Source organism: Tachyglossus aculeatus, chromosome X1, assembly GCF_015852505.1.
Source record: "Tachyglossus aculeatus isolate mTacAcu1 chromosome X1, mTacAcu1.pri, whole genome shotgun sequence".
Classification (NCBI taxonomy): domain Eukaryota; kingdom Metazoa; phylum Chordata; class Mammalia; order Monotremata; family Tachyglossidae; genus Tachyglossus; species Tachyglossus aculeatus.
The window spans coordinates 34,198,090-34,342,268 of NC_052101.1; the positions used below are offsets into that span (position 1 = coordinate 34,198,090).

Here is a 144,179-nt window from a genome sequence, read left to right on the forward strand (position 1 = left end):
CCCAGGCCTGTGCTCTATCCACTATGCCATGCTGCTTTTCTACAATATATTAGTACATTAGAGTTGGTAGACATGTTCCCTGCCCACAAGAAGCTTGCGGTCTAGAGGGGGAGATGGACATTAAAATGAATTACTAATATAGACCAAAGCGCGGTGGGGTCGAGGGTGGGGTGAATATCAAGTGCTTAAGGGGTATAGATCCAAGCGCCTAGGCAACGCAGGAGGGAGAGAGAGTAGGAAAAATGAGGGCTTAGTCCGGGGAGGCCTCTTGGAGGAGGTGTGATTTTAGGAGGGCTCTGAAGGAGAGGAGAGCGGTGGCCTGTCAGATATCAATCAATCAATCAATCGTATTTATTGAGCGCTTACTATGTGCAGAGCACTGTACTAAGCGCTTGGGAAGTACAAATTGGCACCACATAGAGACAGTCCCTACCCAACAGTGGGCTCACAGTCTAAAAAATAATAATAACAACAACAACAACAACAGGCATTTGTTAAGCACTTACTATGTGCAAAGCACTGTTCTAAGCTCTGGGGAGGATACAGGGTGATCAGGTTGTCCCACGTGGGGCTCACAGTCTTAATCCCCATTTTACAGATGAGGTAACTGAGGCCCAGAGAAGTTCAGTGACTTGCCCAAGATCACACAGCAGACATGTGGCGGAGTCGGGATTCGAACCCATGACCTCTGACTCCAAAGCCCGTGCTCTTTCCACTGATATAAAGGGGAAGTGGGTTCCATGCTAGAATAATAACAGTGGCATTTGTTAAGCACATACTAAGTGCCGAGCACTGCACTGAGGTGGATACCAGCAAATCAGGTAGCACGCAGTCCCTGTCAATCAATCAATCAATCAATCGTATTTATTGAGCGCTTACTATGTGCAGAGCACTGTACTAAGCGCTTGGGAAGTACAAATTGGCATCACATAGAGACAGTCCCTACCCAACAGTGGGCTCACAGTCTAAAAGGGGGAGACAGAGAACAGAACCAAACATACCAACAAAATAAAATAAGTAGGATAGAAATGTACAAGTAAAATAAATAAATAAATAAATAAATAGAGTAATAAATATGTACAACCATATATACATATATACAGCTGCTGTGGGGAAGGGAAGGAGGTAAGACGGGGGGATGGAGAGGGGGACGAGGGGGAGAGGAAAGAAGGGGCTCAGTCTGGGAAGGCCTCCTGGAGGAGGTGAGCTCTCAGCAGGGCCTTGAAGGGAGGAAGAGAGCTAGCTTGGCGGATGGGCAGAGGGAGGGCATTCCAGGCCCGGGGGATGACGTGGGCCGGGGGTCGATGGCGGGACAGGCGAGAGCGAGGTACAGTGAGGAGATTAGTGGTGGAGGAGCGGAGGGTGCGGGCTGGGCAGTAGAAGGAGAGAAGGGAGGTGAGGTAGGAGGGGGCGAGGTGATGGAGAGCCTTGAAGCCCAGGGTGAGGAGTTTCTGCTTGATGCGCAGATTGATCGGTAGCCATTGGAGGTTTTTGAGGAGGGGAGTAATATGTCCAGAGCGTTTCTGGACAAAGATAATCCGGGCAGCAGCATGATGTATGGATTGAAGTGGAGAGAGACACGAGGATGGGAGATCAGAGAGAAGGCTAGTGCAGTAGTCCAGACGGGATAGGATGAGAGCTTGAATTAGCAGGGTAGCGGTTTGGATGGAGAGGAAAGGGCGGATCTTGGCAATGTTGCGGAGCTGAGACCGGCAGGTTTTGGTGACGGCTTGGATGTGAGGGGTGAATGAGAGAGCGGAGTCGAGGATGACACCAAGGTTGCGGGCTTGTGAGACGGGAAGGATGGTAGTGCCGTCAACAGAGATGGGAAAGTCAGGGAGAGGACAAGGTTTGGGAGGGAAGACAAGGAGCTCAGTCTTCGACATGTTGAGCTTTAGGTGGCGGGCGGACATCCAGATGGAGATGTCCTGAAGGCAGGAGGAGATGCGAGCCTGGAGGGAGGGGGAGAGAGCAGGGGCAGAGATGGAGATCTGGGTGTCATCAGCGTAGAGATGATAGTTGAAGCCGTGGGAGCGAATGAGGTCACCAAGGGAGTGAGTGTATATTGAGAACAGAAGGGGACCAAGCACTGAACCTTGGGGAACCCCCACAGTAAGAGGATGGGAGGGGGAGGAGGAGCCTGCAAAAGAGACTGAGAAGGAACGACCGGAGAGATAAGAGGAGAACCAGGAGAGGACGGAGTCTGTGAAGCCAAGGTCAGATAACGTGTTGAGGAGAAGGGGGTGGTCCACAGTGTCAAAGGCAGCTGAGAGGTCGAGGAGGATTAGGACAGAGTATGAGCCGTTGGATTTGGCAAGCAGGAGGTCATTGGTGACCTTTGAGAGCGCAGTTTCCGTGGAATGAAGGGGACGGAAGCCAGACTGGAGGGGGTCGAGGAGAGAGTTGTTGTTGAGGAATTCTAGGCAGCGCGTGTAGACAACTCGTTCAAGGAGTTTGGAAAGGAATGGTAGGAGGGATATGGGATGATAACTAGAAGGTGAGGTGGGGTAGGGCTCCCAGTCTTAATCCTCATTTTACAGATAAGAGAACTGAGGCATAGAGAAGTGAAGTGACTTGCCCAAGGCCACAGAGCTGACAGGTGGCAGAGCTGGGATCAGAAACCAGATTCTTCTTACTCCCAGGCCCGGGCTCTATCCACAGGGTGGGTGGCGGCAAGATAGATGAGACTGAGGTACAATGAGTACGTGGGCACTAGAGGATCGAAGCGTGTGGGCTGAGGCGGTATAGGAAATCAGAGAGGTAGGGTAGGAGGGGGAGAGGAAGGAAAGTCACTTGCCTAAGGTCACACAACAGGCACGGAAGTGGGAGAGCAGAATTAGAACCCGGGTTCATTCGCTTTCCACCAGGCCACGCTGCTAGCTCTCCGGAAGACTCAAGATCAATCAATCGATCAGTCGTATCTATTGAGCGCTTACTGTGTGCAGAGCACTGTACTGAGCGCTTGGGAAGTCCAAGTTGGCAACATAGAGAGACAGTCCCTACCCGAGAGTGGGCTCACAGTCTAGAAGGGGGAGACAGAGAACAAAACCAAAAATATTAACAAAATAAAATAAATAGAATAGATATGGACAAGTAAAATAAATAGAGTGATAAATATGTACAAACATATATACATCTATACAGGATGCCCTCCTGTCACCTCAAACTTCACATGTCCAAAACAGAGCTCCATACCTTCCCACCCAAACCCTCTCCTCTCCTGGGCTTTCCCGCCACTGTAGAATGCACCACCATCCTCCCTGCCTCACACGCCCATAACCTTGGCATTATCCTCTACTCCTCTCTCTCATTCAACCCACATATTCAATCCGTCACCAAATCCTGTCGGTCCCACCTTCACAACATCGCTAAAATCTGTCCTTTCTTCCCCATCCGAACTGCTACTATGCTACATTCCCTCATCCTACCCCGCCTGGATTACTGCAACAGCCTCATTACTGACCTCCCAACCTCCCGCCTCTCCCCTCTCCAGTCCATACTTCAGTCTGCTCCCCGGATCATCTTTCTACAGAAACGTTCAGGACAGGATATATATATGTATATATGTTTGTACATATTTATTACTCTATTTATTTATTTATTTATTTTACTTGTACATATCTATCCTATTTATTTTATTTTGTTACTATGTTTGGTTTTGTTCTCTGTCTCCCCCCTTTTAGACTGTGAGCCCACTGTTGGGTAGGGACTGTCTCTATATGTTGCCAATTTGTACTTCCCAAGCGCTTAGTACAGTGCTCTGCACACAGTAAGCGCTCAATAAATACGACTGATGATGATTCAACCCACATATTCAATCCGTCACCAAATCCTGTCAGTCCCACCTTCACAACATCGCTAAAATCTGTCCTTTCTTCCCCATCCAAACTGCTACCACGTTGTCCCGAGGTGACCCTCGGGTACCGGCCATCTCAAGGTCAAAAGCTATCTCGTGACCACCTGAGCCAGCAGGCGGAACTCGGAAGTGAGGGTGGGAGACCACCCCCACGACCAAATCTGCTCGATTGACAGCCCAAGCTGGGAATACAGAAGGTGTCCCTCGCCCCCGTGCCAATCAAATTAGGTATGGAGGACGGAGGAGGGCAGAGATTGGATAGACTGAGGCCGGAAGCTGGAATGGCCTAGGGGCACAGGCAATAAATACCTGTCGCCTCTGACCTTCGGGGTCACAACAGCAGGACACGCAGCAGCAGCAGCAGCAGCAGCCCACGTGTCTCTCCCTGCCCAGAAGTCCAGATGCCCGCTCTACAACCAGAACCAACACTCTGAGGCAAGGGCCGCGGGATGGGTGAGTGTCTCGTGGGTGGGACCCAGGGATCCCGCTGCTGATGGGAATTATGAGTGGATTCCTCCCATGTAGGGAGAGCACACTGTGAGAGCTAGCCGCCCACCGCGTGCGCGGGGAATGGAATGAATTCTTCCCATGTGGGAAAGTAAGTGGATTCTTCCCGAGTGGGAAGTGCACATGGGTGAGAATTAACCAACTCACCCACGCGCGAGTAACAGATGATTGTGTTCCTCCCGTGTAGGGAAGCTCTAATATTGCTAATTGATTATATTCCTCCCGAAAGGGAAGCTCAATCCATTGTGCCTAAACAATTACATAAATTCAATTCACCTCAAGGAATAAATTTAATATAAAACTTAGGCTTTCCGTCCCCGGCCTCTCTCTCTCTCTCGCCTCGCCGATCACTGAACGAACCCGTCCCCGGACGACGGGTAACACATGTTAATACATTCGCTCATCCTATCCCGCCTGGATTACTGCAACAGCCTCACTGCTGACCTCCCAACCTCCTGCCTCTCCCCTCTCCAGTCCATACTTCAGTCTGCTCCCCGGATCATCTTTCTACAGAAACGTTCAGGACATGTCACCCCCCTCCTAAAAAATCTCCAGTGGTTGCCTATCCCCCTCCCTATCAAACAAAACTCTCACCACTGGCTTTAAAGCACTCCATCGCCTTGCCCCCTCCTACCTCACCTCGCTTCTCTCCTTCTACAACCCAGCCTGCATACTTCGCTCCTCTGGTGCTAACCTTCTCACTGTGCCTCGATCTCGCCTGTCTTGCTGCCGACCCCTGGCTCACATCCTTGCCTCTAGCCTGGAATGCCCTCCCTCCTCAAATCCGCCAGAAAATTACTCTCACTGCCTTCAAAGCCCTCCTCCAAGAGGCCTTCCCAGACTAAGCCCCACTTTAACTTATCTCCCACTCCCTTCTGCATCACCCTGATTTCTCCCTTTGCAAATTTCCCCCCCTCCCTGCCCCACAGCACTTATGTAGATGTCTGTAATTTTATTTATTTGATTTGATGGCTGTTGATTTGTATTGCTGTCTGTCTCCCCCGCCTCTAGACTGTAAGCTTGTTGTGGGCAGGGACTGTCACTCTTTATTGTTGCACTGTACTTTCCCAAGTGCTCCGCAGACAGTAAGAGCCTAATAAACACGACTGACTGACTGAATGAATGAAAGACAGGACAAGAATGACGATAGACACGAAAGGAGCAGCAGGCCAATTGTCAGCTGTGTGACTTTGGGCAAGTCACTTAACTTCTCAGTGCCTCAGTTACCTCATCAGTAAAATGGGGATTAAGACTGTGAGCCCCCCTTGGGACAACCTGATCACCTTATAACCTCCCCAGCACTTAAAACAGTGCTTTGCACATAGTAAGCGTTTAATAAATGCCATTATTATTAACAAACAGAATTCTGATCTGATTTGACTCGTCATTGCTTATCCCCTCCCCTCCTACAGGACCAAACCGATCCCCTCCGTTTCCTTCTGCTAGAAATCGTCAGCCTCCTCCACTACACTGTAGACTCTTTGAGGGCAGAGATCAATCAATCGATCGATCAATCAATGGTATTTACCGAGCGCTTGGAAAGGGCACGGGCTTGGGGGTCAGAGGACGTGGGTTCTAATCCCGGCTCCGCCACTTGTCTGCTCTGTGACCTTGGGCAAGCCGCTTCACTTCTCTGGACCTGTTACCTCATCTGTAAAATGGGGATTGAGACCGTGAGCTCAGAAAAGTGCTTAGCACACTGGAACAAATTATGTCTTAACAAATGCCATAATTCATTCATTCAATCGTATTTATTGAGCGCTTACTGTGTGCAGAGCACCGTAGTAAGCGCTTGGGAAGTACAAGTTGGCAACATGTAGAGACGGTCCCTACCCAACAACGGGTTACAGTCATAATTATTATTATTATATGCAGAGCACTGTATTAAGCACTGTGACCCTCCCCAAATCCGCCAAGCTAGCTCTCTTCCTCCCTTCAAGGCCCTACTGAGAGCTCACCTCCTCCAGGAGGCCTTCCCAGACTAAGCCCCCTCTTTCCTCTCCCCCTCCTTCCCCTCTCCACCCCCCCCGCCTTACCTCCTTCCCTTCCCCACAGCACCTGTATATATGTATATATGTTTGTACGAATTTATTACTCTATTTATTTATTTATTCTACTTGTACATATCTATTCTATTTATTTTATTTTGTTAATATGTTTTGTTTTGTTTTGTTCTCTGTCTCCCCCTTCTAGACCGTGAGCCCACTGTTGGGTAGGGACCGTCTCTATATGTTGCCAACTTGTACTTCCCAAGAGCTTAGTACAGTGCTCTGCACACAGTAAGCGCTCAATAAATACGATTGACTGATTGATTGATTGATTGGGAGAAGACAAAACAACAGAATTAGCAAACATGCTCCCTGTCCTTAAGGAGTTTAAGATTCTATCTCATCTCCATTGCAGTCTCCCAAGCGCTTAGGTCATCGTGGGCAGGGGACGTGTCTATCGACTCTGTTACTTTGTACCCCCCCCCCGCCCCAAAGTGTTTAGTACAGTGCTCTAAATTGAGTAATCACTCAATACATACCACTGATTGATTGACTAGGTTAGGACTCTGCACATAGTAGGTAGTCAATAAATCTATTGATTGAATCTACACCAGGGCTTTAATGTAAACCATTTGATCAAGGGTTTCTAAACAGCTTTGGGAACAAACCTCGGATTATCCAACCCATTTTGATTTCAGTGCATAGGCATAAACTCACCCCTATTGCGTGCTCAGGTAAATCCAGGAAGGCAGGTCGCCAGATGCGGATTTTTCTCGCAGCACGTGAATTTACAGAAGGTGAGCGGAGAGGGGCAGAGGCCTGTGAGAGAAGCAGCGTGGTTCAGTGGAAAGAGCACAGGCTTTGGAGTTAGAGGTCATGGGTTCAAATCCCAGCTCCGCCTCTTGTCAGCTGTGTGACTGCGGGCAAGTCACTTAACTTCTCTGGGCCTCAGTTACCTCATCTGTAAAACGGGGACTGTGAGCCCCCCGTGGGACGACACCTTGCAACCTCCCCAGCGCTTAGAACAGTGCTTTGCACATAGTAAGCGCTTAATAAATGTCATTATTATTATTATTATCTTCTTCCCTGAGTTTCAGGCATGGACGAACGCCACCAAACTATTCATTTCATTTCCTTTAATCGTATTTATTGAGCGCTTACTGTGTGCAGAGCACTGTGCTAAGCACTTGGGAAGGACAATTCAGCAACAAAGAGAGACCCTCCCTGCCCACAGCGGGCTCACAGTCTAGAAGGGGGGAGACAGACAGCAAAACATGTAACAGGCATCATTCATTCATTCATTCATTCGTATTTATTGAGCACTTACTGCATGCAGAGCACTGTACTAAGCGCTTGGGAAGGACAATTCAGCAACAAAGAGAGACCCTCCCTGCCCACAACGGGCTCACAGTCTACAAGGGGGGAGACAGACAGCAAAACAGGCATTAGAGAAGCAGCGTGGCTCAGTGGAAAGGGCCCGGGCTTTGGAGTCAGAGATCAGGTTCTGGATAAATCCCTAACCCTAAAACGTTGGGAAGTTCTGCACTGGATCAACAGATCCCTGAGAGAAGGGGAGATTTTCCAGAAGAGGGCCACCTTTCCCTGTCTTGCATTGTTAAGAGCCATAACATTTCGAAGGACAATCTTCAAGGGCTTTTCTGTTTGGGTTTTTGGAGTTTTTTTACTTTTCTTTCTTCCATCAGTTCCATCCGTTGAGAGCTCACCTCCTCCAGGAGGCCTTCCCAGACTGAGCCCCCTCCTTCCTCTCCCCCTCCTCATCCCCCCCTTACCTCCTTCCCCTCCCCACAGCACCTGTATATATGTTTGTACGTATTTATTACTCTATTTTATTTGTACATATTTATTCTATTTATTTTATTCTGTTAATATGTTTTGTTCTCTGTCTCCCCCTTCTAGACTGTGAGCCCGCTGCTGGGTAGGGACTGTCTCTATATGTTGCCAACTTGTACTTCCCAAGCGCTTAGCACAGTAAGCACTCAATAAATACGATTGAATGAATGAAATCCGCTCCTTTACACTGATTCTAGCCTGTTGGGCTGATCTTTAAATAATAATATACAAACCTTTAAATAATAATGTACAAACCTTTAGAGCCAGTATATTCTGTTTTTCTAGACTTTTCATACTTAACATAAGAGCAGTTTGGGCGCAAGAAAATGTGGCCTAATCGGATAGAGTATTATTGGATTTATTGAGAGCTTACTGTGTACAGAGCACTGGTGTAGTGGATAGAGAATTGACCTAGGAGTTAGAAGGTCATGGGCTCTAATTCCACCTCTGCCACTTGTCTGCTGTATTCATTCATTCATTCAATCGCATTTATTGAGCGCTATGACTTTGGGTCAGCGCAGCTTTAGTGGAAAGCTTTAGTTGGCTTTAGTTGGGAGTCAGAGGACGTGGGTTCTAATCCCAGCTCCGCCACTTATCAGCTGCGTGACTTTGGGGAAGTCACTTCACTTCTCTGTGCCTCAGTTCCCTCATCTGTAAAGTGGGGATGAAGACTGAGCCCCACGTGGGACAACCTGATTACCTTGTATCTCCTCGGGCGCTTAGAACGGCACTTGGCACAAAGTGAGCGCTTCACAGATGCCATCATTATTATTATTATTTCTGTGGGTCTCAGTTAGCTCATGTGGGGACTGAGACTGTGTCCAACCTGATTTACTTGTATCCACCCCAGTGCTTACTACAGTACCCGGGACATAGTAAGCACCTTAACAAATGCCATCATTATTATTACTATTTCATTCATGCAATCGTATTTATTGAGTGATTACTGTGTGCAGAGCACTGTACTAAGCGGTTGGGAAGTACAAATCAGCAACATATAGAAATGGTCCCTACCCACAACGTGCTCACAGTCTGGGGGTGGGGGGGGCTCACACTATTATTCGTTCATTCAATCACATTTATTATTATTATTAAATGCTCACAGTCTGGGGGGGGGCTCACACTATTATTCATTCATTCAATCAATCACATTTATTACTATTATTAAGTGCTCAGTAAATATCTCTGATTGAGTTAGGGCATGTACAGAAGCAGCGTGGCCTAGTGGAACGAGCCCAGGCTTGGGAGTCAGAGGTCGTGGGTTCTAATCCCGGCTCTGCCACTTATCAGTTGTGTGACTGGGGAAAGTCACTTCACTTCCCTGGGCCTCAGTGACCTCATCTGTAAAATGGGGATGAAGACCGTGAGCCCCACGTGGGACAACCTGATGACCTTGTGTCTCCCCCAACGCTTAGAACAGTGCCTGGCGCATAGGAAGCGCTTAACAAATACCATCATTATGTACAACCAAGCCTCGAGGCTGAGGCAGGCTCCAGTGCCTGTGAGCCTGGAGCGGCTGTAGGGCCATCTTGGCCGGCGGGGTCATTCATTCATTTATTCAATCGTATTTATTGAGCGCCTACTGTGTGCAGAGCACTGTACTAAACGCTTGGGAAGTACAAGTTGGCAGCATCTAGAGACGGTCCCTACCCAATAGCGGGCTCACAGTCTAGAAGGGGGAGACAGGCAACAAAACATATTAACAAAATAAAATAGACTAAATTTGTACTAATAAAATAAGTAAATAAATAGAGTAATAAATATGTACAAACATATATACAGGTGCTGTGGGGAGGGGAAGGAGGTAGGGTGGGGGGGATGGGGAGGGGGAGGAGGGGGAGAGGAAGTAGGGGGCTCAGTCTGGGAAGGCCTCCTGGAGGAGTACCTCCTTCCCTTCCCCACAGCACCTGTGTATACGTATATATGTCTGTATGTATTTATTACTCTATTTATTTTACTTGTACCTATCTATTCTATTGATTTTATTTTGTTAGTATGTTTGGTTTTGTTCTCCGTCTCCCCCTTTTAGACTGTGAGCCCGCTGTTGGGTAGGGACTGTCTCTATATGTTGTCAACTTGTACTTCCCAAGCGCTTAGTACAGTGCTCTGCACACAGTAAGCGCTCAATAAATACGATTGATTGATTGATTGATTGATTGAGAAGGTGAGCTCTCAGTAGGGTCATGGGTCAGGGGTCGGGGGTTGGCGGGGGGAGGGGCAGCATAAAGAAGCATTGTGGCTCAATGGAAAGAACCCGGGCTTTGGAGTCAGAGGTCATGGGTTCAAATCCCGGCTCCGCCACTTGTCAGCTGTGTGACTTTGGGCAAGTCACTTCACTTCTCTGGGCCTCAGTGACCTCATCTGTAAAATGGGGATTAAGACTGTGAGCCCCACGTGGGACAACCTGATTACCTTCGGCTTCAAGCCTGTCCATCCCCTCGCCCCCTCCTACCTCACCTCCCTTCTCTCCTTCTACAGCCCAGCCCGCACCCTCCCCTCCTCTTCACTCATTCATTCATTCATTCATTCATTCATTCATTCATTCATTCATTCATTCGTATTTATTGAGCACTTACTGCGTGCTGAGCAGAGTGGCTCAGTGGAAAGAGCCCGGGCTTTGGAGTCAGAGGTTGTAGGTTCAAATCCCGGCTCTGCCAATTGTCAGCTGGGTGACTTTGGGCGAGTCACTTCACTTCTCTGCACCTCAGTTCTCTCATCTGTCAAATGGGGATGAAGACCGTGAGCACCCCCGTGGGACAACCTGATCACCTTGTAACCTCCCCAGCGCTTAGGACAGGGCTTTGCACATAGTAAGCCCTTAATAAATGTCATTATTATTTTTTTCCTCTGGGTCTCAGTTCCCGCATCTGTAAAATGGAGATGAAGGCTGTGAGCCCCCCGTGGAACAACCTGATCACCTTGTAATCGCCCCAGCGCTTAGAACAGTGCTTCGCACATAGTAAGCGCTTAATAAATGCCATTTATTTTCCTCTGGGCCTCAGTTCCCTCATCTGTCAAATGGGGATGAAGACTGTGAGCACCCCCGTGGGACAACCTGATCACCTTGTAACCTCCCCAGCGCTTAGAACAGGGCTTTGCACATAGTAAGCGCTTAACAAACGCCATTTATTTTCCTCTGGGCCTCAGTTCCCTCATATATAAAATGGGGATTGATTGTGAGCTCCCTGTGGGGAAACCTGATCACCTTGCAACCTCCCCAGCGCTTAGAACAGGGCTTTGCACCTAGTAAGAGATTAATAAATGCCATTTTTTTCCCCTCTGGGCCTCAGTTTCTTCATCTGTCAAATGGGGATGAAGGCTGTGAGCCCCCGTAGGACAACCTGATCACCTTGTAACCTCCCCAGCGCTGAGAACAGGGCTTTGCACATAGTAAGCGCTTAATAAACGCCATTTTTTTTCCTCTGGGCCTCAGTTCCCTCATATATAAAATGGGGATTGATTGTGAGCTCCCTGTGGGGAAACCTGATCACCTTGCAACCTCCCCAGCGCTTAGTACAGGGCTTTGCACCTAGTAAGAGCTTAATAAATGCCATTTTTTCCCCTCTGGGCCTCAGTTTCTTCATCTGTCAAATGGGGATGAAGGCTGTGAGCCCCCGTGGGACAACCTGATCACCTTGCAACCTCCCCAGCGCTTAGAACAGGGCTTTGCACATAGTAAGCACTTAATAAACGCCATTTTTTTTGTTCCTCTGGGCCTCAATTCCCTCATCTGTCAAATGGGGATTGATTGTGAGCTCCCTGTGGGGAAACCTGATCACCTTGCAACCTCCCCAGCGCTTAGAACAGGGCTTTGCACATAGTAAGCACTTAATAAATGCCATTTTTCCCCCTCTGGGCCTCAGTTCCCTCATCTGTCAAATGGGGATGGAGGCTGTGAGCCCCCCGTGGGACAACCTGATCACCTTGTAACCTCCCCAGCGCTGAGAACAGGGCTTTGCACATAGTAAGCGCTTAATAAACGCCATTTTTTTTCCTCTGGGCCTCAGTTCCCTCATATATAAAATGGGGATTGATTGTGAGCTCCCTGTGGGACAACCTGATCACCTTGCCACCTCCCCAGCGCTTAGAACAGGGCTTTGCACATAGTAAGCACTTAATAAATGCCATTTTTTTTCCCCTCTGGGCCTCAGTTCCCTCATCTGTCAAATGGGGATGGAGGCTGTGAGCCCCCCGTGGGGCAACCTGATCACCTTGCAACCTCCCCAGTGCTTAGAACAGGGCTTTGCACATAGTAAGCGCTTAACAAATGCCATTTTTTTTGTTCCTCTGGGCCTCAATTCCCTCATCTGTCAAATGGGGATTGATTGTGAGCTCCCTGTGGGGAAACCTGATCACCTAGCAACCTCCCCAGCGCTTAGAACAGGGCTTTGCACCTAGTAAGAGCTTAATAAATGCCTTTTTTTTCCCCTCTTGGCCTCAGTTTCTTCATCTGTCAAATGGGGATGAAGGCTGTGAGCCCCCGTGGGACAACCTGATCACCTTGTAACCTCCCCAGCGCTCAGAACAGGGCTTTGCACATAGTAAGCGCTTAATAAATGCCATTTTTTTTTGTTCCTCTGGGCCTCAATTCCCTCATCTGTCAAATGGGGATTGATTGTGAGCTCCCTGTGGGGAAACCTGATCACCTAGCAACCTCCCCAGCGCTTAGAACAGGGCTTTGCACCTAGTAAGTGCTTAATAAATGCCATTTTTTTTGTTCCTCTGGGCCTCAATTCCCTCATCTGTCAAATGGGGATTGATTGTGAGCTCCCTGTGGGGAAACCTGATCACCTAGCAACCTCCCCAGCGCTTAGAACAGGGCTTTGCACATAGTAAGCGCTTAATAAACGCCATTATTATTATTAATTATTATTTATTATTATTTATTGTTCTGCGGCGGCTGACAGGAGCTCGGGCTGAGGGCGGCGCCGGGCCCCGCCCCCGAGGCCGCTTCACGTCACGTGCCTGCCGGGAGCCAATCAGCTGCAGCCTGCCGCCCCCTCCTCCACCCCTCCCCCCGCCGCACGAGCGCGCGCGCGCGCCCGGAAAAGGATAAGAGGGCGCGCGGAGCGAGGGGCGCGCGACAGGAGCCCCAGCGGGAGCCCGCGAGGTAAGCGGGCCGCGGGAGGGGGCGCGCATGCGCAGTCAGGCGGGCGGCCCCCTTCCGAGGGCACGCGCTCGGCCCTCAGGCGCTCCCCAGCGCTTACTACAGGGCTCTGCACTTACTAATAATAATCATAATAATCAATCAGTCGTATTTATTGAAAGCTTACTGTGTATAATAATCAATCAGTCGTATTTATTGAGCGCTTACTGTGTGCAGAGCACTGGACTAAGCGCTTGGGAAGTCCAAGTTGGCAACATAGAGAGACAGGCCCTACCCAACAGTGGGCTCACAGTCAATCAATCAATCAATCGTATTTATTGAGCGCTTACTTTGTGCAGAGCACTGGACTAAGAGCTTGGGAAGTGCAAGTTGGCAACATAGAGAGACAGTCCCTACCCAACAGTGGGCTCACAATCAATCATATTTATTGAGCGCTTACTGTGTGCAGAGCACTGGACTAAGCGCTTGGGAAGTACACGTTGGCAACATCATCATCATCAATCGTATTTATTGAGCGCTTACTATGTGCAGAGCACTGTACTAAGCGCTTGGGAAGTACAAATTGGCAACATCTAGAGACAGTCCCTACCCAACAGTGGGCTCACAGTCTAAAAGGGGGAGACAGTGAACAAAACCAAACATACTAACAAAATAAAATAGAATAGATCTATTCTAGATCTACATCTAGAGACAGTCCCTACCCAACAGTGGGCTTACAATCAATCAATCAATCAATCAATTGTATTTATTGAGCGCTCACTGTGTGCAGAGCACTGGCCTAAGCGCTTGGGAAGTACAAGTTGGCAACATAGAGAGACAGTCCCTACCCAACAGCGGGCTCACAATCAATCAAGCGTATAAATACGATTGATGATGATGATTTATTGAATGCTTACTGTGTGCAGAGCACTGGACTAAGCGCTTGGGAAGTACAAGTCGGCAACATCTAGAGACAGTCCCTACCCAACAGCAGGCTCACAGTCTAGAAGGGGGAGACGGAGAACAAAACCAAACATACTAACAAAATAAAATAACTAGAATAGATAGGTACAAGTAAGATGAATAAATAAATAAATAAAATAATAATGACATTTATTAAGTGCTTACTATGCGCAAATCACTATTCCAAGCACTGGGGAGGTAGCAAGCTCTCTTCCTCCCTTCAAGGCCCTACTGAGAGCTCACCACCTCCAGGAGGCCTTCCCAGATTGAGCCCCCTCCTTCCTCTCCCCCCTCCATCCCCCCCACCTTACCTCCTTCCCTTCTCCACATCACCTGTCTATATGTCTGTGCATATTTATTACTCTTTATTTATTTTACTTGTACATATCTATTCTATTCATTTTATTTTGTTAGTATGTTTGGTTTTGTTCTCTGTCTCCCCCTTTTAGACTGTGAGCCCACCGTTGGGCAGGGACCGTCTCTCTATGTTGCCAACTTGGACTTCCCAAGCTCTTAGTACAGTGCTCTGCACATAGTAAGCGCTCAATAAATACGATTGATTGATATTTATTAATCTATTTATTTTACTTGTACATATCTATTCTATTTATTTTATTTTGTTAGTCTGGTTTTGTTCTCTGTCTCCCCCTTTTAGACTGTGAGCCCACTGTTGGGTAGGGACTGTCTCTATATGTTTAGAGAAGCAGCGTGGCTCAGTGGAAAGAGCCCGGGCTTTGGAGTCATGGGTTCGAATGCCGGCTCCACCAATTGTCAGCTGTGGGACTTTGGGCAAGTCACTTCACTTCTCTGGGCCTCAGTTACCTCATCTGTAAAATGGGGATTAAGACTGTGAGGCCCCCCCGTGTGACAACTTGATCACCTTGTAACCTCCCCAGCGCTTAGAACAGTGCTTTGCACATAGTAAGCGCTTAATAAATGTAATTATTATTATTATTATATGTTGCCAACTTGTACTTCCCAAGCGCTTAGTACAGTGCTCTGCACACCGTAAGCGCTCAATAAATATGATTGATTGATTGAACTAGGTGATCAGGTGGTCCCACAGGGTTGGGGGGGCTCACAGTCTTCATCCCCCTTTGACAGATTAGGGAACTGAGGCCCAGAGAAGTTTAAATGACTTTCCCAAAGTCACCCAGCTGACAAGTGGCAGAGCCGGGATTTGAACCCATAATAATGATAATGATGACATTTATTAAGCACTTACTATGTGCAATCAATCAATCAATTGTATTTATTGAGAGCTTACTGTGTGCAGAGCACTGTACTAAGCGCTTGGGAAGTCCAAGTTGGCAACATATAGAGACAGTCCCTACCCAACAGTGGGCTCACAGTCTAGAAGGGGGAGACAGAGAACAAAACCAAACATATTAACAAAATAAAATGAATAGATATGTACAAGTAAAATAGAGTAATAAATATGTACAAACATATATACATGTGCAAAGCACTGTTCTAAGCGCTGGGGAGGTTACAAGGGGATCAGGTTGTCCTTCGTGGGGCTCACAGTCTTAATCCCCATTTTACAGATGAGGTAACCGAGGCACAGAGAATAATAATAATAATAATGAGGGCATTTGTTAAGTGCTTACTATGTGCCAAGCACTGTTCTAAGCGCTGGGGGGGGAGAATACAAGGTGATCAGTTTGTCCCACGTGGGGCTCACAGTCTTAATCCCCATTTTACAGATGAGGTAACCAAGGCACAGAGAAGTGAAGTGACTTGCCCAAAGTCACACAGCTGACAAGTGGCAGAGCCAGGATTAGAACCCATGACCCGACTTCTAAGTCCGTGCTCTTTCCACTGAGCCACACTGTGTCACTCTGGGAAAGTCATTTAACTTCTCTGAGCCTCAGTTGCCTCATCTGTAAAATGGGGATGAAGACTGTGAGCCCCACGTGGGACATCCTGATCACCTTGTATCCGCCCAGTGCTTAGAACAGTGCTTTGCACATAATAAGCGTTATGCCATTATTATTATTTTGCTTGTAGATGTGGCTGTGGATGCCTTAATCAACCATCGGTATTTATTGGACACTTGCTGTGTGCGGAGCGCCCTACTAAGCGCTTGGGAGAGTACTAGAAATATACAGGCAGATTTCTCAGGCTGAGGACCTCCCCAACTTTTCTCATTAGGGTCATCATCATCAATCGTATTTATTGAGCGCTTACTGTGTGCAGAGCACTGTACTAAGCGCTTGGGATGTACAAGCTTGCAACACATAGAGGCAGTCCCTACCCAACAGTGGGCTCACAGTCTAAAAGGGGGAGACAGAGAACAAAACCAAACACACTAACAAAATAACATAAATAGAACAGATATGTGCAAGTAAAATAAATAGAGTAATAAATATGTACAAACATATATACATCGGGTATCATGGACTGCTGCCTTTTTTTTTAATAGTATTTGTTAAGCGCTTACTATGTGCCCCTCTCCATCCCCCCCATCTTACCTCCTTCCCTTCCCCACAGCACCTGTATATATGTATATATGTTTGTACATATTTATTACTCTATCTTACTTGTACATATCTATCCTATTTATTTTATTTTGTTAGTATGTTTGGTTTTGTTCTCTGTCTCCCCCTTTTAGACTGTGAGCCCACTGTTGGGTAGGGACTGGCTCTCTATGTTGCCAATTTGTACTTCCCAAGCGCTTAGTCCAGTGCTCTGCACATAGTAAGCGCTCAATAAATACGATTGATGATGATGATGTGCCGGTCACTGTAGTAAGTACCGGGGTAGCTGCAAGCTAATCCGGTTGGACACAGTCCATGTCCCACATGGGGCTCACAGTTTTCATCCCATTTTATAGATGAGACACACACAGAGAAATTAGGTGACTTGTCCAAGGTCGCATGGCAGACAAGTGGCAGAGTGGAGGGTTTAGAACCCAGGTCCTTCCGCCATCCAGGCCCGTGCTCTCCCTTCTAAGCCGCACCGCTTCCCCCTGCCTTGGACCTGTTTTCTTGTTCCGAACCCGGCACACAGCTCTATTTGATCAGCCCCAAGTTACAACAGGGCAACAAGCGATGTTGGGAGTCCAGTCTGATCCGCCAGCGGAAAACCGACAGGAGAGGGAAGTTTATCCGGTAATCAGCGTCTCCTTCCCTTTGACTTTATCTCCCCTTCCCGTTGCCGGGACTGCAGATGAGTTTGAGAAAGGATGAAATGAGTTGCAACGCCAATATTGCTGCGCTTTGATTTTTGGTTTCAGTGCCTTGATGTACTTCAAGGAAAGAGCTGCAGCCCCCAATTCATTCATTCAATCGTATTTATTGAGCGCTTACTGTGTGCGGAGCACTGTAGTAAGCGCCTGGGAAGTACAAGTCGGCAACATACAGAGACGGTCCCTACTCAACAACGGGCAGGTATCTTGGCCTAGAACGGATAGTATAAATCTGCACCCTGCCTGCTTTAGAAGAACCTGTAAATCAGTCGTACTTATTGAGAGTTTACTGTATGCAGAGCTCTTGGGAAAATACAATGCCATAGAGAAGGTAGAGGACTGCATCATCATCATCAATCGTATTTATTGAGCGCTTACTGTGTGCACAGCACTGTACTAAGTGCTTGGGAAGTACAAATTGGCAACGTATAGAGACAGTCCCTACCCAACAGTGGGCTCACAGTCTAAAATATCGGGTTCACTTTTCCCCTAATTTGTGGGATGGGACACAGTAAGCATTCAAACACCACCGACGATGATGATGTAAACCCACACGAATTCGAGATTATGACATCCACTCAGCCCAACAGAGGCTAAACTTACACTTAGAGACCTCTCACTAATTCTGTTCTCAAGCCAAAAGTGCAAGCCAAATGATACATTTGAAAAGCCTTGCATCAGCATTTCAGGGCAAGAAAAGTAGAAATGATTATTTTTATGTCCAAGAAATTATTGAGGTGACGGTTCATCAGCTCCTGATGACAGTGGGCAGTATTTTTATGTAGTTCAAAGGAGGAGGATTTCAACAGGTTTCAGTCTAAGAACAAACAGTTCCCATAATCTCATTTCTTTTGTTCACCTTACCCCTTTGTCAGACATTCATTTTCCTCCTTCCTGTTTACAGTCTTCATTCAGCTGGCCGCGGTCATTTATTGTGTCATCACCTTTGATCCCTCTTCTTGCTGACCGGATTTAGATCGCAAGAAGCTTGCCATGTTCCTCATCCATTGGACTTCCAAGACCAAATTTTCCTGCTTTCTTTCTTTCTTTGCTTTGAGTATTTCCAGATTGGGTGAATCTTCCCGGTTGATACCTGGGCTAAGGTAGGGTGAACAGGTCCAACACTTGTAATAAGTCTTCATTCAGCTGGCCGCAGTCATTTATTGTGTCATCACCTTTGCTCCCTCTTCTTGCTGACCAGATTTAGATAACAAGAAGCTTGCCATGTTCCTCATCCATTGGACTTCCAAGACCAAATTTTCCTGCTTTCTTTCTTTCTTTGCTTTGAGTATTTCCAGATTGGGTGAATCTTCCCGGTTGATACCTGGGCTAAGGTAGGATGAACAGGTCCGACACTTGTAATAAATTAGTTAGCTTGATGGGGTGAGCCCAGCAGAGGAGTGGAAATTGAAGGGCGGGGAGTTCTAATCCTAGCATTAATGCCACTAATTTACTTGGGAATCAGGCTAAGGAACTTCCTCTCTTTGTGTCCTGTTTCCCCATTTATAAATGGAACTAACGACATTTGTGGGGAGGAATAACAAATACAGATGAAGATGACATACAGTGGGAGTTAGAAGGGCCTGGGTTCTAATTCTGACTCGGCCACTCTTCTGCTGGGTGACCTTGGCCAAGTCACTTCATTTCACTGTGCCTCGGTCACCTCATCTATAAAATGGGGATTGAGCCTGTGACCCCCCCATATGGGACAGTGACTGTGTCTGATCTGATTAGCTTGGATCTACCCTAGCATTTAGCATAGTGCTTGGCACTTAGTAAGTGCACAATGAATGCCATTAAAAAAAAGATATAGACTAGGTATCCGCCGTTCAATATGACTGAGGCCTAAAGCCTGAAAGAGATTAGGTTGGCTACAAAATGTCAGGCTGCTGGCAAGTGCAGGTTTTAATTGAAATGGAAAATATGATCCTCAGCACTGTTGCTCTTTTTCTTCAGCCTTTCATAGACTTGGGTGGGAAATTTCACTACTGAGAGACAGTCTTTCGGGCAAATAGATATTTAGAACTTGCCCATATTTGCTGAAAAGTAATTTTATCACAATTAGAACTGTCTGTGTAACCTCACTGTGCATTTCATTAGGCTAGAGGTTATGAGGTTACAAAGACAAAGGTTCCTGCACTGGAGAAGCCTTGAGTTTTTTCTCTGAGCTGTAGTCCAGATGTTGTTGCCATTAGTTCTGTCTCACAAGCACTTTGGGATGAGCTCTCTGTCCCAAAAGACCCAATTAATAAAGGTAATCGTGGCGTTTGGTAAGCACTTACTCTATGTCAAGCACTATATTAAGCACTGGAGTAGATCAATCAGGTCAGACAGTCCCTGTCTTAAATGGGGCTATCTAAGTAGGAGGGAGAACAGGTGTTCAATCTCCATTTTACAGATGAGGAAACAGGCACAGAGACCTTAAGCGACTTGCCCAAGGTCACACAGGGAGCTAGTGTCAGAGGCAGGATTAGAACCCAGTCCTCTGATTCCCAGGCCTGTGCTCTTTCCACTAGGCCATGCTGCTCCTCTGGCATACCAGAAGTACATTACAAACGCGCACCTAATTTTTTCATCTTCCATCAAGCTGGTGCCCTTTCAACCTTAGGAAACTGTCTTGAAACCTCTTTTACCATTTGATAAAGAAGAATCTGTGAGAAATTCAACAGGCTTTCCAAATGTGAGTTCATGATTGCCCACAATGTCAATCCATCAATGGTATTTATGGAATGCTTTCTATGTGCTTGGGAGAATACAGTACAGTAGAGTTAGCAGACACATTCCCTGCCCACTGTCAGGGGGCTGACATTCTATAGGGGGAGACAGACGTTATTATAAATAATTTATAATATATCATTTGAAGTTGTGGACAGTGTCCTCCTGAGCTAGGTGTCATGCTTGAAAATCTCAGCAATTTAATGGTAGTGGCAGGACTGGAAACTAAGCTTCCGGGTTTTCGAGATTCTTCCGACCAAGCTGGCGCGATTGGAGGGAGACACTGCTCTCGCCTTGTTGTGAGCTTGATCCACTTGATTACCAGCCTTCCAAAGAAGAGAGAGTTCAAGTATTATTAGCAATAATAATGATGATTAAATTAAGCCAAAGGCAGTATGTGAAGAGCTGAGGTTGAAACAAGATAATCAGATGGGACACAGTCCCTGTCCCACACTGGGTTCACAGTCTAAGGAGATTAGACATAAGGAAGAACTTTCTGATTGTCAGGGAAATTGCAATTGGCTGGGTTCAAATCCCGGCTCCGCCAACTGTCAGCTGTGTGACTTTGGGCAATTCACTTCACTTCTCTGGGCCTCAGTTACCCCATCTGTGAAATGGGGATTAAGACTGTGAGCCCCCCGTGGGACAACCTGATCACCCTATAACCTCCCCAGCACTTAGAACAGTGCTTTGCACATAGTAAGCGCTTAACAAATGCCATCATTATTATTATTACCAAGAGAGAATGCGAAAAAGAATAAACCTCCATCAGTTCTGGAGGGTTAGGGACAGGAATTCATCTGCCTAGAAGCAAGGATCTCTAGACTTTCTCCTCCTGCATTCCCATTTAATAATAATAATAATAATGGTATTTAAGCGCTTACTATGTGCACTGTTCTAAGCGCTGGGGGCATACAAGGTGATCAGGTTGTCCCACGCGGGGCTCACAGTCTTAATCCCTATTTTACAGAGAAGTTAAGTGGCTTGCCCAAGGTCTCACAGCTGACAAGCAGCGGAGCCGGGATTCAAACCCATGACCTCTGACTCCCAAGCCCGTGCTCTTTCCACTGAGCCATGCTGCTTCCCATTTTACAGAAAACTCACTGAAGTTTCTGATATAAAGCCTCCCACCTAGAACAGCACAGTGCAGTGCCCTCAAGGGCCTGCCCAGAGCTATTCCAACGAAAAACCGAAACCGTTTCAGAGTACCTGACCGTGTCCGAACAACCTTACGGCTGTCAGATACATATCTGCTTAAGTTAGAGTGATTTGGCTACTAATACTTTTTGTTGCAGTTTAGCTTGGCAAGTGGAAAGGCTTAGGCTCATGGAAACAGGATATTTTTTTGCTGTGAGACTGGGTCCCTTTGCAGGTTCCCAACTTGGCCTGAGAGCTTGATTGATAGTTGTCCATTACAGACAATTCCTTTCCCCACCTTCAAAGCCTTAACGAGGGCACATCTCCTCCTAGAAGCCTTTCCCGTTGAAGCCTTCATTTCCTTTTCTCTCACTCCCTTCTGCATTGCCCTGATTTGCTCCCTTTATCCATCCCACTCCCCACCACCACCCCTACAGCACTTATGTACTTATTCATAATTTATATTGTCTGCACCCAACCCTAGGCGGTAAACTCGTTACGGGCAGGGAATGTGTCTGCTTTACTGTACTGTCCCAAGTGCTGAATACAGGGCCGTGCACACAGTAAGGACGCATTACATCAATCAGTGGTATTTATTGAGCGCTTACTACGTGCAGAGCACTGTACTGAGTGCTTGGGAGAGTACAACAGAATTAGCAGACATGATCCCTGCTCACAGTCTTAATCCCCAAGTTGTAACGCAGGACGAGATTTTTGTCGGAAGCAACGTGGTCGACCGGCAGTCGGTGTGAAGGAATCTCGACAGAGACTCTCCCCCAGAGCTCCGTGGCCATCACCTTTCCGTTGTCGGGCCTGATCCCCAGCCTGGGGCTTCCCTCATGCCCAGCCCAACTGCAGCTCGCTAGTGTGGGACTGAGGCCCACAACATCTACAGAGTGGGAGGGAGGCCCAGAGAGGAATTTCTTTTGATATAAAATACTCGGGAGGCTGCCAAGGTTTTGTGCTCAGGGGAGGCAGCTGCACAGATAAGCATCTCAGTAGAGGGCACATGGGCGTGTTGACAGGGGAGGGTTAAGATAATGAAACAATATTTCATCTGGTGACGAGGACAGATGTGACCTGATAACTGCAGGCCATTCAGTGGCCAAGAGACCCTTTCCCGAACAGCAGATGAACGACTGCTTTCCTTTAGCGGAAGGTTTTGCCCCGGATTCAGCTCTGCATGTCTAAAGTCAAATGCCAGAATCCCAAATTGATCTTCTGTCCCCCCGACCACTCAGCCATCTCCGTAAACAGTAGAATAGCCCACTGTTGGGTAGGGACTGTCTCTATATGTTGCCAACTTGTACTTCCCAAGCGCTTAGTACAGTGCTCTGCACACAGTAAGCGCTCAATAAATACGACTGATGAATAGCGAGTCTGGGGCTAAATTCCCTGAAGCCTTGGCTGGCAGAAAAGCAGAGGATTCTGGCCTGGAAGAGAACAGCATGTTACTGAAAAAGTAGGTGGTGCAATTCCCGTGGAGGGGGAGAAAGGGAAAAGCAGACAGGGGGTTCTTGTGTTCCTATCCCAGATGTCTTTTTCGGACACCTTAAGAACATTTTGAGAAAGGACTCAGTACCCCCCGAGGACTGTATTTTTTTTCAACAGTTTGGTAGGAAAGGGGTCATGTCTGACGCCGCATGACTCAAGGGAAGAGGGCCAACCACCCTGTACTCTCTCATGAACTTAGAGAGTGTCAGACTCTCCAACAGCAGAAACCCACCAGGTCATAAATTCCTTGAGAGCTGGGATAGTATCAGTTTGCCTCCTTTTGGCCAGGCCTTTATACAGCAGGACATTAGCAAACGTTATTTGATGGTGAGACTCCCATAGAAAAAGTTAGGAACAGGATTCTGAATTCTCTTGAAATCCTTTTGGACACGGAGAGCTTTTCCGAGCAGAAAAAAAAACCCCAAAATGAAGAGGAATTCAAAGCAATTCCTGGTTTGAGAGACTTCGACAGATGAATCCATGTTGAACGTTAACCACAAAATATTATGCCGTCAGGATTTTTGACCATTTGCTTTGCTTGCAGACAGTTTAGGACCTTGAAGCATTTCCTAACTGGAAGCTTTTCTTTTGACACTCGGTTCCTTCACCCCAGGCATCAGGTAGGATATTAACTCTGGGTATGGAACTCAACACCATTGATTCTTGGACAATCAATGATTCATAGCTTGTTTTTTGCTACTGTAGGAAGTAGAAGTCCCTCTTTGCATATATGCACTAGCAACAGCAAACTTTAAACTGAGTTGAATTAGTCTCCTACAAATGCCTCTTTCTAATAAAGAAAAAAATGCAGACTGCTTGGAACAAAGAGACAAGTGTGGAGGTTGCTAATTTCCTTTCCATGAACCATTTCAGTACTTTTCAGACAATCCTTTCCCCAACCCCTTGTCTAGTAACAAAACCATGGATGAACCAACAGATATTTTCTTTCTTCTAGTGGGAGTTTTCAAGAAGCCGCTAAGGAGTTGTAGCAGTAAATGAACAGAATTTCTTATGGGCTACCTTTTCAAAAGTCTTCTGATTTAGCCTTTAAAATGATCATCGTGCGCGACTTAAAAGAAAGCATCGGCCCTAAGCACTGGGCCTCAAAGAGACTAAAAAATTGGATCCCTGCTCTGCTCAAATTTGGTGGAATTTGAGTTTTGAGGATAACCGTGTTTGCTAGAGGTATCGGCTTGTTCTCTTTTAAGTGAGTATCACAGGGAGTAGTAGGAGGCGGTAGGAATTGGTGATGAAGGAGAGGGTGCTGATAAACGAATGCAGTGAGAATGCAGAGGTAACTGTTGTTGATTTTCTAAACAAATGTTGTTGTTTAGAAAAACCCGCAAGACTTGCGGAGCCCTTGATCCTGCCTTCTAGCCAGTCAAATGTCTGCCCTGTTCTGCAGTCTCAACAGGGGAGCAAATTCCACTACTTCCCTCATCACCCTTTTCACTGTTTCCCAACCAAATTCTTCCCTCCTATCTAACCTGCGAGCCGCTGCCTGCAATATCCTATTTCTTATTTTTCAATTTTCAGTTTTGAACGGAAAATTGAGAACTGTTTTCAGTGGGTGGTTACCAATCCCCAACTATGGCGTAGGTAGAGGTCACCTCCTCGGCCTTCTCTCCATAAGGTTAAAATAATCTCTCCAAAGATATTTGCCCATTTGTGTTCTCTGCCTTCCTTATTAGGTTGTCAGCACCTTGAGGGTAACAGTCATGTCGTCGTCTTCTTTCTGTGTTCCCCAAGAACTTGACCTATTTGGTGGATGCTCAAAACAGACTGGCTGCTAAAAATAATAATGACAGTATTTGTTAAGTGCTTACTATGTGCCAAGCACTGTTCTAAGCGCTGGGGGAGATACAGGGTAATCAGGTTGCCCCACGTGAGGCTCAGTCTTAATCCCCATTTTACAGATGAGGTAACTGAGGCACAGAGAAGTTAAGTGACTTGCCCAAAGTCACACAGCTGACAAGAGAATTTTGTAAAGATCTAAAGAAGAAGAGGGTGGGTTTTTCTTTTCTTTAATGATACTTAGGAAGAGTGGGTCCAGAGTGATAATTTCTGCTTTTAGAATGTATCATCCTCCAGGGCAGGAAGTGTAGCTCATTCAGCAGTCCTCTCCTCAGTGTTTAGTGCAGTGTTCTGCACCCAAAAGGTGCTCAATAAATATTGCCCATCAGTCTACATTTAACGGGAGATTAAGAACCGTTTAGGAAGAACAAGGGATCAAGAAGTGTTGCTGAGTGTCGCTGAGTGGGATTCAGTGCACTTACAGGGTATCACCTGTATTTCAAAGGAAGAAACTGTAGACTCTAGGCTGTAATTTCACTGTGGGCAGGGAATGTTTCTGTTAATTCTGTTGTACCCTCCCAACTGCTTAGAACAGTGCTCTGCACATAGTAAATGCTCCGTAAATACCACTGATTGATATAAAACATCCTCGTGTCTTGGGTTTCCCATCGGCCCATGTGAGCTGATGGAGGGAGGGGGAGAATAGGAAAAGTGGGAAAGGAAATAGTTCCAAACTGCAGCGGTGGAGAGACTCCAGCTCGTTCTGCAGCCCGGCATGGTGGAGGACGGGAACACCACCGGTACCTTGACGGGGCCGAAGTCCACGTCCCACTGGGCCAAAGAGCTGGAGCAGCAGAAGCACCAGTCAGCTTTCCCCTGCCCCCAGCGTGGAGTGGCCGTGGCACTCAACCCCCAGCCCTAGCCACCCGGCACATTGCACCCTGGCCCCGTGGCCTCCGAAGGGGCCCTCGGGTACCCCCACGGGGGACAAGTCCACCCTTTGGCATTCTGACCCCTGCAGCCAAGTTGTTGTGAGAAAAGAAAAACCCAAATGCCATCTACTTTGAAACAATGGCAACCAGAACAGGAGATCCAGCGTGTATTCTTGTACTTCTTACTTTCCTGCTTCGGAACAAAGCCCCTCGAGCAGTGAGCTCCTTTCAGAAAATCTTCTGCCTTTCCCCTATCTCCCACTTGGGAATTTTGGGGGGAGACAGATGGCGGGGGTAATTAATTCATACCTCTCTCCTTTTCCAGATGAAAGAAGCAGCAAGGGACTCCCTGCCAGATGAGAGGCAGAAGCAGGTAAGAGGCCACTCCTGATGAGTTGGTAAGGCTGTGAAGGGATTTGGATCATGTAGGCCTTTTTCTATTGAGGGGGTTTAGCCCATACTGGAGGGAGTTTGCTTTAGAGAAAGAGGAGAGCAGTCTTTTTCAGTACTCAGCCACTGTCTCTCTTAAAATAATGGAGTTGTTTTGAGATTGGCGAGCACTGCCATGTGGATACTTGCTCTGAAAAAGCAACATCCTTTACTTAGATGATCCAGGAAAGGTAGGCGTGTAAGTGGGTTTACAGCTAAACACACTTTGCTTCTGCCATCTTGATCTCCCCAACTACTCATGAGTTTTCCAGGATACATCTGGGTGATTGTCAAAAGGGAGAGTCATTATTGGATTCCCCTACCTTCTCCCTCTACCCTATCTCTCATATCCCAGAGTCCCAATAGATATGCAGACTGTGAATGGGAACAAGACCCTGACCTCTACATTACCTGGCATTGAATAAGATGACTCCACTCCTAACTGCTAGGGCCAGAGACGTGTTTTCAAAAAACCATCAGAAAGCTGTGAAGTAATCCTGCCTAATCAGAGTTCTTTACCCCACCTTCACATTTCCCCTTCACCTGGACTTTTGGACTCTTGGCAGTAATAATAATGATGATGATGATGATAACTGTGGTATTTGTTCAACACTTACTATATGCCAAGCACTATGGTAGGTAAAAGATAATTAGGTTGACATAGACCCTACCCCACACAGGGCTCACACTCTAAGTAAGAAGGAAAACGGGTTTTGAATCCCCATTGTACAGATGAGGGAACGGAGGCCCGGAGAAGTGAAGTGACTTGCCGAGGTCACACAGCCGACAAGTGGCAGGATCCTCCGACCCCCAGGCCTGTTCTCTTTCCACTAGACCACTCTGCACTCAGTTCTCCCACAGTGCATGCTTTCACCACACATTTTGGTTTGGATGTTTCTAGGTAACAGAGAAACTTCTTCCACCACTGAGCCAGTTTGGATGCAGTCTATCACGGTGTTGGAAGAAAAGATTTATACATTGGTCATTGGAATGGATGAGTCCCCTGGCAAGAGTTTTCCTTTACATGGGGCTTTGAATGACCACAAAGGCCATGTTACAGGAGAAGCAGGTGTGTCACCAGCATGGCCTAAGGAAATAATATAATAATAGCAGTGATGATGGTATTTGTTAAGCACTATGTGGCAGGCACTGTACTAAGCGCTGGGGTGGATACAGGCAAATCGGGTTGGACACAGTCCCTTGTCCCAAGTGGGGCTCACAGTCTTGATCGCCCTTTTATAGACGAGGTAACCAAGGCACAGAGAAGTGAAGTGACTTGCCCAGGGTCACACGGCAGACAAGTGGAGGAGCTGGGATTAGAACCCGTGACCTTCCAGTATGCCATGTTGAGAGCAGAAGTGGGAGTCAGAGGACCTGGATTCTAATCCTGGCTTGGCCATTTGCCTGCTGTGTGACCTTGGGCGATTCACTTCACTTCTCTGGGCTTCAGTTTCTTCCTTTGGAAAATGGGGATTTTACCTGTTCTCTCTCTCTTAGACTGAGCCCCATGTGGGAGACTGTGAGCCCATTGTTGGGTAGGGATTGTCTCCACCTGTTGCCGAATTGTACTTTCCAAGCGCTTAGTACAGTGCTCTGCACACAGTAAGTGCTCAATAAATATGGTTGAATGAATGACAGGGACTGTGTCCAACCTGATTATCCTGCATCCACCCCGTACTTAGTACAGTGCTTGGCACACAGAAAGCATTTAACAAAGCCATTATTATCAAAAATCATCATCACTTCATGTATGATCAGAGGGGTAATGATTCTCAGAGTGCTTAAAATATAGGAGAAACAACCAAAGGCAGGGAATTGTAAGTTTAAACACAAATCACTATAAAATCCCAAACCAATATGCTGTCCCAAGTTTGGGCAGCTTCCTCACTGGCCTTTTTAAAAATAACTGGGCTACGTAACTAGTTAAAATGACGTAGGATGTCTGTGTGGAGAGCAAATCATCATATTCTGAATGTCTATTCAGAAAGGACAACTCTGTTAGCTGATAGTCGTCATGGTGTTGACTGAGTGCTGGACACCATACTGAGCTCTTGGGGAAAGTACGTCACGAGCCAAAAAACAGGGTCCCTGCCCACAAAACATTTACAATCTAACGAGGGAGCCAGACGTGAACATATTGGCAAATAGTGGGAGCAGTAGAAAGGAAAACAGCAGGTAGAATTAAGAACTGAATAGATGTCAGGGTGGCATAGCAAAGTAAATCACTGAATGCACAGTTGGATATGTGCAGCCGTAGTAATACTATTAAGTGGTCACTGTGTGCAGGGCACCGTACTAAGCTCTGGGAACACAAGTGGTGAAGATGGGTAAGTATTTAGTTGTAAAATCTCGAGGCGGCTCAGGTTTGGGACATACGAGTCACTTGTCCGAAATAGTTGAATCAACTGATTCTGAAGACTAGAGGATTTCTTAAATGATGAGCCACTGCAGGGCCAGGAACCATATATCTACCTCTCATCTGTGTATTTTTTTTCCCAGCATATAGTACAGTGCTTTGCATACAGTAGGTGCATAACAAATACTATAACTCCTACTACTGACGTATGGCCATTGACACGGAATCAAGGCTCTCTTGGAAATCAGACCCCTGCTGCCCTTCACCACTTTGACCCTGCGCAAGGATGACACGCAAATTTGTGAAACGTTCCATATTTTTAGCTAGCTCTCTTCCTCCCTTCAAGGCCCTGCTAAGAGCTCACCTCCTCCAGGAGGCCTTCCCAGACTGAGCCCCCTCCTTCCTCTCCCCCTCGTCCCCCTCTCCATCCCCCCCATCTTACCTCCTTCCCTTCCCCACAGCACCTGTATATATGTATATATGTTTGTACATATTTATTACTGTATTTTACTTGTACATATCTATTCTATTTATTTTATTTTGTTAGTATGTTTGGTTTTGTTCTCCGTCTCCCCCTTTTAGACTGTGAGCCCAATGTTGGGTAGGGACTGTCTCTGTATGTTGCCAATTTGTACTTCCCAAGCGCTTAGTACAGTGCTCTGCACATCGTAAGTGCTCAATAAATACGATTGATGATGATGATGATGACTGCTGAGAAGTAGGGGCCAGTGTGAGGGAGCCTAATTTTTAAAGAAGGCAGCCCTAATAATGGTAATTATTGTACTTGTTAAGTACTTACTATGTGCCAAGCACTGTTAAAATCAGTTTGGACACAGTCCCTGTCCCACGTGGCGCACACGGTCTACGTCCAAAGGAGTAGGATTTGATCCCCGTTTTGCAGATGAGGTAACCGAGGCAGAGAGAAGTGAAATGACGTGCTCAACGTCACACAGAATCCAGGGCCTCCGACTCCGGGGCCCACGCTCTTTCCGTTAGCTGCTTCTCTAAACACGTTACTAATGTGGCCCCAGCAAAACCCTGCTCTAGAAACTCTGCAATGGACAGGGACGATTAAGTGTGCCCGTGACCCCAGCTGAACACAAAAGCAAAGGCACAGCTTTGGTTTGCTCATTCTGGCTCGTGATGATCTCTGATGGATTGGGAGCGGCTTCCAGAGGGCAAATTCCCCTCAACTGGCCCCGGTGCTTTTTTGATCAGTCGCTGTGATCTCGGCAGTACTGCTCATAAGCAATCTAAAATTACAACCCTGTAATCTCGATATCTGTACCTTTCCCCCCTGGAATATCTAGTCATGACCTTCAACTGCTCGCTCAAGCTAATCTTCAATTGGGAGGGAAGAGAAGGTTCCTCCCTCTGGACCATAAGCTCCTTGGCAGGGAGCGTGTCTGATAACTCGGTTGAATTGTACTCAATTCAGGGAGCTTGTTAACTCGGGGAAGCTTGGGCTAGAAGAAAGAGGGACCCAGTGTAGATGATTCCAGGACCCCCAGGAAGAGCCTGCAAGTTTCCCCAGTGAGCAAAGTGCTTATTCGATGCCCCACATTCTCATTAGCTGTCATAATACATGATGAATGCTAGGCAGTCGGCGCTTTCTATAACTCAGAACATCTCCCTCATCTCAGAGCCGGCCTCTGCCAGATGTTGATTTGTGCCTCAAGGCTATCAGCTATCAAACACCACCCAGCCACCAGCACTCAGCTGCCATTTTGCCTATGTTCCGGGCTTCGTCTGATTCCCCACCCTCTACTCATCTTTCTCCCTCCAGCTCTTCCTGAGCTGAGCCCCTCAAGGCATTTCAGAGCACCTCTGTGGGCAGTGGAGGTTCCCATGGTCATGGCACATTGCTCCCTCTCTGCCTCCTCTCTCCCCACGGCACCAGATCTCAACCCCTCTCCCCATCTTCAAAGCCCACCTTCTCCAACAAGTCTTCCTGATTCGTTCCCAAAGCGGATTAACATTAAAGCAGCAGCGCTGTCCTTCTGAATACCACATTACCTCTTTGAAAGGCTCTCCCTAGAGGGGTTTTCTATAATCGCTTTTGTAAATGTCATTCGCTTTAAAATTGATGCAAAATTTCATCAATTTAATCCCCATTGTACTGAGGAGGTAACCGAGGCGCAGAGAAGTTAAAACGGCCCGCTGGTAGTGAAGAGTACATAATCAGCACACCTTGTAATGATCAGTTGGATTGTTGAGGGGTCAAACAGTACAGGTTGTAAGCTGGGGTGCGGTATCAAACCATACTGGCTCGAGGGTATTTGTAAATGTGTCTCTGTCTCCCCCATGAGAGTTGAAGTTCCATTTGGACAGGGAACATGTTTTATGCTTCTGTTGTACTTTCCTACTTGCTCAGAACAGGATATTACACTTAGCGAATGCTCCTTATTAACCACCCCTACTACTATTCTTCCTTCTCCTCAAAGCTAGTTGATCTGGCCCAAATCCTTCTAGACTGTAAGCTCCTTGTGGGCAGGGAATGTTTACACAATTTTGTTAAATTGTACTCTCCCAAGCGCACAGTACAGTGCTCTGTGGGATCTGGCCCACAGGCTCCTTCTCCACAATGTTTCCCAGTCCTCGTGAAAGGGGTGGCCTAAAGGAAAGATCCTCAAGGAGCGGCTCCCTTACCTGCCTCGCTTTCTCTTGTGCCATCTCCAGGAGGGGCAGATCTGGGGTACCATGAGGGGGACGGGCGTCATCCTGGGCTCCGGCCTGCTCACATTCGTGGCCTTCTGGAACTCTGTCACTTGGTAAGGCTGCTCGGCTTAACCTGGTTTCGGGGGAGCCGGGGGGGCGACGACGAAGAAGGTGGTCCCTGCTCCTTCACCTCACCTGGGAATCTTCTCCCTGTAGGCACCTGCAGAGGTTCTGGGGTGCCTCGGGCTACTTCTGGCAAGCCCAGTGGGAGAAGCTGTTTCACGCGTTTGAAGGGAAGGAATGGATTCTCTTCCACTTAGGTGAGTCTCCGGTTCCAAATGCACTGGCCTTCTGCCACGTTTCTCCTCCGTCATGTCATCCTATATGTTAAATCTGGGTGTCTCAGCTTTGGGCTTGGGCCAAGAGTGGGCTCAGCCGCTTAAAAAACAGTATTCTGAAGGTGGTCAGGAGCACGTAATAGCCATTGGAAGGAAGTGGGGGAAAATGATAGTAAGGGGAAAGAAAAGTATGGCCAAGAGTGGAACAGAGGAAGAGAAAACAAAAGACATCACTTCTTTGAAGAGAAGGTATTTTAAAAGTAAAGAAGAATGAAAAGAACTGAATGAATGAACTGAATGAAAAGTACAGTGCTCTGTACATAGTAAGCGCTCGATAAATACGATTGATGATGATGATGATGACTGGTGGGTAAATTAGAATCAGGAGCTCCAGATGCAGTTTATGTTCTTGTGCATTTTCTATCACTATTAAATACCAACTTCTTAGGCAGATGACCGTGAAAAAGCATGGGAAGCAAAATTCAATGATCTGTAAAGAAAGAAAGCACATGTAAAATGCCTCACTAAGATTCAGGAATAATATTGCTTTGTTCATAGGACAAGCCATCATTTATTGCTTATTGATACTTACTGCTTACTATTTTCCAGGCCCTGTACTAAGCACTGGAATTTATCAGTTTGTTCTAGGCAGGGACAGTGTCTGCTAACTCTATTATATTGTAGTCTCCCAAATTCTTAGTACAGTTCTCTGCACCTAGTAAGTGCTCAATAAATGCCATTGATCATTGATAGACTGATTGACACAAGAGACTCAGGTTGGACACAGTCTCTGTCCCGCATGGGGCTCACAATCTAAATGGGAGGGAGGAGGATTTAATTCCCGTTTTACAGATGCGGTAACTGAGGCATACAGAAGATAATCATAATAGTAGTTTTTGTTAAATACTATGTGCCAAGCACTGTACTAAGCACTGGGGTAGATACAAGATAATCAGATCCTACATGGGGCTCACAGTCTAAGTAGTAGGGAGAACAGGTATTGAATCCCCATTTTACAGATGAGGGAACTAAGGCACAGAGAAGTTAAGTGACCTGCCCAAGATCACATAGCAGCATGGCCTAAGCTCTCCCCACTAGGCCTTGCTGCTGTGTGATCTTGGGCAAGTACTTAACTTCTCTGTGTGTCAGTTCCCTCATCTGTAAATAGGGATACCCATTCTCCCTCCTACATAGACTGTGAGCCCCATGTGGGACAAGGACTGCAACCAACCTAATTAACTTGTATCTATCCCAGTGCTTAGAACTGTATTTGACACATATTAAATGCTTAACAAATACCATAAAAAAGCCAAAGTGGTAGGGCAGATATTAGAGCCCAGGTCCTCGGACTTCCAAGACCACACTCTTTCTATTAGGACATGCTGAGGTCTTGCTTTAGGTGCCATGCCCAAGGTCTCACAATAGACAAGTGGAGGAGCTGGGATTAGAACCCAGGACCTCTGACTCCTAGGCCCAATGCTCTTTCCTAGGCCACACTGCCTGTTTCTCATGTTTTGTAAAAATGGGTTTAATAAATTGCCCCTTCCCTGCTGGAGCAAGCGGAAAATATCAAATGAGTTAGCCTTACTCCCTGTGATCTAATAATAATAATGATGGCATTTATTAAGCGCTTACTTTGTGCAAAGCACTGTTCTAAGCGCTGGGGAGGTTACAAGGTGATCAGGTTGTCCCACAGGGGGCTCACAGTCTTCATCCCCATTTTACAGATGAGGTCACTGAGGCACAGAGAAGTGAAGTGACTTGCCCAAAGTCACAAAGCTGACAGTTCGCGGAGCCGGGATTTGAACCCATGACCTCTGACTCCAAAGCCCGGGCTCTTTCCACTGAGCCACTCTGCTTCTAGCAGAGGACTTATCCCTGCATCATTCCCAACACCCTCCTGTCCATTGCAGGCCCAGGAGCTAGAATAGGAATAATAATGATAACAATTATTGTATTTTTAAGCACTTACTCTGTGCCAGGCTCTGTTCTAAGGGCTGGGGTAAATACAAGGTAAAGGGGTCCCTGTCCCACCTGAGGCTCCCAGTCTTAATCCCCACTTTACAGATGAGGGAACCGAGGCCCAGAGAAGTTAAGTGACTTGCCTAAGGTCACACAGCGGACACGTGGCAGAGCTGGGATTAGAACCCGTGACCTTTCTGCTTCCCAGGCCCGTGCTCTGTCCACTAGGCCATGCTGATTTTCAGGAAGGAGTAGGGGGGGAGGCGGGGGAGACAGATCCGCAACCTGAAACAAGTCAACCAAGTCCCCACTTGGTTGCCTGTCGTCAGTCTGCTCTTTTTTTGAAGATCCCTCTACATGCGTCCTAACCAATTTCAATCCACCTCAGATCCCTCTTCACCCAACTGGTACGTCTTGGTCTGATCTCCTGGGCCGACGGGGTTGGGTGGGAGACCTGTTGGAGAGGTGGTGTGTAAAAGCGGCCTTCCCAAACTGAGCCCCGTCCTCCCTTTCCCCTCCCCACAGCACATATATATATATATATATATATATTTATACGTATTTATCACTCTATTTTATTTGTACATATTTATTCTATTTATTTTATTTTGTTAGTATGTTTTGTTCTGTTCTCTGTCTCCCCCTTCTAGACTGTGAGCCCACTGTTGGGTAGGGACCGTCTCTATATGTTGCCAACTTGGACTTCCCAAGCACTTAAGTGCTGTGCACACAGTAAGCGCTCAATAAATACAATTGAATGAATGAATGAAAAGCAGGAGGAGAGAGGAGGAGAGCCTCCGTCTCTCCCCTGAAAACCCCTGCTGATTTCTCCTTTCTGCTCCGCTCCCTCAGGGGCCACTCTCATCCCCACCCTGTGCTTCTGGGGCTTCAACGCACTCCTGTTGGTGGTGGACACAACTGGGAAGCCCAAATTCATTGCCCGCTACCGCATTCAAGAGGGCAAGAACGACCCCGTGAGTAGCTCGCAGTGCTGACGGCTGCAAGCCGGGGTTCCCCTCGATCTCCGTCATCCCAATGATCAAAAGCACTTATCGAACACCCACTTTACATCGGGGTGGCTAGGTTGGGTGCTGTATAACGCTGGAGGTCCTGGCCTTCAAACTTAACAGTCCTCCCAGCCTGCGGAATCTGGGATGCTTCGTTCACAATGTGTTGGGAGCTTGTGGAAAAAAGGGACTATTGAAATAGTGGGCCTCCTCTCTAGACACCGCGCAAGTTCTCTGTGACGCTGTAAGCTTCTCCTGCAGGGTTTTAGATCCTTTTCAGGAGGCTTTTCATGAGGGTTTTTTTTTTTTGTAGTCTCTTTAAATGTGGGACAGTTTCATACCCGCCAGGCCCGGAAGGATCAGGTTCCGTCTTCTGTCCGAGGTGTTTGGACACTAGCTTAAAGCTAATGATAAGGAAATGAACTTTGCAAATCACCAACCTAGGAAGCAGTCTAGATTTCCTCCCAAAAGCCACTCTCTCAGGAGATGACGACAGTGGGTTAGGAACTCTCTTCTCCTTGCGGACAGGGATCACATCTAACAACTACAAAGCACCGTGGCCTAAAGAAAAGCACAGATCCAGGAGTCAGAGGACTGGGTTCTAATCCCAGCTCAGCCACTTGGCTGCTGTTTGACCTTGGGTGAGTCACTCAACTTCCCTGTATCTCAGTTACCTTATCTGTAAAATGGGGGTTAAATTGTCCTCCCTCCAACTTAAACTGTGAGCTCCATATCAGACGGGGACTGAGTCCAACCTGATTACCTTGTATCTACCCTAGCTATTAGTACAGTGCCTGGCTTAATAAGTACCATTTAAAAAAACAAAAAAACCCTCAAACCTCTTTCGTGGTGAACTTTCCAAAGCGCTTAGTCTCATCTCTGCACACAGAAAGTCCTCAATAAATACCAGTGATTGACTGAAAAGTCATGAAATTTTGCTGCTATGACAGAAGTCTTGGTAATTGGTAGTTATCTAGCAAGTCCTTATCTCCAATTTCCCCTTGTCTTTCTCCCCCTGGACTTTGCACAATATAAAACTCACAACTTGAAACCACTAAAAAACCCAAACAGGGGGAGCCAAGAGAGAATAGGTGTGAAACAAGAGAGAATGAGGGAAAACGATGATTCCTTTTTCTGGATGAGGGAAACGGGGGTTGCATTTTCCCTAGGTCCTGTTTGGAAAACGTGTAAATTTGGTGCTACAGGTTTGCCTGAACAAAGTGTTTGTCCATCATGCAAATCATGAATGACTGTAGTCTATTTTTTGCCTCATGCAGTCCCACGAAATTTACACATTCTTCAAAAGACACAAAGAAGCAAAACGTCAGTGTGGTTTAGTGGTGGACAGGTGGGAAATAGTCCAGCATTTCTTTACTAGAAATGGGTTGTTTCACTTAATAATAATAATAGTAGTAACAGTAGTATTTGTTTAGCACTTACTCTGCCAACCACTTTTTCATTGAATTCATTCAGTCATATAAACTGAGCGCTTACAAGTGCTAACTGCTTGGGACACCATAATATAACTAAGTGCTTAGTACTAAGAACTAAGTGTTTGGGAGAGTACAAAATATAATAATAAACAGACACATTCCCTGCCCATGACGAGCTTACAGTGCTTACACTATACTAAGAGCTGAAGTAGATACGAGATAATCAGCTGGACACAGTCCCTGTCCCGTGGGGCTCACAATTTAGGTGGAAGAGAGAACAGGTATTGAATCCTCATTTTACAGAGGAGGAAACTGAGGCAAAGGGAAGTTAGTAGCTTGCCCAAGGTCAAGCTTCTAGAAGCCTGCAGCACAAAACGAGAGATTAAGGTGGCATCCAGCACACCTAGATGGAGCTTATTGTGGGCAGGGACTGTGTCTGTTGTATTGTCCTCTCCCAAGCGCTTAGTACAGTGCTTTGCACATAGTAAGCTCTCAAATGATTGAATGAGTGAACGGATAGCAAAAGCAACGGCCCTGCTCTTAGAATAGGAGCCTCATGAGGGACAGGGACAGGGCCTAATTCCCTCCAGTATATTCTGTCCCAGTGCTTAGTGTGGTATGCCCTGCGCACAGTAAATGCTTAATGGTAAATGCTTAGAGAAGCAGTGTAGCTCAGTGGAAAGAGCCCGGGCTTGGGAGTCAGAGGTCATGGGTTCAAATCCCGGCTCCGCCAATTGTCAGCTGTGTGACTTTGGGCAAGTCACTTCACTTCTCTGGGCCTCAGTGACCTCATCTGTAAAATGGGGATGAAGACTGTGAGCCCCACGTGGGACAACCTGATCACCTTGTATCCTTCCTGACGCTTAGAACAGTGCTTTGCACACAGTAAGTGCTTAACAAATGCCATTATCAATAATAAATACTACTACTACTGCTGCTGCAGGGGACAGTCTACACATAACTGATGTGGAATGCTTTTGTCCATCACACCAATCATTCAATCATATTTAATGAGCGCTTACTGTGTGCAGAGCACTGTACTAAGCACTTGGGAAATACAGTTCAGCAATAGAGACAATCCCTGCCCACAGAGGGCTTACAATCCTTATTTACAGTCACTCAGTCGTATCTGAGCACTCACTGTGTGTGCAGAGCACTGTACTAAGTGCCTGGGCGAGCATATATAACAATAAGAGAAGCAGCGTGGCTTAGTGGCAAGAGCCCGGGCTTGGGAGTCAGAGGTCATGGGTTCTAATTCCGACTCCACCACTTGTCTGCTGTGTGACTTTGGGCAAGTCACTTCACTTCTCTGGGCCTCATCTGTAAAATAGGGATTAAAACTGTGAGCCCCATGTGGGACAACCTGATTACCCAGTAACTACACCAGTGCTTAGAACAGTGCTTGGCACATAGTAAGCACTTAATACCATTATTATTATTATTATTAACACATTCCCTGCCCACAGTGAGTTTACAGCCTAGGGGGGAGACTGACATTAACATAAATAAATTACAAGATATGTATGGAAGTACTGTGGGGTGGGGGGGTGGATGAATAAAGGAAGCAAGTCAAGGAGATGCAAAGGAGTGGGAGAAGAGGAAAGGAGGGCTTAGTCAGGGAAGGCCTCTTGGAGGAGATGTAGAGGAGAACTATCTGAAATTCACCCTTCTGCAAGGGCGAGACGAGCGAGAAGAAGAAATGTGGCCTCTGCAGAGCCTCCATTTTAGTCAGCAGATCTGGGCTAGCGGGTGGGAGTGAGGGGGCTACTCTAGATCAATCAATCAATGATATCTTTTGAGAGCTTCCTGAATGTGGAGCACTGAGGCAGGTAACAGGATGGCAGGGAAGAATGGCTCCCTGGTGGCACCAGTGGCTAGCCAGGCATTCAAAACCAGAAAGTCCAGCCCAGGGAAATTAACCTGCTGCACTTTCAAACTTGGCTTCAGCAGTCGGCCAGAAACACGCAGCTCACAAGGCTGGATTATAATTTTTTTTTTATAGTCCATTTAAGTAAGAGGGAGAACAGGTCTTGGATCCCCATTTTGCAGTTGAAACTGAGGCACAGAGAAGTTAAAAGTGACTTGCCTATAGCCACACAGGAGGCAAGTTATGGAGCCAGGATTAGAACCCAACTCCCCTGGATCCCAGACCAGCGCTTTATCCACTAGGCCACGCTGCCTCCCATGATTATTATGAGGCCGATTGTGGTATTTGTTAGGTGCGTACTATGTGCCAGGCCCTGGGGTAGATACAAACTAATCCATTTCCCATGCGGGACTCACGGTCATGAGCCCCATTTTACAGATGAAGGAACAGGCACGGATAAGTTAAGTGATTTAATAATAATAATAATAATGGCATTTATTAAGTGCTTACTATGTGCAAAGCACTGTTCTAAGCGCTGATTTGCCCAGGGTCACAGCACAGACAGGTAGGGATGGGATTAGAACCCAGATCTTTCTGACTCCCAAGCCCATCCTCTAAGCCACACTGCTTCTGTGTGTCCAGCATGGTGCCGAGCAGTGGGGTAGAAACAAGATAATCAGGTCCAATACAATGCTGTCCCCCATGGGGGTCACACTTAGGACTGTTATTTTGTTAGTATGTTTGGTTTTGTTCTCTGTCTCCCCCTTTTAGACTGTGAGCCCACTGTTGGGTAGGGACTGCCTCTATATGTTGCCAACTTGTACTTCCCAAGCGCTTAGTACAGTGCTCTGCACACAGTAAGCGCTCAATAAATACAATTGATGATGATGACTGTAAACTCCTTGTGGGCAGGTAACATGTCTACCAACTGTTAAACCGTATTCTCCCAAGTGCTTTGTACAGTGCTCTGCACACAGTAAGCGCTCAATAAATACGATTGATGATGATGATGATGACTGTAAACTCCTTGTGGGCAGGTAACATGTCTACCAACTGTTAAACCGTATTCTCCCAAGGGCTTTGTACAGTGCTCTGCACACAGTAAGTGCTCAATTAATTCCATTGACTGATTGATTGAAGTAGGAGGGAGATTATAAAAATGAGCCGGGGTGGGGAGGAAAACCTCTTACATAATGGTTTTTTAAAAATGAGTTTTTCCCCTCCTTGACAGGGAGAGGTGGGGTAGAAAGGAGCCTGTTTATAGGGCCCTGCGGGGTTGGACCAGACTTCTAAATCCATTTCTCATTTCTCCTCGTGGGAGGGGATTGTGTCTTCTCCCGCTCCAGGACTCTCTCAAGAGCTTAGTACGGTGCTCTGCGCAGAGTAGGTGATCAGCGCTTGATTTTCCGAATGATCTCTGATGTCAGGCTGACTACCTCAGCAAGAGTTATTGGCAAAAACGAGATGTGCCGGTGGGAGAAGCAGGGAAACTCCCAGAGACGTTTACTGGAATATGGAGGCGGGGCGTGGTCTTTTCCAGCAGAGTTCTTGGCTCAGAGACATACATACATATCCCTGGACTAAGAAAAAGCTCCAGAGAAACCCAGATAATTAAAGCCATTCTAACCAAAGTGCCCTCTCCGTCCACTGCCCCCCTCAAAAAAAAAAAAAAAAGTTATTTTGGAAAACACAAACCCTAAACCCACCTTTCATAAACAGTCGTAAATGTAGGAGGGCTAGACATAAAATCAAAAGTCTACAGTGTAGATTGTTCTTCATGCAGGACACCTGGCAGACCCCGATTCACAGGAAAACCCTTTACACTAGAAATACATTTAAACAATTCACCTATGAGTTTGGTCCAGAAAGCAACAGAAATTATTTTTATGTCTAAAAAGTACTGGCGATTCGAGAAGTGTACAGAACTTGGGTTAAGAAACTGTCTTTCTACAAATCCCCAGTTTTTTTAGAAGTAAAAATCAGGTTTTGCAATTATAGGCTTACATTTTGGCAACTACAGATGTTGCTGTGCGTCCTGCGGGGAGCCTTCGGCTTGTTAGGTGGTCTCGCTGAGCCGGGACGGAGAGCTTCACGGCTATTTCATGGCAGTGCTTTAGTACAGTGCTCTGCAAACAGGGGTTTTTTGAGGAATGGGGAGATACGGATTGAAAGTTTTTCAGAAAAATGATCCGAGCAGCAGAGTGAAGTATGGACTGGAAGGGGCAGGGAGGTCATCAGCACTAGTCGAGATGAGAAATGATGAGTGCATGGTTCAGCATACTAGCAGTTTGGACGGAGAGGAAGGAGAAATACTGTGGAGGTAGAACTGATAAGGTTTAGGGACAGATTGAATATGAATTTTGTTTTGTTGTCTGTCTCCCCCTTCTAGACTGTGAGCCCATCGTTGGGTCTCTATATGTTGCCAACTTGTACTTCCCAAGCGCTTAGTACAGTGCTCTGCACACAGTAAGCGCTCAATAAATACGATTGAATGAATACGTGCAAAGAGCGAGATGAGTCCTTAGCCTAGTGGGTAGAGCGCTGGAAGTCAGAAGGACTGGGTTCTGATCCCAGCTCTGCCACTTGTCTGCTGTGTGGCCGTGGGCAAGTCACTTACCTTCTCTGAGCCTCATCTGTAAAATGGGGATGAAGACTGTGAGCCCCATGTGGGACAAGGACTGTGTCCAACCTAATTAGCTTGTATCTACCCCCACGCTTAGAACAGTGCTTGACACAGAGTAAGCGCTCAAGAAATGCCATCATCATTAGACTATAAGCTCATTGTGGACAGAAGCATGTCTGCTACCCCTATTGTATTCTCCCAAACACTCAGTACAGCGCTCGAGACACTATTGACTGATCGATGAGTCAAGGATAATGCCAAGGTGACGGGTTTGGGAAGCGGTGAGGCTAAAGGGGACGAGGCATCACAGGGGAGGTTTAATCAGATGAGGCCATAATCAGGACGGTAAGGTCAATCAATCGTATTTATTGAGCGCTTACTGTGTGCAGAGCACTGTACTAAGCGCTTGAAGTCAGCATGATCACGTCCCATGAGCTCAAGGACTCTATTCCGTCAGAAATCTAAGCACGTTTTTGGCATCTCAACATTAGGTATTTTTTGCCACCTCTTTTTAGAAATGTTGAGGTGAAACAAACCTGTGGGGAAAAGACAGTTTCACTCACAATCAAATGCTGGATGTGGTCAGTGGGAAAAATTCACGCTGAGAAAATGTTAAAATGAAATAAACATTTGAAATTTTTCCATCGTGAGCACCAGTACCTGGATGGCATGGGACTCGGAGTCAGGAGACCTGGGTTGTGATCATGGCTCTGCCAATTACCTGCGGTGTGACCTTGAGCAAGTCACTTTACTTCGCTGTGGCTCAGTTTCCTTATCTGTAAGATGGTGCTCATTTTCCCTCTTCCACTCAGAGCTTGGGAAATTGTTTGATCTGTCTTGTATCTACCCCAGTGCTTAGCAGAGAATATCCACATCCTAAAGACCATCATTATTATACCAGCTTGTCAAAAATATCCTGAAGTAAAATAGCCTGACCCCAGATGAATTTTGTCAAAATCATCCACTCGGAGAAGCAGCAGTGCACATATGTAATACAGACCGACATGGACTGTTCTTGAGCAAGCCATGCGATGTAACACAGACCAACATGCCTGAAAAATTGGCTGAGGAAAAAAAAAAAGGGTCACATCATTTTTTCCTACGGCAAAGGTTAGCAGATTCAAATGGCTAAGAGAGACCTGGGTTTGGAACAATGACAATAACACTGATGGTATTTGTTCAGCGCTATGTAATCAGGTTGGACATAGTCCCCGTCCCACAGTGGACTCACCACCATCTTAATCCCCATTTTCCAGATGAGGTCACTGAGGCCAAGAGAAGTGAAGTGACTTGCCCAAGGCGTCACAGCGGACAAGTGACAGAGCTGGGATTAGAATCCGTGATCTTCTGAATCCTAGGCCTGTACTCTTAGCTACTATTCCCTGCTGCAGAGCAGAGGTGGTTGGGGGCCATTGGGGAGGATGCCTGGGGATGTGGGGAGGAGGCCTGGGGGGCTGCGGGAAAGAGAGGCTGGGGACCAGGTCAAACAATGTACCGAACAGTACAGTAAGGCAGGGTCAAACTCATCACCTGGACGTCAGTGTTTCTACTGCACACGCACATATCCCCGCCTCGAGAGTGTCCTCCGCCTGCCCAGGGGAGAGAACCGAGTTATTCATGCCAACCGTCTCCATACCAGGCCTGGCTCCGGGCTTCCGTGAGGAAGGCTGAGGTGTACCTCAAGGTGCCCTGCAGGACCTCCTAGAAGGGAAAGCGACCAGCCCCCCCGAGCACCCCCCATCATCACCCCCACCTCAGATCCGTGTCGGGCTCTCGTTTCTCCGAACATTCCCCACCTCACGTCGTGGGCCCGTCCGCCGACTCCCTGGCGCGCGCGAGAGGCCTCCGCGGCCACACGCTGTTGGCACGATCCCCCCGTCTCACTCCTCCCTCCGCCCCTCTCTTCGGCAGGTGGATCCCGGGAAGCTCCGGCAGGCCGTCCGCTTGGTCCTCTTCAACCAGTTGGCCATTTCCTTCCCCATGGTGATAGCCCTGTACCACTGCCTCAGGTGGCGGGGGAATCCCTGTCGCCTTGAGCTGCCCACCTTCCACTGGTTCCTCCTGGAGCTGACCATCTTCACCCTCATCAACGAAGTGATGTTCTACTATTCTCACAGGTAAGCTGCAGGGCCCACCAGGTAGGAACCTCTCCCCGCGCCGTCCAGCACAGCCTGGAAGCGTGAGCCACCTCTAGACCGTAAGCTCGTTGCTCTGTTGTACTCTCCCAAGTACTTAGTGCGGTGCTCTGCACCTAGTAAGCGCTCAACGGATACCACTGGCGACGATGATGATCAAGGCAGGCCCCTGTGGACGGGAACTAAAGAAATCTGCGTTTGAGTACCCGCTTCAGTAGTAACGATAGCAATTGTGGTATTCGTTAAGTACTTACTGAGTGCCAGGCAACGGGCTAGAGACTAAATAATCAGCTCAGGCAGAGTCCCTGCCCCAAACGGAGCTCACAGCCTAAGGGGTGGGGAGAACAGGTATTTTGATCCCCATTTGCCAGAGGAGGATACTGAGGGCACAGAAAAATGATTTGCAGGCCAGATTTATATCGCAGGTCCCCTGGCTCCCAAGCCTGTGCCCTTAATAATAATAATGTTGGTATTGGTTAAGCGCTTACTATGTGCCGAGCACTGTTCTAAGCGCTGGGGAGGATACAAGCTAATCAGGGTTGGCCCACGTGGGGCTCACGGTCTTAATCCCCGTTTTACAGATGAGGAAACTGAGGCCCAGAGAATTGAAGCGACTCGCCCAAAGTCACACAGCTGACAAGTGGCGGAGCCGGGATTAGAACCCATGACCTCCGACTCTTAAGCCCGTGCCCTTTGGTCACACTGCTTTGCCTCCAACTTGCTGTGAGACCGTGGACATAAGTGGCACCACACTGAGCCTCCTAGGCTCATCCCGACAAAGTAACTCCCGGCCCTAAGAGCTGGGCAGACTAAGGCACCTTCCGCCCACGGGGAGGGTTCGACAGACCTCCATCCCCATTCCCATCGGGAGATCTCACCCTCCTCACCCTCCACTTCTGGCCCACTCCTTCCTTACTATTTTCAGGAGGGAAACGATGGGTCTCTCTCTCTCTCCTCTTTTTTTTTGGCGTCCGGTTCACCCTCCCAGGCTAATCCACCATCCACTGCTCTATAAACACATCCACAAGACGCACCATGAGTGGACAGCCCCCATTGGCGTGGTCTCTCTCTACGCTCACCCTGTGGAACATGTCGTGAGTAATAACAACTGTGGGACTTGTTAAGGACTTACTACGTGCCAAGCACCGGCATCAAATCAGGTTGGACACGGTCCCCGTTCCACATGGGGCTTACAGTCTTAAGTAGGAGGAAGGACAATTTAGCCCCCATTTTACAGATGGGGAAACGGACGCAGAGAAGTTAAGGGACTGGCCCAAGGTGACACAGGAGGTCCGTGGTAGAGCCGGGATTAGAGAAGCAGCAGTGGCTCAGTGGAAAGAACACAGGCTTGGAAGTCGGAGGTCATGGGTTCAAATCACGACTCCGCCAGTTGTCAGCTATGTGACTTTGGGCAAGTCACTTCACTTCTCTGGGCCTCAGTTCCCTCATCTGTAAAATGGGGATGAAGACTGTGAGCCCCCCCGTGGGGCAACCTGATCACCTTGTAACCTCCCCAGCACTTAGAACAGTGCTTTGCACATAGTAAGTGCTTAATAAATGCCATCATTATTATTACTATTAGACCCCCCAGATCCTGATTCCCAGGCTCGCTCTCCTTCCACTAGGCCTCAATCCTTCTCCCAGATAAGCTGAGGGTGCCCACTTGGGAGGGGTGGGAAGGGGATGGATGGCAATGGAGACTTCCCTGTTGCCTCAGTTCCGAGCAGATCGGGGAAACCCATCTCTCCCCTCGTTTTGGGAGCAGCGCGACGAAAGGACATATTTAACCTCCCGGGGCCCTGCTCACCAAGAGCCCTTCCCCAGCCAGAGTCCCCGCCTAAGTCTGCCCGGCCCTGAAGCAATGGTCCTTGTCCCCAAGGCCAGTTTGGTTTCAGGCTAGAGCCACCCTACATATCAGCCTCTGATGACGCAGCTCCCCTCTGGCCTGGACCACATTTTTTCTCCCTTCCAAAGCTGCTTCCAAAGATTCACCCTCTCAGAACTGCCCTGGGACTGAGGAGGAGAGGCTACTTGCCCCAGTGTGGACTAACCCCACCCCAAAACCCAAGTTTTCCCAGCCAGATTGGCTCCCAGCCTTTAGGGTCCTCCCCAGGGGCTACTGCTTGCCCCCGGGACCTGCATCATATAGCCTCCCTGTCCTACGACCCCCGCGGCCCCCACTCCCTGATATCCGTATCGGCTCCTCTCCGCCTGCAGCTCTCCAACATGCTCCCGGTCATCGTGGGGCCCTTGGTTATGAGCTCCCACCTTTCCTCCATCACCTTGTGGTTCTCCTTGGTTCTGTTGGTCACCACCATCTCCCACTGCGGCTACCACCTGCCCTTCCTGCCCTCACCAGAATTCCACGACTACCACCACCTCAAGTAAGCTCCCTCCCGCTCCCCTTGGCCCTCTGCCTCCCACCTGCATTTCCCGGGCTCAGCTCATTTCCCGCTTCCCGCCATCGGCGGCTGGGCAGACACCGGAGGGTTGGGACCTGGAGTACGGGCAACCCAGGGAGCTTCTGGGCAACCCCGGGCGCTACTCAGCTGTGCAGTCAGGGCCGAACGGGCCTAGCAGATAGACCCCGCTAGCCCTGAGGTGGAGGAGGGGGGGCTGTCTGCACATTGAGTTGAGCCCCCCGACCAGATCCCCCTCCACATCCTCCAAGCGTCGCAGCGTCCCCTCTGTCGCCGCGTCCTCCTCAGGTTCAACCAGTGCTACGGCGTTCTGGGCATCCTAGACCACCTGCACAGGACCGACACCACCTTCAAGCAAACCAAGGCCTACGAGCGGCACATGGTGCTGCTGAACTTCACCCCGCTCTCCGAGAGCATCCCCGACCCACCCAAGAAAACAGAGTGAGGCCCCGGTTGGGCCCCAGGCCCGCGCTGCGGGCAGCCCCTTTAGCACTAGAGAACCTAGCTCAGAGAACCAGGGCTACGGTTGATAATCCTGCCAATCGACTAACCTCCTAATGACGGGTAGACCCCCACTAATAACTAAACTAAAAGCGCGGCAGCCACGGGAGCCCGAGTCGGGACTCGGTCCCCCCTCGGGCCGGTCATTCCCCCGTCTCCAATCCCGCTAGGTCCGAGCTCAGGAACCGACTCCGCTCCATCTCCACTCACCCCCAAACCCCACGCATGGGCACGTGCGACATTCCAGTTTCCAGATTCTGGACGAGTTGTTTCTGTAGTAACTTCCAGGGGACAGCTAGCCTCCACCCGCTCTACCAGAGGGGTGGGGAGTTGGTCAGTGCAGTTTCGGATATTGATTGCTTTAGAGGTGGTGGCACCGGTTTGGAATGAGGTAAAGGCTGTTAGGCTTAGACTTCGAAACTCAAAGAGGATGAGCCATCTGGGAGATAATTAGGGGACGAAAAAGACGGTTGCTTCAGAAGTGGGGGTTCTGAGGTCCTGTTTCCTGGCCTCGTCCCTCCCCTACACACACAGTAGGCACCAACAGGTTAAGATTCTGCTTCTGGAGAAGGAGCCACGCTTGATGCCAACCTGACCCAAGGAGAAGCAAAGATCAACTGGAGAAATGGGCAAGTGATGCCACTGAGTCAGCCCTCTCCCGAGCAGGGCTTCCTCCACGGCTCTGGCCGCTCCAGGTCAGTTGTCGGGGGAGGTCTCTGTAGGATCCCTGTAGGATACCGACCTGAAAAACAGGCCCCGAACAGCCGAACAAGGCAAGCTGAGAGAGCAGAGAGGCCAGAACAAATCATACCATTCCTCGCCAACCCTCTGCAGTATTAAGGCCCCCAAATCCCCAGGTATTGAACCCGAGGCAGAGCTGAAAGCCTCCAGCCTCCGCCCAGGCAGCCCCGGGAGCCCGGCACACACTAGAGCAGCTCCTGCCCAGTTCGACTCCGTACCACCCCTGGCAGGAACGATGCCCTGGCTTGGAAGGGGGCAAACCAGATAGAAAGCAGGCGGGGAGAATCCCGATTTCCCTCCAAAGCCCATGACTCTGGTGGCAAGCCAGCTGCCACAGACTCAAGGCACTTCAGAAAGGAAACGGACAGGGCCACCAGCCCCACCCAGAAAGAACCCGTCAGTCAATGGTTTCCAAACCACGGGAGCACTGAAAGAAGCAGGGGCTGGGTGGGGACTCCTCTGTGTCCAGCTACCCAGGAAAAACCTGGGCTGGGGGCTCCGGGAGGGGACGCCCCGGCCCCGCCGTGCCAGACCTTCCCCTCACCCTCCTTTTCCTGAGGTCACCGGCCCCCGGGGACATTCAGAAGCGACCCCAAGGTACGGGTGTCTGAATCCGCGATCACCCCCAACCACCGCCACCTGGCCCCGGAGACTCACTGGGGTTCACGGTTGCATTTCGAGTATCGTTCTGGGCTCCCAGAGCTGCTGACCTCAGCCGGTAATTAAATCTGCAAATAAATCGACTTGAAAAAGTGTTCTTGATTACTGGCTGAAAAAACGGCTGGTCCTTCCACCTCTCTCCAATCGTTAAGGCAGTACCCTGAAGGGCGAATTCTCAAAGAGCAGAGGCAGGGTGGCCTAGCGGGGTTCTAATCCTATCTGCCGACTGTTTGCTGTGTGACCTTGGCCAAGTCATTTAACTTCTCTGTGCCTCAGTCTCTTCAACTGTAAAACGGGGATTAAATATCTTTTCTCCCTCCTACTTAGACTATGAGTCCCGTGCTGGACAGGGGTGTAAGTAACTTGGACTTACCCCAGCACTTACAACAGTATTTGACGCATAGTAAGTGCTTAACAAATACCATTTTTTTTAGAAAAAACCCAAACACCCAGAGCTAAATACCCGCCCCTGCAGCATTTTCCTGCAAAGGGAAGAAGGGGAAGGAACGGGAGAACTGTGCCCGCCCCGTGTTGAATGTGGAGGAGCAACTGGGCACAACCCCAATCCCACCTGGGGCCATCCAGGGCAAACCTCCCTTCTCCCAAGCCAGTTACCTCAGGGACAAACCCTTCCACCTTTTTCTGCCCCGAAATGCTCTGGGGGCCCAAGCCAAGTCCTTCCTGCCCTCCGGCAGGCCCCTGCTGGACTTGATACCGTGGGTGAAGCCCTCATGGCCACTGAGCACCTGAGCAGAAAGAACCAGGGGTGGGAGGAAGGCACGAGTCTACAACCATTCCAGGCCTGAGCCTCATCAGCTTCTCCGAACCCGGGGCAGAGTCCTCAAAATGGACAGTGTCCTCTATTGCCTCAAAACGATTTGAGCACTTGCTATGAGCCGAGCACTGTACTAAACGCTTGGGAGGATACAATACAACGAAGTCACTAGGTTCCCTGCTTTGGTTTTTGAGTCCCTCAGGAAGGCCCTGAAGGGATCCCCTTATTGCCAAGCCCTTCCTCCCCAGGCAGCGCTCCCTTCCAGGGACCCAGGAAGCCGGGGCGGATGCCGTCAGGCTGTGGGCGAGCCCTCCCTGGGGAGCTTCCGGACAGTCTGGGGAGCCAGACGACTCAAAAGTGGCTGTTCCTCGGGAAAACACTCCGCTCCGATGACCCCGGCCAAGCGCTCACTCCCGCCCGACAGACGGTGGGCTAGAAGTCACCAACCACAGTAACGCGAGCGGGAGAGGTGGGTCACCGTGCCTCGCACCTCGCCGGGAAGAGTCGCCATCCCCTCACCGACGCCTGATTACCGGGGACTTAAGAAAACCGCTTTAACTGGGGAACACTGGCCCCGGACCCCGTGATACCGCCTAGCCGGACCCGGCCGGAGGCCCTAGAAACACCGGCTCCCAACCTCCTGACCCAAGTCGGACACGGAGCCTGGGCTCCATACCCGTGCTGGGCATGCCCGCAAGCAGGGAAAGAGGGCAGGGAGAAGGCACGCACCCACCAAACACGTAAACACCCGGGCCGCTGACTCAAAACACCCTTCCCAACGACGGTTTGCACATCCCGTGCCGTCTTCAACAGCCCCGCTTCTCCGCGGTTCCAGCTTGCAGGCCGGACCACTTCCGCCTTGCCCCATCCCAGCTCCCTCCCACCCGCCCACGGGTCGGGAGAGATCGGCCTGCAGGCTGTCTTTTGGAGTTTTTATTTTTATACATTTTTTTTTGTATTAAAAAGGAAAAAGCATAATTACCACAAATTACAAAGGACTAAAGCATTACTAGAATAATGAATCACATCAGCCTGGAAAGCAGATACTCTGAATAATATTAATGTTATAATACAAGCTCATTCAAGTATTTTACATTTTTTTTTTTTTTGTCCTTTTAAATGTGATGACCTAGCACATGGTAAGGATTATGTACTATCAGCGTAAGATGGGGCCTTTACAGCGGGCGGGATGGGGGATAGTGTCCCTCCCCAGTGAGAAACGGGACTGTAACGAGTTGTGTCTTCTCTGGTCTCTACCATCAATGCAGCAGCTGAAGAGGGTGGCAAACGCACTGAAGAGCCTCGTCAGGGGAGGGGAGGAGGGGGGAAAGGGGGCTGAGGCATTGATGGATTCCACCTGGGGGACGGGGAAAGGAAGGCCAACCCGAATCTCATCCCTTTGCATTTTGGCAAACAAAAAAAAAAAAAAAAGGAAAAAAAAACCAAAACCAACAAAAAAAAGACACACCTGGGATACACGTGCACACAGAACCATGCCCTCTCCATCCCAACCTGGGGAGCAGCTTTTTTTTTCCTTTTTAGTGAACCCAATTACGGAGGAAGGAAAAACCAATCCGAGTAACAAGGCCAGCTTTCCCGTCAGAGCTCGGCATGGCTGTCACAGTTCCCCGGGCTGGAAGGGCCCATTGCTTTCGGTAGTGCATTCTCCACGGGGGACGAGGATGGAGCTGGGACCGGGGCTCTCCCCTCCCGGGGTCCCAATGCCACAGCAGGGTGACGCCCTCCCCCACCACCCCGCGCCGACGGCATCGTCGACTGTCCACCTTTAACGGTCTCATTGGCGTTAGCCGCCTCCCGGAGGGACCCTGGGGGGAGAAGAGGTTCCCTCCCCGCCTGGGGACGAAGAGGAAGGGAGGGGAGGGAAGAGAGAGGAAGAGGAGGCTGCCCCAGCCACCCGGGAAGGGGCTGGGTTTTGTGACTTCAGCACTGGGATTAACCTGGGGGGGTGGGGTGGGAGCTCTCCACCCCTTGGGGGTGTGCTCATCACAGATACATCGGTCCTAAATTCAAGTGTCTTCAGAAAGCGAAGATGTAAACTACTCTTTGAAACATTACCCCTAAAACATAAAAAAACCAAAAGAAACAGAACACCCCTAACACACGCCCCCGTCCACCCACCCACCCCCATCCCGTCCCAACCCCCCCGCAACCTGCTGTGCTGAGATGAAGTGTCCCGACCGCTCTTTTCGGAAGTTTCCACGTGAGGTACCGTCACGGGCCTGGAGGAGACTGAGAGAAGAGAGGTCATGGAGGGGGGTGGGGAGGAGAGACACCGCCCAACCCCCCCCAGTGGGTGGGCGCGAGCACGAGCTTCTGTATTTAAACGAGATTCGACAAGGCATCAATAGCTCAAAGGGCCCCCGGGGCCCTCCCCGCTTTCGATCACCCGGAGATACGGCGGAGTACTCGAGGGGTGGGGTATTGAGGTTTCTGTGTCGTCTTGGTTACGGTACAGCATCGGCCAGCCTTACGGGGGTGGGCAGGGGGGTAGGTGGGGACTGGAGAGGGCCCCGGCTGGAGCCAAGTTAGGGCAGCACCACACCCGGGGGACGGGCCAACGCATCAACTCTTCTCACCGGTCGACCGGCACCCCGGACCTTGGCGGGACCGGAGGGACTGAGTCGCCGACAGTGTCGGAAGAGAGAGAGAGATGCGACCGGGTCCCCCTCCCGCTTGCAGCGAAAAGGGCGAATCCAAGGTGCAGGTGGGGGAGAGGCCACGGTGGCACTGCACTGCCAGTGCCCACAACAAACGACCCAGGGCATTTAGGAAGTGGGAGAAGATGCTCCCCATCGGCCCTGCCCAGTGCTCCCAGGCAACACCCTCTATGCTACCATCGGGCCCTGATCAGCCTGACCCCCAACCTCGCCGAGCCCCTGGGCGGGAGAGACAATCGAGTGGTTTCAAGCGGATTAAACAGGAAGAGTTCTGCTGCCCCTTGGGCTGCTGCTGCCAGGGGCTGCCACTCCCGGGCTGCTTTGCCTGATTCCGGCCCGGCCAAGTCCCACAAGCCACCACTAGCCCCGGGCACGCCTCCGGAATGGCTCTCCACGGCGGACCCGACTCGGACAGCTGCTAAATCAACACCTGCCCTCCGAGCAGGGCTGTGGCCACCGCAAAGACCCTCGGGGAGGGGTGGGGGGCACGGGGTGGCCCCCCCCCCGGGCCAGCGGCAGCCCCCTACTTCCTCAGCCGGGGATGGGAGAGACGGCGGCGGCACTGGGGCCAGGCCGCGGGGGAAGGGGAAGGGCACGTCTCCGACACCAGAAGCCCACCCTGAAGTCCGGCTCATCACCTGCACCAATCCAGCCCCTGGCTGTTTTCAAAGGAGGGGGACGGGGGGGGGGAGGAAAGGGAAGGAGGGTGGGCCCAGGCCCACCAGGCCCACCAGGCCCACCCAGGATGCCGGTTCCACCCGCACTGGGGGCAGACCGGGATGCAAACCCACCGTCTCCAGCTCCGAAGAAGGCTGGGCGCCCGCCGCCAGGCCCCACGGGCAGGCGGGCGAGAGGTGGGCCCCCAGAGTCCCGGAGGCGGCTCCGGGCCGCCTCCCTCTCCCGGGATAAGGGGTGAAAAAGAAGACGACCGCACGGAAAGGGGGAGAGGGGGATGGCGAGTGAGAAGATAGCAAGTGGAGTAACTGTAGCAGGAAGGGCACTACAATAGAACATACACGGCACGTCAGCTTCAACTACGTAACAGCATGTGTGGGAGCGCAGTCCACGTGGCTCCGACGCCGCGCCTCTCCTGGGCCACCATTGCGGGAGGGGTGCGGCAGTGTGCATGCAACTACAGTCCCGTGGAAGTGCTCTCCGGTCAATCCAAACCTAGTCGGCTCGCGGGTGGTGGGAGAAGAGAAGGAAGGGGGGGTCCGGGGGCCGGTAGTCGTCTTCCTCCTCCTCCTCCTCACGGTCGCCGTCCTTCGCCACCCCCTCTCGGGCAGGTGTCTCGGCTCAGGCCAACATCTCACTTCCAACTCGGTCGAGGGAGAACAGGCAGGTGTGCGTCAGACCCCACTCTGCGATAAGGCAACTTTTTTTTTTTTTTAAATATTATTTTCCAAGGAGGAAAGCAAAGGGAAAGACTTTTTGTGACGTTTTTTGGTGGGTTGTTTTTTGTTTTTTTTTTTCCTAGCTTTTGCGGTGGTTTTGTCCTTTTTTTTTTTTTTGTCGTTTTTGTTTTTCCAAAGGGAGAAGAGAAAAAAATAAAAATAAAATAAATCATCTTTCAACAGAGTCTCTTCCCAACAGAGCAGCATCCCACCAGTCTGGGGGGGGGGGGGGTGGAGGAGGGGAGGGCATTTGTCGGGGGTGGGGGTGGTCTGGCCTCCCACAGGAGCAGTCGTCAGCCCGGACCTTGGCACACCCCGACCCCAATCCTTTGGTTTCCTTCCCATATTGTCCGTGGCAGAAGGGCGAGTTCGGGGAAGGGAGAGAAATCAAACGGGCAGCGGCGGCCACAGGCAGACGGGCCCGTGGCTTCCGGGGTCGGGACGGGGCTGGAGCACACGCCGTCCGGGTCCGAGACGGAAGAAGTCGGCCCGGTCGCGAGAGTCGAGGTTTCCACAGGATAACACCGGAGGCCGGGAGCCTCCTTCGCCAGCACTCCTGGGGGGGGCTGCATAGTAGATCTGAAGGTGGGGACCGGGGGGGGGGGGGGGGGGGACGGGGGGGCGGGCGGGAAAGGGAGGGTTCGCACGGGCTGCCAGCTGTGGGTTTGCAGAGTGATTTTGGTAATCCAGACGAACTTCTATCAATAATTTAAAACTTGATATATATATGTATATATATATATATAAAAATCTCTCCCCTCCCCTCCTACTCAGGAGAAGCAAAGACACGAAGAGTCCTGGGGGCGAGGAGAGGAGGGGGGAGGAGCGTCTCTCGTAGGCTCTCGATGACATCCCGCGGCGGAGAGAAGCTTCCGACGGGGTCGACATTCCCTCCCGTCGCCGCCGCCGCCGCCACCGAAGGCCCGGTGGCGGCCGGTCTTCAGGTTCCCACCTTGGTTTTCCCCCAGCCCCCCGACTCCCGGCCCTTCTCTCTGCCCCTGTTCTGGCCGCCCACCCCCCCGGCCCCCCGCTCCCCCCCGCCCCCCGTCCCCTCCGGCCCCGGTTGGAAGCGGCCGGCTCGGCCCCTTCACTTCCCCAGTGTCTGCGTCTCTGCCGAGGCCGTTGCGGAGGAGGTCTGGCTCAGCGTTTTGGCATCTTCCCTGGTGGGCGGGGCATGGGCTTGGCTGGGCCCCAGTTTGCTGGAAGACTGAGACGGGTACCGTTTCCTGCCTTCTCCTCCCGCGGGCGCCGGGTAGCGCTTGTGGCTGCCTTCCTCCGCCATGGGGGGCTGGGGCGAAGCAGGAGGCCCGGCGTCACAAATCGGACAGTCCTCCGCCCCAACCTCCCAACCCGGAGGACTTCTGGCCCACCCATCAGCCCCACGTCAGGTAGGGCCCCATCTCGGCACGGGCTGTCATCATCATCATCATCATCAATCGTATTTATTGAGCGCTTACTGTGTGCAGAGCACTGTACTAAGCGCTTGGGAAGTACAAGTTGGCAACATATAGAGACAGTCAAGGCCAGAGTCGACTTTGGAGAGGTGGCGGAGGAGAGGAGTGGTGCTATCCCAGGGATGCGGCAGAGACCCCGCTTCCTGGGACCTGGGCCGGAGCCAACAGCGGGAGATCCAGAAATTACTGGAAGCGCCCCAGGAACCACTCATCCGGTACTGGGGATCGAAACGCGCCCACCATTAAAAATAGAGTAGGGACGGAGGAAAGCTGAGAACGCTTAAATCGACCGAGAAGCCGCGTGGCCCAGCGGGAAGAACAAGGGCCTGGGAGAGGACCCGGGTTCTAATCTCAGCTCCTCCACTATCCGCCGTGTGACTTTGGGCCAGTCACTTGGCTTCTCCGGGCCTCAGTTGCCCCATCTGTAAAACGGAGACTGATTTATCTATTCTCCCTATCTGGACTGTGACCACCCTGCTTCCCAACTGACGTGCGCCTACCCCAGCACTCGGAACAGCGCTTGACACATACTGAGTGCCTAACGAACACCATAAACAAACCGAAACGGAGAAACACCACGGGCTGCCCAGCTAGACCCAAGCTGCAGTGACTGGGAGAAAACCCTGGGCATCACCGTTAAGGTCCGGGGGAGCCTACTCACATCCACTCGGAAGTCTTCGAGGCGCCGGAATTTGCCGAGGTATTCTTGCAGTTTGGGGTCAATGTCCAGGTTTTTGGCTTTGGAATACTTCAAGAAGGCCCAAAATTTCTCCAGCCCGTACAGCTGCCCTGAGAGGAGAGACAAGAGAGTCCGTGTCAAGAACTGGGGTGATAACACGCTCGCCCGACTCCGACCCCTCGAGCCCAGGGGATGAGCCCGGGCGGGCAGCCAGACCGAGGCAGGGAGGGAGAGGCCCCTTACCAGCTTCATAATCCTTCACCGTCTCATCCTGGAAATCTTTGAATATGTCCGGCCGGAACTTCTTCTCCAGCCCGTAGCTGTAGTATCGGAAAAGGCACTCCAAACCATACCTGCAGGAGGATACGCCGTCACCCCTGGGCCGAGGACTCCCAGCCCCGGTCCCCCTACCCGCCCCCCTCTCCGCCCTGGTCACCAGCCTTCCCACCTCCCTCTCTTGGACCGGCGTGACCGTTCCGGGAACAGACTTCGACATCCCTCCGGTGGATGGGAGAAGAGAGAGGCGGGACCCTGGTCTGCCTAGCTCTCCCATAAAACCTTAGCTCCTCGAGCGCAAGGACCCTATCTTTGGCTTCTGTGGTGCTCATCGGGTCCCTTGGAACAGTGCTCTGAGCAGAGCAGGCACTCGACAGACATAATTTCTCGAGGAAAGCGCAGCCCCCTTCCCAACTCCCTCCATGGCCCGGCCACGCTTGGCCCTTCCCAGCCCCCGGAGACCCAGGAAGCAAGCTCAGAGTTGCCGGGCACCCGAGCGGGCGCCGTCACCGCGCCCTCGGAAGGCGGATTCTCTGCCCACCTACGACCCTGCTCTACCTGTAGCCCTCCTTGCCATCCTCCACGGCCAGCTGCTTGAACTCCTCGTACATCTTCTTATTGAAGTGATCCCGGAGGAAGAAGGACCAGAAGCGGAAGAGGGTATTCATCTCCTGAGACTGGCCAATGCCCAGTCGTTTCCTCTCTGCGCACCGAGGGAAAGAGGGTCAGAACCAACCTCGAGGCTCTGGGTGAGGCCTCTGTTGGACCCCCACACTCCCAACCACAGAGCTGACCTTGCCGTCCCGCCCCGCTCCCCCAGCCCCTAATCAATCGTAATTATTAAGCACTTACTGTGTCCCAGCCCCTAATCAATCAATCGTATTTATTAAGCACTTACTGTGTGCAGAGCACTGTACTAAGCCCTTGGGAAGTACAAGTTGGCAACATATAGAGACAGTCCCTACTCAACTGTGGGCTCACAGTCTAGAAGGGGGAGAGACCCGGGGCCCTTCAAAAGGACGCCCCTGAGGACCCGGGGCCCATACCATTAAGGCAGCGCCGACGATACTTGTGGTAGACGTGTTGTGTGAAGCCGTTCTCCTTGAGGAGCTCGTGGGAAGGATGCTGGAACTTGGGCAATGACTGGGGCGTGCAGCCGTAGCTCCCGACGGCGGGGGTGCCCTCCGAGGGACTCGAGCTGCCGGCACAGAGCGGTGCCCGTCAACGCGGCGGCCCACCAAGAGGCGTGCGCCCGCCCGCCCTCCCGGAATCACCTTGCTCCTCCCTCCCCGAGACTTGAGGAGCTGCACCTCGGAGGCAAGGACCCCGGCCCCCGGCCGCCTCCCACTCTGGCCGAGTACCTGATGGAGGCCGTGCGGGGTCGGTGCTCCCGGGAGTCCATGACCCAGCCCACGTGGCACTCCATGGGAGGGTTCGAGCTGTGCCGCGTCTTCCTCTTTCGGGGCGTCTGCAGAGAGGAGGCGTGTGGCAGCGGTGTCGTTAGCCGCCGCCGGGGCAACGTCAGCAGGCGCCCGAAGGGCTCCGGATGCTCCGTCTTGGCCGTCACACGCCCCGTCCGCGGTCGGGGCAGGAGCGGGCCGCCGGCCAACCTCCTCGCAACCATCTCTGGATTTCTCTAGCCTGTTCCTCCTTGAGACCCGTGGCCCTTTCATCATCATCAGCAACCCCGGGAAGGGGGGGGGGGGGGGGGGTGCTTTTAACGTGGGGGAACCAAGGCCGAAAGGAGTGAAGTGACCGGCCCACGGCTAGAAATCCCGTGAGGCCCGGGCCCTCGAGACCCCAGGACTACTCGGTGCTAACTACGAGACCACGCGACCAACTGTCCGCTGTGTGATCTGGGGCAAGTCGCTCCACTTCTCCGTGTCTCAGTTCTCTCAACTGCAAAATGGGGATTCAATACTTGTTCTCGCTTCGCTTTACACTGTGATCTCCATGTGGGAACCGGTTCTCTTATATCTACCCCGATGCTTGGTCCACAGTAGGTGCTTAACAAATACCACAGCGAATTATGGCCCAAGAACAGCTAGCTGAGTTCCTGAGGGCTGACAGGTCGGCCATGAAGTGCCAGGAGGACGGACACTGGGAAGGCCCCAAAGAGGGCACTACTTTACCCTGCGGAGACCCAGGACCCCAGGTTCCCACACCCGGCTCCGTGAACACACTAAATAAGGCCAGAGCGGAGCCGGTCCGGACACAACTCCCCCTAAAGCTAGCCCCGAGGGCCAGGGGGTCGACTCGGTCACCGGTTCTGCAGGGTGGCCCCAGCCTCGCGCCCGACCTCTCCCTCACCTTGGCGTCTAGCGTTCTGCCCTCCTTCACCACGGGGTAAAACCGGGGAGTCTGCGTCGGGTCTTTGAGCTGAGGGGTGCGCGGGGTGCGTGGGGTCCGGGCGTTGCGGTAGTTTGGCGATTCGGGGACGGTGGTCGGCAGAGAGCGAGCGATGGTGGAGGGCTCGGGGACGCCGAACAGCTTGTTGGCCAGGGCGTCCGTGGGAACTGCGGCAGGGCGGGGGGAGGGAATCGGGGGCAGGTTAGAAGACAGCAGGAGGGCGGGGACCGGTACACCACACACGCCAACAGCCAATGCGACTCCGACGAGTGTCCCCCCTGCCCAGTTCCCTGGGGAACCCGTCCCAGTCCAGGCTGGGCCCCAGCAGCCCTAAGCGCACCTTGCTGGAACCGGGGCGGCCCCGGGGGCACCTCTTGGTTGGGGTCAACGGGGGGCTCGGGGGTCAGCGTGTCGAACTGCTCCCTGCTGATCATGTTCACTTTCTTGAAGTTCTCGACCTCTTGCTGCGGAGAGAGGGAGGGAAAGGTCTCGGGGCTGACTTCCAGCCCAGCAGAGCACCCGGGGTGAATCCAAACCTCGCTGGCCGGGCTGGGGACGCCGCCACCGATCCCTGCGCCTCCCCCTTCCCAGGCTCCTCTCGAACGTCCCCACCTGCCCGCGAACAAGGCCGTCCGGCCCCGCAGCTCTCGCTCCCGGTCGCCCGCGACGGGCCCGGGGCTGTCGGCTTGTCCCCGGGGCAACCGGTCCCTCCCTCTCAAGCCCCTGCACGTTGGAGCTGCCCCTACCCCAAAAAGGGTCCAGATCACTACCAGCCTGGGAGAAGGAAGGTACTGTTTCGAAAACGCTTCCCCACTACCTCCCCTCTACGGGACTTGATTAATCAAGGGCGTTTAACGAGCGCTTAACTGGGGGCAGAATACTGTACTGAGCACATGGGAGAGTATCGGTAGACAAGATCCCCGTCCACAATGAGCTTCCAAGTCTAGAGGCTACTCCCCTCTCCGGTTCTGTCTACACTAACAGGTGGGTACACCCGCTCATTCGCTCCCCGGACTGGCGGCCTCACCTTGATCTGCGAGTACTCGGGCTCAAACTGCTCAGTCCACAGGTCCTGCTCGTAATAGTAGAGGCCGTCGTTGATGACCTTGGCCAGCTCCGAGCTCATCTTGGCGCGGGACGTGTGGTTGCCGGTGCGGTCGCCGCCGGGGTGGCGCCGCAGGTAGGGGGGCGTCTGGGTGACGATGAGGATCTTGTTGACGTCCCGGTCGTCGATCTCGTAGTCGGAGTCCTCGTCCGACCAGTCGGTGAACGTGTTCTTCCGCCCGTCCATCTGCTCCATCTCCTCGTCGAACAGGAAGTCCAGCTCCTCGGGCTCGTCCTGGTCCTTCGGTTTCGGCTGCGGCGGCTGCTGGGCCTGGGGCGGCTGCTGGGCCGGGGACGTCTGCTGCGGAGACTTGGACTCCTCGGACTTCTGCGGCGGGGACGGAGCCGTGGCGGGAGGCCCGGAAGGCCGGCGGGGGAGGGAGGGATGGAGGGAGGAAGGGACGGAGGGACGATGTGCAACCGGGGCCCAAGCGAGGAAGGGGGTCCCGCGTTCAGACCTTTCAGGGGAAGGGCGGGTGGATGAGGACGACTTGACACAAGTGCACCTGCCTGCTCCCATTGAGGTATCTGGCCGGGAGGGGGGATACACCCGAGGCGGACCCTGATCCCCAAAGCCCCCCGCTTCTCCTCTACCTCTCCCTGACGACGCTACCTTGGGCCTGGCTGGAGAAGGCCGGGGCCTTTTCTTCACTTCAATCCAGGTCTCCGAATCCAGGTCGGGCAGGCTGGCCGACAGGCCCTTGGGCAAAGTCTTCAGGTTGCTCACCTCCTCCGTCTTGGTGGGCACGGGGGTCACCGAGCGGGGAGAGCCGGGGGCCGATTCTGTAGGGGACACCCCACTTTGTACTGCTGGACTGCACTGATAGTGGCATTCGTTAGGCACTTACAACGTGCCAGACACCGTACTAAGTGCTAGGGCGGATACAAGCCAATAAGGTCGGACACGGTCCTTTGTCCCCCACGGGGCTCACAGTCTTAACCCCCATTTTCCAGATGAGGGAACAGAGGCACAGAGAAGTGAAGTGACTTGCCCCCGATCCACACAGCAGACAAGTGGCAGAACTGGGATTAGAGCTCAGGTCCTTCTCTCAGGTTCGTGCTCTATCCACCAGCTCAAGGACATCGGTCAGCCTCCCCTACACCCCCTACCCTGCTTAAGGGCCCCAAGGGCTCAGTCCAAGCCCAACTGGAGGACTCAGGACCTCTGTGGAGGTCCCCAAATTTGACGCTCCGTACGCTGGGTCAGGTGGGATGGCAGAGTCCGAGCCACTGACACCTCTGCAGGGCCACTGGGATGTCCCCGCACAGTGTCGTCACCCGGAGCCGGCGACGCGAGCTCAGGTCAGAGATCGAGTGGGCCGGGGTGGATTTCCGCGTCTTCCTTCCCTCCCCCCGCCGCCTCACCTGTCTCCTTCTGGAAGCTCTGCCGAGGGACAAACTCGGGGCAGTTGATGAGCTGAGAGAAGTCCGTCTGGGAGTAATCGGCCATAGGCGGGCCAGGCAGCGGCCACTTCTCCGGCTGCTCCTTCCTCCGGATTTTCTGCTCCACAATCTCCACCACCTTGCTATCCTTCAGGGCCTGCGGGGAGACTACAATCAAGGCCAGAGCCAGGGGAGACCTGCGGGGGCAAGGTGGGAGGGATGACGCAGTGACCCAGCCCGGGACCAACAAGGCGAGACGTGCCGGGAGAGAGTCAGCCACGTCCTACCTCCGTCCCCGGCTCCTGGGCAAACTGGACGAGACACCTGAGCCCAGCTCGACAGTAACCCCAGGGTAGGAAGCCAAAAGCCAAAAGGTTTGAGAGCCGAGGCTAACAGTCCCGGGGAGAGGGGAGCGGCACCTTGACGATGAGGCCCACGTCGGTCGTGAGGGCCTGCACGCGATGGAAGGAAGCGATCAGGGTGATGGGGAGGAAACCGTCTGTGTCCATCTTCCGGCGGAGGAAGAAATCCCTTTCCAAATTGTCCACGCTGAAGTAGTATTCTCTGCATAAACAGGGACGGGGAGTGACCGGACGGCTGCTGGAGGCCATTTCTGAGCCCCAGGGTGGCCACTTCTTGCTCCTCCTCAGCTCCCTTGGTGAGATCGAGGGCAGATACAATGTGGCTCTGGGCTGGGACAACTATAGGGCCTCGGAGCCAGGAAAACGGAGCACGGCCCGAAACAACAGCCGACTGCTCAGGGCCCAGACCCGGCCCTCCCCGGGCCCCGCAGACTTACATCTGCCGCTTGATGTAGTCCTTGAGCAGCTCCTGGTCCACGCCGTACAGCTCGGTGCTGCTGACGTTGTCGAAATAGTAGGTGATGTTGCTGGTGTACTTGGGGGTGCGGGAGCCGTCCGAGCCGTCGAACTTGCGGTAGCCGTACTGATAGTCAAAGTGGGCTGCAGGACGGGGGGGGAGGGGGGAAGGAGGGTGCTGAGCTGCTGAAGGAAGGGGGCCGGGAATCTCACCCACAAGGGCACCCACCGCCCAGAGCCCGGGGGAAAGCTGCTGCCCCAAAGGAGAGGATGGAGATGACAGGGTTGCAGCAGCTGCTGGAGCACATTCTCCGAAGCAGGGGCGGGGACCCTGACGGGATGGGGGGCTCGGGGCCAGACGTGGGGGAGCGCACCGGATCACATTTTCTAAGCTCCCTCCGGCACCGAGACCCAACCCTCTAGGCCTGAGCTCCAGTGTCTGGGAGCAGTGTCCGCCCCGCCCGCGCTGCACGGGAAGAGTTGACCTACTGCGAGCACCTCCCCGGGCGCGCCCACGGCCGCGCCCACGGCCGCGCCCTCGACCCCGGAAGGCTCCTCGCACGGCGCCCCCCCTCGCTCTTCACGCTGGAGGTCTCGTCGTGGTCTGGCCAGCTCCGCTCGTGCTTGTTGTCCGGATGCCAGCCTGATGGGGGACAGATGGGGGGGCGGAGGGCCCCACTCGTCACTCTACAGCAGGGGCCAGGAAGCACCTTGTGCAGAACATGCATGGACCCAATCCGGTAGCTCATGCACGCACACTAATGCAGCTCCCCGAAATGCCTCCTCTCCTATCCCGCCTGAAATCGGTGCTCTGCGAGGGCCCGGATCCCCCGCTCCACCCAGAGCTGGATTAACCCCCACACCCGGGGGGCCCGGGCCAACTCAGTTTCCGGACCCCCGTGTGACAGGGGCCGTCGTCACACTAGGCGTGGCTCCGGGTGAAGGTGTCACTGTACCAGGCAGCTGTTTCATAGCTACGGCTCTTGTTACCAGTGGAGGGAGGAGGAGAAGGAAGGGAAAGAGGTGGAGAGGGGTGGGGCGGCACGAGAGCCTGGCTCTGGCGGAGCCTCTTCCTCCTCTTCCGTTCACCCCAGGGACACGAGAGGGCAGGGCCTACCCAGCTGGGCACCATCAACTGCGGCACAACCCCTCCCTCGCTGCCCACACTCCCCCTGGGGAGGAGATCTTCAGGGACGGGGGATCCCGCACTCCCCAGCGTGGCACAGGTGGACACTGTCCTTCCCCTGCCCCGCGGCAGGTTTGGTCTGGGCTGCGTTGTGGGAGGCGTTTGAACCCCCCCCTCTGCCGGCAGCCCCCCGCGTCCATCCCCGAAGAGCCTCTGAGTCTGGGCATCTCCCCAGCCCCGGGCAGAGGGGGCTGAGGACACCCCGGCCTGAGGGGTGCAAGGTGGGCAGCCCCGGTGGCGCGGGTCTGGTCCCAGAGGTTCTCGGGCCTCCCCTGGGATTCTCTGAGGCATGGGATCCCCAGGCCAGCTGCTCACCACAGACAGGCAGGCAGTAGGTCCCTCTTGGCCCGAGGCCCCAGCTGGTGGTTTTAATGACTCTCAATAGCTCAATAGCCTCGGGTGGTCAGGCCCTAGCCTAGATTAATTCTAGCTAGCTAGGGAGAGCAGACAGTTTCAATGGCACTGAAAGCCACCCCCTCCCTCTGCAGCTTCCTCCCAAGCAGACACCGTCCCCGAAAGCCTCTGAAAGTCACCCCTTGCACACTGCCACCCTGGTGCAAGCAGTGGAGGATGATCCGATGCCAGGGGGCCGGCGGAAGGGGCCCGCTGTTGTTGCCATCACCTGCAGTGCCAGGACACGTGGCACCGCCCCTGGTCCCTGGGCTCCAACCACGCGCCCCCTCCCCCCCCCCACAAATCCCCCCCCGCCTCCTCCCATCCCCGGACGGTACCTTTGGCCTCGCTGCGGTTGTTGGAGGGGTGGCGGTGCTGCTCATTCTGCCGGTTGTTCCGCGAGGCCGTTTTGTCCCTGGGCACTTCTGACTTCATGTCTATTTGCAACGGAACCCACTTGTGTTTGCTCCCTGGAGGACAGGGTGTGCGCGTGAGAGAAGCCCGAGGAAGTTAGCTCCAGGGCACCCTGCCCTGGGCCGGTTTTCTCCCCCTTCCCACCCCTCCGCCCTCCCCCATCTGCCAATTCTCCCTTGGCTCCTGTGCCCCAGCCACTCCTCGATCGCCTGCTGTAGCCCAAGGCACTGACCCCTGGCTGGGCTGGGGGGCGGGGGGAGAGGGGAGGGAAGGTCGGGGCCGCTCTCTGGCTCCGGCTCCCGGATTCCTGGAGAGATCCGCTCCTCGCCTCAGAGGATGGCCACCTGCGGGCCACTCACCTTTCTTTTTCTGCCCAGATTTCTGGCCATCGTCATCCCCGTTCTTCTCCTCTCCGGACTCGTCAGACTTGGCCTTGAGGCTCTCCTTGCTGTCACTCCCATCCCCCTTTTCCTGCTCCTTCATGTCTTTCTTCAGCGGTGGTTTCCTCAGCGGTGGGGGTTTGTGTGGCTGCTGCTAAAACAAGAAGAAACGGGCGGCCCCATCCCACTGTAGTGACTGCTCCCCCTCCCCACCTTGCAAAGCCCACCCACACCCTGATCTCCACACACGTGCCCGGGGCCTGAATGGGGGGGCTTGGGGCATCTCCCCTTCATCAACAGGCCAGAATCCAGACCTGGGCAACCTGGGGGAGACACTGAGGAAGGGGTTTGTCAGGGGGGAGAAGGAAGGGGGCGAGAAAATAGGAGAATGGGGGGCTGTCGGCACCCTGGCGGGTCCACGCTATATAGTGAGGGCTCCCGCTGGGGACCCGTCCCAGAATAGCAGCGCTCAGCGAAGGTGCCAGGCAAGTGGGGAATCCCTAAAAGGAAATCCTCAGCCCCAGGGAACAAGAGCTATTCCTGGCCCCTCGACCTGATATTCAGGCCCCCAAAATGTTCCCGCCCGGAGCGGCAGGACGGGGACTTTAATGGACCGGGAAGCCACCTGGCTGTGCCCGGCCGAAGAGGCTTTTTGGCCGCCCACCCCAAACTGAGAGGATCCGAGGCCTTGGGGATCGCCACCCGATGCCCGGCTCAGCAACGGACAAGCCTAACAGACTCGAGGCTGAGGGCGGGGGGGGGGCGGGGCGGGGGAGGGCGGACCTGCCAAACAAGTCCTTCCTCCTGCTCCGACGAAGAGCGGCCCTAGGTCCTCTGCAGTGTGTGGGCTTGCGTCAGTCCAAAGGGCCCGCAGAGAACTCTTGAGCCTTACCTGGACGCTCTTGTGAGCTATTTCCCCGGGCGTGGGCCAGTTTGTGGCATCGCCAAAATCCCCAACCTGCAATCCAAGGCAGAGAGGGTTTACCGTGGGGAGGGGGCCTGGTCTGCTCGAGGCCGGAGCGAGTCTCCAGCCCCTCCACCCTCTGACGATGCTCCCCAACCGGGAGGCCCGCTACCGATGCTACCAGGGGGGACGGCTACCCTCCAGGAGGGTCCGAGGCTCACCGCGCCCCCTGAACCCGAGGTCTTTCCCCCCGAGCGGCCAAAGGGGGCCCGCGGCCGTCGTCCCCGGCAACCCTACCGGACGGCAACCCTACCGGAGGGCGGCGGGGAAGAGGGGGCCCAACTGGGGCAGTGGTTGGGCGGGCCGGCCCTCGGGCCCTTAATGGGCAGAGGGACAGCTCAGCACTAAACGGCTGTTGGATTGCCGGCGCCCCCGTGGAGACTGGCCACTCCCCCCCCCCCCCACCCCCACCCTGCCAGGAAGGCAGGCCACTTGGACGGTGGTAAAACCAACCCCACGCGGGGCAGGAGTTCAACTCCTGCACACAGTCGGTGTACCCCGCCACCCCAGAACCGAGGCTCCATCCTAGGGGAGCGAACCGGGAGGGGCACGGACCGCTCCCCGGGATTCCCGCCCCCCCCCGCGCCACGGTACCTTGCTGCCTTTGCGCTGTCTGGGGTTTGCCGCCCTCACAACTTTGGCGGGAGTCGCAAGCTCTGCGAACACACAACGGGGAAGAAAACGTTCACAAGGGCGACCCACTGGAGGCCGCGCGGTTCGGGTGACTGTATATATGTTTGTGCATATTTATTACTCTATTTATTTTGTTAGTACGTTTGGTTTTGTTCTCCATCTCCCCCTTTTAGACTGTGAGCCCACTGTTGGGTAGGGACTGTCTCTATATGCTGCCAACTTGGACTTCCCAAGCGCTTAGTACAGTGCTCTGCACACAGTAAGCGCTCAATAAATACGACTGATTGATTGATTGACTTCTGGGTCCCAGCCAGGCCCGGTTTCCCCCCCCTTCTATGCTCGCATCCTCCCCTCTTCTCAAGTCACCCACTCGTCTTGACAGCGGTAACGGGTGGTTTAACCTGTTGGGAGGTTCAGGGGGGTCAGGAAAGCCAGATCACAAACCACTAGTGTTCAGTTTTCCCCCTTACATGATCTGCCAATTACGGCCACATCCACAGTCAAACAGGCTGGTGTAGAGCCTGCCCTTTGGCTAGGCGGCCGGGATCTGGAGCAGAGTCTTCAAGAGAAAGCGGGGGGAATAATAATAATAATATTATACAATAGATTTATGAAGCACTCACTACGTGCCAAGCACTGTTCTCAGTGCTGGGGTAGATGGAGGCAAACAGGTCGGACACAGTCCGTGTCCCACATGGGGCTCACAGTCTTAATCTCCATTTTACAGAAGAGGCAGCTGAGTCGCAGGGAAGTACAAGACGGCCACCAGCCTCAGATTCTCTAGAAACAAGAGAACCCCTCCTATGTGGAGTCGGGGTGGGGGGAGGCTTTTCCAAGTCACTAGGCCACCCACCTTCCAGCTCGGAACAGAATCCCTTAGGTGAGGAGGAATGGGGAAGAGTGGAAATGGGAGATGGGAGGGAGCGCAGAGAGCCAAGTTAGAGCGAACTCGAACAGGTGACCATCTCCCCTGCCACCACCGCAGGAAACAAGGCCATCATCATCATCATCAATCGTATTTATTGAGCGCTTACTACGTGCAGAGCACTGTACTAAGGCCAGACAGTAGATATGTCTCATGGGCCATACCAGTCCCTTCCCAGGAAAGTTACTATTATTATTACTACGGTACTTGTTAAGTGCTTTATTCCGTGTCGAGCACTGTTCTAAGTGCTGGGGTAGATACAAGTCAATCAGGCTGGACACCGTTCCTGCCCCACAAGGGATTCACAGTCTCAGTAGGAGGCAGAATAGGCTAATGGACTCCCCGTTTGACAGAGGAGGAAGCTGAGGCAAAGAAAAGTTAAGTGACTGCCCATGGTCACCCAGCGGGCAACTGGCGGCATGGGATTAAATCCCAGGTCCTCTGACCCCAGACCCGTGCTCTTTCCACTAGGCCACACTGCTCTTTGAGAGGTGGGAAGGACCGTCCAGAAACAGTGTGTGTGTTGGGGGGGGGGATGCTTAGGATTCACTGCAGATTTTTCAGCCTAGCCATTTCCAGTCCACAGCCTTCTACCATCCCTGCACGTGCACTGGAGAGAAAACAGGCCCACCAGCCAGTATCACACACAGAGTCAAGCCACAGAGAAATCCCAAGCCTTGGGTCAGTTGTGTCTCTCACTCCATACACCTCCCACTTGCCCTTGAGGGCTATCAGCCGTCCACTGGCAGTGGAAAATGAAATCTCATAGGCCCCGAGGGGAGGTGGGGGGCGGGCGGCGGGGAAGAGAAAAACGTGGCAACCTAATGACGAAAGCAATGCAATCAGAAAGCAATCAGAGCGTCTCTGAGTGACGCTCTCCCAGCCCCTGACTCTAACGTTCATTCAATCATATTTATTGAGCCCTCACTGTGTGCAGAGCACTGTACTAAGCGCTTGGGAAGTGTAAATCGGCAACATCTAGATGGTCCCTACCCAACAACGGGCTCACACCTAGGAGGGGGAGACAGACAATAAGACCAAACAAGTAGACAGGTGAATAATAATGAAGGTATTAAGCGCTTACTACGTGACAAGCACTGTTCTAAGTCCTGGGGTAGATACAAGGTTGTCAGGTTGTCCCACGTGGAGCTCACAGTCTTAATCCCCATTTTACAGATGGGGTAACTGAGGCCCAGAGAAGTTAATGGCTTGTCCAAGGTCACACAGCAGACAAGTGGCAGAGGTGGGATCAGAACCCATGACCTCTGACTCCCAAGCCTGTGCCCTTTCCACTGAGCCATGCCCCGGCAAACAAGGATCCAATCCCTACCAATGCAGGAGCTAGCTCAGTCAGTGGCATTTATTGAGCGCTTACTATGTACTAAGCAGGTGGGAGAGCCCAAGAGAAGGTAGACAGGTTCCCTGCCCGCAGCAAGCTTACAATCTAAATGACTTCGGCGCTTATTACATTTTTAAGGCACTCTTGATTGGTTTTCCCACCTCCCTGCTTATGTATGCCATCCTCTCTTCAGCTCTCTCTGCACTCTTCACAACCAATCAGTGATATTTGGGCAGACAAGACAGCTTTTTTTGGGGGGGAGGGGGGTGTGTGTGTGTGTGTGTGTGTGTGTGTGTGTGTGTGTGTGTGTGTGTGTGTGTGTGTGTGTGTGTGTGTGAGTGAGAAAAGGCAAGTGAGAAGATTGTAGTTGTCGAGTGGGATTTCAGAATTGGTGAGGTTTTGGAGACTATAGTGACCGGACATGACGAGCTTAAGTGGGGGAGGTGGGGTGGAACGGGAGGTTGGTAGAGTTGAGGAGCGAGAGGAAGTGGGAAGATCGTCGGGAACAGCGTTTGATTGGATAGATCGATAGATGGATATGTTATGTAGATTTATAGTCTCATACTCTTTAAGTGTTGTACAGGCATACCCCATGATACCTCCTCCCCCTCCCCTTCCCCCCCGCCCTGCCTCCTTCCCCTCCCCACAGCACCTGTATTTGTCTGTACAGATTTATTACTCTATTTTACTTGTACATATTTACTATTCTATTTATTTTATTTTGTCGATGCTTTGTTAGGTTGTCTGTCTCCCCCTTCTAGACTGTGAGCCCGCTGTTGGGTAGGGACCATCTCCGGATGTTGCCAACTTGTACTTCCCAAGCGCTTCGTACAGTGCTCTGCACACAGCAAGCGCTCAATAAATACGATTGAATGAATGAATGAACAGGAACGGTCACCAAGCCCCTCCCCACCCCCTACCCCTCACACTCCCAAAAGCGGCCCCTCCCTCATGCTGTGGTGAAGACGGTACTAGTCATCTTCATCCTCTGCCCCTGGTTCGGCCTGGCCTTGCCCAGGTCAGGTTCTGGAGGGTCAAGGCCCAATTTTCCGAGGGACAGACCCACTTTCCCAAAAGCCTAAGCCACTTGTTCCTCACCCGTGTTCCGGGCTGACCCAAAGGTGGTTCCCAAGCGGTCCCACCACTTCATTTCATCTGCACAGACTCCTTTACGCACCAATCTGAACTCTGCTTACGCAGTCAAATGCATCCATTTGTATTTGTAAAAGGGGGATAGTTACCTAACCCATTTTATTTCTCCTCTGGTTTCTCCCATCCACCAATGTTATTTAAAGTGCTTACTATGCGCAGAGCACAGTTCTAAGCGCTTGGGAAGGGCAATTCAGCAGAGTTGGTAGCCACGTTCCCTGCCCACAATAATAATAATAATTGGCATTTATTAAGCGCTTACTGTGTGCAAAGCACTGTTCTAAGCGCTGGGGAGGATACAGGGTGATCAAGTTGTCCCACGTGGGGCTCACAGTCTTCATCCCCATTTTACAGGTGAGGTAACTGAGGCCCAGAGAAGTTAAGTGACTTGCCCAAGATCACACAGCAGACATGTGGCGGAGTCAGAACTCCAAAGCCCGTGCTCTTTCCACTGAGCCACACTGCTTCTCAAGGAGCTGACAGTCTAGAGTTATGGTCATCCTCCCATTCCCTTCCCAAACCTTACTACTTGCCAACTCCACACTCCTGTCACGCAAAACATATGAGAGAGAGAGGAGAGAGAAAGCACGCGTGCATGCACGCTCCACAGACACACGAAACCACCGTCCTTGGATTTCAGCTGCTAAATGGCACCAAAGAGAGGAGAGGAGCGTGGCTATGCCTCTTTGTGCTGAGTCTACCTGGTGTTTTGGCCCACCGTGTTACTGCCACGGGGAGGAAGTCTGGGAAGGAGTTGGGAGATTTAACTGAGATTCCACGACAAGGCTGGGACCGGCTTCTGATTGGGAACGTCCACCACTGGGTGCGGTTTGCTGCAGGGCAAGCCGGGTTCAACGGGCCCTTTAGGAAGGCCGTCCGGGCCAGGGAATGCTGTCTGCGAGCTCTGGCACCTTTGGAAGCCTGCTGCCCTAACCCACGGCCAACTACGGGAGCTGCCCTCCACACACAGCAAGGCAGGACCGGCTGCCCGGTCAACTAATCTTTTATCTTTCCAACTCGCCTCTCGGCACAGACTACCAGGCAGAACCTGGACACGGGCCTCGACCGGTCAATCTCCCTTTCCCGAGGAGTCGAGGTCACGAGATTGTAAGTTCCTTGAGGGGAGGGATCGTGCCTACCAGCTTAGTTCAGAACCCTGCAAGACAAGGGCTCGATAAGCACCACTGACTAATTGGGAGAGGTCTCAGGGAGGCGGCAGCCGGGGAGACTTTTTTCCTTTTCCTTAAAAAAAAGCCATCCTCTCTCTCACTAGTCCCTTTCCTGCACCGTTGACTACCTCGGTCAGGCCGACACACAGGCTGGCCTCGGTACCACGAGGGAAAAAGCCACAGTTCTAACCCTGCGCAAACCACAGATGTCATTTGGGCAGTGCTCACCACAGCCAAAGTGACTGGTGTGAAAACTATCGAGGGCAGGCTGGGGGGAGGAGATTGGAGGTCTTGGGAGAGTTGGAAGAGAGACAAGCTTCCGATTATCTCCTTTCGGGAAGCAGGGACAAGGGGGTCTGACTGCGGGGCTGAGGCCAGGACCCCTGGAAATCCCATGCAATGCTGACTCACTTATGCAGGAGTTAGAAGGGGGGGAAAAAAGGCAGCATGGGGAGACCCAGAGGTAGGAAACTCGTTCCCTCCCCACCCACTTCCTCTACCTTCTCTGCCCAGTCGGAATGCAGGGTGGAGATTTAAATCCCAGAAAGCACACCCAGAGAACACACGAGAAAGAACATTTCTGCTTTCCTCAGAGCAGAAGGGAGGTCACGGGAGACCGTGTGGGCCGGCTAAGGCCCGTGGGCAAGCAGCGAACAGGTCACGTGAAATTAAATATCAGCCCAAAGTACATCATCAATCGTATTTATTGAGCGCTTACTATGTGCAGAGCACTGTACTAAGCGCACGCTGGGTCCTCCAGTCCGGCTTGGAAAGGGGAATGGGCTCGATTCAGGAGGCTCTTTTTATTCACCCCACTTTCAGCCCCACAACACTTCTGTGCATATCCAAACTTTATTTACATTAATGACGGTCTCCCTGTCTAGACTGCAAGCTCACTGCAGGCACACAACACTGCTATCAACCCTGTTGCACTGTACTCTCCCAAGTGCTTTAGTGCCGTGCTCCGCACACGGTTAAGTGCTCAAAAAGTACCACTGATTGTTCACTCTGTACACCCGCAGCGGGATAGTTTTTAATCCCAAGCAGGTCACTGGGCCCCCCATGCACGCTACGCTGAAGGTCCCAGAGGGACAGGCCCAAGGGATCCCAGGGGGCACTGCCAATAGCGAAGCAGCGTGGCCCAGTGAATCAGAAGGTCGTGGGTTTTAATACTGGCTCTACCACTTGTCTGCTGTGTGACCTTGGGCAAGTCACTTCACTGGCCCACAGTTCCATGTGTAAAATGGGGGTTAAGACTGTGAGCCCTATTTGAGACAAGGACTTCGTCCAACCCGATTATCTAGTACCTACCCCTGGCGCTTAGAACAGTGCCTGGCACATAGTAAGCACTTAATACTATTATTATTATTATTGTTATTATTCTTCCTTACCGGAGGAAAGGCACATAGTAAGCACTTAATACTATTATTATTATTCCTTACCGGAGGAAAGGCGCTCCGGCATGTCTACCCAGAAAGCTGCCGCATTCAGTCTTCTGTGTTTTAATCCCGTGCGCACACACGTGTGCGCGCACGCACACCCACCCACCCACTCCCGGTACGCCGGCAGGACTGTGAGCAAATGGGGTTACTGACTGTTTGGAGGTGCACGTCAGCGGGACGCAGGGTCAAGAGAAAAACCAGCAGCACAAGATGCCAGCCTGCCTGGGGGGAGGGAAAGAAGAACCCCGCCCAGAGGCACCCAGCCCCACACACTGCCGGCTTTGATAGAGCCGCTCCTGAGGGGACGGGGCGGGGTGCCGGCAGCTGAGGGAGGAGGGAGCCACAGATAGATGCCGACGGCCTCCCGGCCTCCCTCCTCCCGGCCAAGCTCTGGCCCCCGCTTTAAGTAAATAAGGCCAGTGAAGGCCGCCTTCGAGCAACCTTGGAGGGGACACGAACCACCCTGAGTGAGCAGGGTGGAGAGATCCTGCCCCTCCAGGACCTACGATCTCAGACGATGGGCTTCTAAAAATAAATCTACGGCAGATTTGACCGGAGCACTTAAAACCCCCCGGACCGCAGCTAAGTTTCTATCGGTTCAAATGGGCAACTCGTACCCCTAGGGAAGTTCCAATGCTCGACTAGAAAATGGATGTTCCGAACGGTCAGCTGTCTGAACTGAGGAGAGATCAAATGATCGGGGGCAGTGGGTGAAAGGGGAAGGCGAGGGAACGGACCGATACCGGACAGGTGCTGGTTCGTGATCACGCCACCCAACTGGGTTCAGAGACGTGAATTTTCAAGGACCTGAATCAGACGCTGATCCTGTTTTGGTCGGACTCTCCTTTCTACAGTCTTCCTTCCCGGGGCTCCCTCCTCACTCTGTACAGAGGGGATGAATGGGTTTTCCTTGCCTGCTTTCCAAACCCCGAAGACCACTCCAACGCCGTGTCAGGCATGGACCTCGTAACACCTATAACACATTGCTGGAACAATTTAGGTGTGACAGCTCTGAGACAAGTGACATCACCTCCCTGGCTCTCCTCTGGCTTTCTGCCCCGATGAGGCGTGACTTTTCGGGACAGTTTACTAGGTCTTCCCCTGCGGCATGTGCCTGATTCCCATGTCTTGGCCCGGAGAACCCCCAAGCTTGGTTCCCTCTGCCCACAGACCTCGGGAACCCGAACGGACGGACCCCCAGTGGGCTCTGTGCCTGGCTGGAGGGGCTTAGTAAGGACGGACCTTGGCCTTGGGTTGTGCTTTCAGGGGTGCCCTGTGATGGTCTAAGAGTCCCGAGAGTCCTCCGAGGCCACCGCCACCCATAAGGGAAGGCGCTGGACACGTCTGGTAGCCCTCCCCCGCCACCCCCCACCCTACCGCCTCCCTGCCCCCAAGACGGAAGGCCTCGTCTCCAACCTGACGAGACCCGGAGGGCTCGGACCTGGCCGCCCCTTCACCTTTCCCTCTCCACCAACGCTCCTTGTTCCCAGTTCCCTCTCCAGAGCACTAACCAGCAGCATGGGGGCTCCCAGCACCGGGGGAAGTTTCACAGAAGTTTGCAGTCTTTTTTTCCTCCTCCCAGTTTTGGCAGTCATCTTTTTGGAGGAATGAAAAAAAGGGGACAAATTAACATACATGACAATGTCTGTTCTCAAGTACAATCGAATGCCAATTACCCAAACGCCTGGTCCGTTATTGAAACCTGGGCGAGCTGAGACAATGGGGCCCGGGGAGCTCGGTTAGTCCAACGAGATGGGTTTTCAGGAAGGTATGACTATTTGGGGAACTAGGGGAAGGATCGGTCTAGCCTCCATCCAAATTCAGATGCCCTGTGTTCGTGTTGCAAATTCAAAGCTGACTTGGGAGAGAGTCCCCCTTAAAATGCCAAGCGGATCCGATTCCTTCCTTCCTCCCCAACCGTTAGCTTAGTCAAGGCCAAAGTCCACTTCAGACTTTAGATTCCCCGCCCCCATCCTTGGGCCGCCAGGCTAACATTCGTCAAGGAGGCAGAAACCTGCAATTCAGGCCGACAGGGTGGTGATGGCCACCTGACCCGGCATCCCTTTGGGCCAAAAAAGGGGACTTCTTGACAACAGCTAGCCACACTGCTGCCATGTTTGTGTGTACGTGTACTTACCCTTGCACTCGCGTGCTCTCTAATATACATATATATATATATATATATTATATATATGTATACATTTACTGCTTACTATGTGCCAGGCAGTGTACTAAGTGCTGGGGTAGACACAAGCTAATCAGGTTAGTCACAGGGGAAGCAGAGTGGCCTATTGGATAGAACATGAGCCTTGGAGTCAGAAGGACCCGGGTTCTAATCTCCGCTACGCCACTTTGCTGGGTGAACTTGGGCAAGTCACTTCACTCCTCTGAGCCTGTTACCTCACTTATAAAATGGGGATGAAGACCGTGAGCCCCATGTGGGACATGGACTGTGTCCAATCTGATGAGCTTGTATTTACCCCGGCGCTTAGTACAGTACCTGGCATCTGGTGTGACAAATATCTTAGATAAAAAAAAATCCACAGTCCACGTCCCACACGGGACTCACAGCTTTCATCCCCATTTCACAGAAGAGGTAACTGGTCTAATCGGACGGACACGTGGGGAGAGAAAAGATCACCCCACACAATACCTAGTGGTTATCTAAGGGTCTGTGGATCCCCTGTAGACTGTAAGCTCCTTGTGGGCAGGGATCCTGTCTACTAACTTTGTTGTGTTGTACTTTCCCAAGCACTTGGTACAGTGATCTGCAAAGTAAGAACTCAAATACCATTGACTGACTGATGACTGGGCTTAGGTAACCCCTGCCCTCAAGGGGTGTACAAGCTAACTGGCCTCCTAAACCTAGACCCCTAACAGCCCCCACCTTCACACCCTCCTTTTCCTCACCCCCGCATCAAACTCAAGAGTGAGTAGAAGATGTTTTAGCATCGCCCACCCAATTATTGCAAGCAGTAAGAATGGCTTGTGATTGGACAAAACAGACTCCTCCTTGCCCATCCAGTAGCACGGCAGCAATAGGGGAAGGGACAGGGAGACATAGGAGTTGGGGGGCTCTGAGCATGAAAAGCCCCTCATTCCAACCCAGAGCCATATGGCTCTGGTGGGAGGTGGAAACTCAGCTCCAGTTCTGAGAGAGAACAGAGCCAAGATTCTTCAGCTCGGAAATCAACCCTCCTCCAAGGGAGAGCTATGGATTGCTTGTCCCAGAAGCTGCTTTGGCTGGGAGGCAGAGGGGGGAGGGGGGAAAAGAAGAAAAAGTTCAGCATTTCAACACACATGCCCTGGCTCTCTGGTTTAATAAGGGCAGGACTCCAGGGTCAGAAGACAGGAACGGAGAGATTTAGACCTAGAGGTAACAGAGTCAGGGGAGCTGGGAAGGAGGACGAGGGAGAAGTAGACGAGCCAATTCCAGCAATACCACCCTTCCCCTGCCAGCTCATCTGACCCAGAACAAGCCCCACGCCAAAACAGGCTTCTGCCATTTCCCCCGTGCTCCTGGCATGCTCTGACCCTGCAGCGGGCTCGCTCACAGAAAACCCTAGCCCTACCTGGGCTAAGGGCAGCACCCCGGCACCCCAGAGTCACCTTAGACGGGCAACCCATTTGGCAAATCCTCCAAATTGAGAGCTCCACACCGACTTCGGCCTAGACTATCCACACGTCTTAAGGGGCTGTCTTCACAAACAAAGGTGCAAGTGATCCACGTGTACCGGAGCCAGTAATTTACAGTAACAACCTCTTCTCACCTGGGCCGGTGGAAGGTGGGTGATGCCTATCGGTGGGCGGGCCACCGCCGGCCATGACTGGAGTGGGACACAACTGGAGGTCTGGAGCCATCTCCCTGGGCACTTACACACTCGTTCCTGTCTGCTATTCAGGAATAAATCAAACTCCTGACTGCTGCATTTGCTCCCCCGTCCTCTCTTCCCCCAAGAGAAACTAACTCCAACTCCATCCCACAGAGTTTAAAAGCCCGCTAGCCCTGGCCGGGGATCAGTCTTCGATCCAGCCGGGGCTTCGGCGAGGACTACGGTCGCCCTGGAGCTCACCGGGGGCAGAGATGGTCCGGACCCTCTCAAGGTCACCCAGAAAACTGGGGGCTCGAGTCCCACCCGCCCTCTTCCCCAGTCGCCAAGTTGCTCCTTCATGATCTGCCCTAAGAGTGAGGATAGGAGGAAGCAGTCCCCACCTAGTCAGTCCCGGCCACTCAGAGCCGTTTCGCTCGGCCCGCACTGTTCCCTATAAGTAGCACGAGCCCCTTGGCCCCGGCACAGGAAGCCTAATTTAAGGGTAGCCTCTGTAGCCTCCTGTCCGGGTCACCTGCTGGGAGTACCCCACACGGGACAGAGTGCAGGAAAGGTACAGGCGGCAAGGTGAAGAGAGGAGAGGGAGCGACCAGTTTCACACCCAGCCGAACGACACTCTAGGACCTTCCAGCTGCGACCATCCATCAGGCTGAAGGCAAGGGTGGCAGCGCTTGTGAAAAGCAAAGTGTTTTTTCAGCTGTCCCTAAGGGGTGAGGGAAGGCAGGTTGCCGGGGGAGGAGGAGGAGGTGGAGCCAAGTACGAAAGCAGCCATGCAATCCCAAACCCCCCCCCCCCCCCCCCGCCCCGGCAAAGGAGAAGGCAAAGAGGACACACCATGTAAAACCCCCGGGACCTTTCACCTTAGCCACCGAGACCCGCCTCCTCTGCCTTGTCCCAGCATCAACCGATCCCACCGCATGAGGCAAACCCCCAGGGTGGGCAACGAGAATGAAGGGGGAAGGAATGGGTAAAAGGGCGGGGGCAAAAGCGAGCAGGAGCGCGAGGGGCTGGATAAAGAGAGCGAGCAAAAAGACTCAAAGGTCAAACCATCTTCCCCTCCCGTGCTGGAAGCAGACAGGGCAGACGGGTGATCGTGTCCGGATCCGGGAACACTGACGGGCAGCCTGAGGAGGGGGGGAGGGATTGCTAGGGAGAGGCAATCACATGACTCCAAGGCCCGCCCGGCCATGTGAAGGCTCTGTCCTTCTATATTTAGCAATGACCATGTCCCTCCTCTTCCTCCCCACCATCGCCCCGGCCCCCTCACCAGGACCAAAGTAAGAGTCGAAGTAAGAGTCAATCTCCACTCTTCCCCCCCAGAGCCCCAGGTCATCCTCCCAGACCCCAGAAAGGTTCTTGTGAAAAGCTAATTAGCCGTTAATCATTACCCACAAGGCTATCCCGATCCTCCACCTGACTGCCTGCCAGGGAGGATAAAGATGGGTCACGTGACCCAAAAATCCGGTCCTTATGAAAGCACACTCGGGTTATATTTAGTCTCATAATGGCAGCCACCGAGGGGCCACCCACTGTCCCGCCTCCAAAGGAGAGCCAACCAATCCCTCTCCGGGCCCAACACAAGCCAAAGTTAACCAGCTTCGGCCCAGGTATTATCTCGGAACACCCCGACTCGGGCCGCAATCGAGGGAGGTTGGGGAGGATCGATTTCAACAAACCCACAGGAAAAGGTGACCACTCTTTGGAAAGCAGGGCACCCCCCCGGACCGGTGCCTTTGAGAATGGAGCATGCCACCCCGGGAGGCCAGAATCCCGGAACGCTCTCCGCCTTCCCGTTGGTGGCGATTGGCACTAAAGCGCCGGTGAGCTGCCGGAGCCGCCTGGCCCCAAATCGGGAGCTCGGGACCTGGAAACGCACACCTCTAAAATTGTACATGAGCAGGACGTAAGTCTACACTGTCTCGTCCCCACCCCAGCTTCCTCCACTAGCCATGGCAGGGTTGGCAGCTGACCTGGCTGGGCCTTCCAGGAAGGACACAGCACCCAAGGCTTGCTCCCTGGCCAACCCAAGTTCCTAAAATGCAGACAGTCCCACTGATAACCCTACATGGCACTCTCAGGGCAGGGCACTTACTTGTGACAAAAGCATCGAGTCAAAAATTTGACTAGTTCTTAATCTATCTGGGCGTGGAGGCCCATCTGTGATAAGAGTCAATGGTGCAGGCATGCTTTGCTCTCCCAGTCCCCGACAGCTGGCGATGCCAGGAGTATCGGCCCGCCGAGGGCAGAACGTGTCGGCAGCGTGGCATGGTGGAAAGAGCACTGGCCTTGGAGTTCAGTGGTCATGGGTTCTAAACCCGGTTCTGTCATTTCTCTGCTGCGTGACCTTGGGCAAGACACTTCACTCTCTGTGCCTTATCTATAAAATGGGGATCAAGACTGTGAGCCCCACGTCGGACAGGGACTGAGTCCATCCCCATTTGCTTGTACCTGCCTCAGCCCTTAGTACAAATGACGTCGTTATTACAATGCCTGGCACATAGTAAGTGCTTAACAAATACCCTAATAATACATTTGGGAGTGTACGCAGGAAGGGGAAAGGAGATGGCATAAATGTCCAGTTACATTACGCTGAAAATTAGATCAATGATACTGAGGGTTTACTGTGTGCAAATCACTATACCAAAGAACTCGGGAGAGTACATCACAATACAGTTGGTAGACAAGATCCCTGCCCTCAAGCAGCTCATAGTCTACAGCGATCCCTGCCCTCAAGCAGCTCATAGTCTACAGCAGCAGACACCCATTAAAATAAATTACAGACAGGGGAAACAGTAGAGTATACGAAGTACAAGTGAAATGGCCGAGTACATACAAATGCTATGGAGGTGGACTGAGTATCAAAGTTCTTAAGGGGTAGGGATCCAAGTGAATAGACGATGCAGAAGGGAAAGGTAGTAGGGTGGGGAAATGTGGGGTTAGTTAGAAAAGGCATCTTGGAGATGCGATTTCAGAGGGCTCTGCAATGGAGAGGGTGGTGGACTGTCAGCTATGAAAAAGGCAGCAGGAGTTCCAGGCCTGAGGGAAGATGTGAGCAGAGGTCGATGGTGGGATTGATGAGAGCAAGCTCCGGTGAGTAGGTTGGCTTTAGAAGAGCAAATGAAATTCCCAAGTGTCCCCTACACGGATCCCAATCTCATTATAATGTGGTTTGAGCTTCTGGGACAAGTTCTACAGCACCAAGAGGATAAAGGGCAACCAGGGCACCACCGCACCACACTGTCCCATGAGAAACCCCCACACCTGGGCTCAAATCCTGCATGGGAAGAGTGGCCTCCCAAAGGGCCAAGATCTAGTTGGGAAGCAGCCTGGCCTAGTGGAAAGTACACCAGCCTAGGAGTCAGAGGACCTGGGTTCTAATCCCAGCTCTGCCTCCTGCCTGCTGTGGAACCCTGGGCAAGTCACTCGAAATCTCTGTATGCAATGGAGATTCAATATCTGATTCCCCTTCTCAGTCTGTGAGCCCAACAATGAGGGAAAGGGACTGTGCTTGGCCCACCCCAGCACTCAGCACAGCGCTTGGCACAGAATAAGCACTTAAATACCACCGTTACTGTCATCATCTACAGTGGCCACCATGTCTCACAAGCTGGCTGGGTTAATCTGCCTGCTAAAGCAACGCACGCCCTCAAGGAGAATCGGCCCCCAGGAAGCTTCCAACTCACTAGGCACTTTGACAAATGAAAGCACAAGAGATTCCAACTTTAAGCTTACAGAAACAGACACCCAAGATGAGCCACACGGGCACAACCATGCCAACTAACTTGCTGTGCAATTTATAGACTAGTCCTTATGCCCAGTATTGGTCCCATCTGCTCCAAGGGACACCCAAATTAGCACTCCCGGGATGCTAGTGGGCCTCGAGAATTGGTCTTGCCCTAGCCACAGCTGGGTAGGTGTCACCAGAGTTCCTCTCTTGGTGCTTGCATGAAAACAGCCTGCAAGTAGCCCTGACATATGGTACATCTGTAGGGGATGCGCACACACATATGTATATATAGAGGAGGGGAGGAGGAGGGAGGGAGAGGGAAAGAGGAAGAGAGAGAAAAGCACAGTCGATGGTAAAACAAGCAGTCTGGCCCAGGAGAGTTTATGGAAAAGACTAGGGGAATGAACCTACTGTTGAGTTCACTGACCAGAGCCACTGAAGATGACCGTGCCAATTCGAGAATGAAGGAAATCCAACTGCTGACCGGAGAGAGAACAGTACACCAAGACAGGATTCTGCTTACGCAGCCTGTGCCACTCTTTATGCCTTTAGGTGTTGTTGGTTTTTAAACCCAAGCTAGCATTTTCCTTGCAGGCACCTATATGGGCTACAAAGAAGATATTCCCACCACCACCCCACTATTCTAGGTGGAACCCTAAAAACCAGACAGGGTAAGCAGCTTGCCCAGTCACACAGGCCCCCTCCTCTACACTTCTCTGCCACCTTCAAAGCCTTTCTGAAATCACATCGGCTCCGGGAGGCCTTCCCTGGTTCCATCTCGTCAACTTGTCGTTTCACTACTTTTCCTGCATTTAAGCGCTTCAGCCCATTTCTTTTTACTCAACTACTTCCATTTATTTTGGGATCATCTTCCCTGCTTGACTATCAGCCCCTTGAGGACAGGGATCCATGCCTACTAATTCTCCTGCCTACTCTGAGTGATGGGTACGGTCCACGATGCAGAGTAGGTGCTCAATAAATATTACCGGCTGATGGAGGCTCGCTTCAGGTCAAATCTTCAGGTCGCAGACCATCAGGGAGAGAAAAGCACAGCCTCCCCTCGGTAGTTTTCCAGTCAAAGAGCTTTGGCCCTGTTGGAAGTGACCCAACCCCTTTCAATGAAAAATGGCTATCGCTCCCCTAAGCGAAATTCTTGAGTACACAGGGACCTTTTCCAAAGCAAGGGAATATAGAAAGAAAGGCCAGCAAACAGCCCACTGTGGAACCTAACAGCTTTAGGCACTGCAATACCCTCCTGCTTAGAAACCTCGAGGCCATGCCCGACCTAGAAAGAAGAAGAAGCCCGGCCCCGCTGGGCAGCCGGCCTCCTGTGACCTTGCTCTTCCGCTCACCTCTGTGCCTCTGTTTCCCCACATCAGACCCAGACCGAGAGGATCAAGGGGCTGCTGCAAGCAGTGTTTCAGTACAATGGGGCATCAGTAATACATAGCTATTTTACGCTTTTCAGCTGAATCAAGGTCATGCAGGTCTTGGTTTGGTTGTCAACTGCATGACCTGAGCCACATTTCTCCCAACGGGAGCGTCCTTCCTGGCTCCTCAGCCTGCCTTAGTGTGCATATGTGTGTGCACACAGTGTTGGAGATGGCATACCGGTACGTGAGAGAAGTCACAAGCCATGAGACTTTAAACGGCTGGGGAGGTCCTGTTAGAGACGTATAGTCTAATGCATGAGGCGGCCAGTAGGTCTTTCACTGTGAAACAGCCAGGCCAAACCAACTGGCTTGGCTGCCTCAGATGCAGCCCCGCTCTTACTGGGTTGCAGAGATTGGACATCTAACAGCCACAATTTTTTATTTTTTTGGTTCTCAAATCAATGCCCAGGAAGGTGGGAAACTAAGTCCTAGTGGTACCTCAGTTTCAGATGGTACAGAGGAGCAGCCCGTTCTAGAACCTCCTTCCCTCAGTACCAAAGAGTTTTATTCTCTGGGTGTTAGCACTCCATACGGGGTCGAGATATCATGGTTCTGAGATAAGCTTCAGAACGAGCACACACACTCACAAATATATTAATCAGTGCAACAAAGGACAGTTGTGTCTGCAGTGTGGTGGGGACTGGTGGGTCTTGGGTGCCTCTTACTCTCCCCTCTCCCAAGGCGGCTACTTCACTGGCTCCCTGTCCCCCAGCTTGGTGTCATATTCAGTCCTCCCGGGCCTTACAAACTCAATGACCTGCTCAAAGGTGATGGGGTTTTCAGGGGGAGCCAGGGACCTGTGCCAGACTTCCAATAGTTTCAAGTGCCCAGGTGACACCAGGCTGTTCCATAGGCATCGGCGACAACCCACAAGGCTTGAAGCTTCATTTAGGCGTAAAAATGAAGTGAGAATCGTGAGCCTTCTCTCCAACGTGAGGTCATAACTTTATCGCCTACCCAGCCCCCCGGCACTGCCCGATAAAACCACCTGAGAAACAGACAGGAGTGGTTACAACAGATCCCAGGAAAGGCAGGCTAAGGGGGCACTCTGCAAAATCCAATTTTGGCGAGGAACAAAACCTGCCAGCTAGAGTTAAAACCAAGAGGAGGCACAAACCCGCCTGTTGCTTTTCTCTTTCCTCCAGAAAAAGGGTTTCCCACTCTTCCTTCCCCACCTCCACCCCACGATCACTAACACCTTACAAAGCTTGCCAGGCCCTGCTTCAGCCCAATTTCCCAGGGGAACACAAAGTGTCGCGTCCGCCAGGCCTGGCGTGCTCTGGCTGGGGTGCTCCTCTCAGATGTAGGACCTGCCCTCGCTCAGCAATGGATTTTCCCAGGCTTACTAAGCCCTCATTTTCTCTTCTCCCACTCCTGTGTCACCCTTGCACTAGGATTTGCACACTTTATCCACCCCTCCCTCAGTACCAGAGCACTTACATATATACCCCTAATTTATTTATGTTAATGCCTGGCTCCCGCTCTAGACTGTAAGCTCATTGTAGGCAGGGAACACGTCTACCGACTCTGTTATGCTGTAGTCTCCCAAGTGCTCAGTAAGGTGCTCTGCACACGGTAAGCGCTCAATCAATATGACCGAATGATCATATTTACAAGCCCCCCGCCAGGAACCCATCAAATTTGGCTGCTTTCGGCTTCACCACTCCAGTCACAGATCCCACCTCGGCTGGAGCTGACTTCCCTTGGCATCTCCCTTGTTTTTTTTTTATTGACACCCCTAAATATGGGAAGAGAACGCCACCATATCCTCTCGTCCCAATCACACCAGAGCCAGGGGACGGGCCCCACCCCTCCGGCCGTGAGCTGGCCAGGTGATCCGGAGAGTGATCCAGGGAGTGGCAGCCACACAGAAGTCCTCGCTACTCACCTAGGCTAAGAACAAATGGTCTCTGTGCCATTCTGAGAGAAGCAGGCTGGTCCCAGCCTTCTGGGGTCCTGAGACCCCTCTGGCTAAAGCAGGCGGGAGCAGGATCTGTACGGAACCGATGCCTCCTCCTCCTCCTCCCGAGCCATCTTGAGCACTTGCAAAGCAAAATGCTTGCAGAACATGGCTGAGCCTGAGGGCTGCAGCCCGGCCTGGGTCTGGGGCCAGCAAGAAAGCCCTAGGAGGGGGTGTGCCTTCGTCAGCTCCTCCCTCCCAGCCCAGCTGATGGAAATTTAAAGCAGGGCAGGGGCCTCAATGGGGCAGCTTCCTGTCCCCCCAACCTCCCCTCCCGCATGCATGCCCTCCCGCATGCATGCACACATCCACACCGCACCCACGCAGGAAGGAGAGCACACAAAAAGCAAGGAACAGGCATTATGGGTTTCCAGGGTGCACAACCAGGTAACTAGAAGCGTTTCAGTTCCTTTTCTCATGGTACCATCTGGTCCCAGGAGAGGAAAGAGATGCCACAGGACTAGGGGAGAGCCCAGCGGAAAGCCGTCACAGGTTGGCATCCCCAAGGGACCCCGCTTCTACCGTGCCATGGAATTCCACCGCTTCTAGACTCTCCCGTCCCTCACCCCCCTGCTCGGGTGAACAGGGAGGGGCCCGGTTCTTGTAGCCCTTAGAGCCTAAACGGCAGGAATGGGGAAGTAGACAATTAATCCCATGTCCTCGATCGCTTTGTCCAACCAGAGACCTCAGTGGAGGAGGGAAGGGGGATGGAGAAGAGGGGTGGAGAAGTAGCAAGAGACCCCAAACCACATCTCCAGTCATTTTCCAGCTGATATACATCCCTGGTCAGGCCAGGGGTAATAAAAATTATGGAACCCAGAGGAGAATGCAAAAGATGACTATGAGGCAGGAAAGGAGAGAGAAACACCTAAGGGAGGAAAATAACCCTTCCCACCGCTTTCCATCCTTCCAGCAGCTTCCCTAAGGTGGCACCCATTACACTGTTCTCCCTCAAACTACTGTGGCCTCCTCGCCAAAAGCACTGCTCACTGCATACTCCAGAGCTGGACCCTATGATACCGTCTCCCAACATGTGTACGTGTGTACACACACACACACACACACACACACACACACACACACACACACACACGCGCCGTGGGGTCTACTGGAAAACACAGACCTGGAAGACAGAGGACCTGGGTTCCAGTTCCCGCTCTACAAACTGGGGCAAGCGCCCCTTGATTTCTCTGGGGCTCAGTTTCCTCATCTGCAAAGTGGGGATCCAATACCTGTTCTCCCTCCTGTTAAAACTGCGAGCCCTGTGTGGAGCAGGGACTGTGTCCGACCTGATTATCTTTTATCTACCGAAGCACTCAGTACGGTGATTGGCACATAGTAAGTCCTTAATGAATAAGACAATAATAGCAACAATAGTAACTATTACATTCCCTCCTTCAGCGAGTTAACTGTGCCAGCTGAAGCACGGAATAGTGTAAGAACCCCACTCTGTTGTCTCCTCCTCCTCTACCCTCCCTCTCTCCAGGGAAGGTGGAAACCTGTTGAGGACCGCTGCCGTCCCAGCCAGTTAGGGGGTCAGCTGAATGACAGCACAGGGCCATGATAGTCCCCACCCCTCAGGAGCTCAAGGCTCCTCACCTTGGCCGACTTGATGGAATCGTATCTCCTCCCTCAATGAAAAATACTTACCCACTCCCCGCCACTCTGTCCGGTGGAGCGGGAGGAAACCAAAACCATTAAGTGCTTTGAGTTCATCTAAAGAAAGACCTCACTGTGTGCTCATGTGTGTGTATGAAGCACGCTACCTTTATGAGCCACATTCTCAGAGTAGGGCCGTTTAAAGGCAAGTGGCCACGGCGGCAGAGGGGGCTTTGTCTCTGGGTGCAACGTTGGAAGAAAAAAATTCAGGCTGTGGACCAAATGCCATGTGTACAGCTCCTATGGAAGTCACAAACATCCCTGACACGCTCATAGTTTGAACTCTTACTAATTACCGTGCGCAGAGCACCGTACTAAGCACTTAGGAGTACAGTATAGCAGAGCTGGAGGATGCATTCCCTGCCCACATCGAGCTTACAGTCTGCAGCTATTATGACATTTCATTTAACACCAATCCTGTAGGAGACACACGACCCGCCACGATGCCCCACGCTAATTGAGAGCAAGGAAGTCTTCTTGGTGACTAAACGGAAGGCTTGGCCCCATTTTGCTCTGTGCCCAAGTGTTTGTTAAAGTTACTGGACGTGGCCTCATCTCGGGTTGCCAACCGACCTGGACGGGGGTGGGGGATGGGGATGAAGGATCTAGGGAGCGATGGGAATGTACATAGGCACGGGAGGGTCCGAGGAGGTGTGAGGCGGTGGGGAGACGGCAGGGGAATTCCAGAGCAGCGGGTTGCAGTGGGGCAACAGTCTCTAAAGACAAGGCCCTGTACTAAGTCCCCATGGCGCTAATGCGTAAGGTTGGCTTCTGGACCCCCTGTGCTCCCCTCCCCCCACCACGCCCGCACCAGGTGAAGCCTTGGCTGGGTTACAGCGACTGAAGGCTACAGAGAGGGGAAGGTGGAGCCGAGCCAGCCTCGACCTTGGCGAGATCCAGGGATCCCGTCCCAAGGACGCCGCAGCCGCGGTTCCAAATGGTAATTCCCACCGGGGAGGGTGGGTCCCGGCCCTCGCTCCCCGATGGGGACTGGAAGCCTGCCGTCCACCCAGTCAGGTCACTCCACAGGGAAGGGAGGGAGAGAGGAAGGAGGGCTGGGGCCGGCGGCTCTTCCCAGGCCAGGCACCGTTGTGGTTTGCGCTACCAGAGCCTAGCCGGGGAGAAACCTAACCAACCGGTGCGGGAGCCAACTCACTTGAGCCTGCCGGCTTTCCCCAGCTCCTCGCTCCCACACGGCTTGTCGGGACTCGCATGGGGCCGCCGGGGCCAGCCACCATTACCGGCGCCCCGGAGAGGAGGAGCTGGGCCGCGTTGCAAGTGGGGGACCGCAGCTCCCCAGGTCCATCCGGCCTTCAAAACCCCAATAATTACTATTTGGTTTTACGGGGCCCTTTCATCCGTGGCAGTCAAGGTGCTCTCCAGACATTCGCTCATTATTCCTCACAACTGCCTTGCGAAGCAGGGGTCGCAGATGGTACGATGAGACCCCGTTTTACAGTCGGAAACACCGAAGGAGAGCAGCCAGGGAGCTCGCCCCAGTGGGGATCGGGACCAGGGCCTCGGTCTCCCAGACTCGGATTTCTTTGGAGCCCAAGCCGCCTCTTATAAACAAGGACAGAGTAAGCAAACGTGTCCTTCCGGAGAGCCGATTAAAGACCCAAATACGTTGAGTTTGGCAGCAGAGGGAAAAGGGGAGAACTAACAGTTTTCTTTCTCCTAGGGAGCCTTTTTTTTCTTTTGTTAAATAGTGTTTGTTAAGCACTCATCACGTGCCAGGCGCTGTACTAAGTGCTGGGTACGTAAAAGATAATCAAGTTGGACACAGTCCATGTCCCACACGGAGATTAGTCCTCATTCCCATTTTACAGACGAGGGCACAGAAGTTAAGTCACTTGACCGAAGTCACACAGCAGACAATTGGTGGAGCCAGAATGAGAACCCAGGTCCTGACTTCTACGCCCGTGATCTTTCCATTAGGCCTCACTGCTTCATTTGGAATCCCAATTTACTCAATCAATCGTATTGAGTGCTTACTGTGTGCAGAGCACTGTACTAAGCGCTTGTACTCCCAATCTGCAAGCTACAAAAGCGTCTAAATCCCACCTCTCTCACCACCCCCCACCCCCTTCCCTCTCCCTCCCGGCTGCTTTTTCTCCCAGCCAGTTATCAGGACCTGAGCTCCACAGAGTCAATATTAGACATCCTAGACACCTCCTCCCTGCTTCTGCACAGCCCCAACACACCGACCCCGAGGCCAACCTCTGTCATCCCCTCGGCCTGACCAGCGGCAACACGACTGGTGGACTGGGGAGATGGCCAGAAAGAGAGCTCAAGGACCAATCCCAAGGGGTCTCAGGGCTGCTAATCCCGCGGGCCCACCCTCAGCAACTCCCGCCGGAAGGGAGCCGGGGTGGGAGAGGCCCTTGTTTGGGGCCCAACTCCTCAGAAACCCCGAATAATAATAATGATGGCATTTGTTAAGCGCTTACTATTTATTATTATTACTCTATTTTACTTGTACATATTTATTCTATTTATTTTATTTTGTTAATATGTTTTGTTGTCTGTCTCCCCCTTCTAGACTGTGAGCCCGCTGTTGGGTAGGGACCGTTTCTATATGTTGCCAACTTGTACTTCCCAAGTGCTTAGTATGGTGCTCTGCACAAAGTAAGTGCTCAATAAATATGATTGAATGAATGACCTTCCCCTGCACTGATCCACTACCAGTTAAACGGGAAGCACCGTGGAGGTTCTCTCCCAGGGGCCTGCCCCTCTACCACGTTCGTGGCCACCGGAAACCACTAACTCCAAGACTTCCAGGGCCAGGCCCGCCCAGGGACTAGATTCCCAGTGGCACCCAAGGCAGAGCTGCGCAACCACACCCCCAGTTCATGATGGGGAAACCTGGGGACTGTCCCCAGGAAAGAGGGCGGCTTAGGGCCCCTCCCTGCACAGAGAGCCTCCTGGGGTTGACCCCTAACTGACCCAAGTTGCAGATCAGGAAGCCAAGCTATTCAGTGTCTCCCGGGAGCACCACCCCCATCAAGAGACTGACCCAAACCCTCCATTCTCCTCCACCGGGTGGGCCTGGAGTGGGACCCACGCAAAGAAAAGAGAGCTGAGGACTCCACCGCTTTCATCCACCACACGCAAAAGCCCGCCCCGATCAATAACCCCAGTAACTTTAGCCTCTGCCTACAGGGCACAGGACCCAACACTCCCTGAGGTACTGTGGAGTTCCTCCAGGAAGTGAAGAGAGAGGAAACTGGAAGTGAGAAACCAAGAGAGAATGGCAGCGCCATTTTCCCGAATCCCCCGAGAACCACAAGGAACACCGATAGGGACGCCACAGCGATCCGGGGTAGGGTCACAAGTGGTTTTGCAACCGTGATGGGTGAATGGCACTACAGATCCAACCAAGCACTCCTTCCCTCTCATTCACCAGCAATTCAAGCAGCCCGGGGGGCAAGCAGGGGGAGGTCTACAAAACTTACAAATGCGCTAGAAACAGTTTCCCCAAATTATGTTTAAACAGCTCTGGGGCCGGCTACCTTCCCAGGGCTCTGTTGTAGTTAATTCTGGGCCAGGATGGAAGCCAAAAGACCTGGGTTCTAATTCTGGCTCCACTGCGATGGGGCTACTAGACTTGAGCAAGCGAGCAGGCCTCCTTCTGACAAATGGGTGATATTAAGTTTCGTCCCAGGGCTGGGACACAGGGAAGCAAAATGCACAGTCACAAGTCCCAACGCCCACTGGGAATGGATTCCTCAAGTCCAAATAGTCGTCATAGTATGGACATGACAGCACGCTGATGCTAGAAGAATCAAGTCAAGCCAGGTCCCTCTGAGTGACAGCAGCTTCCTATGAGGTCCTCCTCCTTTCTGGGCAGGATCACAAACCCGCTCTGGACCTGGGCTGATTCCCCTTCACTGAACTGCCATCTCACTGTCCCAGCCATGTTGGGCCTGCCTTTCGCTTTCAACATCCACGAGAAGCAAAGGCCAAGACACTTAAGGCAAAGTATCAGATCAGAAGTATTTGCCGATCTTAAAAGCAAACTCTAAATTTGAATGACACCACAGTGCAGGGGGGCTCCCCAATGGCCTTTTTGCTCCTCCAAAGAGGATCTGGAACTACCTCAGAGGAATATTTCAGAACTGCTCATTCACTGCGTTTCTCCACTGAAGGCCAGAGGCAGATCGATTGACCAGAGCCAGAGCCTCAAAACACTGACGATGGATCATGCAGTGACAACACATGGAGGAGACAGTGTGGCTTAATGAAAAGAGCCAAGTATGAAGTCGGGAGACCTGGGTTCTAGCCCTGGCTCCGCCACTTGCCTGCTATCTGACTGTGCCTTCCTCAGCTTCCACATCCATAAAACAGGGATAAAGTACCCATTCTCCCTCGGATTGTGAGCCCCATGTGAGACGGGGGACTGTCGGTGCTTTAAAAAAAATTAATGGATTTGTAGAGTGCTTACTACGTGCCGAGCACTGTACTATCAATCAGTCAATCGTATTTATTGAGCGCTTACTGTGTGCAGAGCACTGTACTAAGCACTTGGGAAGTCCAAGTCAGCAACATCTAGAGACAGTCCCTACCCAACAGTGGGCTCACAGTCTAGAAGGGGGAGACGGAGAACAAAACCAAACATATTAACAAAATAAAATAAGTAGAATAGATATGTACAAGTAAAATAGAAAATAGAATAGATATGTACAAGTAAAATAGAGTAATAAATCCGTACAAACACATATACATATATACAGCTCTAGGGCACAGACAAGCTAATCAGGTTGGACACAGTCCCTGTGCACACAGGGCTCACAATCTGAATTCCCATCTTACAGATGAGGGAACTGAGGCAAAGAGAAATGAAGTGACTTGCTCATGGCCACGCAGCAGACAAGCGAAGGAGTCGGGATTAGGACCCAGGTCCTTCTGACTCCTAGGCCTATGTTCTAATCCAACAGGCCCCACTTTCTCATAAACTGATAATCTTATGCTTACCCCCACGCTCAGGACGATGGTACAAAGTGAGCAGACCCAAGACCAACATTACCCAGTGCTTAGAATGGCGCTTGGCACAGAGCGCTAAACAAATATCATAATAATCATGGTGTGATTGGAAAGTCTCAATGGCTCCTCCGGTTTAAGTGGCTCTAATTGGTAATTTATTTATTTATTTTACTTGTACATATCTATTCTATTTATTTTATTTTGTTAGTATGTTTGGTTTTGTTCTCTGTCTCCCCCTTTTAGACTGTGAGCCCACTGTTGGATAGGGACTGTCTCTATATGTTGCCAATTTGTACTTCCCAAGCGCTTAGTACAGTGCTCTGCACATAGTAAGCGCTCAATAAATACGATTGATGATGATGATTACCATTTTTATGGGCGCGCAGGCTTTCGGACAGCTCCTCCAAACAATGACCTGGGGGGCTCACGAACCCACACTTTCTCATTCGAGTCAATACCCCCTGCAAGCTCCTCTGTGTCGGCCCAGGACTCTGATTCCAAAAGTTGATTCCACTGTTCGGCTGCGTTTTAAATCCCCGACTCGGCGAGTCGGCAAAGCAAGGAGATCCCAGAGTTGCTCTGAATCAAATGTTCCGTTCTGTCCCTGGGGAGCAGTCAAGCTCTGGCACTTTCCACGGGCCTTCTGAAATCCGCTGCGCACCCACCGCCACCTTCAGGGAGTAGAATATTAACCACCACTAGCCCTGAAGGGCTCGGGTGTAGACCCGGGGCTTGGGCCTCTTCCTTTACTTCATCATCTCCACAGAGGGCTCTCACCTCCTTCTCCTCTTCCAGCAGCCCACAGGCCCAGACTGCGTCAACAACTGCACCAGTGAGCACTGGTGCCTAACACCCAGGAACTAATTCAGAGCCAGCACCTGACCCGGCTCCAAATATGATCTGCTCAACTTGGGATCTTGGGGGTTGCGGGGGAATCTCCTGAGCCCCCACCTCTCTCTTGCCCACTTAATTCACCCCTAAAAGGATCTTTCGATGAAAACCCAATGCCAGCACAAACTCCGCTTTCCAAGTCAAACATTACAGAGCCCTTACAACGTGGGTCCTCTGACCTACCTTCCCCAGGCATTATTTGCTCTCCCAGCAAAGACTATCCAACAGTCTTCGGTAGGAGTCTGCGGGCAGAGCGCTCCTCTAGGGGCTGGAGAACAAAAACTACAAGTCAAAACCATGCTCCCCGCCCTCAAGGAGCTTTCAATTTAACGGGCGTAACACGTTAACCCAACTGCTGAAAGAGAACAGTCTTTTAAAAAGTAATTCAATAGCACTCACGTGCACATGATTTAAATGGGCTGATGGAAGGTGGGGGGCCGAGTCAGAAAATACTTCTTGGAGAGGGTGACTTGGAGACAGGGAGGAGGCTACGTCATCATGGGCCTCAACTGAACTGCTTTTTTTGTTTGTTTGTTTTTTTGCTCAAAGAGGCATTACCCCAGCCCCTGTATCATAGGAAGCAGTGGGGCCTAAGTAGAAAGAGCATGGGCCCAGGAGTCTGATTCCAGCTCTGCCATTTGCCTGTTGTGTGACCTTGGGCAAATCACTTAACTTCTCTGTGGCTCAGTTTCCTCATCTGCGCAATGGGGATTAAATCCTACTCCCTCCTACTTAAGACTGTACGCCCCACGTCAGACAGTGACTATGTCCAACCTGATTATCTCATATCTATGCCAGCGCTTAGTACTGTGCTTGACACACAGTAAGCTCTTCAAGAAGCAGGGAGGCTTAGTGGATTGAACACAGGCCTGGGAATTGGAAGGACCTGGGTTCTTATCCCGGCTCCACCACTTGTCTACACTGTGACCTTGAGTACGTCACTTCACTTCTCCGTGCCTCAATTCCCCCATCTGTAAAATGGGGATTAAGACTGTGAGTCCCATGTGCGACAACGGTGTGTGTCCAAACTAATTAGGCTGCATATCTACTCCAGCACTGGGTACAATGCCTGGAACATAGTAAGCGCTTAAACACCATAAAAAAATCCAAGTAAAATATAGTAATTATAATAATGCCCATTTCTGAGATCTGTGAGAGGACCTAAATCCCTGTCCTCCACACGCAACTGAAGAGCCAAATGTTCTCCTGGGAAAGAAAGAGGTCTGCCCTTGCTCGCTCCCAGCTCCGAGGATAACAGGGCAGAAGGTCCTACCTGCTTGGTGGGTTTGGCTTGTCCCTGGGAAGGCTTCTCATTGCTTGGACTCCCCTTTCCACCAGAACTACATCTGACTCCTCTCACGGTTCACGCTCGGCTCCGCTCCGATCACCCTTCCCAGCTACAGGGCCGTATTAAAAGCACATCTTCTCCATGAGGCCTTCTCCCACTGAGCCATCATTTCCTCTTCTCCCACTCCCTTCTGCATTGGGATTTTCACCCCTCCCTTAGCCCCACAGCACTTAGGTACATAGCCTTAATTTATGGATTTTTATTAATGTCCGTCCCCCCACTACACTGTAAGCTTGAGGGAAAGGAACACATGCACCAACTCTGTTATACCGTACTCTTCCAAGTGCTTAATACACTACTCTGCTCACAGTAAGCACTCAAAAAATGTGATCAACTGATTGACTGATGGATTCACAGTTTACCCATCCCTCAGTATATGTGACTTGCCCCAGTCTTTCAATATGCTACACAAAAGCCCTGGGTCCAAACTCCAAAATTCCTTCAGGTTGCACCACTGGGTGAGAGAAAAAAAGACTTACAAATTGTAGGGACATCCAGGCCTACCACTATGGCTAGTAGAAAAGAAGATGGGACTGGGAGGGAGGAGACCAGCTCCACCAACCACACCTGCTGTGAACTCTTGGATTAGTCACGTAACCTCTTTGGACCTCGTTTTCCTCACCTGTAAAATGGGGACAAAAATCTCCCTACTTCTTAGGCTGTGAGTCTTGTATGGGTCAGAGACACTGATCTGATTATCACAGACCTACTCCAGGGTTTGACACATAAGTAGGCACTTAGCAAATAAACCAATAATAATAATAATAATAAAAAACACACCACCACAGCAGATGCCAGGACCACCAACCACGCATAAAGCCCCAGAGAGAAATCTCCCTCCAACACCACTCCTCAGTTAAGCTTCCAAGACCATTCAAAATTAGACAAGAGTAGGGCCCCTCTCTTAAAAATGTTGAAACCTAAAGATCTGCCAGAAAAACCCACTTTTTAACCATAACATCAGCTTGGCCTAGTTGGAGGAATATAGGACTGGGAGTCAAGTGACCTGGGTTCTGATACTGGCTCCATCACTTGCCTACTTATCACCTCGGCCAAGTCATTTGACTTCCCTGCCTCAGTTTCATCTGCAAAATTGGGATCAAGTACCCATTTTCCTTTCCCCTTAAACCGTGAGCTCCACGTGGGACAGAAACAGTCTCAAATCCAATCATACTGCATTTACCCCAGGGCTTAGCAAATACCTTACCCTTCACCTCCCCATTTTATACCTCCCCCAGAAGCACTGTTCTCCCTAATTTTAGGATCCATTTCATTGACAATTCTTTGTTTAAAGGGAGTCAGGATCTCTCCCTTGCTCAGCAACCCAGGTGGGGAACTCTCTAACCCACTATATCAAGGGGTTACAAACAAACACCAAGGACTCTGCACTCCCCTATGCTGTCACGAAGGAATGAAACGAGGGAAATTGCTACCACAGCTTGGTCCAAAGAGGTGGACTGGCAACTGGAAGCCATGTATATCATAGTCTAGTGAATAGAACAAGGGTCTGGGTGTCAGCAGGACCTGGGTTCTAATCCTGCCTCTGCCACTTGTCTGCTGTGTGACTGTGGACAAGTCATTTCACTTCTCTGTGCCTCAGTTACCTCATCTGTAAAATGGGGATTAAGACTGTGAGCCCAATGTGGGGGACAGGGACTGTGTCTAACCCAATTACCTTATATCTACCCCAGTACTCAGTACAAGTGCCTGACATATAGTAAGCATTTAATACCTATACATATAGAGAGAGAGAATATATAATATATATTCTGCCCTGCATCCCCTCTCCATAGATAGTCTGGCAGTTAATCACATATCACACTCCTCTCTTCCAAGCAGACCTATTTTAGCAACTACACTTTTTTTACAGGGAAAAAAGTTGATTTATCAGATGCAGAATGAGAGGAGCAAGAAGATACTGCCACACCTCTTCTTGCTCTCCAAAATCTAATATGGGGACTACACTTTGGAGGTGATTACTTTTTTGATTTTTATTTTCTTATGGTATTTGTTAAGTGTTTACTACGTGTCAGGGACTGTATTAAGCGCTGGGGCAGATACCAAATAAAATCATTGGACACAGTCCCTGGCCCATATGGAGCTCACGATCCAAGTAGGAGGGTGTATTGAAATATAAAAAAGTTTAAGCATATAAAATACCCTCGCCTTTCTGGACTTGCAGTTTTAGTGCACTTTACAGATAAGGTAACAGACACAGAAGTTAAGTGACTTACCCAAGGTCATGGAGCAGAGTCGGGATTAGAACCCAGATCCTGACGCCCAGGCCTGTGTTCTCTCCACTAGGATACACTGTTTCTATTTGGAGTCCTCTCCTTCTCCCCTCCCAAAAAAACCCTATCTAGCAATTTAGCTCTAAAGAAGTGACTTGAGCACCGTGGGAATTCGAAATCCCGAATTATGAAGCTGCCAGATATCCTAGCTGAGGAAGTTGGGGGGGGAGGGAGAGGGAGAGGGAGAGGGAGATTGACTCTTGTCTTTCCACTAAGGACATCAGAAGACTCAGTGAGCAACGATAGTAAAGTGCTGAGCTCCAACAAAATGCCCTGACAAAGTATCACAGAGCATCTTTACTACCTCAAATTTCTTGGCCAACATTTTAAAATGTGAGCCCGTTGTTGGGTAGGGACCATCTCTATATGTTACCGACTTGTACTTTCCAAGCGCTTAATACAGTGCTCTGCACACAGTAAGCACTCAATACGATCGAATGAATAAATGAAAGAAAATAAGAAACACGAAAAGAGTTTGGAGCCTATTAGTCTGGTATGCTTAGCTTGATGTTATGTATCCCCACAGCCTGGCTTACAAAAGTGCATTCACACAGTGTCACACACTTGGACGAATGATGATGATAGAAGTAGTAGTAATAATTCATTCATTCATTTATTCATTCAGTCGTATTTATTGAGCGCTTACTGTGTGCAGAGCACTGTACTAAGTGCTTGGAAAGTACAAGCTGGCAACATATAGAGACGGTCCCTACCCAACAGTGGTCTCACAGTCTAGAAATAATAATAGTGGTGGTATTTGTTATGAGCTTTCTAATGTGCCAAGCACTGTACTAAGCACCGAAGAGAGTGAAAAATCATTATGTGCCTTCCCAATCTTGGGTCACTCCTCCTTTTAAGATCTTGCAAGGTAAACTCCAGCCAGTCGCTTCTTGCTATTGAATCGCAATGCTGGAACTGATAGCTGTGCTACCTTTCCATCAGGATCAGGACAAGAAAGTCCCAATAGAGCTAAATTCCACCCCAAGTTTCCCTGGGCTTATCCACGACTACCACCAAATATTACAGTATCCGTTAGGCAGTTAGTATGTGCCAAGCACTGTACTAAGTGCTAGGGTAAATACAAAATAATCATAATGAATGCAGTCCCTGTCCCACATGGGGCTCGTGGTCTAAGCAGGAGGGAGTATAATAAGTATTTAAAAGTGGAAGCATATATGACTCCTTTCCTAAACACTGGAGCTGTTTGACCAATTTTAGAGAAGCAGCATTCATTCACTCATTCAATCATATTTATTGAGCACTTACTGTGTGCAGAGCACTGCCCTAAGCGCTTGGGAAGTACAAGTTGGCAACATATAGAGACGGTCCCTACCCGACAGTGCGGGCCTTGGGTTCTAATCCCAGCTCCGTCACTTGTCTGCTGTGTGACCTCGGGCGAGTCACTTCCATTTTCGATGCCTCAGTTACCTCATCTGTAAAACGGGGATAAAGACTGTGTCCAACCTGATTAGCTTATAACTACTCCCCCTTTCAGACTGTGAGCCCACTGTTGGGTAGGGACTGTCTCTATATGTTGCCAACTTGTACTTCCCAAGCGCTTAGTACAGTGCTCTGCACACAGTAAGCGCTCAATAAATACGATTGATTGATTGATTACCCCGGCGCATAGAACGCTGCCTGGCGCAAAGCACTTAAATACCGAAAAATAAAATTTAAAAAATAGGCTAACCCCTCCTCTGCCTCCCCTGCATCCCAAAGTGAGGGGGGACATGCTGAACAGCTAAAGCCAGAACCATTTTACTCCTGCCTGGAATAAGCTGTAAATGTGTGGCAGCAGATGGGCGGGTGGGTAACTCGGCGTGCAACCTCTGGAGAGCCCTGTGCAAAGTGGGCCTCATCTCAGGGAGTGCACACGGGGTGTCCTCCATTAGCACGTGCATACTGAAGGATCAGCAAACTCCAAACAGGAGCACTTTTTAACCTCTTTGCTGTCTGCCTAAAATCACCAGGTCCAGAACTGTCCCACGGATTGCCTGGCCCTAGTCAATGTAGTGCCGCCCTAGACGCTCAGCCTCATTTTCTAGCCTCCCTTGCCTGCCTTCTCCCAGAGACCTATCTAGTTAGACGGTCTTTTTGAAGAGGGTTGCTTTGATTAAAAAAAAAAAAACAGCAATTTAGGTTTTTATTCTACAATGAGCACTTGAGGAAAGCCACCAAGTTAACATTTCTCCCCCCAACACACACCAGCCAAGACCCAAGAAGCAGTGTGGCTCGGAGGAAAGAGTCCAGGCTTGGGACAGAGGTTGTGGGTTCTAATACCAGCTTTGCCGGCTGTGTGACTTTGGGCAAGTCACTTAACCTCTCTGTGCCTCAGTTACCTCATCTGGAAAATGGGGATTGAGACTGAGCGCCCCACCTGGGACAACCTGATTATCTTGTATTTACCCCAGTGCTAAGAACAGTGTTTGGCACATAATAAGTGCTTAATGCCATTATTATTATTATTATTATTATTAATGAAAGAGCATGGGCCTGGGAGTCAGAGGACCTGGGTTCTAAACCCGACTCTGCCACTTGTCTGCTGTGTGACCTTGGTCAAGTCATTTATATTCTCTGTGCCTCAGTTACCTCATCTGGAAAATGGGGATTGAGACTGTGAGCCCCACGTGGGACAACCTGATTACCTTGTATCTACCCCAGTGCTAAGAACTGTGTTTGGCACATAATAAGCGCTTAATGCCATTATTATTATTATTATTATTAAAAGAGCATGGGCCTGGGAGTCAGAGGACCTGGGTTCTAAACCCGACTCTGCCACTTGTCTTCTGTGTGACCTTGGTTAAGTCATTTATATTCTCTGTGCCTCAGTTACCTCATCTGGAAAATGGGGATTGAGACTGTGAGCCCCACATGGGACAACCTGATTATCTTGTACCTACCCCAGTGCTAAGAACAGTGTTTGGCACATAATAAGCGCTTAATGACATAATTATTATTATTATTAATGAAAGAGCATGGGCCTGGGAGTCAGAGGACCTGGGTTCTAAACCTGACTCTGCCACTTGTCTCCTGTGTGACCTTGGTTAAGTCATTTATATTCTCTGTGCCTCAGTTACCTCATCTGGAAAATGGGGATTGAGAATGTGAGCCCCACGTGGGACAACCTGATTATCTTGTATCTACCCCAGTGCTAAGAACAGTGTTTGGCACATAATAAGCGCTTAATGCCATAATTATTATTATTATTATTGTTAATGAAAGAGCATGGGCCTGAGAGTCAGAGGACCTGGGTTCTAAACCCGACTCTGCCACCTGTCTGCTGTGTGACCTTGGTCAAGTCATTTATACTCTCTGTGCCTCAGTTACCTCATCTGGAAAATTGGGATTGAGACTGAGCCCCATGTGAGTCAACCTGATTACCTTGTATCTACCCCAGTGCTTAGAACAGTACTTGGCACATAAGTGCTTAATACTATTATTATTATTATTATTATTATTATCATCATCATCGTCTGGACAACCAACCTCATAACCTTCCAAGAGTGGTGAAATCAGAAAAAAAAAATGAACTACTTAAACTTGATTTAAGCAGGCATGAGAGTGGGCAAACTGCCCTCACTTCAGGAAACTCAATAAGGAATTGGGGGCTCAAAGTCCATTTCTGAACTAAACTGGGGGCTGGCCAATTAACAGAAGGAACAGTATGGGGCATTTAAATGGACTAAAAGTAGCCTTCCCAAGAACAAGTGGAGAAGAATCTGGAAAAAGGGCAGCCTGAGGAAAATGTCCAAAAGTGCTTCTTGAGTCAATTTTCCACTTGCAACAACATGTATCACTTTTAGATCACAACTACATTTAGGACTATGAATTTACATATAACCTTTTAAAAAGAGCAAAACCGTTTTGAATCCATCTTTTCTAGACACTGGGATACTTTTTCCTTTGAAAGAGAGAGGCAAAGCTATAAGGTTGGGGGAAGGGGAGGTGGGGAGAAAGCCCCCCAGTACACAGGGTAAAATATCCATCTCAAAGTGCTTGGCACATAGTAAGCGCTTAACAAATACCATAATGATTATTACAAAGCAGATCGCAGATTTCTTCTACAGGATAAATTGGTCTGAATAGCCACAAAGAATAAACCACCGGCAGCTAAGGGTCTGAGATTGTTTTAACTGTCTTACAGCCTATAGCCCTTAAAGAAAGATTAGCTTTGGTAACAAATGGGATTTAAAAAGGCCGATACTACGTCTTAAAAAACGTTTTCATCTCACCTCATGTCAACATCACGCAGCCTCCGAAATATATAATAATAATAATGGCATTTATTAAGTGCTTACTATGTGCAAAGCACTGTTCTAAGCGCTGGGGTGGTTACAAGGTGATCAGGTTGGCCCACGGGGGGCTCACAGTCTTCATCCCCATTTTACAGATGAGGTACTGAGGCACAGAGAAGGCCTTCCCAGACTGAGCCCCTTCCTTCCTCTCCCCCTCGTCCCCCTTTCCATACCCCCCACCTTACCTCCTTCCCTTCCCCACAGCACCTGTATATATGTATATGTTTGTACATATTTATTACTCTATTGATTTACTTATCTTACTTGTACATATCTATTCTATTTTATTTTGTTCTCTGTCTCCCCCTTCTAGACTGTGAGCCCGCTGTTGGGTAGGGACTGTCTCTATGTGTTGCCGACTTGTACTTCCCAAGCGCTTAGTACAGTGCTCTGCACACAGTAAGTGCTCAATAAATACGATTGATTGATTGAAAGGCACAGAGAAGTGGCCATTTGTAAGGAGTCACTTTTAAAACACGTCCAAAATAAAACTACAGCTTCCCGTGGGCAGGACACGCGTCTAACTTTGTTGCACTCCTAAGGACGCAGTAAGTGCTCAGTAAATACCACTGATGGATTACAACTACTGATGAACTGCAGTGCTACCCCCAAAAAAAGGGAAAGCTAAAAAATAAGCACGCAGACACCGAGGCGTGTGTGATGTCGAAACAAAACTTCGTGCCCCCCGCTCCCCGCCCCCGACTTAAAACAGGCCTAAAAGATTTTTTTTTTTCAGATGATCCCACAAATGTAATTGCCATAAATTTAGCGTGGCTGGCAGAGGGCCCGGGCAACTTGTCCACCGGGCATTTTGTTTTTTCGAGCTTCGTTTGTATTTCCTGACTACCCCTCATGGTGGAGGCAGACAAGCAGCAGCTCCCTGCCCTAATACCACAGGCCAGCTCACCTTCCAAACACCAAGGAGCCTGGCAGCACATCATTTCGTGGCTCGCAAAATGCCAGCACACGGATCCAAGGGCCGGCTGATGTGTGAAGAAAAAAAAAAACACACCATCAGGAGGTTCACCACCGGGAAGCACTTGGCCGACAACCAGACCCTGGGTGTTTTCTCACTGTGGATTCAATCCCCTTCTGCCTTAAGGGCTGGGAGGGGGTGTATAAAAAAATCCGTTGATTTCCAGTTGTTTCCCCTCTTCATCACCTATGTTGAGCACTTAAGTGCTGTACAATTTACTAGGCGCTTGGGAAGGTATGACACGGTCGGTGGCCACGAGTTTACAGTCTAGATGGGCGTTAATATCGTTTACAACATACACTTTGAATGCAACACTTGGGGACCTCTCTTTCCAGACTCTTGCAGGGGGGGCTGCAGTTTGAGACACTGTTAGTAAATCCCGAATGACCCCTTTTCCCAATGAGGCAACCTTAAAAGAGAAATAAAATTGCAACACCAATGCTGATCGGAGGCCGGTGTGTATATTTCCTCCAGGCCCAGGGTGTGGGCCAGAAAGGGAAGGGGGGGGAAAGCAACAGAGAAGGGAGTCCTGCTATCCCGTTCTGAAACTTTTAACACCCAAACACACACGTCGGCAAATTTCAAGTCCTCTACCAAACCGGACGGGAAAAAGAAACCCAAGGTTGGGCCTCCATGTCACAGGTCCCAAGGTTGGGCCTCCATGTCGCAGGAGAAGCAGCGTGGCTCAGTGGAAATCAATCAATCAACCGTATTGAGTGCTTACTGCGTGCAGAGCACTGTACTAAGCGCTTGGGAAGTCCAAGTTGGCAACATATACAGTCCCCACCCAACAGTGGGTTCACAGTCTAGAAGGGGGAGACGGACAACAAAACCAAACATATTAACAAAATAAAATAAATAGAATAGGTATGTACAAGTAAAATAAATAAATAAATAAATAAATATGCACAAACATATACACATATGGAAAGAGCCCGGGCTTTAGAGTCAGAGGTCATGGGTTCGAATCCCAACTCTGCCACATGACTGCTGTGTGACCTTGGGCAACACTTCACTTCTCTGGGCCTCAGTTCCCTCATCTGTAAAACGGGGATTGAGACTGTGGGCCCCACGAGGGACAACTTGATCACCTTGTATCCCCCCCCCCCCCAGCTCTTAGAACAGTGCTCTGCATAGAGTAGGCGCTTAACAAATGCCATTATTATTATTATTATTATTATTAATTACACGGGGCAGCCCACACACTGCCCTTGGGGGATGAGCGATAAAAGGGGGTGAAAGAGAGCGATGGATTAAGCGCTCATGGGAGGAAAGGAAGGGGAAAGGACAGGCCACATTTTTTTTCCCCCTTCACCCCTGCCCCACCTATTTGGTTCCCGGACCGGATCTCCCAGCTCCCCATTTCCACTCGTATTTATTGAGAGCTTCCTGTGTGCAGAGCACTGTACTAAGCGCTTGGGAAGTCCAAGTTGGCAACACATAGAGACAGTCCCTACCCAACAGCGGGCTCACAGTCAATCAATCGTATTTATTGAGCGCTTCCTGTGTGCAGAGCACTGGACTAAGCGCTTGGGAAGTCCAAGTTGGCAACACATAGAGACGGTCCCTAACCAACAGCGGGCTCAGTCGGGGGGGGGGGGGGGGGGGGGGGGGGGCAGGGAACAAAACAAATTAACAAAATAAAATAAGTAGAATAAGTATGCACAAACAAAATAAATAGGGTAAGGCAGGGAACAAAACAAAACATATTAACAAAATAAAATAAATAGAATAAGTAGGTACAAACAAAATAAATACAGTAAAGGGAGGGAACAAAACAAAACTTATTAACAAAATAAAATAAATAGAATAAGCAGGTACAAACAAAATAGAGTAAAGGCAGGGAACAAGACAACACATATTAATAAAATAAAATAAATAGAATAAGCAGGTACAAACAAAATAGAGTAAAGGCAGGGAACAAAACAAAACATATTAAAATAAAATAAATAGAATAAGCGTGTACAAAGTAGAGTAAAGGCAGGGAACAAAACAAAACATATTAACAAAATAAAATACATAGAATAAGCAGGTACAAACAAAATAGAGTAAAGGCAGGGAACAAAACAAAACATATTAAAATAAAATAAATAGAATAAGCACGTACAGAGTAAAGGCAGGGAACAAAACAAAACATATTAACAAAATAAAATAAATAGAATAAGCAGGTACAAAATAGAGTAAAGGCAGGGAACAAAACATATTAAAATAAAATAAATAGAATAAGCGTGTACAAAGTAGAGTAAAGGCAGGGAACAAAACATATTAACAAAATAAAATACATAGAATAAGCAGGAACAAACAAAATAGAGTAAAGGCAGGGAACAAAGCAAAACATATTAACAAAATAAAATAAATAGAATAAGCAGGTACAAAGTAAAGGCAGAGAGCAAAACAAAACATACTAAAATAAAATAAATGGAATAAGCAGGTACAAACAAAATAGAGTAAAGGCAGGGAACAAAACATATTAAAATAAAATAAATAGAATAAGCACGTACAAAGTAGAGTTAAGGCAGGGAACAAAACAAAACATATTAACAAAATAAAATACATAGAATAAGCAGGTACAAACAAAATAGAGTAAAGGCAGGGAACAAGACAAAACGTATTAACAAAATAAAATAAATAGAATAAGCAGGTACAGACAAAATAGAGTAACGGCAGGGAACAAGACATACTAACAAAATAAAATAAATAGAATAGGCAGGTACAAACAAAATAGAGTAAAGGCAGGGAACAAGACAAAACATATTGACAAAATAAAATAAATAGAATAAGCAGGTACAAACAAAGTAGAGTAAAGGCAGGGAACAAAACACATTAACAAAATAAAATAAATAGAATAAGCAGGTACAAAATAGAGTAAAGGCAGGGAACAAGACAAAACATATTAAAATAAAATAAACAGAATAAGCAGGTACAAAGTAAAGGCAGGGAACTAAACAAATTAAAATAAATAGAATAAGCAGGTACAAAGTAGAGTAAAGGCATAACAAAATAAAATAAACCTGTACAGGTAAAATGACTAAATAAGAGTCATAAATCGGAGGGAGATGGAGGGGGTTGGAGGCGGCGGGGGCACGAACCACGTTGTCCTTGCTGCGGTGGAATGCTGGGAAGGGGAGGGGAGGGAGCGGCGGCCGGTCGCGCGCACGCACGCACGCACGCGCGGGCCCGGGCGCGCGCACGCACGGGGCCCGGCCTTCCCAAAAAAAAAAAATCGAAAGCTGTAACTTGGGCCGTGCACCGCTCGGGCCACCCGCGTGGAAACCCCGCAGAACAGCCGGCCCGGGCACATGGCGCTCAACTGTCACTCGCCCCCCTCCACCCCCTTAGAATAATGATGGCATTTATTTACTATGTGCAAAACACTGTTCCAAGCGCTGAGCACCGCTACCCGTTTCCACGCCCCTCGTGCTCCGTGTATTTCGGTCGCCCAAAACACGGTGAATCCACCCATCGGCCTCCCATTTCGGTTCCAGGCCTCTGAAGGGATCCCCCCCCTTCCCCAACGACACGTTGAGTTTCCACGCCCCGGCCCCTCACCCTCCATCCGCCCCCGGGGGGGGAGGGGGCCCGTTTGCGGCTAAATTCCCAACGCCAAACGGCGATTTAACTTTCCGATCCGGGATCAATTTCCAGCCGAGAGGTACACGTCGCCCATTAAACGCTCACGGGACGGTAGATAGGGCGAACGCTCTCAAAACGGGGTGGGAGTGAAAAACGATCACCCTTGGTGACAAGATTATAAAAACCGAGGGTGGCCTAGACCCCCCACCCCCTAAAAGAAGAAATCGGCCCCCCTCTGCCCTGCTGGGATGATTTGAGGCCTTGTCTCCACGCTTTCCTCCCAACCAGCTGCTCTAATGGTCCCAGTTCGGCCTCCTCCACTCCTAAGATGAAACGTAAAGGCCCTCGTGGAGCCAGGGACTAGGTTGGCTTCCTAAGACCCATTTGAGGTTGTGTGGGTTTTTTTTTTGGGGGGGGGGGGGGTAAAAGATAGAAAGATAAAGGGGACACACACACAAAAATATCCCCTTGTCTCCATGCTTTCCTCCCAACCAGCGGCTGTAAAGGTCCCAGCTCGGCCTCCTCCACTCCACCGGGTTACAAGATGAAACGTAAAGGCCCTCGTGGAGCCAGGGAGTAGGTTGGCTTCCTAAGACCCATTTGAGGTTGTGTGGGTTTTTTTTTTTTTTGGGGGGGGGGTAAAAGATAGAAAGATAAAGGGGACACACACACAAAAATATCCCCTTGTCTCCATGCTTTCCTCCCAACCAGCGGCTGTAAAGGTCCCAGCTCGGCCTCCTCCACTCCACCGGGTTACAAGATGAAACGTAAAGGCCCTCGTGGAGCCAGGGAGTAGGTTGGCTTCCTAAGACCCATTTGAGGTTGTGTGGGTTTTTTTTTTTTGGGGGGGGGGTAAAAGATAGAAAGATAAAGGGGACACACACACAAAAATATCCCCTTGTCTCCATGCTTTCCTCCCAACCAGCGGCTGTAAAGGTCCCAGCTCGGCCTCCTCCACTCCACCGGGTTACAAGATGAAACGTAAAGGCCCTCGTGGAGCCAGGGAGTAGGTTGGCTTCCTAAGACCCATTTGGGGTGGTGTGTGGTTTTTTTTTTGGGGGGGGGGGTAAAAAGGTAGACGAAGGGGGACACACACACACAAATATCCCCTTGACTCCATGCTTTCCTCCCAACCAGCTGCTCTAATGGTCCCAGCTCGGCCTCCTCCACTCCACCGGGTTACAAGATGAAACGTAAAGGCCCTCGTGGAGCCGGAGACTAGGTTGGCTTCCCAAGACCCATTTGGGGTTGTGTGCGGTTTTTTTGTGGGGTGGGGGGCTTAAAAAGTAGGAAGATTAAGGGGGGGGGAAAAGGTGGAATGATGAAGGGGGGGATAAAAGGTGGAAAGATGAAGGGGGGGCATAAAAGGTGGAAAGGTGAAGGCGGGGGCATAAAAGGTAGAAAGATGAAGGGGGGATAAAAGGTGGAAAGATAAGGGGGGGCATAAAAGGTGGAAAGGTGAAGGGGGGGCATAAAAGGTGGAAAGATGAAGGGGGGCATAAAAGGTGGAAAGGTGAAGGGGGGGCATAAAAGGTGGAAAGGTGAAGGGGGGCATAAAAGGTGGAAAGGTGAAGGGGAGCATAAAAGGTGGAAAGGTGAAGGGGGGGCATAAAAGGTGGAAAGATGAGGGGGGGCATAAAAGGTGGAAAGACGGAGGGGGGGCATAAAAGGTGGAAAGACGAAGGGGGGGCATAAAAGGTGGAAAGACGAAGGGGGGGCATAAAAGGTGGAAAGACGAAGGGGGGGCACAAATATCCCCTAGTCACTATCCCTCCCTCCCTACTCCCTCAACACTGGAGCGTTTAGTCTAGTGATCTGCACAGGATAAGCACTTAATAAATACTACTGGATGGATGAATGAACGAACGAATGAATGAATGGAAATGGAGGCCAACGGTTTCTCTGGAGGAAGGGCGTTAGGGGAGAGCGGAGGGCCGGGACCCACCTGGAGGGGACTGTCCGTTCACGGTGAGCGGGGCCGGCGGCGGCGGCGGCGGCGGCGGCGGGGCGTTTTTAGTCCACGGGTTCACCTTGGGCGGGGGGGCCTCCACGAACTCTCGCCGCCCTCCGCCGCCTCCACCGGTCTCTCCGCCTTCTTCTCCGTCGCTGGAGAGGCGGCTGTCCCCCTTGGCCGGCGGCGGGTGGTGGTGGTGGAGGAGGAGGAGGGTGTCCCTCTCCTGCTGATTGCTGTCGTCCTTCTGCTGTTTGCTATTCGGCGTTGGCCTGGCCGTCCGGTCCCCGCCGTCCTGGGGCTCGGGCCTGTCGGTCGGCGGCGGCGGCTTCTTCATCACCAGGCCCCCGTGGTCGTCGGCCGGCAGGAGGGGGTTGCCGGGGAGAAGGGCCTCCACCTGAGTAGCCATTGCCACGGTCGGCCGCCGCCGCCGCCGCCTCCCTCAAACTTTCCCCCGTCCTCCCGCAGGAGGAGGACGGCCGTCTGTCCGTCCGCGTGCCCGTCCGGCTGTCCCGGGCGGGCGGGCGGGCGGCCCGGCCTGCCTCCCTCCCTTCCTCCCTCCTCCGGCCCGCAGCAATATGGACGGGCCGCCGGACGGCAGGCGGACGGGCGGACAGAGAGAGACCACGCGATCCGCGGGGGCGCGCTTCGCGACGCGGCGGCTCGGCGCGGCCGGGCGTGCGCGCCCCCGCCCGCGCGGGGGCGAGCGCGGGCCTGATGCAATGCCGAGGGGCGGCGGGCGGGCGCGCGCGCGCGAGGGCGCCAGGACGGGCCGGGGGGGGGGGGGGAGGGGGCGCGCTGAGGGGAACAGCGGAGGGGCGGGGCTCTTAAAGGGACAGGCCGCGCTGCGGGTGAAGGACGCGCAGCAGGGCCATGCGGCGCCTCGCCCCTCCATTCATTCATTCATTCATTCATTCATTCATTCATTCAATCATTCATTCAATCATTCATTCATTCATTCATTCAATCATTCATTCATTCATTCATTCATTCAATCATTCATTCATTCAATCATCATCATACATATGTTTGTAGATATTTTTTACTCATTTATTTATTTATTTTACTTGTCCCTATCTATCCTATTTATTTTATTTTGTTAGCATGTTTGGTTTTGTCCTCCGTCTCCCCCCTTTTAGACTGTAAGCCCACTGTTGGGTAGGGGCCGTCTCTCTGTGTTGCCAGTTTGTCCTTCCCAAGCGCTTAGTCCAGTGCTCTGCACACAGTAAGCGCTCAATCAATACGATTGATTGATTGATTGATTGACAGGGACTGTCTCTATGTGAGAGACTGAGCCCTCTCCCCCTCGCCCCCCTCTCCATCCCCCCCATCTTACCTCCTTCCCTTCCCCACAGCACCTGTATATATGGATATATGTTTGTACTGATTTATTACTCTATTTATTTATTTATTTATTTTACTTGTACCTATCTATTCTATTCATTTTATTTTATTAGCATGTTTGGTTTTGTTCTCCGTCTCCCCCCTTTTAGACTGTAAGCCCACTGTTGGGTAGGGGCCGTCTCTCTGTGTTGCCAATTTGTCCTTCCCAAGCGCTTAGTCCAGTGCTCTGCACACAGTAAGCGCTCAATCAATACGATTGATTGATTGATTGATTGATAGGGACTGCCTCTATGTGTTCCCAAGCGCTTAGTCCAGCGCTCTGCACACAGTAAGCGCACAATCAATGCGATTGATGATGATGATGATGATGGTCATCGATCGTATTGATTGAGCGCTTACTGTGTGCAGAGCGCTGGACTAAGCGCCTGGGAAGTCCAAGTTGGCAACGTATAGAGACGGGCCCTACCCAACAGTGGGCCCACAGTCGTTCATTCATTCACATGTTGCCAACTTGGACTTCCCAAGCGCTCAGTACAGTGCTCTGCACACAGTAAGCGCTCAATAAATACGATTGATTGATTCATTCAATCGTATTTATTGACCACTGTACCAGACTGAGCCCTCTCCCCCTCGCCCCCCTCTCCATCCCCCCATCTTAACTCCTTCCCTTCCCCACAGCACCTGTATATATGTATATATGTTTGTACTGATTTATTACTCTATTTATTTATTTATTTATTTATTTTACTTGTACCTATCTATTCTATTTATTTTATTTTGTTAGTATGTTTGGTTTTGTTCTCTGTCTCCCCCCTTTTAGACTGTGAGCCCGCTGTTGGGTAGGGACTGTCTCTCTATGTTGCCAATTTGTACTTCCCAAGCGCTTAGTCCAGGGCTCTGCACACAGTAAGCGCTCAATCAATGCGATTGATGATGATGATGATGATCATCAATCGTATTGATTGAGCGCTTACTGTGTGCAGAGCGCTGGACTTAGCGCCTGGGAAGTCCAAGTTGGCAACGTATAGAGACGGTCCCTACCCAACAGTGGGTCCACAGTCGTTCATTCATTCATATGTTGCCAACTTGGACTTCCCAAGCGCTCAGTACAGCGCTCTGCACACAGTAAGCGCTCAATAAATACGATTGATTGATTCATTCAATCGTATTTATTGACCACTGTACCAAACTGTGCCCCTTCCTTCCTCTCCCCCTCGTCCCCCTCTCCATCCCCCCCACCTTACCTCCTTCCCTTCCCCACAGCACCTGTATATATGTATATATGTTTGGACATATTTATTACTCTATTTATTTATTTATTTATTTTACTTGTACCTATCTATTCTATTTATTTTATTTTGTTGGTATCTTTGGTTTTGTTCTCTGTCTCCCCCTTTCAGACTGTGAGCCCACTGTTGGGTAGGGACCGTCTCTAGATGTTCCCAAGCACTTAGTCCAGCGCTCTGCACACAGTAAGCGCTCAATCAATGCGATTGATGATGATGATGATGATCATCGATCGTATTGATTGAGCGCTTACTGTGTGCAGAGCGCTGGACTAAGCGCTGGGGAAGTCCAAGTTGGCAACATAGAGAGACGGGCCCTACCAACAGTGGGCCCACAGTCGTTCATTCATTCATATGTTGCCAACTTGGACTTCCCAAGCGCTCAGTACAGTGCTCTGCACACAGTAAGCGCTCAATAACTACGATTGATTGATTGATTGATTGATTCATTCATTCATTCATTCATTCAATCGTATTTATTGACCACTGTACCAGACTGAGCCCCTTCCTTCCTCTCCCCCTCGTCCCCCTCTCCATCCCCCCATCTTACCTCCTTCCCTTCCCCACAGCACATGTATATATGTTTGCAAATATTTATTACTCTATTTATTTATTTATTTTACTTGTACCTATCTATTCTATTTATTTTATTTTGTTAGTATGTTTGGTTTTGTCCTCTGTCTCCCCCCTTTTAGACTGTGAGCCCACTGTTGGGTAGGGACTCTCTCTAGACGTTGCCAACTTGTACTTCCCAAGCGCCTAGTACAGTGCTCTGCACACAGTAAGCGCTCAATAACTACGATTGATTGGTTGATTCATTCATTCATTCGATCAATCGTATTTATTGACCACTGTACCAGACTGAGCCCCTTCCTTCCTCTCCCCCTCGTCCCCCTCTCCATCCCCCCATCTTACCTCCTTCCCTTCCCCACAGAACCTGTATATATGTTTGTACATATTTATTACTCTATTTATTTATTCTACTTGTACCTATCTATTCTATTTATTTTATTTTGTTAGTATGTTTGGCTTTGTTGCCTGTCTCCCCCCTTCTAGACTGTGAGCCCCCTGTTGGGTAGGGACAGTCTCTATATGTTGCCAGCTTGTCCTTCCCAAGCGCTTAGTACAGTGCTCTGCACACAGTAAGCGCTCAATAAATACGATTGATTGATTGATTAAGCGCTAGAGACGGTCCCCACCCAACAGCGGGCTCACAGGCTAGGAGGGGGAGGCAGACAACAGTACAACATCTATAAGTAGTAATAAAAATAAAATAAATAAAAATAAAATAAAAATAAAATAAGTAAAATAACTATGTACAAATCAAATAGAGTAATAAATACGTACAAACCTATATACAGATATCAATCGTATTTATTGAGCGCTTACTGTGTGCAGAGCACTGTACTAAGCGCTTGGGAAGTCCAAGTTGACAACATATAGAGACGGTCCCCACCCAACAGCGGGCTCACAGTCTAGAAGGGGGAGACAGACAACAGAACAACATCTATAAATGGTAATAAAAATAAAATAAAATAAAATAAAATAAATAAATAATAAAAATAAAATAAGTAAAATAACTATGTACAAATCAGAGTGATAAATACGTACAAACTTATATACAGGTATCAATCGTATTTATTGAGCACTTACTGTGTGCAGAGCACTGTACTAAGCGCTTGGGAAGTCCAAGTTGGCAACATATAGAGACGGTCCCCACCCAACAGCGGGCTCACAGTCTAGAAGGGGGAGACAGACAACAGAACAACATCTACAAATAGTAATAAAAATAAAATAAAATAAAATAAAAAATAAAAAATAAAAATAAAATAAGTAAAATAACTATGTACAAATTAGAGTAATAAATACGTACAAACCTATATACAGATATCAATCAATCAGTCATATTTATTGAGCGCTTACTGTATGCAGAGCACTGTACTAAGCGCTTGGGAAGTACAAGTTGGCAACATATAGAGACAGTCCCTACCCAACAGCGGGCTCACAGTCTAGAAGGGGGAGACAGACGACAGAACAAAACCTATTAACAAAATAAAATAAGTAAAATAACTATGTACAAATCAAATAGAGTAATAAATACGTACAAACATATATACAGATATACATATAGGAAGAGCAGCATGGCTCAGTGGAAAGAGCACGGGCTTTGGAGTCAGAGGTCAATCAATCGTATTTATTGAGCCCTTACTGTGTGCAGAGCACTGTACTAAGCGCTTGGGAAGTACAAGTTGGCAACATATAGAGACGGTCCCTACCCAACAGTGGGCTCACAGTCTAAAAGGGGGAGACAGAGAACAAAACCACACATACTAACAAAATAAAATAAATAGAATAGATATGTACAAGTAAAATAAATAAATAAATTTATTTATTTATTCATTCATTCATTCATTCATTCAATCGTATTTATTGACCACTGTACTAAGCGCTAGGGAAGTCCAAGTCAGCAACACCTAGAGACGGTCCCTACTCACAGTCTAGAAGGGGGAGGCAGAACAGAACAACATCTATTAACAAAATAAAATAAGTAAAATAACTATGTACAAATAAAATAGAGTAATAAATACGTACAGACCTATATACAGATATCAATCAATCAATCAATCATATTTATTGAGTACTTACTGTGTGCAGAGCACTGTACTAAGCGCTTGGGAAGTACAAGTTGGCAACATATAGAGACGGTCCCTACCCAACCGTGGGCTCACAGTCTAAAACGGGGAGACAGAGAACAAAACCAAACATACTAACAAAATAAAATAAATAGAATAGATATGTGCAAGTAAAATAAATAAATAAATAGAGTAATAAATATGTACAAACATATGTACAGGTCCTGGTTCGAATCCTGACTCCACCACATGTCTGCTGTGTGACCTTGGGCAAGGCACTTAACTTCTCTGAGCCTCAGTTTCCTCATCTGTAAAATGGGGATTAAGACTGTGAGCCGCACATGGGACAACTTGATCACCTTGTAACCCCCCCAGCGCTTAGAACAGTGCTCTGCACATAGTAAGCACTTAACAAATGCCATCATTATTATTATTATTATTATTATATACATATATAAAGGTGGTGTGGGGAGGGGAAGGAGGTAAGGCGGGGGGATGGGGAGGGGGAGAGGAAGGAGGGGGCTCAGTCTGGGAAGGCCTCCTGGAGGAAGCTCCTCCAGGAATCTCCCTCTCCTCTTCAGGCCTTGAGATGGAAAGAAGGAAGGAAGGGAACGCCCAGGGAAAGTGGGACCCCCTTCCCACCCCTCCAGAAAACACAGGCGGAACGGGGAGGGAATTGAGGCCGCTTAGGTCTGGCTCTGCTTAAGCTTTGCCCCCATCCCTTCATTCATTCATTCAATCGTATTTATTGAGCGCTTACTGTGTGCAGAGCACTGTACTAAGCGCTTGGGAAGTACAAGTCGGCAACATCTAGAGACGGTCCCTACCCAACAGTGGGCTCACAGTCTAGAAGGGGGAGACAGAGAACAGAGCAGAACCTCTTAACAAAATAAAATAAGTAGAATAAATATGTACAAATAAAATTAATAAATAGAGTAATAAATACGTACAAACATATATACATATATCCAGGTGCTGTGGGGAAGGGAAGGAGGTAAGATGGGGGGGATGGAGAGGGGGAGGAGGGGGAGAGGAAGGAGGGGGCTCAGTCTGGGAAGGCCTCCTGGAGGAATCTCCTCCAGGAATCTCCCTCTCCTCATATAGAGACAGTCCCTACCCAACAGTGGGCTCACAGTCTAGAAGACTTCATTCGTTCATTCATTCAATCGTATTGATTATAATAATAATAATAATCAATCAATTGTATTTATTGAGCACTTACTGTGTGCAGAGCACTGTACTAAGTGCTTGGGAAGTACAAGCGCTTGGGAAGTACAAAGCGCTTGGGAAGTATAATGATGGCATTTATTAAGCGCTTACTCTGTGCAAAGCACCGTTCTAAGCGCTGGGGAGGTGACAAGGGGATCAGGTTGTCCCACGCGGGGCTCACAGTCTTCATCCTATATACTGCCAACTTGTACTTCCCAAGCGCTTAGTACAGTGCCCTGCACACAGTAAGCGCTCAATAAATGCGATTGAATGAACGAATGACAGATGAGGGAACCGAAGCTCAGAGAAGTGAAGTGACTTGCCCAAAGTCACCCAGCTGACAATTGGCGGAGCCGGGATTTGAACCCATGACCTCCGGCTCCAAAGCCCGGGCTCTTTCCACTGAGCCACACTGCTTCTGTATTGATTGAGCACTGACCGTGTGCAGAGCACCGGACTAAGCGCTTGGCAGAGGACAATAGAACATGGGAACCATTCATTCACTCAATCGTATTGATTGAGCGCCGACTGTGTGCAGAGCACTGGACTAAGCGCTTGAGAGAGGACGATAGAACATGGGAACCATTCATTCACTCAATCAATCGTATTGATTGAGCGCCGACTGTGTGCAGAGCACTGGACTAAGCGCTTGGGCGATGACAGTAGCTGCTTAGAGAAGCAGCATGGCTCAGTGGAAAGAGCCCGGGCTTTGGAGTCAGAGGTCATGGGTTCAAATCCCAGCTCCGCCGCTTGTCAGCTGTGTGACTTTGGGTGAGTCACTTCACTTCTCTGGGTCCCAGTGGCCTCATCTGTAAAATGGGAATTAAGACTGTGAGCCCCCCGTGGGACAACCTGATCACCTTGCTCCCCAGCGCTTAGAACAGGGCTTTGCACATAATAAACACCCAACAAATGCCATCATTATTATTATTACAGTAGAACACGGGAACAATTCATTCATTCAGTCAATCGTATTGATTGAGCACTTACTGTGTGCAGAGCATTGGACTAAGCGCTTCGGAGGGTACATTCATTCACTCAATCAATCGTATTGATTGAGCGCTGACTGTGTGCACAGCACTGGACTAAGCGCTTGGGAGATGACAGTAGCTGCTTAGAGAAGAAGCGTGGCTCAGTGGAAAGAGCCCTGGCTTTGGAGTCAGAGGTCATGGGTTCAAATCCTGGCTCCATTCATTCATTCCACCGTAGTTATTGAGCACTGACTGTGTGCAGAGCACTGGACTAAGCGCTTGGGAGAGTGCAGTAGAACATGGTAACAATTCATTCAATCAATCATATTGATGATTGAGCGCTTATTGTGTGCAGAGCACTGGACTAAGCGCTTGGGAGAGTGCAGTAGAACATGGTAACAATTCATTCAATCAATCATATTGATGATTGAGCACTTACTGTGTGCAGAGCACTGGACTGAGCGCTTGGGAAGTACAAGTCGGTAACAGATAGAGACATTCCCTACCCATCATCATCATCATCATCGTCAATCGTATTTATTGAGCGCTTACTACATGCAGAGCACTGTACTAAGCGCTTGGGAAGTACAAATTGGCAACATATAGAGACAGTCCCTACCCAACAGTGGGCTCACAGTCTAAAAGGGGAAGACAGAGAACAAAACCAAACATACTAACAAAATAAAATAAATAGAATAGATACGTACAAGTAAAATAAATAAATAAATAACTAGAGTAATAAATAAATAAATAGAGCAATTCATTACTCTATAATCAGTAATCAATACACTTGATTGAATGAATGAATTGTTCCCATGTTCTACTGTAATAATAATAATGATGGCATTTGTTAGGTGTTTATTATGTGCAAAGCACTGTTCTAAGCGCTGGGGAGCAAGGTGATCAGGTTGTCCCACGGGGGGCCGGTGTCCACTACGTTGCCACCATGATGCGCCTCTGGGGTCGCCGACCCAGAGGGGCATAAGCTATAATTCTATTTATTCTGAGAGTTTTGACACCTGTCTACGTGTTTTGTTTTGTTGTCTATCTCCCCCTTCTAGACTGTCAGCCTGTCATTGGGTAGGGACCGTCTCTATCTGTTGCCGACTTGTACTTCCCAAGCGCTTAGTACAGTGCTCTGCACACAGTCAGCGCTCAGTAAATCCAAGTGCTTAGTACAGTGCTCTGCACACAGTAAGCGCTCCATCAATACGGTTGAATGAATGAATGAGGGAAGAGGCCCGGAGAGGGGCGGCCGCTGGACTTTGGAAGAGGGGCCGGACTCGTTTGTTTGAATTGCTCCCAAACCTGGCTGCGCCAGAGGCAGATCAAATAATGACCCATTTCAAACGCACATCGTCCCCCTCCGCCCTGAAAAAAGCCAGTCTCGATATTCGGAGGCGATAACGACCTAACAGTTATATCGACCGGTCGATACGTTGAACTGTGACATTAATCAAGAGTAAAAACATAATCTGCTTGGGCGTTCAGGAAGAACGTGCATTTCATGAAAGGGACTGAGACTGAACTACACTGTAATTCTGGGGTTCGGTGTAATATTCAGGACAACACCACCACCACCTTGTATTTCTTAATAAGCACATTCCCTATCCCAAGGAGTACGATTTTTATGCTAATTATGCCTAATCTTTTCCTCAGTCCTGTAGCATGGATTGAAGTAAGGGGTAGTTGTTGACCCCATTTTACAGAGAGGAAAACTGGGCCTTGGAAGTGAAATGACCGACTCTAGGAGCCCAGAGCAAAAGAGCTCCTCCAGAAAAGCAGCTGTGACCTAGTGGAAAGAGCACGGGCCCGGGAGGGAGAGGACTTGGGTTCTAATCTCAGCGATACCCTATAACTGCTGTGTGACCTTAGGCAAGACACTTAACATCTCTGTGCCCTCAGTTCCCTCATCGGCAGAAAGGGAATTCAATCCCTGTTCTCTCACCTACTTAGAATGTGAACCCCGTGTGGGACTTGACAATCTTGTTATCTTGCCCCAGCGCTTAGTACAGTGCTCGGCACGTAGTAAGCGCTTAACAGATACCACAATGATCAATTACAGCTATATAATTCTATTTATTCTAACAATTTGGACACCCGTCTACGTGTTTAGTTTTGTTGTCTGTCTCCCCCTTCTAGACTGTGGGTGGGTAGGGACCGTCTCTATATGTTGCCGACTTGTACTTTCCAAGCACTTAGTACAGTGCTCTGCACACCGTAAGCGCTCAATAAATACGATTGATTGAATGAATGAATGAATTGTTATTTCCCCCCCTTCCCCATTCGCCTGCCCAGGCAGGCTGTGCAGTTCGGGCCTATTTCTGTGTTTTCTTGCCCCGGTCACAGCTGCGTGCCTGCGAAAGGGAGCACTGACGGCAGAGTCCCCCAATCCCCCTCCTCCCCAGAGCAGTAAAACCAGAATGTGCCTTCCCCTTTCCCACCTAGCTTAGGCCCCCAAAATATTCCCTGCTTCTTGGATAGATCCCAGGTTCCCGACTCCCAGTCCGGTGTTCTAGCCACTAGACGAATCCGAGGGAACGTGACTTCCCTCTTGAATTAAGTCGTCTGTGCAAATTAGCTTTCGAGGGCCTTAAAGAAATCAAGTCAGGGCTAAGGGAAATATAGCCAGGAGCCAACCTGAAGAAAATGGGGCCGCAGATATAAGCTAGGCTTGCTAATGAAACGCCAAATTCGTTCTCCCATCCACCAGTCGCTCTTCTGATCGTGGCGTAGTAACAATAGAGCACACCTACTGAGTGCAATGCACCGTACTAAGCTCTTGGGAAAGGTACTTCCCAAGCGCTTAGTACAGTGCTCTGCACACAGTAAGCGCTCAATAAATATGAATGAATGACACCAGAAACATAAGACAAGTTTCCGGACCACGAGAAACTCAGTCTAATGGGGGAGGCAGATATATACAGAATCTTTTCAAAAGAGCAACCTTAAGAGCAAGGATCAGAAAGGAAATAGAATAAATAGGCCACGAGAAGTAGCATGGTCAAGTGGAAAGGACACAGGCCTGGACAGTCCAGCTTGTACTTCCCAAGCGCTTAGTACAGTGCTCTGCACACAGTAAGCGCTCAATAAATACGATTGATTGATTGGAAGTCAAGAGACTTGGATTTTGATGCCTGCCAGGTGGCCTTGGGCAAATCACTAACTTCTCTGCCTCAGTTTCCTCATCTGTCAATGGGGATTAAATACCTGTTCTCCCTTCCCCTAAGACTTTGGAACAGGGACTGTGACTGACCTGATCATATTGCGTTGTACCTCGGTGCTTAGTACAGTGCATGGCCCAGAGTAAACATTTAAATTCCACGTATTATTAGTATTATTATTATCATCATCATCATCGTTAGTGAGCTGCTGAAGCATCTGGGAAGAAGGAGAAAGGAGGGCGGGAGGGTAGAATGGTGAAAGGGCAGTAGGAGGAAGGATTTGGGGAAATTTGTGGCTGATTGTTTCTACTTTACCAACAGAGTAGCTTGCAAGGGCATCGGGGATTTAGGAGGGGAGCTGGAGGGGGCATTGGGAGCGTCAGGAAGGAGTTAAGGAATAGTGGTTGGGTGCGAGAGGTGTAATCAAACAGTTGAGGAGCAGAAGAGAAAGATGATTGTAGCGCGTTAGAATTAAATTGAAGTGGCAGAAGTCGCTTAGTACAGTAATAATAATAATAATGATGGTATTTGTTAAGCGTTTACTACATGCAAAGCACTGTTCTAAGTGCTGGGGAGGTTACAAGAGGCAGCGTGGCTCAGTGGAGAGAGCACGGGCTTGGGAGTCAGATGTCATGGGTTCGAATCCCGGGTCCCCCCCACGTCTGCTGTGTGACCTTGGTCAAGTCACTTCACTTCTCTGAGCCTCAGTGACCTCATCTGTAAAATGGGGATGAAGACTGTGAGCCCCACATGGGACAACCTGATCACCTTGTACCCTCCCCAGCGCTTAGAAGAGTGCTTCACACATAGTAAGCGCTTAACAAATATCATTATTATTATGAAGCAGCGTGGCTCAGTGGAAAAGAGCCCGGGCTTTGGAGTCAGAGGTCATGGGTTTGAATCCCGGCTCCGCCACATGTCTGCTGTGTGACCTTGGGCAAGTCACTTAACTTCTCTGAGCCTCGGTTACCTCATCTGTAAAATGGGGATTAGGACTGTGAGCCCCACGTGGGACAACTTGATCACCTTGCATCCACCCCCAGCGCTTAGAACAGTGCTCTGCACATAGTAAGCGCTTAACAAATGCCATTATTATTATTATTATTATTATTATTACAAGGTGATCAGGTTGTCCCACAGGGGGCTCACACTTTTAATCCCCATTTTACAGATGAGGTAACTGAGGCCCAGAGAAGCGAAGTGACTTGCCCAAAGTCACACAGCTGACAGTTGGCAGAGCCGGGATTTGAACCCATGACCTCTGACTTCCAAGCCCGGGCTTTTTCCACCGAGCCATGCCCAATAAGCCATCAATAAACACCACCGGTTGATGGATCGATTGAACTCGGGCCAGTGCCTGGATTTCTCCAGCTGCGCTTAGCTGCAAGAGTGAAGGAGCAGAGGACACAGACTTGGGGGGCGATTCAGGACTGCAGGTCTTTTAGACTGTGAGCCCACTGTTGGGTAGGGACCATCTGTATATGTTGCCAACTTGTACTTCCCAAGCGCTTAGTACAGTGCTCTGCACACAGTAAGCGCTCAATAAATACGATTGATTGATTGATTGATTGGTGCCCGAGCGACCGAGGCACAAAGCGGTAAGAGAGCTTGTTTTGGTAGAGAGGGGTGGGGTTGGTCATGAACTCATCATCATCATCATCGATCGTATTTATTGAGCGCTTACTATGTGCAGAGCACTGTACTAAGCGCTTGGGAAGTACAAATTGGCAACATATAGAGACAGTCCCTACCCAACAGTGGGCTCACAGTCTAAAAGGGGAAGACAGAGAACAAAACCAAACTCATCAGTCTGACTCCCCCGTAGACTGTTAACTCCTGGTGGGCAGAGATGGCACCCACTAACTCTACTGTATAGTACTCTCCCAACTGGTAGTGCAGTGCTCTGCACACAGTAAGTCATCAGTAAATACCACTGATTAAAGTAAACCACATTCTTTCATGAATTGCATTTTATCGCCTATGGTCTTACTGGTGGCGGGATGACGGGGAAGGCTGGTAAATGTTTGTCAGACTGGTTCAGATACATTAATAAACTCTACCTCTCTTCCGAATTTCATTTTACAGATCATCGTCATCAATCGTATTTATTGAGCGCTTACTGTGTGCAGAGCACTGTACTAAGCGCTTGGGAAGTACAAGTTGGCAACATCTAGAGGCGGTCCCTACCCAACAGTGGGCTCACAGTCTAAAAGGGGGAGACAGAGAACAAAACCAAACATACTAACCAAATAAAATAAATAGAATAGATATGTACAAGTAAAATAAATAAATAGAGTAATAAATATGTACAAACATATATACATATATATACATATATACAGATCAGTTTCCTCTTCTATAAAATGGGGATTCAATACCTCGTGGAAAGAACAAGGGCTTGGTAGTCAGAGGACTGGGCTTCTAATCCAAGTTTTGCCGCTTCTCTGCTCTGTGAACTTGGGCAAGTCACTTCACTTCTCTGTGCCTCAGTTACTTCAATGGCAAACTAGGTATTAAGACTGTGAGCCCTGTGTGGGACAGGGACTGTGTCCAACTTGTGTCTACCTCAGCATTTAGTATGGTGCTTATCAAATACCACTATTATTACCATTATCATCACCGTCGTCATTATTCCATTTTAATTAGGGTTTCAGATATCTGTGGTTCTGTGGGAACTAAAAATCCAGGTGTGTGTGTGTGTGTGTGTGTGTGTGTGTGTGTGTGTGTGTGTGTTTTCTCATTTCACTGTCATGTTGTTCTGCCTTACGCCCCTTGCCGATCTCCCAGTCTCAGATACGGAGACTGAGGCCTAGATAGGTTCAGTCACTCGCCCAAGAACACACAGCAAGCGAGAAATAAATAAATAAATGCCACAGAACGAATGAAAGAAAAATGGGAAGAAACAGGAAAAGATAGATGGGGATAGCGGGAAAAGCATTGAGCAAGGTTTGCAGGCTTGAAGTTTTTTTAATTTATCCGTCAAGGCTGAATTAAATTATATAGGTTTGTAGGAGTTAAGCAGGATGGGTGGAGACAAAATAAATTTTAGGTTCTGTTGATAAGAATACCGAAGTGATGCAAAATATGGAAACCATGTTGAGAAGAGGTTTGCCCTTTAAAGTGAATAGTTTATCCAAAAGGGTCTCGGTAACAAGTATGAGGCGAGCAGAGAGGAAAAAGAAGTTACTCTTGCTAATGAGTCACTTCTGACTTATACAATTGTTATTATTATTAACATTATTAGTAATGATCATGGTATTTGTTAAGCACCCTGTACTAAGCACTGTACTAAGCTCTAGGGAAGATGTACGATAACTAGGACAGGGAGGCCCCGTCCTGCATAGGGCTCACAGTCTTAGTGGGATGGAAAACAGGTATCGACTCCCCAATTTACAGACGAGGAAATTGAACCGCAGAGAAGTTAAGTGACTTACCGAATGTCACACAGCAGGCAACCAATCAATCGTATTTATTGAGCGCTTACTATGCACTGAGCAGTGTACTAAGTACTTAGGAGAATACAGGCAAATGGCAAGTAGCAGAGCCAGGTTAAGAACCCAGGTTCTGAGACTCCTAGGCCTGTGCTCTTCCCACTAGGCCATGCTGCTTCTTTTAGGTTATTTGGCACTTTTTTTGCACAAAATTTAATAGTAGGAGTTTGCCTGCCTCTTAACGACTCTAATGACATCTTACACTTTAGCCTTAAAACACTGGGAGGATTTGATTGTAACACCGAGATACAATTTGGCACCCAGAGACTCGAAAGCATTACCCAGAGCTTGTGCAGACAGGGTAATTTTGACGGGGAGCCCTTCCCAATGCCCTTTTCCCGACTTTCCCAAGAAGCCAGCTGATTGACAGCTGCTTCCCAGGAATCCCGACAGCTCTACACAGGACATCCTCGGGTAAATTGGCAATGGAGGAAGGAGGGCAGAGTAGCAGACTGGTGGAATAAGGCACCATGATCACCAAAACTCTTGAATAAGAAAAAAAAAATCACTGATGTCGAACACGCTGTATATCTTAAATGACAATGAGGTGACCAGTCCTAAAAAGCACAGATAGTTATGGCATTCGGCACCTATCCTGTGCTAAGCACTAGGGTAGCTACAGAGGGACTCTCACATGGGGGCTTAAGGAGATGGGGAGAGCAGGTACCTTATTCCTATTTTAATGGGGATGGGGAAACTGAGGCTTAGGTTCTGTGACTTGCTCAAGGTGACACAGCAGACTAGTGTAGAACGGGGACTAAAGTCTGTGGTTTCTGACTCCCAGCCCTGGGCCCTTTCCCCATGGTCATGCCGCCTCCATTACCAGCGGACCCATCCAGCAGGGTGAGATTTTACGGTGAGATTGTTAACTTGCATTTCTTGACTTTGGGCCGCTCACTGTTGTACTGGCAGAGTTTCTGCGTTTCCTTGGTTTGCAGTACGGAGGCAGCTGGGAACGTACGGCCTCATGTGGAGCCAGGAGACGCTCCGCGGCAATTAGCTGATGATTGGTACACCAAAGACCATAAAAGGGAGGACAGGAGGGAAAGGCATAAAAATATTTGAAAAGCATGCCTAAAAGGTAGCCGTATTTCTTTAAATGTCCCGAATTGAAAAACAAGCGAGTCCACAGATAAGGAGCAATATCAAGCCACACTACCAAGCTGGGAGTTCTAGGGTCTGGGTTTCGCATTGCCGGGCCAAAGGGCTTCATGACGCCGGCTTGGGGAAACATGTATCGTGAGCAAAACAGGGCCATATTCTGGGAAGGATTTGGGTGTCCAATGACATGCTTCGATCAATCGATCAATGCTGTTTATTGAGTACTCACTGTCCTGAGCGCTCCTCGTGGGCAGGGAACGTGTCTGCTAATTCTGTTGTGCTCTCCCAGGGCTTAGTACAGTGCTCTGCACACAGTAAGCTCTCAATAAATACAATTGAATGATTGACTGATTGTAACTGCAGGCAGCAAGAAGGCCCCTGAAAACAGGATGCCTGACTGAAAACCAACCTGTGTGTGTTCCTTCAAATTTCAATCAATCAATCAGTAGTATCTATTGAGCATTTACTACGTGCAGAGCACTGTACTAAGCGCTTGGGAGAGTGCAATGCAACAGAATTAGCCACTGTTGGGTAGGGGCCGTCTCTATATGTTGCCAACTTGTACTTCCCAAGCGCTTAGTACAGTGCTCTGCACACAGTAAGCGCTCAATAAATATGATTGAATGAATGCATGAATTAGCAGACACGTTCCCTGCCCATAACGAGCTTATAGTCTAGAGGGAGAAATTTCAACAGTCTCCTTTTCTCTATGCTCAGGAGACTTTTATTTTTAAAGAATGGGTCAAAGCCTTTCTTGTTCTTCTCCCACACACACACCTGGCCAAAAGACAGATCTTTTTTTCCTGAATGTCAAATAGCTTTCTTGAGCACAAAAACAATATCTAAATTTAAAATAATGAGTTGTGGACAATACATAAATGAGAAAAGACACCTGCCTTAACATTTTGCTTTGCTGGAGAGAGTAGTTTCCCAATTAGAACCCTATATTAAGGGTTTGGACTCCTGGGGTTAGTTCTGGGATGGAGTTAGAAGGAAACACCATCAGAGTGGATTGAAAATGCTGGTTAATTTATTCAACTGTATTTATTGAGGGCTTACTCTGTGCAGAGCACTGTACTAGGCGCTTGAAAAGTACAATTCAGCAACAAAGAGAGACAATCCCTAACCACAGCAAGCTCACAATCTAGAAGGGGGGAGACAGGCATCAAAACAAGTAAACAGGCAGATGAGAAGAAGATAAGAGGAGAGAGAAGCAGTGTGGTTCAATGGAAAGAGCCTGGGCTTGGGAGTCAGAGGTTATGGGTTCTAATCCCGGCTCTGCCACTTGTCAGCTGGGTGACTTTGGGCAAGTCACAACTTCTCTGTGCCTCAGTTACCTCATCTGTAAAGTGGAGATGAAGACTGTGAGCCCCGCGTGGGACAACCTGATTACTTTGTATCCTCCTAGCGCTTAGAACAGTGCTTGCACATAGTAAGCGCTTAGCAAATGCCATCATTATTATTACTATAAGAAAAGATAGATCATCATCATCATCAATTGTATTTATTGAGCGCTTACTGTGTGCACAGCATTGTACTAAGTGCTTGGGAAGTACAAATTGGCAACATATAGAGACGGTCCCTACCCAACAGTGGGCTCACAGTCTAGAAGGGTGAGACAGAGAACAAAACCAGACATACTAACAAAATAAAATAAATAGATGAGAAACATGAGAAGAATGGATATTACAAGGTAATAACCAAGTAATTATTATTTTCAATAATGAACCTATACCTAACTGTGTAGTGGGAGAATAGGTCATCAATTCTAAATAATAGTGATAATTGTGGTATTTGTTAAGCACTTAGTGGGTGCCAAGTACTGTACTAAATGCCGGGGAAGATTCAAGAAAATGAGGCTGAACGTAATCCCAGTCCCAACTGTATTGAATCCTCATTTTACAGATGAAGAAACTGAGGCACAGAAAAATTAAGTGATTTACCTAAGATGACACAGCAGGTCACCAATCAGTGGCATTACTAAGGGCTTACTATGTGCAGCGCACTGTACTAAGTGCTTGGGAAACTACAACAGAGTTGGCAGAAACGTTCCCGGCCCACAGTCTAGAAGAGGAGACAGAAGTTAATATGAATAAGTCCATTATAGATATGGACATAAGTGTCGTGGGGCTGAGGGTGGGGTGAATATCAAATACTTAAAGGGTACAGATCCAGGTGTATATTTTAGGCCATGCAGCTTCTCATGGTAGAACTGAGGTAGAAACATAGTAGAACCTAGGCTGTGACCTCCAGGTGGGACAGGGACTGTGTCCAGCCTGATTAACTTGTATCTTCCCCAGCGCTTAGGATACTGCCTGTCACATATTAACCAATACAATAATAACGATAATAATAATAACAATAATAGAACCTAGTAAAGCACTTAATACAATTCCCGGCACATTAGTAAACGCTTCAGCGTGTCTCCGTGGAAAGATCACGGGCTTGGGAGTCAGAGGTCACGGGTTCTAATACCGACTCCACCACTTGTCAGCTGTGTGACTTCGGGCAAGTCACTTCACTTCTCTGTGCCTCAGTTACCTCATCTGTAAAATGAGGATGAAGACTACGAGACAACCTGATCACTTTGTGTCCCCCCCCCCAGCGCTTACAACAGTGCTTCTCACATGTTAAGTGCTTAACAAATACCATTATTATTATTATTATTATTAACAAATACCATTTTAAGAAAAGCGGGGTCCAGTAAGCAGGATCTGAGACTCTGGAGCCAGTCTAAGTTGATTCGAGCCGGTTCAGAGCCCAAACAAGCTGTATGTGGGCCAGTTCATTCATTCATTCATTCAATCATATGTGTTGAGCGCTTACTGTGTGCAGGGCATTGTACTACGTGCTTGGGAGAGTACAATATAACGACAAACAGGGACATTCCCTGCCCACAACGAGCTTACAGTCTAAAGAGGTCAATTCGGGCAAGCTTTCAAAGTGCCCCCCCGGCCATTTAAATCAGTCACTTAATCAATCAGGGCATTTCCTGTGTGCAGAGCACCCTTCTAAGCTGGGAGCCTGCTGCATCCAGGTGGGAATTTCTCACAGGAATAGAGACATATCTATTCTATTTATTTTATTCTGTTAGTATGTTTAGTTTTGTTCTCTGTCTCCCCCTTTTAGACTGTGAGCCCACTGTTGGGTATTGACTGTCTCTATATGTTGCCAACTTGTACTTCCCAAGTGCTTAGTACAGTGCTCTGCACACAGTAAGCTCTCAATAAATATGATTGATGATGATGATGATGAGATCCCGCATGCTACAAGCCGCGGCAGACGCATACCTGCACAGCAGCATGGCTTGACCCACTTCTGCTTCAGACTAAGTTCATTCTGGTCCGGCTCAGCACTGGGATGCTGCAGTGGAGGGCTGGGATTAGGTTGGGCCCTGGCCCTGGATTTCCAACCTGAGCATCAAAATGGGAATAAGGGGTGCCGGGGGCGGGGGAGTGGGAGGAAGAAGCGGGTGCAATAAGAGGTGGTGGGTGGGAGGTGAGGAGGGGGGAGGAAAGATGGAAAGAGATCAGAGTTGCCTCCACACCGCCTCAGGGCACATTGCTGCTGCACCCTCGGGGCCTTGGAAGAGCTGAGCTTGTTGTTGCTGTTATTAATAACAATAAATTAATAATACCCCCTACTTACATAGCGCCGCTCTGAAATGTTCAGATGTTATCTCACAACATCCTCATAGAGAAGGTGGGGGCCAGGAGATTAATTATCATTCCCGTATCACAGATGAAGAAATCTTGGGCCCAGAGGCGTCGACCAAGTTACCTGACGAGGTCAAGCCCATTGGCACAGGCATTTTACTAGACAACCAGTCCACAATTCTAGCGCCTCAGTTACCCTGTTTCTTGGGCAAGTCATTCACCCTCTCTTTGCCCCCCTCTCGTCATATTAAAAAGGGTATTGTGATAGTGACGGTTGTGCAACGTCAATCTGATTGTAAATACACGGGACAATATAAGCGTGGAATAAGTGGATTAGCCCAATCTTATGGGTGAGTAAAGTGAGTAACAAAGTGGAAATAAAGTGATTTCCATTTAACTAATTGGGAGATGATGTACCTCAAATAGGAGAGCACTTTATTTCCAATAGGGAATTTGCTTTATTCACCTGTAAGATTCAGCTTAACCATTATAATGCATGCCTGGAGTACAAAAAAAAAAAAGAGCCATAAAGCACTGGAAGCTCCTTAGAGATGGGTGCTCTAGTTCTATAAGGCGTTATAATTATCAAATCACAGAATCACAGTCATTCCTTTTACCCCATTTATGGTATAGCCACACTTTATGTAGTCCTTTACATTTTGCCAACAGCATGATTCCATTAACTTATTAGTTACTCCTCCTGGGTGATGGATGGGCAGCACTCATTTCAAATTTGCAGATAGGGGAATGGAGATAAACCTAAGCCCTCATTTCCCCTTCTCCCATTCCCTTCTGCTTCTGTCTTGCACTTGGCCTTGCACCCTTAATACTTACATGCATATCCATAACTAATTTATTTATATTAATGCCTGTCTCACCCTCTAGACTGTAAGCACCTTGTGGGCAGGAAAAGTGCTTACTTGCTGGTTACCCACCGTGCTCCAGCAGGAATTCGACTGGCAGTAAAGGGAGGGTGTCATCGAGGCCTTCCCAGACTGAGCCCCCTCCTTCCTCTCCCCCTCCTCCCCATCCCCTTGCCTTACCTCCTTCCCCTCCCCACAGCACCTGTATATATGTATATATGTTTGTACATATTTATTACTCTATTTATGTATTTATTTTACTTGTGCATATTTATTCTATTTATTTTATTTTGTTAATATGTTTTGTTTTGTTGTCTGTCTCCCCCTTCTAGACTGTGAGCCCGCTGTTGGGTAGGGGCCATCTCTATATGTTGCCAACTTGTACTTCCCAAGTGCTTAGTACGGTGCTCTGCACACAGTAAGCGCTCAATAAATATGATTGAATGAATGAATGAATGAATGTGGTACTGCACAAACCACTATTACCATAAGTAATTTCTTCATGAAGTCTGGAGTCTCAGGACCGAGAGCCTTCCATCATCGTTACTAGACTTCACTCATTCAGTGCAATCCTCTGCACACAAGGAGAATTATTATTATTATTATTGTTATTATTATTATTATTCTAGACTGTGAGCCCACTGTTGGGTAGGGACCGTCTCTATAAGTTGCCAACTTGTACTTCCCAAGCGCTTAGTACAGTGTTCTGCACACAGTAAGCGCTCAATAAATACGATTGAATGAATGAATTATTATTATTATTATGGTATTTGTTAAGCACTTACTTTGTGCCAAGCACTGTACTAAGTGCTGGGGTAGATACAGGGAAATCGGGTTGGACACAATCCCTGGCCCATGTGGAGCTCACAGTCTCAATCCCCATTTTACAGATGAGGTAACTGAGGCACGGAGAAGTAAAGTCACTTGTCCAAGGTCACACAACAGACAAGTGGCGGAGTTGGGATACTAATCCAGGAGCCAACAAACACACCTGAGGGTACTAATGTTATGATTATGAATATGGTAATAAATTGTGGTATTTATTAAGTGCTTACTATGTGCCAAACACTGTACCAAGCACGGGGGTAAACATGAGATGAGGAAACTGAGGTCCTGAAAAGTTAAGTGACTTGTCTGAGGTCACACCACAGGCGAATGGTGGAACCAGAATTAGAACCCAGATCCTCTGAACCCAAGACCTGTTCTATTTCCACTACACCACGCTGCTTCTAAATATATGGTGGTTTTATTGTTGGGAGTCAACTTGGGCCAGTGGGAAGAGCATGAGTCCAAGAAACTAGAGACCTAAATTCTACTCTCCCCTGCTTCCAAGCCTTATTGAAGGCACATCTCTTCCAAGAGGCCTTCCCTGACTAAGCCCTCTTTTCTTCAACTGCCTTCTGCATCACCCAGACTTGCTCCTTTTATTCATCCCCCTCTTAGTCCCACAGCACTTATGTACATATTTCAAATTTATTTATATTGATGTCTGTCTCCCCCTCTAGACTGTAAGCTTTTTGTCCCCCTACACTGACCCTCTGGACTGTAGTTCATTGTGAGCAGGGAATGTGTCCATTATACTGTTCTATTGTATTTTCCCAAGCTCTTAGTACAGTGTTCAGCACGTAATAAGTGCTCAATAAATACCAATGATTGATTGATTAGTGGCTACAAGGAATTTGAGGAATTCCCTGTGGACTTCATTGATCCTAACTCTCCTGTCCCTCAGTGGCACCGAGGGCAAGGTCATAAGAAAAGGGGGTGAGTTGGACGGTCGCCCTGAGCTCCATTCAGCTGCTGATACCCATACCAAGTGAAGTGGGACCCCTAGAATCTTGCCACCCTGCCATGCCTAGGCTTCATGGTGCAAAAGGGGCAGAAGTTTCAGTGGTGATCAAACGGAGTAGTTGGCGCACACACACCCCCACCACCACCACCAGCAGCAGCGTGGAAAAGCAGTGTGGCTCAGTGGAAAGAGCCCAGGCTATGGAGTCATAGGTCACAGGTTCATATCCTGGCTTCGCCAATTGTCAGCTGTGTGACTTTGGGCAAGTCACTTAACTTATCTGTGCCTCAGTTCCCTCATCTGTAAAATGGGGGTTAAGACTGTGAGCCCCCCCATGGGACAACCTGATCACCTTGTATCCCCCCCCAGCACTTAGAACAGTGCTGCATCAGCCTGCTGATTACTGCATCAGCCTCCTCTCTGATCTCCCATCCTCCTGTCTCTCCCCACTTCAATCCATACTTCACGCCACTGCCCAGATCGTCTTTGTGCAGAAACGCTCTGGGCATGTTACTCCCCTCCTCAAAAATCTCCAGTGGCTACCAATCAACCTACGCATCAGGCAAAAAACTCCTCACCCTGGGCTTCAAGGCTGTCCATCACCTCGCCCCCTCCTACCTCACCTCCCTTCTCTCCTTCTACAGCCCAGCCGGCACCCACCGCTCCTCTGCTGCTAATCTCCTCACCTGTTAGGCCTCCTTCTCGCCTGTCCCACCGTCGACCCCCGGCCCACGTCATCCTCCTGACCTGGAATGCCCTCCCTCCGCACATCCGCCAAGCTAGCTCTCTTCCTCCCTTCAAGGCCCTACTGAGAGCTCACCTCCTCCAGGAGGCCTTCCCAGACTGAGCCCCCTCCTTCCTCTTGCCCTTCTCCCCCTCCCCATCCCCCCCGCCTTACCTCCTTCCCCTCCCTACAGCACCTGTATATATGTATATATGTTCGTACGTATTTATTACTCTATTTTATTTGTACATATTTAGTCTATTTATTTTATTTTGTTAATAGGTTTTGTTTTGTTGTCTGTCTCCCCCTTCCAGACTGTTGTTTGAGCCTGCTTTTGGGTAGGAACCGTCTCTATATGTTGCCAACTTGTACTTCCCAAGCGCTTAGTACAGTGCTCTGCACACAGTAAGCGCTCAATAAATACGATTGAATGAATGAATGAATGCTTTGCACATAGAAAGCGCTTAATAAATGCCATTAAAAACAAAAAAATAAAACAGCAGCTTGGCTCCAATCGCTGCTGCCACCTCCAGTTTCCCATCCTCAAAGTGCCCGTTCTATAAACCACAGTCTACTTTCTAGGCAAAGTTACAATGTTCCAAAAAACGACAGCCTGGGGGAGAGATTCCTTCCCTTCCCTCTTCCACCTGGGCCCATACCAAACAATCAATCAGTGGTATTTACTGAGCACTTACTGTATGCAGGGCATTGTTCTAAGTGAAGGAAGAATACAAAGCAGTGATGGTGGAATACAAAGCAGTGTAGCTTAGTGGAAAAGGCACGGCTTGGGAATCAAAGGATGTGGGTTCTAATCCTGACTCCACCACCCGTCTGCTGTGCGACCTCTGGCAAGTCTATTAACTTCTCTGGGCCTCAGTTACCGCATCTGTAAAATGAGAATTAAAACTGTGAGCCCCACGTGGGACAACCTGATTACCAAGAACAGTGCTTGACACATAGTAAGAGCTTAACAAATACCATAATTACTATTATTACTATTATTATACCAAAAAATTCATTCAGTCGTATTTATTGAGGGCTTACTGTGTGCAAATTAGCAGGCATGTTACGAGCCCATAATGAGCTTCCAGCCTAGAAGGGGAGACAGACATTTATAATAAATACCATCATTGTTATTATCATATTTACTGGAAAACTTCTAAGATAAGTATCAGAATCCTCACTGCGGAGTGCAGGGGAGCAGAGTAGTTAAATGACTTGCCTACCATAAGGGAGTGACACCCCGAAGTCAGACCGTGGCATCACCAGGCCGCGGTTCATCCCACAAAACCACACTCTACACCATAGTCCCGCCATCGTCCCGATTTCAGCATTCCATGTGTCAACCAAGTACAGACACTGGCTTGATGTTCCCACAGCTTGGTGGAGACTGAACCACTCTCATTCCAGCAGATGGCTTTGAGCCTTTAACGTGCCCGGCCGGCGACGTGGTCAGTGCAAACGAAAACCAAAAGAAAATTAAAAAGTCTATTTTTAAAGACCCTGTTGTTCGGGTTCAATAGGATGAGGGGTTAAATAGGGTAAAAGAACGTTCATTTGGTAACCTTTCCCATTTTCAGACTCCCTGTTGCTAATCCTCCTCCCTGCCACATGCAGGAAAGTTAGTCCCTTAATTTAGTTCCATTTTATAGGTAGGGGAACAGAAATCCATCAACCAATTTTTTTTTTTGAGTGCTTATTGGGTGCAGAGCACTGTACTAAGCTCTCGAGAGAGTACAATACAGTAGGGTTGGTAGACACTCCAACCCCACAGCACATATGTATATATGTTATATTTATTTATATTATTTAATATAATACTTAATATAATTATTTAATATATTATATTTATTTATTTATTTTACTTGTACATATCTATTCTATTTATTTTATTTTGTTAGTATGTTTGGTTTTGTTCTCTGTCTCCCCCTTTTAGACTGTGAGCCCACTGTTGGGTAGGGACTGTCTCTATATGTTGCCAACTTGTACTTCCCAAGCGCTTAGTACAGTGCTCTGCACACAGTAAGCGCTCAATAAATACAATTGATGATGATGATGATATGTATATATCTGTAATTTATTTATTTATATCCATGTCTGTCTCCTCTGCTACACTGTAAGCTCGCTGAGAGCAGGAAATGTGTCTGTTATGTTGTCCTCTCCCAAGTGCTTAGTAGAGCGCTCTGCACACAGTAAGTGCTCAATAAATACAACTGACTGGCTGACTAGACATGATCCCTGCCCTCAAAGATCAGAGGTGAAGGGATTATGGTGTCAGAGAATCAGATTTGGCTAGTACACATCACATCACAGCCTCATGCTTCAAGGCCTGTCCTGAAGACTCAGGGGCACCCTGAATCCTCCCCCCAGACCACAGTTTCAGAGGATGGAACTGTTCCTTTTAGAAGATCTTCCCAAGGCACACCCAAGGAGAAGTATTCATTCACTCAATCATATTTATTGAGCACTTACTGTGTGCAGAGCACTGTACTAAGCGCTTGGGAGAGTACAATACAACACTGGACACATTCTCTGCCCACAACGAGCTTGCAGCCCAGAGGGGGGATGATGATGATGATGATGATGATGATGATGATGGTATTTGTTAAGCGCTTACTATGTGCAAAGCACTGTTCTAAGTGCTGGGGGGATAACAAGGTGACCAGCTTGTCCCACGTGGGGCTCACAGTCTTCATCCCCATTTTACAGATGAGGTAACTGAGGCACAGAGAAGTTAAGTGACTTGCCCAAAGTCACACAGCTGACAATTGGCGGAGCCGGGATTTGAACCTGTGACCTCTGACTCCAAAGCCCGGGCTCTTTCCACTGAGCCACACTGCTTGATGACAGACATCAATACAAATCAATAAATTACAGACTTAGTGGATAGAGCATGGGCCTGGGAGTGGGGAGGACAGCTCTGCCACTTGTCTGCTGTGTGACCTCAGGCAAGTCACTTCACTTATCTGTGCCTCAATTACCTCAGCTGCAAAATAGCAGATAGAGCACAGGCCTATGCTATGAGAAGGTTATGGGTTCATTCATTCAATCATATTTATTGAGCACTTACTGTGTGCAGAGCACTGTACTAAGCGCTTGGGAACTACAAGCTGGCAACAGAGTCGGTCCCTACCCAACAACGGGCTCACAGTCTAGAAGGGGAAGACAGACAACAAAACAAAACATGTGGACAGGTGTCAAGTCATCAGAACAATAGAAATTAAGCTAGATGCACACCATTAACAAAATAAATAGAATAGTAAATATGTACAAGTAAAACAGAGTAATAAATCTGTACAAACATATATACAGGTGCTGTGGGGAAGGGAAGGAGGTAGGGCGGGGGGTGGGGAGGAGGAGAGGAAAAAGGGGGCTCAGTCTGGGAAGGCCTCTTGGAAGAGGTGAGCTCTCAGTAGGGCTTTGAAGGGAGGAAGAGAGCGAGCTTGGAGGATGTGTGGAGGGAGGGCATTCCATCCTGGCTCCACCACTTGTCTGCTGTGTGGCCTTGGGCAAGTCATTTAACTTCTCTGTGACTCAAATACCTCTTCTGTAAAATGGGGATTAAGACTCTGAACCCCTTGCGGGACAGGGACTGTGTCCAACCCAATTTGTTTGTTCCACCCTGGCGCTTACTACTGTGCTTGGCACATAGTGAGTGCTTAACAAACACCATTATTATTATTATCATCATCATTATCAGGATTAAGAGTGTGAGCCCGTGTGGGACATGGACTGTGTCCATCCCGATTACCTTGTATATACCCTAGCACTGTTGTGATCGGGTTTGTCTGATATCCATTTTTGTTTTCACATCCCTTCCTCCCATCCCTTTGTACACCCTTCTTCACGGAAGAAGAATGCCCGCAAAAACTTCCCGCCACAAAACCTGCCTAACCAAGGCCTCCCCCACCCTGACCTGCCTGACAAAAGCCATCCCTGTTGTCCACTAGCAGACTTGACATGACTGACTCCATTTTGTGCAGGCTAAGAGAACAACTCCTTTTTGTATTGTCTGCAACAGATGCCTTCAAGGCCATTAAACAAGTAACACTTATCTATGTAAGGTCCTAGGTCAGATGACATCCTGACAAGACAGTGACAACAGAAGATAACAGAATTTACACACCTATCTATGCAAGGCCATATGGCAGATAACAACAACCTTTACAAGGCAGTAAAAACAGAGAATTTACAGCATCCTGTTGGTCCTAATTGGATTCCTGAAATTCCTAAATGCTCCCTCCCATGTTGCTGTAACTGAATAAAAGACGCAGTGAGAATGGGATCGGGGCTGCTTGATCTGGGTCCCTGGCCCCTTGCAGCCGCGCGCTAATAAAATCCACTTCTAAATTTCTACCTGGGTCTCACTCGCTGATTCTCGGCACAACATTTGGAGGCCCCAGCGAGATTGCACGGTGTCCCGTGTCACCGTGGAGACCCAACCTGGGAGGACCTCGGCCTCGGGGGAAGGAGACCATTCTGCTCTGACTTCTAGGGGGGCCGGCCCCTGAGACGTTCCAGGGCCCCGGAACTCAAGGCTGAGAGGTCTCAACTGTCCCCTGACGCCGACTGATCCTCATTTCGGCCTGGTGGATCCTGGGATCGGCAACGATCAACTACTTCCGGAGGTAACCTGGTTTCTGTTTTCTGGAGGGAACGAGTGCCGGACGCGGCAGTTAGCGCTTTGCGCCTCGATTCCCCGGGCACCCCAAGACGTTGGGTCTCTGCCCGATTCTGGTTCTGGTTCTGGTTCCGCGGTTGTCTGTGAAACTGTTCTATATGTGGAAGCGTTGCCTTTAGGAAATTCTGTTTTACGATCCTCTGTCTGAAACCTCCACGCTCACAGACTGCCAGGCAGGTTTCCACCTGGATCGGGGACGAATATCTTCAGGGCAACTTCTCCAATGTCTACTGGAAGGATGTGTTCGCCTCCAGGTTGTTGTTTGTTTGTGTCTCTGTGTTGTATGAATGGGAGGTTCAGCCAGCACGCCAGAAACGCCTTTGAACTGTATGCTCAGCCACTTTAAAAAAGGATACCGGGATGGGTATGATTATGGGATTACCCTAAAGAAACAGAAGCTCATTCTATTTTGCATGAATGAGTGGCCCACCTTCGGGGTGGGGTGGCTCCCTCAGGGTAGTTTTGATAAGCAAATTGTAAACAAGGTTTGGAGAATTGTGACTGGGACCCCTGGCCACCCCGATCAGTTCCCCTATATTGACGTTTGGCTGGACCTCATTACCCACCCCCCTCCCTGGTTGAAAAACTGCTCCCTGAAAAGGGGCATCCGAGTTCTTTTTGCCCAACCTAAAAAAGGGCCCCCTTCCAGGGACACCCCCCCAAAAAAGTCCTCCAGGAGTCCTAGGAGGATGATCTTCCCCCTCCTTGTAACCCGGGCGCCCTTCGGGACATCCCGCAGTTTGAGAGCCCGCCCTGGACTCTCAGAGAGAGTCGAGTGGCATAGGCCCCATTAAAGGTACCCAGATTCGAGTATTGGGATGGACCTCCAAAATATGGACGGGGGAGGTTACTTATCGTTGTACGTGTTTCCATAAGCGCTTAGTACCGTGGTTAGTGCACGGTTAAAGTTCTCTAGATATTAGAAAGTGACGGGAGTGTCTGTTTGACTTGAGGAAACGAAGGTGGGAAAAGGAAAAATCTCAGTCAAAACCGAGTGGTGGGAAGTCCCTCCCGGAAATTCCGGAAGGCAGTCTGATGAACTTTCAAAGTATAAGAGAAAAGAGAAGAAATTAATTATAAAAATTATTATTAAATAATTACATATTACTGCCTAACTTGGGCTGGCGCCCACCTCAGAGGGAACGTCTTCTGGCCAAAGTACGGATCCTCCGAGGACTGGGTTTGCCAAGAATTGAACATCTATGTAATTATGAGGGAACCCCGGAATGATGGGGAATTTGTGTATGCCGCAGTCTGGCGGCCGTCGGTGGGTAAATTTGTGCTGAAGGAAATAGATGAGAAGAAAGATAGAGGGGGAAAAAAGAGAAAAACCGGCACACCAAAGTGATGTTGCAGACTCCAAAACAACAGGAAAAGCAAAGAAAGATTATGATATAAATCGTGCAGATGGTGGCAAAGTTGATCATGACTTGTTACACCTGCGGCCGGCAGGGGCATATGAAAAGAGAGTGTCCTCAGCGGGAAAAAGAAAAGAGTTCTAGGTACATGAAGGAAAAGGGAAGGTGAAAAAATTGCAGTTGAAGGAAATTGTCTGGTCAGGCATCTACACCCTGCGAAGCAGGTGTCCCATAAGGGGGGAATTAGGGGTGGAGAGATTGCCTCTGAAGGAAATTGTATGTGTATGAAGGTTAGAGTAGTGTGTGTGAAGGAGAAAGAGAAGGGACAGGAGATAATTTTAGTAATTCCTTCGTGGAGGGGGAAGACTAGGGGGATCAGGAGCCCATAGAACAAGCCCACCCTGAGCCCTTGACAAATTTGAAGGTGGGCAGAGAAAAACAAGATTAACAATGTTATATCTTTGATAGGCCCGGGCGCTACCCGATCGTCTCTAACCAGACTGCCGATCGGGGCCAGAATCGAGAGGGAAATCATTAGGATCTCGGGGGTGCAGAGGGAGAACTTCCCAGTACCTGTTACAGAGACCTTAGAACTAGAATACCTAGGGTCAAACTTCTCGGAAAAATTCCTAATCATACCCGAAGCCGGGGTAAACTTGTTGGGAGGGCTCTTAACCTCGGCGGGAAAAACCATTAAAAATAAGGAGATTTTGTTTTTACTAGACGCAGTCTGGATGCCGGCCCGGGTGGCCAGCATCCATCGCCCCGGGCACCAGCACGGGGACTCACCCAAGGCCACTGGCAATCAGGCGGCGGATGAGGCTGCCCGAGAGGCGGCAAAGTCCCCTCCCGGCGTTGCCCCCTTATGCCCTGTTTTTGACCCTAATGATACACCGGCCCCTCACTACTCCCCCTCGGATGATTCCTTCGCAAAACAAAAACGGGGGACTAGAGACGGGTCAGGATGGTGGGGCCTTCCAGAGGGAAGAATTTTTGTCCCTGAGGCAGTAGGGAGAGAATGGATCACGTGGCTACACCAGATCACCCATCTGGGGGCACGAAAGATGGGCTTGTTGTTGAGAGATGGGTACTTTATCCCACACTTGGACAGCCCCTTAGCTAGCATAACCATCCGTTGTGGAACATGTGCGCAGGTAAATGCGAAGCAGGGGAAGGCTGCTCCCTCAGGAGTCAGATTGCCGGGATTGCAGCCAGGAGAAAACTGGGAGGTAGACTTTACAGAGGTGAAACCCCCCGCGGCAGGCTATCGATACCTCCTGGTATTTGTTGACACTTTTAAGGGTGGGTAGAAGCTTTCCCAGTTAAACACGAAACAGCCATGGTAGTGGTGAAAAAGATTCTAAATGAACTTCTCCCACGATTTGGTCTCCCACTGGGACTCGGGTCTGAAAATGGTCCAGCATTCATAGCCAAAGTGTCCCAAGGCATAGCCAAAGCCTTAGGAATAGAATGGAAATTACACTGTGCCTATCAACCACAGAGTTCAGGTCAGGTAGAAAGGACCAACCGAACTCTTAAGGAATTCCTTACCAAACTGGTCCTTGAAACTCAGGAAAATTGGGTCATGCTCCTCCCACTGGCCCTACTCCGAAGCCGATGTACCCCCAATAAGTCGGGTCTCTGTTTGGTAGACCCCCGCCAATCCTCCCTCTAATCAGGGAGGAACTCAGGGCGGACGCTACTAATTCTTCCTTGATTAAGTTCCGGCAGGGTCTCCAGAAAACACAGGGAACACTCCTGAAATCTGTCCGAAACGCCCTGCCAGTTCCCACCTCTGCACCCGCACACGCCTTCCAACCTGGGGACTCGGTCCTGGTCAAGAAAATCACCGCCTCCGGCTTGGAGCCTAAGTGGAAGGGCCCTTACACCGTCATCCTGACCACGCCAACAGCCATCAAGGTTGACTCTGTTCCTGTCTGGCTCCATCACAGTCGAGTGAAACCTGCTGCGGCCCCGACATGGAAGGTGGAGGCACAGGCTGACCCCTTAAAGCTAAGACTCTCCCGCATTTCCTCCTCCTCACCTCCCTAATGACCCCCTCTCCCTCGATGTCATTCAACCCTCATGCCCCAAAACCCAAAAACACCTGGACGATGAAAAAGGGGGATCAGGTACTCTGGACATTCTATGCAGAAGATGGTACATGGACCCATAACCAAGGTTTGAATGATGGCCGGTATTTCCGGTTGGATTTATGCTCCCTCTTCCCCACCTCGATCGGAGGCGCTTCCCCTTGTAGTAATCCGTTTTCTGAAGTAAGAATGTGCCCGGGGTTCCTTACAGATGGCTGGGATGCCAGGTGCCTGGATAGGTCGTCCCATTTCTGCCCGAAATGTGCCTGTGTGACCGCCATTGTAGTATCCTCGTTCCGCGGGGAGGCTTGTGGGGCCAAAGAAGGCCGCGTGGGGATGGATCCGCACTTGACTATCCAAAAGGACCCAACCCCCGTATCCACAACCTTGTTTCTCACCCTTCGTGACCCTGAGAGTAGGTTCTGGAATACTCCCCATTCGTGGGGCATGAGATTAGATGGCAGAAATAGGGCCTGGGTGGACCCTCGGATTATCTTTACCATTGCTAAGCAATCCCCCGTAACGTTCTACTTGCCAATCGGCCCCCTTGGGAAATCAGCTCTGCCCCCCAAAATCCTCCCTAGTCCTTGGGCCCCGTCCTTTGCTGTCCCACCCCCTCAGACACCCGCCGGGGAAATTATCTCTCCAGAGCCAGGTGAAGGGGGGTCCTCCAGCCAGAAACCCCCTCATCCTTCAGTCATGGGCCTCTTACAGGCCGTTTAGGGGGTGATCAACTCCACTCGACCGGACCTGGGCCTAAGCTGTTGGCTATGCATATATGCCCAGCCTCCATACTATGTTGGAGTGGCTATCAATAACCCTGTGTCTACCACCTCCGATTCTGACAACTGTGAATGGGACCAGCCAGGGTTGACTCTTGGGGATGTCCAGGGCTCTAGGGTTTGCTTAATCTCGGATAACACGAACCTCCATGCCTCCCCATACTCGCCTGTCTGCTCCCTCAATGTGATGGTCCGGTCCTCCTCCGGTTCTGCTTACTTCCCTGCCCCACCGGGCACCTGGTGGGTGTGTTTGAACGGAATCACTCGATGTGTTTCAGCCCGAGTTTTCCTTGCTCACCCCAGTGGCCCTCTCTGTGTGCTAGTCTCCATCGTCCCCAGAGTGTCCTTGTTGCCTGGTGCTGATGGGTGGGACCACTTTTCCCTGCGGGAGGATTGGTCCCTCTGTCATAAGCGGGCTGCCCCGCTGTTCATCCCCATTCTAGTGGGGTTGGGTTTAGCGGGGTCTGCCGCCCTGGGCACTACCGCACTGGTGCGGGGGGAGGCTAGCTACAGAGAACTCCGCACCCAGGTGGATATTGACCTCACCCACCTTGAGCACTCCATTTCCACTCTGGAGTGACAGGTTGACTCCCTAGCGGAGATGGTCCTCCAGAACCGGAGGGGTTTGGACTTATTGTTTCTGAGACAGGGTGGCCTCTGTGCCGCCCTGGGAGAGGCCTGCTGCTTTTATGCGAATAACTCTGGAGTTGTTCAGGAGAGCCTCTCTCGGGTGAGGAAAAATTTAGCAGACAGGCAAAGGGAGCGTGAAGGGGCCGAAACCTGGTACCAGAGTCTTTTCCAGACATCCCCGTGGTTAACCACGCTTGTGTCTGCCCTAGCTGGCCCCTTGTTTCTCCTCGTAGTTGCCCTGCTCGTCGGACCCTGCTTAGTGAATCGCCTCCTAGAATTTGTTAAGTCCCGCATCAACTCGGTTAAGCTGCTCCTCATTAGGGATCTCCACTATCAATCCCTACAAACTGAGCCCGTTGGCCGGTATGACGATGTCGCCACAAACGTGTCAAGGGTTTGACACTCTGTCCATAAGAAGTGGGGAATGTTGTGATCGGGTTTGTCTGATATCCATTTTTGTTTTCACATCCCTTCCTCCCATCCCTTTGTACACCCTTCTTCACGGAAGAAGAATGCCCGCAAAAACTTCCCGCCACAAAACCTGCCTAACCAAGGCCTCCCCCACCCTGACCTGCCTGACAAAAGCCATCCCTGTTGTCCACTAGCAGACTTGACATGACTGACTCCATTTTGTGCAGGCTAAGAGAACAACTCCTTTTTGTATTGTCTGCAACAGATGCCTTCAAGGCCATTAAACAAGTAACACTTATCTATGTAAGGTCCTAGGTCAGATGACATCCTGACAAGACAGTGACAACAGAAGATAACAGAATTTACACACCTATCTATGCAAGGCCATATGGCAGATAACAACAACCTTTACAAGGCAGTAAAAACAGAGAATTTACAGCATCCTGTTGGTCCTAATTGGATTCCTGAAATTCCTAAATGCTCCCTCCCATGTTGCTGTAACTGAATAAAAGACGCAGTGAGAATGGGATCGGGGCTGCTTGATCTGGGTCCCTGGCCCCTTGCAGCCGCGCGCTAATAAAATCCACTTCTAAATTTCTACCTGGGTCTCACTCGCTGATTCTCGGCACAACAGCACTTAGAATAGCGCCTGGCACTTAGTAAGCACTTAACAAATATCATAAACAAATACCATTAGTGGATAAAGTAGTTGTCCAATTCTGTTACGATAAAAATCTTCCAGAACTGCGAACCTTCACCTAGTCTGTTTTGTACTGTGAGCCGTCCCTTTATAGGACATCCCTTCTTTCAAGGGTCATCTGATTTCCACCGCCTTTTTCCTTTGGAGCAGAGTAGTCTAGTGGAAAGAGCTCAGGTCTGGGAGCCAGAGGACCTGGGTTCTTAACCCAGCTCTGCCCCTTGCTAACTGTATGACCTTGGGCAAGTCACTTAACTTCTCTGGGCCTCAGTTACCTCATCTGCAAAATGGGGATTCAATACCTGTTCTCCCTCCTACTTAGACTGCAAGCCCCACGTAGGGCAGGAGCTGGGTCTGAGCAGATCTTTTGCATCTACCCCAGCGTTTATAACAGGGCTTGACACATAGTAAGCAATTAATCAATACCATAATTATTCTCTGACAAAGATCTGAAGACAGCCTCTTCTCAGATTTGGAAGAAAGTATCCTGACCCCCACAAACATTTTTTTTCTCCTCAGGTTCCAGACTCTCTTCTCTCATCTTACACCACCTTAGTCATTTCTGCCCTCACAATCTCCCAATTGCACTTTGGTCCTCATCAATTTACATACAATTGTGGCATTAAGTGCTTAAATACTCTTATTTACTTATATAGGAGCACTTCTTACTCCTATTTATAAATGATTTTGTCCCCGGGCTGGATTGCTAGATTGCAGACAGGGATCTGTCCTTCTACCTCTAATGTACACTCCCAAGTGTTTAGCACAGTGTTCTACACACTGTGAATGCTCAGAAAATACTATTGTTTAATCAGTCAAGAATGACAGGGAACGATCTTTTAAATTGTAAATTAATGGTATTTATTTAGCGCTTACCTTGTGCAGAGCACCGTACTAAGTGAACAGGAGAGTAATAATAATTGTGGTATTTGTTAAGCCCTTACTATGTGCCAGGCACTGTACTAAGCACTGAAGTGGACACAAGGAAATCAGGTTGGACACAGTCCCTGTCCCATATGGGGCTCCCAGTCTTTATCCCCATTTTACAGTTGAGGTAACTGAGGCACAGAAAAATGAAGTGACTTGCCCAAGGTCGCACAGCAGACAAGTGGCAGAGCTGGGATTAGAACCCATGACCTTCTGACCCCCCAGGCCCGTGCGTTATCCAAAAGAGTTGGTAGACATACTCCCTGCCCACAGCGAGCCCCTCCAGGATGCGGGAAGCAGCGTGGCTCAGTGGAAAGAGCATGGGCTTGGGAGCCAGAGGTCATGGGTTCTAATCCCGGCTCCACCGCTTGGTAGCTGTGTGACTTTGGGCAAGTCACTTCACTTCTCTGGGCCTCATCTGTAAAATGGGGATTAAGTCTGTGAACCCCACGTGGGACAACCTGATCACCCTGTATTTCCCCAGCACTTAGAACAGGGCTTCACACATAGCAAGTGCTTAACAAATGCCATCATTAATTTAATTAATTCCTTTGATTAACCCCACACTTTTTCCCATTTGTCTGCATAATCCATGAACCCCTCTTCCTCATCAACCCATTCTTAAAATTATGGCATCTATTGGAACATATTTTTTGTCAGTCTCCTCCATTAGCTTATAAACCCCTTGAAAGCAGGAATGAGGTCTATTCTTGAACACATATTCTAACTGCTCAGGACAGTAACTCAGCAAGTACAGAGTCTGAATGACTAGACTAGAAGCGGAATGACTGACTGAAAGACTAGAAGCAGAAGTGAAGCGAGCTCTTGGTATTGAGAGTGAGAGAGAGAACCTGAGAAATCCCACAAAAGCCATGGAAACCCCTCTGGTCTATCAGAGACTTCATTAAGGATTGATTATCAATCAATCAATCAGTGGTATTTATTGAGCACTTACTGTGTGCAGGGCACTGTGCTGAGTGCATGGAAGACTACAGTCTAATAGGGTTGGGAGACACAATCCCTCACCACAAGGACCGTATATATCAGATCTTCATGGATCCAACAGCTCTTGATAAATGTTTTCTTTTTTTAGGGTGAACATTAGCCCTAATAGAATTCTGTTTCTAAATTGCAAACTGGAAATCCTCAGGTTAAGCTCCTGAACGGTGAGTCCACAGTGAACACAAACTACTGACCAGTAAAACAGAGGGGACAATGCAATGAAAATGTTCAGCGGGCCAGAGTCACAATACGGCGTGGGTATCTTGCCTAGGAGGTTCACACATTTGCAGTTTTTATTCTGTAATCCTAAAACTTTCACCTTTCAGTTCCTCAGATGATTTTTAAAAGAACATAAGTAAAAGTAATAATCATTATGATAAGAAAGACCAAAGAAATAAGCCAAAAACCAAAACCACTCAGCTAGGATCCTCACAAAGCATCACTAACAGCATAGTTTCATTTTCACGAAGCCTACAAGTGCAACATAATGCTTAAAGTTTCTTATAACTTGAGACAGCAGCATTTCTTTCCAAAGGCAAAGTTTGTTGAAATTGAAGAGCTGAAGGGGTTTTTTTGTTGTTGTTAATTTCCCCCTAGGAAAGAGAATGAACCTATCATTCTAAAATGTTTTTTTTTTCCTAAAACTTTCCTCAAGCACTGCTTCTCAGCTTTATTGAGGAGCCAAACACTTCTTGGGGGTAGTAGAACACCATCTTCTATCTCCAGAAGTTCTCAGTTGGGGTGGGGAAGAACAGGACACCAGAAAGACACAGAACGGAAACTAAAACTTTCCAGTGAACGATTTTCATGTCTTTCTCCCATGACAACCTAGCCCTCACGCTTTGTTCCTCTAATGGCAACCAACTCATTGTACCTCAATCTCATCTGTCTCACCACTAACCCCTAGCCCACCCCCTTCCTCTGGTCTGGAATCCCCCTCCACATCCCTTCCCTCCATCATATCTGACAGACCACCACTCTTCCCATCTTCTAAATCCTGAAATCCCATCTCTTTCAGGAGGCCTTCCCTGATTAATCTCTGATCTCCCCACACTATTTCTCCCTCCCCTCCCCTCCCCATCTCCATCCCAACTGCATCACCTACGTGCTTGAGTCTTCATCCCCTAAACACTCTGGTCCTCAGGTACTCTTTCCTACCACCCTAAATTTATGTAGATCCCTTTTAAACTCTGTTACTTCCCCCTACCTGTAATAGTTTCTGTCTCTCTGTTAGATTATAAACTCCATGAGGGCAGGGATCCTGTCTACTAGCTCCATGGTATGCTCCCAAGGGCTTGGTACAGTGATCTGCACAGAGTGAGTGTTCAACAGATACTATATTGATTATGTTAAACAGATCCAGTAGTTGTTGAAATAGTCATCTCAGTAGAAAAAGCCCAGGCTTGGGAGTCAGAGGTCATGGGTTCGAATCCTGGCTCTGCTGCTTGTCAGCTGTGTGACTTTGGGCAAGTCACTTAACTTCTCTGTGCCTCAGTTACCTCATCTGTAAAATGGGGATTAAGACGGTGAGCCCGGGACCACTTGATCACCTTGTATCCACCTCAGTGCTTACAACAGTGCTTGGCACATAGTAAGCGCTTAATAAATGCCATTATTATTATTATTATTATTATTATTATAAGCAAGCAGAATACACTCATTCTCCCTTAGTAAGGTCAGTGCTACAGTGGTTTATCTAAGGAGCTGGGCCTAAATCCCATTTGATATACTCTGCAAAATACCATGAATGATGAAGCATCCCTTGTTAAAAACCACTGTTCTAGAGTCCTTCGACACCGTGAGACATTTTGAATAAATTAAGATTAAAAGAGAATAAATGGTTTGGATTCATTCTGCTTCATTTTTAAAAAGCTTAAGATTTTGTCCTGGAAACCGGACCATTTGGAGTAGGCATGCTGTCGCTTTCAAAAAATTGTTGCTGCCTTTGAGATTCAGAAATAACTCCAAGATTTGACTTATCAGGCATCTCCTAGAGCCTGGTTGCCCTTTAGTTCAAATCAATAAAATCCATCGATGGTATTTACTGAGCACTTGCTGTATGCAGGGCACTCTTCTTGAGTGCTTGGGAGAGCACAGTATACTAGAGGTGGTAGACATGATCCCTGCCCTGAAGGAGTTCACAATCAATCTAGTGGGGAAGACAGCCATAAAAATAAATTACAGATCGGGCAAGTGACAGACTATAAGGATATGTTACATAAAGTGCTGTGGGGTAAATAACAAAGTGCTCACAGGGTAAAGACCCAAGTGAGGAAGCAACTCAGAAAGGAAGGCAAATAGGTCTTTGTCTTGGAGAAGCAGAGTGGTCTAGTAGATACAGCACAGGCCTGGGAGTCGAAAGGTCATGGGTTCTAATCCCGGTTCCACCACTTGTCTGCTGTGTGATCTTGGGCAAGTCACTTAACTTCTCTGTTCCTCAGTTCCCTTGTCTGTAAAATGGGGACTAAGACAGTGAAGCCTGTGTGAGACCAGGACTGTATCCAACCCCATCATCTTGTACCTGCCAAAGTGCTTAGAACAGTGCCTGGCGCGTAGTGTGTTTAACAAATACGATTATTATCATTATTATTATTGTCTTGATACCACCAGGAAGGGATTTCATTCATTCATTCAGTCAATTGTATTTATTGAGTGCTTACTGTGTGCAGAGCACTGTACTAAGCGGTTGGGAAGTACAAGTTGGCAACATCTAGAGACAGTCCCTACCCAACAACGGCTCACAGTCTAGAAGGGGGAGACAGACAACAAAACAAAACATGTGGACAGGTGTCAAGTCATCAGAATAAATAGAATTAAAGCTAGATACACATCATTAACAAAATAAATAGAATAGTAAATATGTACAAGTAAAATAGAGCAGTAAATCTGTACAAACATATATACAAGTGCTGTGGGGAGGGGAAGGAGGTAGGGTGGGGGGGTGGGGAGAAGGAGAGGAAAAAGAGGGTTCAGTCTGGGAAGGCCTCTTGGAGGAGGTGAGCTCATAATTGTCCTGTATTTGAGTGATACACTCTCTGGCTCTGCAAGAAAGAAGGGTGGGTGAAGCGGCCTGCCGGCTAGTGGTCCATATTCCCAGATCTGATCTCTGGCCCCCATAACCAGCACCGTTGAACTTGCATGCTTTTCTTGTACCTTACATCGCCTTACTGTGTGCAGAGCACCGTGCTAAATGCTTGGGAAGTACTAGTTGGCAACATGTAGAGACGGTCATTCATTCATTCATTAAATCGTATTTATTGAGCACTTACTGTGTGCAGAGCACTGTACTAAGTGCTTGGGAAGTACAAGTTAGCAACATATAGAGACAGTCCCTACCCAACAGCAGGCTCACAGTCTAGAATGGGGAGACAGACAACAAAACAAAACATATTAACAAAATAAAATAAATAGAATAGTAAATATGTACAGGTAAAATAGAGTAATAAATATGTACAAACATATATACAGGTGCTGTGGGGAGGGGAAGGAGGTAAGGCAGAGGAGAGGAGGGAGGGGGAGCCTTTCCACTGAGCCATGCTGCTTCTCTGAATGCTGCTTGTATGAGGGCCTACAGTCCATACCTCAGGAAGAGAGACACCAGCTAGCCTCTGTCCCCACTTCAGGAGCTGCAGATGTATGAAGCAAGCACTTAAAGGAACATTTATTTATATTACAGACCTATAAAAAAGGCTGCCATGCAATGTAGGACAAGTCACTCAGCTTCGGCATTTGCTGACTTTCCTACTGCAGGCCTTTGAATTGTACAGAAGGAACGTGACCTGCCACGGTAGAACAGCCTTAAGCTGCACATCGCAAACACTTTGCATACACTGATTAACTGGGCCTCATAATCCTTCTCTTTGGTTCATCCCATTGAGGGGTAAACTGAGGTGCAAACCAACTAAGTGATTCAAATGAGACAACACATGCCGATGGGAAGTGGGGCCCGAGAGTCACGCAGACCAACAATTGGTCTGTAACAACCAACAATAACTCCTCGGTGAGGGCGAAGAGGCACAAATGTCAGTCCCAACCCCCTGACTTACTGATCCGGTGCGACTACTCGGCTAAGAGGAGTGGAGGATTTACCACCAGGGAAGGGAGTAGATTGAGAAATATCTCATTATTTATTCCGACCGTTTTGACACCTGTCTTCATGTTTTGTTTTATCTATCTCCCCCTTCTAGACTGTGAGCCCGTTGTTGGGTTGGGACCGTCTCTATATGTTGCCGACTTGTACTTCCCAAGCGCTTAGCACAGTGCTCTGCATACAGTAAGCCCTCAATAAATACAATTGAATGAATGAGTGAATTAATGAAATATAAACCGGTAGGAGGGAGTTGTTTCTCAAAACTGTAACCGTAACGTCATTCCAAGGTGCCGCTGCTATTTATCCGGGCAGTAGCAGCTGCTTGGAAACATGGCAGCGGGGGAGAAGAGTGAGCAAAGTGGGGATCGTACCTTCCCATCGCTCCTTTCAATGCCAAAATGCAGCCACCCCTGGACGGGGTAGGAACACATCAAAACAGAGACTCCAGAGTTAGGGGCAGGAAACGAGGCAAAACTCGAGAGAAGACCGTCGGGCGTTGTTATCCGAGTTGGAATCCGGCCAGAGCAGCAAATTCTAGAAGCAAGGCGATAACTATTGGGGTAAGGAGGATTTGCGTGGTTCTGGGATAATAGCCTCAGGACTGCTACTCACCAGGTGAATATGCAATCTCCGGGCCGCCTTCTTTCCCTGCTCTGGTTACAGGACGAGGCAAAAATGAAACTGCCTGGGAGGATCAGGCGGCACTAACCTAATCCGGCACGCGGCGGCTAGGGCTGCACTTCAACAGTCACAGCAAACAGAGCCGATAGCTGAGGGGCCTGCGCGGCAGCTGGCTCTCATGCACTAGACCTACACTTCCCTCACTCTCCGCACCCATCTGCTTCCAGTTCGTGGTGCTTCCCTGGAGTCTGGAAGGCACTGAGCCCACTCACGGATTAGGTCAGGAGCTCAGGTCTGGCCTCGGGCCAGGAGGATGCTCCTCCAGTTAGGCTCTGCCACATTGTGACTCAGGCCTGCCAACCCCGTAAGCGGAATCATGCTACGTGGGGCTTTGAAGAGACACCTTTCTCCCCGTTCCGTGCGTGGTATCCCGTCAGGCGCCGGGTTTCGGGGAAGCTGCAACCTTATCTGTACCTGAGCATCCAGTCTTACTGGCCGGGATCCCCATTACGATTTTCCCAATTTAGAACACCTAGAATTTGCCTGCGACTTGCATTTAATTTACAGACACTTACCTAGACGGTGCCATCTATTCCGTGGAGGATTAGGAGGGAAAAAAAATCAATCAATGGCATGTACGTAGTGTTTACTTTATGCAGAGGGAAGCAGCGTGGCTTAGTGGAAAAAGCACAGGCTTGGGAGTCAGACATCGAGGGTTCTAATCCCAGCTTGGCCACTTATCAGCTGAGTGACTTTGGGCAAGTCACTTCTCTATGGCTCAGTTACCTCATCTGTAAAGTGGGGATTAAGACTGTGAGCCCCACATGGGACAACCTGATTACCTTGTATCTGCCCCAGCCCTTAGAACAGTGCTTGGCACATAGTAAGCACTTAACTATTATTATTATTACTAAGCTCTCGGGAGGGTATTACAGAATAGAGTTGGTAGAAGCTATCTCTGTCCTCAATCTAGTAAGGGAGGCAGATGCTACTGTGCTAAGTGCTGTGGAGGTTTAGGTGAGTGTGAAGATGTTTAAGGGGTACAGACCCAATTGGGCAGGCAATGCAGAAGGGCAGACAGGGTGGGGAAATGAGGAGTCAGTCAGGGAACGAAGCAGCGTGGTCTAGTGGATAGAGCACAGGCCTGGGCTTCAGAAGGACCTGGGTTCTAATCCCAGCTCTGCCAACTGTCTGCAGTTTGACCCTGGGCAAGTCATTCAACTTCTCTGTGCCTGAGTTACCACATCTGTAAAACGTAGATTAAGACTGTGAGCCCTATGTGGGACAGAAACTGTGTTCAACCTGATTATCTTGTATCTATCTCAGTGTTTAGTACAATGCCTGGCACAGAGTAAGCACTTAAATACCATTAAAAAAATGAACACAAAAAAGCAATTTCAAAGTTCACCCTCAGCACACCCTTTGTGATTTTGCAAACTGTGATTTTGCAAACTTCCATCATGGCCATTCCAAGACTTTCTCTTTCCAGACAGAGGTGTCCTAATCTTTTTGGTTTATTTTCCTCAACCAATCAATAGCATTTGAGCCCTTTCTCTGTGCGGAGCTTTGTAGTAAACATTTGAGAGAGTACCGTAGAGTTAGGAAAGGGATCTCTGCCCTCAGGGAGCTTCCGATCCAATCTGGAAGCTCTTCCACTCCCTTCATCATCTTGGTTACTCTCTCTTCTCAGAACCAGGGTTCCCAACCTCCTTTGGTTGCCACATTAACAAGCACAGAAATGATCCAGTATGACCTAACACCAATCAAAAGATCTCATTTTCACAGTCATTCATTCATTCAATCATATTTATTGAGCGCTTACTGTGTGCAAAGCACTGTACTAAGCGCTTGGGAAGTACAAGTCGGCAGCATATGGAGATGGTCCCTACCCAACAACGGGCTCACAGTCTAGAAATGGGCTCACATGCCGCCTTCCATTTCCCACCTGAAAGGTACATGGATGGGGAAACCTCCAGGACCCCTTCTAGACGATAAGATCATTTTTGTTTATTTGTTTGTTTTTTTAAAGGTATTTCTTAGGTGCTTACTATGTGCCAGGCACTATTCTAAGCTCTGGGATAGATAGAAGGTTGGACATAGTCCATGTCTCATATGGGACTCAAAGTCTCAGTCCTCATTTTACAGATAAGGTAACTGAGGCACAGGAAAGTGAAGTGACTTGTCCAAGGTCACAC

At 49.7% G+C, this 144,179-nt stretch overlaps 2 protein-coding genes and 1 long non-coding RNA gene across 4 annotated transcripts; 1 reads left to right on the forward strand and 2 right to left on the reverse strand.

Annotated features, from left to right (window-relative positions):
* Positions 1-13,266: 13,266 nt before the first annotated feature.
* FAXDC2 (fatty acid hydroxylase domain containing 2) lies at positions 13,267-46,729 on the forward strand. 2 transcript variants are annotated; one of them, XM_038772583.1, is made up of 9 exons: positions 13,267-13,312; positions 25,839-25,886; positions 30,978-31,069; positions 31,173-31,276; positions 34,109-34,230; positions 42,098-42,303; positions 43,310-43,415; positions 44,539-44,705; positions 45,030-46,729. In XM_038772583.1, the coding sequence occupies exons 2-9, from the start codon at positions 25,839-25,841 to the stop codon at positions 45,184-45,186; spliced, it is 1,002 nt and encodes a 333-aa protein (XP_038628511.1). In that variant the 5' UTR covers positions 13,267-13,312; the 3' UTR covers positions 45,187-46,729. The 2 variants fall into 2 exon arrangements, with proteins under 2 accessions (XP_038628511.1, XP_038628512.1); XM_038772584.1 differs by lacking the exon at positions 13,267-13,312 and adding an exon at positions 16,272-16,292.
* A 5,807-nt stretch (positions 46,730-52,536) lies between these two features.
* Positions 52,537-102,944, reverse strand: LARP1 (La ribonucleoprotein 1, translational regulator). The gene is given in 21 exon segments (XM_038740603.1): positions 52,537-52,778; positions 53,606-53,733; positions 53,867-53,976; positions 54,458-54,602; positions 54,946-55,097; positions 55,261-55,367; positions 56,210-56,415; positions 56,589-56,712; positions 57,276-57,680; positions 57,966-58,135; positions 58,718-58,892; positions 59,155-59,299; positions 59,535-59,697; positions 60,043-60,124; positions 60,126-60,196; positions 61,471-61,602; positions 61,906-62,080; positions 62,819-62,884; positions 63,485-63,546; positions 71,059-71,142; positions 102,459-102,944. Coding segments are annotated over 21 exon segments (3,318 nt in total). The 5' UTR covers positions 102,874-102,944; the 3' UTR covers positions 52,537-52,577.
* Positions 102,945-125,540: 22,596 nt separating this feature from the next.
* Positions 125,541-142,214, reverse strand: LOC119919849. Its single transcript, XR_005447727.1, has 3 exons — positions 141,976-142,214; positions 141,735-141,897; positions 125,541-125,578 (listed from the first exon to the last, which is right to left on the reverse strand). It is a non-coding gene; the product is annotated as an uncharacterized LOC119919849 (long non-coding RNA).
* Between the last annotated feature and the right edge of the window lie 1,965 nt (positions 142,215-144,179).

Coding starts and splice junctions, on each gene's coding strand:
- FAXDC2 (XM_038772583.1), top strand. CDS start 25,839: ATGAAAGAAGCAGCAAGGGACTCCCTGCCAGATGAGAGGCAGAAGCAG. Junction 43,416..44,538: donor CTCACCCTGTGGAACATGTC/GTGAGTAATAAC, acceptor CTCCGCCTGCAG/CTCTCCAACATGCTCCCGGT. Junction 44,706..45,029: donor CACGACTACCACCACCTCAA/GTAAGCTCCCTC, acceptor CGTCCTCCTCAG/GTTCAACCAGTGCTACGGCG.